This window comes from Peromyscus leucopus, chromosome 6 (genome assembly GCF_004664715.2).
Source record: "Peromyscus leucopus breed LL Stock chromosome 6, UCI_PerLeu_2.1, whole genome shotgun sequence".
In the NCBI taxonomy this organism is placed as follows: Eukaryota; Metazoa; Chordata; class Mammalia; order Rodentia; family Cricetidae; genus Peromyscus; species Peromyscus leucopus.
In genome coordinates, this window is record NC_051068.1 from 77,800,488 (window position 1) to 77,944,019 (window position 143,532).

At 48.8% G+C, this 143,532-nt stretch overlaps 1 protein-coding gene and 1 non-coding gene across 7 annotated transcripts; both read left to right on the forward strand.

Annotated features, from left to right (window-relative positions):
- The first annotated feature begins 61,227 nt into the window (after positions 1-61,227).
- Positions 61,228-121,217, forward strand: Syt6 (synaptotagmin 6). Of its 6 annotated transcripts, none has more exons than XR_003735380.2 (8): positions 61,232-61,596; positions 72,494-72,759; positions 74,313-74,871; positions 106,211-106,331; positions 111,588-111,759; positions 112,836-112,986; positions 116,590-116,657; positions 118,303-121,216. XR_003735380.2 is itself a non-coding variant. In XM_028877328.2 (7 exons), the coding sequence occupies exons 1-7, from the start codon at positions 61,434-61,436 to the stop codon at positions 118,372-118,374; spliced, it is 1,587 nt and encodes a 528-aa protein (XP_028733161.1). In that variant the 5' UTR covers positions 61,228-61,433; the 3' UTR covers positions 118,375-121,216. The 6 variants fall into 6 exon arrangements, 4 of the variants coding, with proteins under 4 accessions (XP_028733161.1, XP_028733165.1, XP_028733162.1 ...); XR_003735378.2 differs by having other exon boundaries at positions 61,343-61,596; positions 72,411-72,759; positions 118,303-121,217; XM_028877328.2 differs by lacking the exon at positions 116,590-116,657 and having other exon boundaries at positions 61,228-61,596; positions 72,411-72,759.
- A 22,044-nt stretch (positions 121,218-143,261) lies between these two features.
- On the forward strand, positions 143,262-143,365 carry LOC114698589. The gene has a single exon (XR_003735382.1). It is a non-coding gene; the product is annotated as a small nucleolar RNA U13 (small nucleolar RNA).
- The last annotated feature ends 167 nt before the right edge of the window (positions 143,366-143,532 follow it).

Here is a 143,532-nt window from a genome sequence, read left to right on the forward strand (position 1 = left end):
CCACCACCACCACCACCAATCACTACCCACTACCACCACCACCACCACCACCACCACATCACCAATCACTATCACCACCACCATCACTACCACCATTGCCACCATCACCACCATCATCTTATTAAAAGCCTCTGGTGCATACATGGCCCTTGTAAAGTGCTCTAAGCCTGATGTCCAGATTGAGAATGTCCCCTCCCTCCCTCCCTCCTCCCTCCTCCTCCCTCTTCCTCTCCTCCCTCCCTCAGCAACACATCCAGCCCTGTCTATGCTCCTGTTCCAACTGGCTCCACAGTCTTTCTTTCCCCTCACTTCACTCTGTCTTCACCAAACTCCAGCTCCATATTCCCTTCCTCTTTTCACACCAGTTATCTTAAAGCATAGGACTCATCTGAATCATCTAAGGAATTGTGTTCATCATGGAGATTTCTGGGAGCCATCCCTTACAATAACTTGAGTGGCTAATGGTGGTGTGGGAGTATTTGCATTTTTAATCATTTCTTGTTCAGAGCTCAAGAAATGCTGCCCTGTATCCCCCCAACCCCAGTTAAAGAGTCCTAAACTTAATATTTCAGTTTCCTACTTTTAGACAGGGAAGGCAGCTATAGAAGGGACCAAACAGTGATATATCATGGCTGACTTGTACCTGATGGTACAGGCAAAGTCTGCAGGGGTTTTGCAAGCTGGCTGTCAACCCTCTGATAGCTTGAGAGTCACAGTGAGAGGAGTGTTTTAAAGAGAGAATTCACTAAACATTGAAAATATAAGGACTTAAAAAGTTTGCTGGCTTAAGCATGGCACTGGACACCTGGTATAGTCCAGTTCAGCAAGATCTAGGGCAAAAGCACAGAGGAGCAGAGAGGTCTCACAGCAGGTGAGGAAGGTCCCATCTAGGGCTCTTTCTTTCTTCATAAATGTGCAAAGATTCTTCTATTGAGTCCACATGAGTGTCTGCCACTCTTTAAATCCACCGAGACTCTTCGACTGTAAGCCACCCTTTGTGTCTCTGTCACAAAGAAGGGGAATCTGAGTTCACACAGCTGGAAGACTGGAACATGGACTCAAGGAAGGACTGAGCTAGGCTAATTTGGAGGCCATGGAATTGGAAGTAGCAGGGGTCACTCAGGAAGATCAGGAAGATGGTCTTGAGTTGGACCAATACCAATCTCTTCCCTCCCTCCCTCCCTTCCTCCCTCCCTCCCTCTTTTTGCACTCTGTACAATTCATAACAAGGTTTCTAGGCTAGTCTTCTTCCACTCACTGTGTAGCCAAGTGTGCTGAATCGTTTACGTCATCTTGACACAAGCCAGAGACACTGGGGAGGAGGAAATCACAACTGAGAAAATGAGACTGACCTGGGCGCAAGCCTGGGTGCATTTTCTTAATCAGTGATTAATGTGACAGGGCCCAGGTCACTGTGGGAAATGGCATCCCTGGGCTGATGGTCCTGGGTTCTATAAGCAAGCAAGCTGAGCAAGCCATGAGGAGCAAACCAGTAAGCAGCATTCTCCATGGTCTCTGCATCAGATCCTGCCTCCAGGTTCCTGCCCCTTTTGAACTCCTGCCTCAACTTTCTTTTGATGACAGACTAATGCGGAACTGTAAGCTGAAAAAGCAACAGAAACCCTAAGACACCAAAGGTGATCTTGAACTCTTTTGTTTTAAAGTTCAATTTGTCTGTTTGTTTATCTATTTTATGAGTGCTCTATCTGCATGTACCACTTTATGCCAGCAGAGGGCATCAGATCCCACTATAGATGGTTGAGAGCCACCATGTGGTTGCTGGGACTTGAACCTGGGTTCTCCGGAAGAGTCGCCCGTGCTCTCAACTGCCGAGTCACCTCTCCAGCCCCCATCTTCAACCCTTGGTCCGTCTTTCTCTACTTCCAAAGCGCTGGGCTTACAGGCACTGGCCACCATGCTCAGCTCCCAAACTCCCTCCCCCAGCATTGCTTCCCTTAGATTAAAATCAGACGCTCTCAGTGAAAACAGTCTGATTTCTGAGCCTCATGCACACTCTTAGGGTAGGCAGGGAACACTCAGCGACAGCCCCAAGACCACCTAGAGTTGGTGCCAGATCATTCTCCTAAAGAAATCAGGCCTCCTTATAATAAACAGATTCCAGGTAGCCAAAACAGTGTTCTCTGGGCAGCCAGCATGTTGGTGAGGTTCAGGAAGCTGGGCCCAGGATCTCCCTCACCTGCCCACTGATACCCAGCAAAGGTCACAATTGAGGAATGTGACTTACGCTTTTAACTTTGTGAGTTCCCAGACATGTCCTGTTCATCTCCTGTGTGCTCTCTCAGTCTATTGACTACCGTCTAAACGTTAATGATCCCCAGGTCTGTGTCACCAGACTCAGTTTGTTTTTCTTTTGCACGTTGTGACTTTGGAGGGGGTCCTCAGATCCAATTTCCCCTTCATCCCTGTTACCACCTCCCGAACTCAGGGGTACACAATTTCCTCTTGTCTTTGGCCCCAGCTCGGGACTCCTCATCCATCTTCTCTTTCTTTTCTATCCCACCCACGCTCTACACTGCACAGTTATCTTCTTAAACATAAGCAGATCAGGGGCTTGGGGGGTGGCTCAGTGGGAAGAGTCATCCACAAGTATGAGGACCTGAGTTCAGATCCCCAGCACCCACATAAAACCTTTGCGTGGCCGCACACTCTTGTAGCTCCAGTACTGGAGAGGGGGAGCAGAGACAAGAGGATCCCCACAGCTCACTAGCCCGCCAGTCTATCCAATTAATGGGCTCCAAGGTCAACAAGAGACCTTGGACAGTGATAGAACAGAATGCCCAATAGCCTCCTCTAGGCTCTGTATGCATGCACATGGCATGCTCTTGTACACATGCACACACTAAAATAAAACAAAATAAAATAATACGGTAATATCATATCACCTCCATCCTTCTGTTTTCTTGATAAAGTAGACACCCTCTACCCATCATTCATACCCTCTACTCATCATTCAAAGCTTTTGGGGACCTGGTCTTGGGCCATCCCCTCAGCCCATCTGCAGCTGACTCATGGGCCTCTCAGCAGACATTCTGAATGTTCCTCCTCCCTCTGCTTCTCACTTTTCCTCTGCGGTCAGTGCCTCTCCTCAGAGCCTTTCTCCAGGAAGTTCTTACTTGTCCTCCATGACCCAGAGCACAAGAAAGAAAGAGTGAGCAGACAGATAATACGTCTGCCCATGTCCATCCACACGCCGATGGGAATGGTGGAGATTGCCTCGGTGAATTCTTCACTGACCTCCGAGGTTAGGCTTTGTTCTCTGGCCTCTGATTCTGTCACTCACTGTTCAGGAAGAGCTTATTTCACCTGCTGTGCTTTCCACCTCGTCATGGCACTGACTTCGTTGTTTTGATCATCTAGGACTTTTCCAGGGAAATTCTACTTTGTCAGTCCCCATGTCCGACCTCAAAGGGAGGTTATGTCCTTTCTCAGCCTCCCTGGTGGCTAGGTGTACAGCGCAGGTGAGTACCACACATACTCACATGGGGAATCTGAACCTAAAGCTAGTGATGCAAGGTTGGGGGGAACCTGCCTAATGGAATGGCGAAGACGCTCTTGCCTTCCTGGGGATTCCAAGGCAGCGTTTTAAGAAGAAAAGTGAATGTAAGAATATTACTTAAGTCACAAAATCTTCAGGGAGCCATGCACCTAGGATTAACACCCCCTTGCACCCCCAAACACTTTGCAGAAATAATCTAGAAGAGACCATGCTGGCTCTGCTGTCCACTCAGGCACGCACTTGAACCAGTGACCTGTTGAGGTGCCAGCTTGAGACTCTGCCTAGAGTTAGAGTCCAGGTTTTGCTGCTGGGATTCTGTATTCTGAAAGATCTTAGATGAGCAGGGGCCACAGCTTGTTTGGTTCTTATTCCCTGCACAGCGCCCAGCATCTGAGAGCTTCTGTGTTTATGTTTGTTGAGGAAACAAATGAGTTCTTTTCAAGGAGCCTTACCGGAGGCTTGACTCTAACAGCCACGGGCTATCAGCTGTTGCTGAGGAATGGAACATAATGCTGGTGTGCCTTGAGGCAGATCTCTGAGTCTCACCATCACTTTCTTTCCTTTCTTTTTTGTTAGGGGGTCAGGGAGATGACACAGTATTTGACAATCTAGCCGGAGGCTGAACTCAAACTCATGATCCTCCTGCCTCAACCTCCTGAATGCTGGGGTTGCAAACATGTGCTACTGGGCCCAGGCCCTGAATCTTCCTTTAAGAAGCTTAAGGAAGCCGGGTGGTGGTGGTGGTGCACACCTTTAATCCCAGCACTCGGGAGGCAGAGGCAGGTGGATCTCTGTGAGTTCAAGGCCAGCCTGGGCTACAGAGTGAGTTCCAGGAAAGGCGCAAAGCTACACAGAGAAATCCTGTCAAAAAGAAGAAAGAAAGAAAGAAAGAAAGAAAGAAAGAAAGAAAGAAAGAAAGAAAGAAAGGAAGAGGAAGGAAGGAAGAAAGAAAGAAAGAAAAAAAGAAAGAAAGAAAGAAAGGAGTAAAAAGGAGGAGCTTAAGGCTATTGAAAGAGAAACAATGACCTCAGTGGTAGAGCGATTGTCTATTTATTATACACAAGGCCCTGGGTTTGATCTCTAACACCACAAAAACTAAAGGAAATAAAAATATTGGACACAATGTAAGGTGATTTTATAAATCTTATTTTAGAGTGTGTGTGTGTGTGTGTGTGTGTGTGTGTGTGTGTGTGTGTGTGTGTGTGGTGGGGGAGTCAGAGGACAACTCTTGGGAGTTAGTTCTCTCTTGCTACCTTGTGGTATCTGAGGCTGAACTCCGGTCATCAGGGCTGTGTGAAAGCATCCCTACTCACTGAACCATCCTGACAGTCCCATAAGGTTAGGTTAGTTACTTGACTTTTCCATAAGGCCTGGAATTTCATTTCAGTTTTTAAAAATTCCACTATGCTCTTGTGTCCGGCTCATTTCTTCATCATAATAATGGAAGAATTAAGTGAATTTCACCTCTAAAAATGTGCAACAGTTTCTTAGAGACAGTAACAGCATAGGCCACAGATATGGTTTCCTTTTCTGACTGGTTCTTGGTTATCATCAGGGCAGAATGATGGAGGTTTTGACCTCAGGAAGTAGTTCGTAGAGTTCTTCAAGGTCAAGACAGAAAATATGGGCCAAATGATAATGCCTCAGATGGGTGAGATAGGCAGACATGGCTAGCTGTCTAAGAAAGTGCCCAGTCTCTTAGTCTTACAGGACAGGAGTACAGCCACAGTCCCACAGTGCTTCCCACCTCCCACATGGGCAGGCCCACCTGGTGTCTAGGTTCTTCCCAGAGTGTGAGCAGAAGGGATGTGTATTAGCTCCAGGCCAGACCAGAGCCGCCCATACTTACTCTCCACAATCTTCTTCCCCTTCCTACTGCATGAAATGGTGCTCAGATCTACTTAGGATATTACGTGCTGGGCACCCTGGCTGAGGGCGCGGAGACGGCCTCAAGCCTCCTCCTCAAGAGGGAGCTATCTGTGTAGATGGGAGGGCTAGTCTGTGTTATGCTGCCGTAAGGGCACATCCTACACTGAGTAGTTCATAATGAACAGAAATGTATTTGGCTTTTGATGACCAAGTCTAGGAAGTCCCAGAGGATGGCGGGAGCACCTGGCCAAGGTCTACATCACCCCATAGCAGGAGGCTGAAGAGCATAAGAGCAAAAGCAAGCAAGGGGGTGAGGATCTAAATCAGCTTTTATAGCAACTTGCTCCAAAAAATAACTCATTCGTATGCTGATGAACCTTAAGCCATGGCACCTTGGAAAGTCTCACCCCAACACTGGCTGCACTGGGGATTGCATTTCCAGCATATGAATTCTGGGGAACACATCAAGCCACAGCAGAGAGAAATAAACTTGCATATCTATCAAGCCTCTGAGCTGCCCAGAGGTCTCTTTGCTGACATGACTTCCCTTCAATATGTATACCAGTGTAGTCAGAGTAACAGCCGATGTGACCCATGCTTCAACACCGACTTGGAAGGAGGACACCAGTGGCACACCATAGGCTTCTGTATTTTGACGTCAACAAGGGGTTATTTTAAGCAGCAACTTGGACAAAGCTGTGGAGGCTACACTTCACCAGATTTAAAGATGACATGATACTCAGAGAGCTCCTGGTCAAATTCACAAAGTTCTCAACAAGCTGAAAATAACAGGTGGTGCTTTCTAAGCACTTAGTGTGAACCAGGCTGCAAGTTGCATGCTTTCTACACAGGATCATACTGAAGCTCTAAATAACCCGACGGTGTAGGAATATGCTCACTCTTTCCAAAACAGGTAAACAGAAATGTTGAGAAGAACCACAAAGAGCCAGTGGTAGCCTGGGATCTGAGCGGGATTCTGGGGTCCTGACAATTTGCTTAGTGGGGTCTTATGTGTAAGTTGATGACGTCATTCCTGGTGATATCTGTTGTCTTGATATTAATGGCAAAACAGCTCCTTCTTTCAGGGTTGAAACTGTCACAATTTGGATGATAAATTACAGTCACCGTAGTGCTTCTGCTTAGTCTTAAGCTGGCAAGATCAGATGGAAGGAAAATCAATGCGGAGCCATGGAGCACGTATATCAGGTGCCCAAATATGGAAAATCCAATGCAGGGCTTTCATTCTGTCTCAGACTGCCGTGAGCCAGTGGTATGATGAGACTGTAAAAATGACAGTATAACCCACCATACATCTTAGCGTTGTGGGAAGTCCAGAACGAGGCATTCCAGGCCTGCAGTACTTGGTGCTGGACAAGCTGTTTCTAGATGGTTTCATTTGTTATTTTTCTTATTGTGGTGACCAACACCTCACAGGAAACAGGTTGAGGGAAAAGGGGGTTTGGGCTTGCAGTTTGAGGGGATACAGTACATCATAGTGTAAGAGTCACGGCAGCAGGATGGTTGAGGCAGCCAGTGATGCTGTGTCTACAGTCAGGAAGCAAGGAGAGGACAGGAAGTGAGACTGGACTGTCAAAGTTCACGGCCTGACCCAGTTCCTCCAGGCTCTGCCTCCTAAAGGTTCTACAGTCTTCCAAAATAGCGCCACCAGCTGGTGACCAAGTGTTCAGATGCATGAGCCTCGAAGGGGTATTCCCTTTCGGACCGAAGCACCTGTTATTAGGGACTGGGCAACCACAAGGTGGGCCTGTTCAGAGGCTAAGGGGCTAATGCACCCCTGGGGACCTAAGCCACGGAAGAACCAGGCAAGGGCACAAGGGATGCTTTGCCTAGAGTCAAGCCGACTTCAGGGACATGTGCGCTGGCCTCATATGTTTCAATGGCTGCTATGTGGGGAGGGATCAGGCTGATGCCAGGGACTCCAGATGGCAGAGCCAGGACTAGGTGGAGTGACAAGGAAGTGGATTCCAGCTCAGTTTCAGAAGGAACTTTCTAGCAATCTGAGCCGTCTGGCAATGCACTCGCACAGCAAAGGGTGGAGCAGCCGGTCCTGGGTTGTGTTCAAGCCAAGGCGGGCTAAACCCCGGCATTGGTGGCATGGACACTGTGGGAGTGGGGTCGAACTAGGTGACCTGTCCGTCTCCCTGTCAAATTCTGTGACTCCATCAACAGAGATGAGCACAGATCACCGACAAGAGAGGCCACCGAGTTTACTCGCTGTTTGAGAGTGAAAACGATCCACAGCCTGACTTTTCTTACAAGATGACAAATAGTACCCGAAGTTGCCCTTTGAGTGGCCCCACAGCCATGGCCGGCTCTGGGTTACCTTGGCCTGCTAATGCAAGCTAAGGACTTGCATAAAGCTTGTCTGGGACACTTCTATAAATGGAGGTGTGACTTTGAGACCGGGTCTCAGCAGTCTAAGAGAAAGGCTCTCTCGGGTCTTCTGAGGTGGAGGGTGGAGGTGGGGTGGGGTGGGGGTGGATCTCTGACCAGGCTCTGTGTGGGAACAAGGCAGTAAAAAGTAAAAAAAAAAAAAAAAAAAAAAAACAGTGTTGTGACACTCAGCTGCAGAGCCAGAGTGCTGCCACCACCTGCCCTGTGCCAGCCCTGACAGGCTTGTTAGTTCCCAGATTTCTTACCCAGAGCGAAGGAATTTCTTCATTCAGCCATGACTAAGCATAAGGTGCTGTGCTGGAGGCTGAGGGTGCAATGATGAATTAAGTAGAATTTAAAATGAAGACGTCTCTTAGTTGCTAGTAACAAGAAGAAACAAAACCTTGAGGTTGTTTAAATATAAAGGGAAATTGTTGGTCTGCGTTAGCTGACGAGACTAGAGGCAGTTCCGTGCAATGGTTTGGGCTGCGGTCTCATTGTGAGGTATTATGAGTGGATCTTAGTCTGACCAGTGTTTGCGGGGGGGGGGGTGGGGGGGTGTCTTTCTCTGGTTATTAGCATTAGATAAGGTCAACAGGATGGAGTCTCCGTGGCTGAATATACGTACCTTTTTAAGAAAGGGGAAGGGAAGGGAGATGGCTCAGTGGTAAAGGAGCCCAAGAGAAACTTGCTGACCTGAATTTGAACCCAGCACCCATATAAAGGTGGGCGGAGAAAACTGACTCCACAGCCATCCTGTGACCTCCACACAAGCGCCATGTCATGTACCCACTCACATACATCACACACACACAAAATATTAAATAGAAAACTTAACAGAAAGAAGAGGGGGTATGCACACATGTACACATTTTTGTTTTCGTTTCTCTCTTTCTTTCTGTGATCTCCTGGGCCACCTAAGGATGCAGCCAGCAAGAAGATCACATCCAGATGTGACTCCTCAACCTTAGACGAGATCTGTGAGCCAAATAAACCTCCTTTTTACAATCCGCCCAGTGTCTGGTGTTCTGCTCTTTACAAAAGAAAAGCGACTAACACACTCTAGTTTTAGCCAGTGCTCGACCACCCGGCTCCACCTCTGTGACCAGGATCCCATCTCTTCCCATTTCTTAGTTCTGCTTGGCTCCATGGCTGCTGGAGCCTCAGGGTGTGGGCTCTGCCACCACATCCATCATCTCCATCCTTCCTGGTGTCTTCTAGTCTCTCAAGAGGATGCAGAGCCGGCGGGGAAGAAAGGGTCATGACCTCTCTATGTTTGGGTAGAACCCAAGCCACATGCCAACCCTGAGCCAATCACTGAGTGGGAGGACGGCGGTGGTATGGAGGTTAGATTAATCCACAGCTATATCTGGGTGTTGATGTTAACTTGACATGAATCACACTGCTGGCCGGGAAGGGACGGTTTCTGAGAGGGAATTCTGGTGAAGTGTTTTCCAGAAGAGAGAAAACCAGTGCCATACAGACACAGGTGCCCATCAGGCCCGGCTCCCAAGCCCAGAGCTTCTGTGGAAGAGTTGGGGAATTATGAACCCGAGGCTACCAAGCAGTCTAGGGGCCGGTGGAGCAGAGGAGGCGCTCATGTGAGCAGGGATTGATGGAGTCAGGGAAGCCTTCCTAGAGGAAGTGACATTTATACTGGCACCTGAGCAAGAATGAGCCTTATAGGTGCTGAGAAGGACAGACGGTTTAAGGTAGAGTCACAACGTGAGCTATGTCAGAGCATGACAAGTTCAGGGGCTGAAGGAAAACTCTGAGTGGAAGAAGCAAGGAATGCTGGGAAGCAGGGCCTCCTGGGTGGCGTGCTGCTGCTGCTGCTGCTGCTGCTGCTGCTGCTGCTGCTGCTGCTGTGGTGCAGGAAGAGGGGAGGGCTTAAGAGGTGGGCTCCCCTATGCGTGAGTGTCGCCCATGGCGTCAGGGGCGACTGATAACCTCCGACTGGCGGCAGCCTAGGACTGTGTGGAAGAGAGCATGGTAAGGTGGGTAAGGAGGGCAGAAACCTGGGGCTATCCAAGCCTCAGTGGGTCTCTGGGCACCCCAGGCTGGCTGCCACAGTTTGGGCTAGGCTAAGTTATAGATTTCGATAGTCTCTGGGTTATGATTGTTATAAGCTTTTAGATAAATTCTTCCTCTGCAGCTCAGACAGGCCTCAAATTCACCACCCTCCTGCGTTAGCCTTCCTAGAGCTGGGTGGGATTACAGGCACACATCACTGGCTTCACTAGATCTAAAAGTATAAGGTATCATTTTTAAAGAGAAAAGAGTCTTATCTCAGGCCACATATCAGGGTTTTCTAGGGAGCCTCTTTAGAAATAGTCTTGGAGGGGCCATCATACCATGGTGATGGATCTGCACCCTCCAGGCGACCCCTGGACCAGCACGGTGGTCACTGTCTTGGTTGTTAGTTGCTGAACAGGCATGACTCAGTGGTGAAGAGTGTGGCCTGTACAGCCAGACACCCCGGGTTTCAGCTCTTTCGCGTACTGTGCAGCCTTGCACAGGCATCCTGGCTGGCCAAGCCTCCATTTCCTCTTCTGTAATGAGAGTGAGTGGTAGGGCCTACTCTTGGCCTCTTTGGTGGAGATTAAGGGAGGCCAAGGGCTGGGGGGCTGGTGGTGCAGTGGGTAAAGCGCTTGCTTCAGGCACATGACGACCTGTGTTTGGACCCCCAGAACTCATGTAAAAAAGCCAGGCACAGTGGTGCTCATCTGTAAACCCAGTGCTGGTGGGGTAGAAAAAGATAGGTCCCTGGAGCTCAGTGGCCACCCAGTCCAGCAGAGTTGGTGAGCTCTAGACTCAGTGAGAGACCCTGCCTCAAAAAATAAGATGGAGAGCCACAGAGGACAGCAATGCTGACCTCTGACTTACATGTGTAGCACGAACACACACACACACACACACACACACACACACACATACACACACACACACTGAACATACACTAAATGGAGGCCATGTGGTGGTTCACCCCTGTAGTGCCAGCATTCAAGAGGCGAGGGAACTGACAGCACAGACCCTGAGCACAACCATTAATAAATGGGACCTCTCAAAACTGAGAAGCTTTTGCAGGGCAAAAGACACAGTCAATAAGACAAAAAGACAGCCAACAGATTGGGAAAAGATCTTCACCAACCCCACATCTGACAGAGGATTGATCTCCACAATATATAAAGAACTCAAGAAACTAGACATCAAAGCACTGAACAGTCCAATTAAAAAATGGGCTAAAGAGCTAAACAGAGAATTCACAAAACAAGAACTACAAATGGCTGAAAGACATTTAAAGAAATGCTCAACATCCTTAATCATCAGAGAAATGCAAATCAAAACGACTCTGAGATACCACCTTACACCTGTTTAGAATGGCTAAGATCAAAAACACCAATGACAACCAATGTTGGAGAGGATGTGGAGCAAAGGGAACACTCCTCCACTGTTGGTGGGAATGTAAACTTGTACAACCACTGTGGAAATCAGTATGGCAGTTTCTCAGAAAATTAGGAATCGAACTACCTCAAGACCCAGCCATCCCACTCTTGGGCATATACCCAAAGAATGCTGATACATACCATAAAGATACATGCTCAGCTATGTTCATAGCAGCACTATTTGTAATAGCCAGAACCTGGAAACAACCTAGATGCCCATCAACGGAAGAATGGATGAAAAAAATGTGGTACATATACACAATGGAGTACTACTCAGCAGAGAAAAACAATGAAAGCATGAAATTTGCAGGCAAATGGATGGAACTAGAAAAAATCATCCTGAGTGAGGTAACCCAAACACAAAAAGACAGTTATGGTATGTACTCACTCATTGGTGGATTCTAGATATAAAATGAACAATCAGACCACAACCCATAGAACCATAAAGGCTATATATATATAGCATGGAGGTCCCTAGGACGACTGTGGCATATAATAAATTTCAGTTTTACTCAATTATTGAAAAAAAAAAATAGCCAAATGAATGGAAACACATGAACTATGAACCAAAGGCTGAGGGGCTCCCAGCTGGATCAGGCCCTCTGAATAGGTGAGACAGTTGATTGGCTTGATCAGTTTGGGAGGCATCTAGGCAGTGGGACCAAGTCCTGTGCTCATTGCATGAATTGGCTGTTTGAAACCAGGAACTTATGCAGGGACACTTGGCTTAGTCTGGGAGGAAGGGACTGGACCTCCCTGGACTGAGTCTAACAAGATGACCACAGTCCTCAGGGGAGGACTTGTCCTGGAGGAGGTGGGAATGGAGGGTGGGCTGGGGGTAAGGGGAGGGCGTGGGAGGGGGGAGAATAGGGGAACCCATGGCTGATATGTAGAACTGAATGGTATTGTAAAATAAAAAAATATATATCAAAAAAAAAAAAAAAAAAGAGGCGAGGGAAGGAAAGTCTCAAGTACTAGGTCAGACTACTACATAAGGTGATTCTATCTAAAAAATAAAATAAAACAGAATAAAATAAAAAGAACTGTGTTTGTAAAGGTCTGGGTCTAGGATATAATAAACTGCCCCGACGGAAATATTATTACTACTCTGTTAGAGATGACTCTACCTTTAAGCACATCCAAATGTCATCCGTTCATTTGCTTTTTTTTTTTTTTGACAATGCTAAGTCCCAGGAATCAGGAATACAACAGTGAACAAGGGAGACAGAAGTGTCTGCTCTCATGGATCCTATCTTACAGTCAGTGAGATGGACAAGAAAGCAAAAAAGGATGCACGTCCAAGAAGCGGTGAGTGGTGGGGGAAACCCGAGAGGAAGGGGGCTTGGGTCTGAAGCTAGGGATCCTCTAAATGGACGTGGTCACAAGAAGTCCCACGAAGGTGATATCTGAGTAAAGACCTAATGAAGGGAGGGAAGAGGAACGTGTAGGAAGAGAGCAAGGGTCAGGGGTAGGATTGGTAGGTCCGAGGAAAAGCAAGGAGACTCCTTGGCTGTGACAGCACAGGGCAATGGATGGTGGGATGAGAAGGAGAGGGAGGCAGAAGCCAGCTCATGAACTGTGGGTGTTGCCGTTCGAGGCGATGTAGGACTTGCAGTGAATAGTGATATTCTCTCCCCCGTATTTATAACGACCTCTCTGGCCACTTGCTAGAAGGAAAACCTGGGAGTGTAGCTCGGGTGCCCACCCAAGGACACACATACCTTTGCTCTGCTCACTGGTCAGCCTGCAGCTTCCAAGACAGCCTCGGGCATCCTTACTTCCTGGATTCCGCCCATCTGCCATCTACTCCCTGCGATTTGCTGGACCTAATTAGCTGCTTCCTTTGACCAAAACACGGTGAGATTCATACCATGTGCTTCTGTAAGGTTAAATTAGGAAAAGATTGGGGCCTCTGTCTTGCTCACTTTGGCTGGCATCTCTGTGTGATCAGTTCTGTGGTGAGTGGCATGGGAGTGTCCTCTCTATCTACTGTCCAGTGAGGACCACAAGCCACCTGAGCTTGGATGTGGATCCTCTTTAACCCGAAACTGATGGTGACGACAGCCCCGGCCAGTACTTTTCTTTCTGTTTTGTGTGGGAGACTCTGAGCTGAAGGGACCCAGCCAAGCCACACTTGGATTTCCTGACTCACAATCACTGTGTGATCATAGAGTTTTGTCATTTTACATCCACTAAATGGTAAGGCGGCTTGATCTGCAGCAACTGATAACTAATACACTTAATATGACTCCGTAAATATTAGCCCAGGATAACCTAATAGATACGTAGTCTACTGTGTGAGTCCTACCGGTCAAACACGGGTCTTCTGGATAGGATGCAGGGGCCTTTACCCCTGAGCTCACATCTTTAATCAGAAGCATTTCCTGCCAGGTTTTCTTGGCAAATCACCCCCACCTCCACCTCTTCCTCCTCCATTTTTTCTCTTCATCCCCTCTCACCCTCCGACATGTTACACATCTTACCCACGTCGCTTACCATCTCTCTAGCACTCACTCCTTACAGAATGTGGTTCCTTGTGAGCAGAGATTTCTGGATTTGCCAGCATGTATGTCTGTGCATCCCATGTGCACCTTCTGGGAGGCCGGAAGAAGGTACTGGATCATTTGGAACTGGATTTACAGATGGCTGTGAGCCTCTGTGGGTGTTGGGAGTTGAACAGGGGTCCCCTGGAAGGGCAGCCAGTGCTCTCCCTGCAGAGCATCTCTCCACCCCTGGGGTTTCCATTTTGATCAGCGCTGTATTCTCAGTGCCTGGAGTCACATCCTATGTATTAATAGTAGATGCTCAAAGACTTCAGTTCCCACATTCCCCGCTGAGCCCGAACAGGAGCGAGTAGAGTTAGCTGAAGACCTTGTTATTGTTCAACACTACTCCACTCACACAAAGAACAGAGAACATCCATCAAAGCAAACCACTGTAACTGCGAGGCACTGAGAATTTCAGAACATAGAACCCCAGCAGAAAGAGCGAATGTGCGCAGAATGAGAGAGGAAGGGAGACTGCAGGAGCCGGCCCTGTGCTATGTGTGGGTCTGACACGATGCCTCTGCCGCCTTCACTGAGACTGCCTGTACTAGGACTGGGTGGCTGGGTGTGTACTTGGGGGAGGAGTCTCAGGTGCCTCTGACTGGCTCAGTGCTCTGCGATGTTTGTTGCATTAGCTAAGCCCTCGCCCTCCACGCTCCGTGTGGAAAAAGCAGCTCTTACATCTTAGAAACCAAGTGACAGGGAAGAAGAGTGAGGTTCAGGAAGTGGAGTATTTCCCCGTGGAGAATCAGCAGGAAACAGAGGCTAAGACACTTTGCTTTTCGGGTGTGTGTGCAGGTGTGTGTGTGATGTCTGGACAGTAGGATGGTGTGTGTGTGCACATGCATATGTGTGTGCATGCATGTGTGTGTGTGTGTGTGTGTGTGAGATGTGTGGTGTGGGAGTGTGTGGGAGAGAGAGAGGGTGGTGTGTGTTTGTGTGTGCATGCATGTATGTGTGTGTGTATGTGTGCAGGTGTGTGTGTGAGCTGTGATGTGTGTGTGTCTGTGAGAGAGAGAGAGAGGGTGGTGCTGTGTGTGTGTGTGTGTGTGTGTGTGTGTGTGTGTGTGTGTTTAGGTCTGCTTGCCTGTGTATGTACATATGGCGACCAGACCTCCTCCCCTCCAGTGCTGAGGTTGAAAACTCGCAGAGCTCCTCCCAGCTTTCCATGTGGGTGTTGGAAATCCAAATTCAATGCGTGGGCAGCAAGCAACTCACCCCCTCAGCCATCTCCCTAGCCCTTCCCTGCTTATTTTTTCAAATTTTGTGTGTGTGCACATGTGTGATATGTGTTAGGGGACAGGTGTGTGTGTGTGTGTGTGTGTGTGTGTGTGTGTGTGTGTGTGTGTGCGCGCGCGCGCGCGCGCGATATGGCATACATGTAGGGGTCAGAGGACAACTTTGTGGAGTCGGTCCTCAACTTTCATCATGTGTCATTCAGGTCAACAGGCTTGGTGTCAAGCATCTTTATCCACGGAGCCACCCGAACGGCCCTTATCACGTTGCCTTTGTTCCTCCATAAATAATCCTGTGAACTTTTCTCTGGGCTCTTTCAAAACCCGGTTTTCCCCGGCCCACAGCATCTGTTTCAGCAATGCGCCTGGCAGCCTGCAGAGTGTGCGAACTTGAAGAAGAGACCCTTTCTGGCCAGCACAGCTTTCCCAGCATGTGGCGTGGTTGTGTTGCCGGTGGGCCATGATGAAGCCTCTAATCCCTGAGACTGGAGCTCAGCCCCACCTGCCTCCTCAGCTGGCACTTCTGAATGGTGTATAAACTCATCCTTTCAGAATGGCACAGTCCAGTCCTCAGGGCCTTCCTTGCCTTCATCCATACACTTGAAGCACCTTGGGAGGAAAGTCCAAAGACTGGCCAAAGCCAGAAGGGGATGCTAAGTTGGACCGCTCAGGAAATGGGCTCCAACCCAAATTTCCTTCCAAAGAAGTTGTTTTTTAGTGTGAAAGCAAATTCTTGCCACAGGAAGGAGCCAGTTTCCACCCCAGCCCACCGAGGAGCTGACCGAGCAGAGGGGAGCAGATCTAAAGATGGAACAGATTTCGTGTTACAAATAGAAAAGGGAGCCGTTTGGGGGGTATAAATAACTGGCGAGAGAAAATTTTCAGAGCACATCGGAGAGGCTGGCCTCTCTAGATAGCAGTTGGTGTGGCCTTTCTTATTTAAAATCTGAACTCTGAGAAATTACAGATGTAGAGACAGAGCATTCCGTGCAATTAATGACAAGAGCCGGGATAAAAGAAGAAATTATCTGAACCCACATCAGGATGAGCAGAGAATTAGGTGGGGGACACAGCTCATCTAGTCACGAGTGAGATACAATCAACACATCCATTGCCTCCTTAGTCTGAAGTGCTCAGAACTCAACCAGAGAATCCAGCTGCAGCTGCCCAGAGCCCTACAATAAATTTCAGGCAGTTCTCATCACATAATGTAAGACCCAGTCATTCTCAATTAACCTTCGTCTTATCTTCTGAAATGTAAATTAAAGAACACTTCCCAGAACTTTCATTTCAGAATCTGAGTGGGGAAGAGCTGTTAACCACTGCGGAAGGATCTCCTCGGAGTGGGCAGGGCCAATGACTCAGGCTGGACCGAAATAGCCTCCCCCACTGCTACAGGGCTAGAGTTCTAGGAGCTCTAGGGATGGCTGGCTGGCCAGGATGGTTTGCGTGTAGCCAGCTGGGTGATGGTTTTCACCAGTGGCCTTGTGTATGGCAGCTGGTGGCATGATCAGCTATGGACACATTCCTGTGTGCCTACTGCAGGTGGCTGGGGCCCGTGCCCAAGAGCTCTGTTCTTGTCCCTGGGCCAGCACGCCCTGCAAACTTGTCTTAGTCCCATGCCACACTATATATGTAGCAAGGCCTCACAAAATTTAAGTAAAGCTATTTCGATTTTGGCCAACAAGAAGCAGAACAGATTTTCAGCTGTTTCTCCTGGTAAGATTTGCCCTGGCTATGTAGATTTTTTTTTCCTTTAAAAAAATATTTATTTGTTTGTTTATTTGGGATATTTTGTTGGAGTTTGGTTTGGTTTATCTAGACAGGGTTCCATGTAGCCAAAGTTGGTCTCAGACTCACTATGTAGTCAAGGATGACCTTGAACCCCTGATCTTCCTGCTTCTACCTCCCAAGCGCTGAGATTCTAGGGGTGTGCCACCATGTCCAGCTACCTCTTGTCTAGGCATCCGTAAGAGCTTTGGCCTGTCTCTCTTCAGAAGAGTTCGAGTCTTAAATTCATTCCTTGTCTCCCTCCCTTTTACATGGACGTGTGGGGAAAGAAAACTGATTAATCTCCCCATCCCTCACCTTGCCATTGCTGAGATGTAGGTTCTACAGAGCACGAACTGGCCCTCCCTTCCAGCCACAGGAAGGGCCTTTGTGCTGACCAAGCCCGTCAGCTATGACGTCACCGAGTTGTTATTTGTGGGCGTTGTTGAAAATTGTGTTTTCAGCTGTAACTGCTGAGTGTTTCTTTTTGTCATGTCTTAATAATAAAAATAAACAAAGCCCATGTAGACTTGTCGTTATTCTTTATTACATCATTCCCTGTCACTTTGGACTCCTAGATGTTCCTAGAATTTGCTTTTGAGACTAGGCACTGCCCTCCCCTCCCACAGGCAATCTGATGGAGGTATTGTCTCAACTGGGGTTCCTCTTCCCAGATGACCCTGGCTTGTGTCAAGTTGACCGCCCCTCCCCCCGAAAAAATCTAATCAGGACAAGTGCAGTATTGTCTTGTGTGGCTGGACTATGTCACTTAGTGCTCCCATGTCAGAACATCTTCTTTTTAAGGTGGATTGATGTTCCGTTATACACAGCGCACACTCAGTCTTAGCAGATAAGCAATGCACGTGTAACAAACACATTGTGGTTGTCTCTCCTCCACCAGTGGACATTTGGGTCTTCTCCCCTCGGCTACTGTGAGTAATGAACTCTGCTCTCGCTTTCTCTTGTACTCGTCTACATTAAACATATCCAGAAGGCAGAGAATGCTGAGAGAATAAAGCTCCACTTCGCCACAATGGAAAAAAAAAATCCAGCTGTCTACATTGTCACTCATTTTGGAAGCAGCTTGCTAGTGTGAAAGTTATTTTGCATACAATTAGCTATTAGCTCGAAGCTCTCGACTCTATTTAAAGCTTCACTTTAAAGTTTGATTTTTTTTTTTTTTTTTAGGTCTTCAGAAGTTTTTATTATCAGAATTCAGAAATGTCCCCATTCATCTGAGCTCTCCAGAATGTTCTATTCTTGAACAAGGGTATCCTAAAAAGTTGCGCTAATATGTGAGTGCCTACTGAATACTCCCTTCAAGTAGCTTCAGTTTTAAGAACAATTGTATCTTCACCTTGTGGAATGAAAATAGATATGTGGATTGTGAAACATCCTTTCTCATCTCCCCGGCTCCATCTCTCTCTTCCTCCCTCTCGAAACCAGCAAGCAAGCACAATGGGTGTTGTTGTTGAGGTAACCTTAGAATTTCTCTGCTTTACTGTTTGAAAAAGAAAACATTTGTGAATATCCATATTTTAGCTATTAATCAAACGAATTACTTGTAGCACAGCTCACGAATGGTGGCCCGCACTCTGGCTGAGAGTGTTGGAGTGGTGAGCCTGGGCCATCCTGCATACTGTGAGCCCCGCCCCGGTGGGGGGTGGGGTAAGGAGTGGTACTCAGGCTCCCCAACGCCTTCCACCCAGGGGAAGAGCTGCAGAGGAAGAGCTGCAGAGCTGAGCAGCAAGCCCCTTGGGGGCCAGAGGTCTCCAGTGGATTGTTAAGCTCCCCGCAACTCCAGGTACTTTGTAAACCCTGGATGACAAGCTCCCCTGACCTCAATTCAGAGGCAGAATAAAAAGGCCCCTGGGGATGCTGGGACAGTGTGGCTAGTAGGGTGTAGTGGTTAAAATGTGCTTTTAAGGCATAGTTCAGGCTAGTCTCCAACTCCTGACCCTCCTGCCCCCACTTCTTCAGTATAACCCACCCATCTGCACCACTACAACCAGCTGAAATGTACATTTTAGGGACAGATGAATGTGACATCAAGTCCAGGCTCCATGGCTTCCTAGTCTCTGGAACTTCAGGGAGTAGCTTACACAATCTCTCTCAGTTTCTCACCTGTACCGTGGTGGTGCAAGCCATTCTGTTTGAGGGATCTGCCTCATCTGTCTAGAATCCTTTCTCTACCTTTTTCATTTCTGCAGGTCAGCCATCCCGTGGAATAACCCTCCACTTCCTTCTGAGTGACAGACGGTGACAGAGGACCCAGGTGTCAGACCAGCAGGTTGCATCCCCTGTCCACTGAGTTTGATCCAGGAAGGAGTGTGGGACCAGTCTAGACCATCAGATCTGTTAGTGAGGCTGTGGAGCGTGACACCCTATCTGGAGCTTCTGAAGGAGGCAGATAGGAGGCTAGGGACACAATCATCCATCCATCTATCCTACCACATGGGAAATGGCTGCATGAGAGAACAGAGCCATGGGCTGGGGGCATGGTTCAGTGGGTCATGCACATACTACGTAAGTATGAGAAGTGAAGTTCGGCTCCCCAGAACCCATGTACAGCCAGATGCAGCAGTACTTGTCTTTAACCCAGCATTCCTACAATGATATGGGAGGAGAGACAGGAAAACCCCTGCAAGCCCACAGGCCAGTTAGCCTGGATGCTCATCAGCAAACAGCAAAGAAAGCCTATTCCAAAATAAGGTGGCAAGTGAGCACCACACCCAGGCCTGTCCTCTAACCTCCATGGCACACACATCCCTGTGCACACACACACACACACACACACACACACACACACACACACACACACACACACACACACACACAACACACACACAAAAAAAAAAAAAAAAAAAAAAAAAAAAAAACAACACACACACAACACACACACACACACACATACACAACACACACACCACATACACACACCACATACACACACACAAAAAAAAAAACAAAACACACACACAAATAAGTGAAAATGATCATAAAAGTAATGGAGCTACATAGAAGTAACAAAGGACTGAAAAATGGTAGAGTGGAGAGGGAGAGAGAGAGGGAGAGAGGGAGGGAGAGAGGGAGAGAGGGAGGGAGGGAGGGAGGGAGGGAGGACCCTGAGTACCTGGTTTTCCCAGCTTTGAAAGCAAGGTGCCCGTGTATTTCCTGCTTCTAGCTTTAAGTGACATTTGTCACTGGAAGCCCTGGCTCCATGCTCCTTCTCAGTTGTGGAAAGAATCGCTGTTAAGGAGGTCAAGTGAACTGGGGTTAGCGTCTTCCAAAAGGGGTGTTTTTTGAAAGGATCAGCTGAGGGGGAAGACCCTTTCCTGTAGTGAGCAGCCCCTTCCCATGGTGGTCCAGCTTCAGAGAAGTCTGGGGCGGTGTGTGTGTGTGTGTGTGTGTGTGTGTGTGTGTGTGTGTGCGTGTTACCTTCGCCTGCACATTGTCTTTGCTCCTTGATGGCAAGTTCATCTGCTGCAGAAGCCAGCATCTCCAGCCTCCCAGCAGGAGCCAAAGATATCCTGGTTGGTTTTTCAGCCTCACACAAGCTAGAGTTATCTGGGAAGAGAAACGTCAGTTGAGAAAACGCCTCCGTCAGATTACCTGTGGGCAAATCTGTGGAACATTTTCCTGATTAATGATTGATGTGGGTGGGCTCAGCACACTGTGGGTGGTGCTAGACCCTGGGCAGGTGGTCCTGGGGTGTATAAGAAAGCAAAATGAGGGAGCCATGAGGAGTAAGTCAGTAAGCAGCATCCTCCATGGCCTCTGCTTCAGCTCCTGCCTCTAGGTTCCTGCCTTGAGTTCCTGCCCTGACTTCCATCAGTGATGGACTATGATGTGGGAGTTGTCAGGCAATAAATAAATAAATAAAATAAATAAATAAATAAATAAATAAATAAACCTTTTCATCCCCAAGTTGCATTTGGTCAATGTTTTATCACAGCAATAGAAACCCTAACTAAGACTGAAGACAAATGGATCTCCAGGACTCCTCCAGGCCTTCAGTATCTCAGTACAGTTGGGACTGTTGAGGTATCTAACCTCATGAACTGAGCAGCTACTGGCTTTTCAGCCTCTGCAGGGTCCTGATAGCCATTGTTGGCCTACACAACCCATATCACATAAGCCAATCTAATAAAATCCCTTTTTGATATATGTTCGTTCAATCTGTTCTGTTCCAATGGAGAATGCTGACTGATACAGTAGAACTGAGAGGAACCATCTAGATTGAATCCTTCAGCGTCACCTCCTCACGGAGAGGGGCATGGGATTCATGACCTGTCCCAGGTGCCGCAGCCAACTGGCCCAAGCAGGTCTGTAGTGAGTTTCCTAATGCTCAGCTTCCTGGGCCTCTCAGCTCCTCAGTCAGTACTCACATTTTAACCTTAGTCATTAATTTCATTCTCAGAAAATACCTGAGAGATTTTGGACAAAAGACTTAATCCCTTTCTTCCTAAACTATTTACCTAGACATTAAGAGTTCCACAATCAGAGTCTTCCTTTCTCGTTCTTCTGGAAAGCTAACAAATCAGGTCACTGGAGAGAATGGGCTTATTAGGCACATTGTCTGAAGGCCCCAAAAGGGAAGGGGAGGAGCTTCTGAAGAAGGACCAGGAGGGACGGGGTGCCAGGAGGCTTCCCATCAGCTCATCCTTTGCACAAACAGAGAGGAGGCAGAAGGATGTGGGCCCTGCCTGTCCCGAGCAGTGTGGAGTCCCCCCACCTGTTCCCACAGTGGACGCTCACTCTTCCCACCTTCTGAACTGGTATGTTTGGTTGCATCCTTCTTAGAAGGTTGAGTCATATTCTAAAGTCAGAACTGTCCAAACTGCGACCTAAGGTCAGCAGTCCCAACATAACTTTGAGGCGTTAGGACAGAGTTCTGTGGACAGACCATCGTTTATCAAGCTCCACAGACTTCAGAACTCGAAGCTGGACATGCAACAGCTGTCACATCACCGTCCTGTCCTAAGGTCCTATTGGCTCTGAACTTGAGCTCCTACTCCACTCGGCCAATGGGAAGTCCCTCCTTCAGCCTTCCTCCTGACCCTGCCCTCACCTCTCCTTGCCTCTCTAGCTGTTGGCAGTATTCTGAGGTATGGCACAGAGTGGGACACTCAGGACCCAGGATGGAGTGGTTTCTGCCATGAACCCTTGTCCCAGACCTGCCTGGCCGTGGGAAGGTGAATGGTTCTGCCTCTTTGTCACACTCGGCCATAGGGAGCTTGGCTGGCCTTCGAACCTGAATTCTGAGAGACCTGCTTCGTCATTTGCCTTGTTGAATCCTGATGGTCCCCCAGGGGCCCTGTCTGGTGCCAGATGCTCCTGGCCTCTGTCCCTTTTCGTCTTGGAGGATTTTTACCTCCTCTCTGCTTCTGTCCCCAGCCCATTCTGCCAGGCAAAAGCACTTAACTTCTTCCTTCCTGATGTTAGGATTTGACAAAACTTCTCCTAGCCAAAGGCAAAGTGATAATTTGATCTTACAAAATAAATTTCCTCTCTATCAAGAGGTCACTGAGGGCTAAGTACTTTCTCCAGAAAAAGGGGAGCGGGGACCTATGGTGAGAATAAATCAGAAAATAATGCTCAATAAAGTGCAGCGTCACTCAAAGAGAAACTAGACACCTCTTAGAGAATCTCCTGCACTGTAGACTCCCAGTAGACAGAAAATAGAACGTCTGAATGCTTCTGATAGGACCCTTCCCCACCCAGCATCCACAGGACCCATTAGAGTATGGCTGTTAATGGTCCCAGCTGTGGTCTTTGCCCCTGTGCATGGACCAGTCTGTGAAACTACCTAGTTGGTGTATGAAAGGACAGAGAGACCTGTAAATGTGACGGCAAGGACACAGGCTGACACGGGACATGGACACTTAGCACACAACCCAGGCCATTGTCCCCACCACTCTCCAAGCTGGCTAAGGAGCCTGGAAAGTGTCGAGGGCATGGAAGTCTCTGGACCCTTGGTTTCTTTGAGGCTTAGATGAACAGCAGCAGGCAGAGGATCATTTCCAACACAAAAGCCTTTTCCAGAGCACAGCTGGTGCTGTGCCCTGCCCCCCACGCTGCTTGAGGAGCAGAGTGATTTGGGCTGCAGTATGTCAAATAGTAAGCAGGCTGTCAAATAGTAAGGACACATTGACTTTAAGCATGTGCAGGGGTACAAGTGGCAGTCTGGAGCTGAGACACTCAGTACAGACTCCAGGCTACAATGGCTTCCCCACCTTGGTCTTCGTTGACTTTTGCTGGGTAGCACCATGTGAGGCTGCTTTCAACAGCCTGGTGACAGAGACAGGCTCTAGCGGACATATGGTACCTCAGGACAAGAGTGAGGCCTCAGCCTCATCAAATCATACCGCCGGGGGTCTAAGCCCAGCGCCTGTTTAAGGAATGGCCCTGCAACCCAAAGTGGGAGAGGACTATTAGCATTGCAGCCTGGAGGGCCCAGGCAGCAGACTCCCACCCAAGGCCTTTCCCTGTACCAGACTCTCAGCACCAGTGGGGTCCTAGTCCGCACCTCTGCAGTCAGACTTTCCTTGGGCTGCCAGCTCACAAATAATGACACAGAGACTTATTAATAATTATGAAAGCTTGGCCTTAACTTAGGCTTTTTTCCAACTAGCTCTTATAACTTAAATTAACCTGTTTCTATTAATCTACATTCTGCCATGTGGCTTGGTTACCTCTCCTCTATACTGTATGTCCAACTTCTTTAGTGTCTTGCTGGTATCTTTCATGCACCTAGATTCATCCCAAATTCCTCTCTCTTCCCAGAAGTCCCACCTAGTCTCTTCTACCTAGCTATTGGCCATTCAGCTCTTTATTAAACCAATCACAGTGGCACATTTTCACACAGTGTAAACAAATATTTCTAACATTTCTCCTTTTTGTCTAAATAAAAAGGAAAGGTTTAACTCTATCACAGTAAAACTATATGCAATAAGAACAATTATCAGGTAAGAATTATATTCACAGTGTCCAGTCCATTTGTATTTCAGAGAAAATGCCCTATTATCTATTCTATCTTGGTGAGTCCAAAGTTTCATACCTAAACCATTTCTATCATAAATTGTATTATCATGCTAAAAATATCTTTTTCAACCTTAAAACATTTCATAGGTAAATAATTTAATCTTTATGTCTCTCAATCTTATAAACTTTGTCTCTTTTCTAAGTTTCTTTTCTGAATTTAGTAACAAAGAAAATGGTGTAACTATCTAGTCTACAACCCCATCAGAGACCCAAGAAGGACAAAATATTACCTAAGTAAACAGGAAGTGCAGACAAACAACTTTTGAAACTATAGAAATGACAGAGACATCTGACTGCCTGGACAGTCACCCAAGGTTCCTCTGCAACATTGGGGCATCCATCTTCGGCCTATAGGCCTAGAGTATCTGACAGACTTTTCTGTGAAGCAGGAATTTTGAAGGACTGTCCTATCTTGTCTTGGCAAAGTTTGGCAGTTGCCTTCTTTTGTGTCCTGCTTGTCTTATTAGGGCAGGATACAGTCAGCAGTTGAGGCAAAGACAGTTTCTTGCCCAGTGGCTAGCCTTGCCACATTGAAAACAAACTCCATATAGGGGTTCTTGAACACCCATCATCCTTTTTTTTTTTTTTTTTTTTTTAAGTAGATTGGTGCTGTCAGGAACATACCTATTTCACTGTTATAAAAAGCCTCATGTTACTAAAACTTAATGTCAAATTCTGTAGGGTCTTGGAAGCATTTGAAGATCACCTATCTATCTAAAATATATCTTGAAAACATACCTGACTACAAGTTTGATTGTTACAGATGACTAACTACTAATCTGAATTTCTTAATTATCCTAAACAGTTTGTAATAATAGCTTTCAAGGACTAGAACTTTACATTACCTATTTAAATGAGCTGCATATGTACAATACCCTAAACAGGAGTAGAAAGATATATACAGTATGTTATGACAAAAATAACCTTAATTTTGCATCAATATCTTAAACAAGAATAGGAAAATATGTACAGTTATAACAAAAATAACCTTAAATTTGTATCAATATACAAAAATCCATAACAATGTAAGATATTTGAGACTAGTAGTTGCTCTTAGTCTAAAAGTAGATTCAATAATCTGCCCTTTTATCCTATTATTCCCAAATCCTCCTATTTTCTTTCCAAAAAGAGATTCTTGAATTTAACCTTCTTTAATTAATTTCCTCCCTTACCATGACCAATAACAACTTGCAATTAACCCGCCTAAACATCCATAACCCACCAAACAACCAAAAAAGACCCACCCTACCTCTTGAGAATGTGGGCATCATGTTCTTAAATTACTTTGTGTTGTCTGAAAGTGACACCATCTTTAGGGGACCCTGAGAAAATTGGGATAATGATCAAATACTGGGAGAGCTAGCTGTATCATTTGTTGTCCAGTGTCTGTGTAACAGAAAGTGCATGCTTATCTGAAGCCCTGGCTGGCGTAGTACTTGAGGCTGGACCCTCTCAGCTAGCAGATTTAAAGTTGTACTGGATGTAGATTTTTGAGGAACTGAGGCAGAGGCATTCTGAGAGGTTGGATCACCTGGACTACTCGTTTTCATTAGTGTCTGGTTCTTTTTTTTTTTTTCCTGAAAACATGCAACTCTTAAAGGTAGCATACATATCTGCATTAACACACTATGAAATGTGCGGTGCACAAATTAGCTAAAGATGATGTTCTGGTCTATGTTTGAGCAGGTGAAAGGCATTTGTCAACTTTATAAGTCTGTTTGGAATGCAAAATCCTTCACACAGCGTAAACAAATAGTCTGCACCTGAAATCTGTGCAGAAGATGTTGCTAGAACCCTGGGCACTTTTCCTGCTTTGGGCTACATTGAGTCTATAAGAATCTAGGTTGGAGACAAGGAGGGGTCACAGTGAAGCACCTTGCTACGTTCACAGGGCAATGGATCTGCACAGGCCCATTGTTTTAGCTTGCCTTTTATTTAAACTTCGTTACCAAGACTTGAGGAGGAATGGGTTTTTTTGGGAGGGGGAGCGCTTAACATTCTGATCATGGTCCATCATGAAGGGAAGTCAGAACAGGAACTAAAGGCAGGAACCTAGAGGCAGGAACTGAAGCAGAAGCCATGGAGGAACTCTGCTTACTGGCTTGCTCCCCATGGCTTCCTCAGTTTCTTTTCTTATACACCTCAGGACCACCTGCCCAGGGCTAGCATGCTGTACAGTGCACTGGATCCTCTCATATCAGTCACCCATCAAGAAGATACTGACGTATTTGCCCACAGGCCAATCTAATGGAGGCAATTTCTCAACTGTGGTTCCCTCTTCTCTGACAATTCTAGCTTGTCTCATGTTGACAAAAAAAAACCAACCAAACAAACAAAAAAACACCTAACCAGTGTACCTGTGGGGCTTCCTCCCTCTTCAGCTACTCTGCCAGCCCCCCCCCTCTCTATGCCTTTCAGAGAAACCCTGCCTCCAGCCATTCATCTTAGAGGTGGAGGGTGTACCAGTGATCATTTAATCCAGGGTCCTAGGGGAACTGAAGCCCAGAGAGACCAGCCTAAAGCCACATAGCTGAGGAGCTGCTGGCCTGCGATTGGAACCCAGGACCCTTCCCCTTGCCACCCTAGCTCACTATCTGATGAAGGGTCAGCATAGCCTATGCAGAGTGTGCCTCCTAGAGCCGTGATTCTCCACCTTCCCAGTGCTGCGGCGACCCTTTAATACAGTTCCTCATGTTGTGGGGCCCCCAACCATACAATTATTTCCGTTGCCACTTCATAACTGTAATTTTGCGACTGTTACGAGTCAATGTAAATATCGGATACTCAGGATATCTGATATTCGACCCCTGTGAAAGGGTCATTTGACACCAAGGGGGTCATGACCCATAGGTTGAGAACCACTGTCCTAGAGGGGACCTGTGAACTTCAGCACCGGCCCCCCCCCCCAGAAGACAATTAGAATTCAGGTGTGGAGTCCCAGATGATCTGTGTCAGAATGGGTGGGGCGGGCACTCGTCAAACCACTTCTTACACATCACACTGCCTTTGGTGACCTCTGGGGCCCATGTCACCATCAATTGTATGTGAGTGGTGCATATAATTTGTTACTAATAATACAGTGCCCAGTTGAAAGAATTATTTACTTCTTGAATAGAGCAGCTACAATAGCCTGGCTCACACATTTGCATAACAATCATCTCCCTTGATCAGCCCAGAGAACTTCCCACTAGCCCTTGGAAACAGCCTGAGTGAGAGAGCTTGCATTTTGCGCTTTTAGTTCTGTATAGCTTTAGCTGGTGTAGCTAAGGTAGCCTCAAACTCTCTTGCTGTTGCTTCCTAAAATCCAGGGCTTGTTTACTTTTACAGCTTTGTTTACTATTATCTATGTATGTATGTTTGCCACTGTATGTGTATGCCACATGTGTGTGGGTGCCTGTGGAGGCCAGAAGAGGGCGCCAGATCTCACTGGAGCTAGACTTACTTGTGGCTGTCCGCAGCTTGATGTGGGTGTTGGGAACCAAACTCAGGTGCTCTGGAAGAGCAGCAAACACTAACTGGTGAGCCGCCTCCCCCGCCTCCCGACATGTTTGTTATGCTTTGTCTTTTACGCATTCACAAAGTGCTTTGACAGTGGCCTGGCCCTTGTGTGTAGGGCTCCCTTCAGTGGGTACCTGGGAAGAGCCTTTAAGCAGGCCAGCTTGGGAGACAGGCAAAGCTGGTTTGGGTCCGTGGCTGTACACAACGTTACTCAGAGCCCCTCGTTCCTCTCCGTTTTATTTTCCTCATGTGTGAATTGGGAATGCGAAGTTCTACCCCTTGGGGTTGCTGTAGAGGCTAAATCACTCTAAAGTGTGTATAGGAGCATTGTTGGGGATGGGCAGGGCTCCCCACAGACTGATACGGGGGGCCGGGTGCTTGGGTCTTGCAGCCTGACTTACTCTTGCACCGGGCAAGGAAGGACTACCTACCAGTGGGTAAGGCTCAGAAAGGGGAGCGACATTATTCCCAGCCACAGCGGCCCTTTGCTACCTTTGGCTTCCCTCACTGGGGACTTACGGCTGGGGCTAGGCTCATATTTTCCTTGTCCCCTTTCCATTACCGAAGTTTCTACCTAACTGAGTTGACTTCAGGGAGAACCCTGGCAGAGCAGGGCCTGGGATGGACGGACAGAAGCCACAGCCGTAGCCCGTGAGCCCCTTCTGCGGTGAGAGGAGGAGGAGGCTGAGCTCAATCATTCGGGAGTCTCTCCTTCACCACAGTCCTACCTCCCCTCTCTACCGCATCGATTTCCTTTCTGGGATAGAGAGCAAGAAGCTAGCAACTCGAGCGGCATGGTGGGAGCCCAGTGGGCTGGCAAATTTGATTCTCACACAAACCTTCCCCATCTCCCTGTCCTTCCATCCTCCTCGGCCTGCCCATCTAAGCTGCTCAGTGGGCCATCCTGCCTTTTCAGTGTACTGATGTTCACACGCGCAAGAAACCAATTTTCCTATTCACTGCACACTGGCCTCACTCATTAAGTCCTGCAGTACATGTGACATCTCAGGAGGGCACACGCCCCAGGCTCAGGGTCTTTCCCAGTGTGTGTCAACTCCTCATACATAATGATAGCGGCCCAGTAGGAGCCACTGTTCTTGGTAATTGACCCCCTCACACCACTGGACAATAAAGAACTGGATTCCAAATGAGCCAAGAGACAGAAATAATGAGAGTTCTCAATATCAGATCGATATTCCTCAGGCCATCAGGGCAAAGAGCTGACAATGGCCCTGTGGTGGCCCAAGAGGCCAAAGAATGGCCTGGTCTGTGTGAGTCCCCAGCTCTGGTTCCTGGTTGTGAATTACAGAGAGAAGTCTTTCCAATAGAGTGTGTTCCCGGGCTCCCTCTCTCTCGTGACGTGATATCGGGCTCTTGCCCATCAGCGAAGGTGCTCATTAGCACTTTGGAGGCTCACATCAAGGGCAGCTCTTTGTCATCCATAGGAATCAGGTTATCTTTTAATGGTCCATTCCTCATGGGGGTGAAGTCCTTTGGACACAGACAGTTTTTAAAGTGGCAATTTATCTGGAGATGAGTGGCTGACTGTGGGAAGCCTGTGGGATGATTAAAACTATCTTGGTAGTAGGAGTAGCATGGGTAGATTTATAGAGTGTTGGGCTGTTTATCAGTCTTAGCAAACTATCGTTTAATCTCTTGCATATTCACAGACACATAAGGAGGGGCAACTCAGATACACTTGGTAATGGACTCCAGCCCGGGGCCAAGACGCAGAGACCAACCTTCCTTTAGTAAAAAGGTTCCGGCTGAGGGCTGGCAATGATGTGCTGTCTTCCTGTCCTCCCTCCCGCTCTCTCCATTCCTTCCTTCTTTCCCATTCATATGAGTGTGTGTGTGTGTGTGTGTGTGTGTGTGTGTGTGTGTGTGTGTGTGTAGCAGGCCGGAGGATAGCCTAGGGTTCTGCATTAGGTGTCAGTCATTTAACTCTTTCTTGGAAAAGGGTCTCTCATTGACCTTGAACTCACCAAGTAGACTAGGTTGTCTGGCCAGGGGACCCCAGGCATCTGCCTATCTCTGCCTCCCCAGTAATGGACTTGCAAGCATGTGCCACTATACATGGCTTTAAAAAAATAAACATATATTTACATATATTATATATATATTTCTATTAATTGAGGATGTCATACAATGTATATAATCACGTACCCCCCCCAACTCATTCCTTAATTCCTCCCCGATCCATTCCCTACTCCTCACTTCCAAATGTACTGGCCCTGTGTTTGAACCCAGGGCGATCCGATGCAGAGGCTGGTGTTCTATAGGACAGACAGCCTGTCATCTTGGGAGACTCTGGTGCCTGGGACAGAGACTATAAATAGCCCAAAAGCAGCACCAGATGATGGGGTCATCTTGGGAGTCCCTGTGCTCCCTCTGGTCAGGACCGGGTAGAGTGGAGCCTACAGATGGGGCCCGAGATGAGGCGGGGCTTGCGATCTGTGCACACATGGGGCTAGTTCTCCAACCAGACTGTCTATTTCTGAGTTGAAAGGCTGACATAATGGTCTATCCACATGGTGATTTCCTTTTGGGGAAATTGCTTCCCTACTCCTAGATACAGTTTTGATAAGACTGTACATGCAGGTAGCCTGTTCCCCAGGGCATGGACCCCACGTCAGGCCAAGCAGACTCTATTTGGACTTGGAATCTGAAGTTCAGTGACATATGGATAGAAGGCTGTAGCTAGAGTTTTCCTGCCTGGCCCACAGTCAGGACAAATCTCTGTCACCCGCCAGTCCCACAGCCGCTCAGACCCAACCAAGTAAACACAGAGACTTATATTGCTTACAAACTGTATGGCCTTGGCAGGCTTCTTGCTAACTGTTCTTATAGCTTAAATTAATCTATTTCTATAAATCTATACCTTGCCACATGGCTCGTGGCTTACAGGCAACTTCACATGTTGCTTGTCATGGTGGCAGCTGGCAGTGTCTCCCTCCACCTTCCTGTTCTCTCAGTTCTCTCTTTTAGTCCCGCCTATACTTCCTGCCTGGCCACGGGCCAACCAGTGTTTTATTTTTTGACCAATCAGAGCAATTTGACATACAGACCATCCCCCAGCAGAAGGCATGCAGGGGAGCCTGCTTCCTTTCACCTTGTCTAAGCTCCATCTGGATGCATAGACTCTGGATCTGCTTCCGACAGCTGCCCACTTGCCCAGTCTGGCCCTTGACCTCAGCTTGTTTGCCGAGGTCTGATCAGCTTGACACCCTGGACCCCAGCACATTTTCAACCTTTCTGGTCTGTACAGCCACCCACAGGGAGCAACCGTTCTGTAGTATGCCACCGCCCACCTGTTCATGCTCACGAACTTCCTGCATCCTGCTTCCTAGGTACTTCCCATCCTTTTCTCTGCAACGTGTTTGCTGCATGTTCTCTGAGTTTGGAGATACCATCCATGGGCTGGGGAACTACAAAAAAAAAATGGGGAGGTGGTTGGGACTTCTCTTAACTGTCTTATATATTCAAATAAAATATGGGCCTTTCGGAAGCCATCCATTTATTCTTGCATCTCTCAGCACCCAGCTTTCCAGGGGGCGAAGGGAGCGGCCATTCATTCCCTTCATATTTGTAGCACTCACTCTGTGCCAGGTGCTGCTGGTGCTAGGGTACCAGATGAGGAAACCCAACTCTGCCCTCTGGATGTTTAGGAACGCTAAACTCTAGTAGAGCACTCCTTGAGCTTAGCACCTCTCCAAACCACCCAGGGATCTTGGTAGAATTCAGAGTTTGACTATGTCGATGGGGCTAGTGCCTAAACTCTACATCTCTAAAAAAGAACTGCATGGCTCTGTAGAGTTAGTTCTCAAATTGAATCGGGGCCCTCTGATCATGCTTTTTAAAATCCCAGAGTTGGCCTTCCAGATGCCTCAGTGGGTAAAGGCGCTTGCCACCAAGCCAGGGATCTGATTCTATTCCCAGGACCCACATAGTGGAAGGAGAAAAGTGATTATCACAAGTTGTTCTTTGGCCTCCACACATGTGCTATGGAATGTGTATCCCCCCATAAATAAATAAGTGTGGAGTGTGCAGCCCCCATAAGTAAATAAATGTAATAAAATATACATTTCAAAAGTTTTAAAGTAAATAAAACCTCTATGCCAAGGTCATGATGAAATCTCTCCTTCAGGGACCTTGGCATCTGTAACTTGTATCTATTAAGGATTCTAGTGCGAGGCCAAGATTAAGCATTACTGATCTGCCAAAATAAGTTATGCCTGCTTTCTAGGGACGAAGTAACAAATGATCACTTAGTTACTAAACACCTTAGATTGATTCTGTTAAAGTTCCGGGGGTCAGAAGTTCAAAGCCGCCTCCCTAATTCAATTTCACTAGCATCAAGGTGTGAGCAGGGTGGCAGCTTCTGTTCTTTTTCTGCTTCTCTGGCCGCACTGGTTATTGATTCCCGGGCCTCCATCCACCTTGATGGAGTCTTTCTCGCTCTGCATCCCTGGAACAGTCCTGTCTTTCTTTCTGATTTGCCAGGATTCTGGCAATCACAACTCACTCTCTCAGATAATCCCAGATAATCTTTCCAGCTGAAGATCAGCTGATGGGCAATCGTGTCCAGCCTTTGCAGGCATTTCAGGATTAGGCCTGGGAGGGTTTGGGGCAGGGTCGTCATTTTGGCTCCCATGCAGACACTGAATCAGGCAAAGTAGTATAATTTGGTTCTGCTGTGCTGGAGAACTGCCCAGGTGAGGTGCTTAGGAATTCTAGGCCAACTAAGGCTACAGAGTGAGACACTGTCAAAATAGCAAAACCAAAACCAAAAAAGACTTGCCTTTGAAAAGACACGGGGAGCATCAGAAGGAAAGGTGTCCTGAGTAACCGGGCACTGTGCTGGAAGGGACTCTTCATTGGCTCTGGAACGTTTTCTGGCAAATTCCCAGGAATGCTCCCCAGGACAGCATTGGGGAATTTAAATCAGCCACTGGAGGAATGTGTGTGTGTGTGTGTGTGTGTGTTGTGTGTGTGTGTGTGTGTAACATATTATGTATATATAATGCATAATGGAAAAATGTGCTAAATCAGCATGGTGGCTTTTGCTGCTTTGCTCTAGCTTTTTCAGAGAGTCAAAGTTATCCGCTTCCTCAGCAAACCACTGCCAAGATGCCCATGGAGCTGAGTCTTGAAGACTGCAGGTACCAGTGAGGTGGTGCATGTCACCTCTGAAGGCTCTCTGTTCTCAGTGTAAGCTCCCTCTGGTCAAGTCTGGAATTCCAATGCCTGGAGAGCAGGCTTCTCAAGTACTCTCTAGGGGGTAGTTCACATAGTATGTGTTTTTTTTTTTGTGTTATTTTTGTTAGATGTAATACTATTGCTCTATGTAATTGGAGTGTGTGCCCCACTATAGATATTCTGTCAGTAGGGGGTGGTTTCATTAACTGATTACAGGAGGTGGCTGAGTCTTGATGGTCAATGTGAGGAGAAGCAAGTGTTAAAAAAAAAAAAAAAAAAGGAGCAGTTAGTAGGCTATGTTTTTTTTTTTTTTTTTTTTTTTTTTTTTTCGACTAGGTGTCTTTTTCAGACTTTTTTTTTTTTTTTTTTTTTTTTTTTTTTTTTTTTTTACTTTTTTTTTATATGGATGACAAGCTCGGCTTACTGGTGTGTGTGAAAGAAAATGACCCCCAAAGGGAGTGGCACTATTAGGAGGTGTGCTTGTGGAGAAAGTGTATCATTGCGGGGGCGGGCTGTGAGGTCTCATATCCGCTCAAGCCATGCCCAGTGAGAGAACCACTTCCTGCTCTCTGCATACCAAGATGTAGGACTCTCAGCTCCAGCACCATGTCTGCCCGCACACCACCATGTTGCACCAAGATGATATTGGACGAAATCTCTGAAAATGTAAGCCACCCCAGTTATATGTTTTTCCTTTAGAAGAGTTGCCATGGTCATGGTGTCTCTTCACAGCAATGAAAACCCTAACTAAGACACTTGGTCACTTATTGGCTGGTTCTGAGGCCTGCATGACCCAGAGAGATGTAACAGGAAGAGTCCACACATACAAGGGTTGGTTTGCTAACCTTTCTTATCAGTGGACTATAATTTTTACATTTTATTGCTAGAGATTAGGTAATCTAGCTCTAATCAATGTACTCCTCATAAAATAGAGAAAAGGCTTAAAGGGATTGTTGTCATTTGAAGTTAATACTAGTACTCACAAGCCCAAATGAGCAGTCATAAAGAAAGGGAACTGCTATTCCTACTTCTACTCTAAGTACCGCATCTGCCGGGCTAGACAATAGCACACTGATATTCTAATCAGAGCTGACAAAACACTCTGGCAAAAAGAAAAAAAAAAAGATCAGAAACACTTCTTGAAATGTGAGTTTATATTTACTTTTATTAGGAATAAATGTTACCTTAAAGACCTTGTGGTATACGAATTAAGTATGTAGTACATATTTGCAATAAATACATGTCCATACCTTGGAAGAAGTAGGTCTGCCCATCACAGTCACCCAGGGGTCCATGTTGGTGGAACTACAACTGCAATTATAAGGACAAGAGTTCAGACCTCAGCACCCATGTAATAAGTGGGTGTCCAGCACAAACCTGTAAGCCCAGCTTCAAGGGGTGGGGGAGTCTCGGAGACAAGAGAATCAATGGGTCTTGCTGATGCCCAAGCTAGCCAAGAGAAGTAAAAATATCCCCAGGTTTAGGGAGACTCTGTCTCAAAGAAATAGGTGGAGAATAGTAGAGGAGGATACCCAGGGCTTTCTTTTGACTTCCAAGAACAGCTGCGGGTGCATGCTCCCCCACTCCAACACACACACACACACACACACACACACACACACACACACACACACACACAAGCACACATACAACCACACACATAAATAAATCAATCTTGAAAAAAAATTCCAGAGATCATTAGCCTGAAGGGAATCCAGAGCTACAGAGAATATTTTCCATTTAAGTTTTATTAAAAAAAGATTTATTTTATTTTTAGTTATGTGTGGGTATGTACACATGAGTACAGGTGCCCACAGTGGCCAGAATGGTAGCTACAGGTAGCTGGAACTGAACTCTGGTCCTCAGGAAGAGCAACAAGTGCTCTTAACTGCTGAGCCATCTCTCTAGGCCTAGGTATTCTCAGTTTTTAAAAAGAACGTCAGTGCTATAATAAGCACTGTGGGAGAAATGCCTTCCTGGTGACTCCATAGGAATGTGTCTGAGCTGAGTCTTGCAAGAAGCCAACTTCCTTCACATTTAATAGTGAATACATAAGTGCAAAACAAAAGGCAGTGTTTAATTAGGATGTAATTATTCACCCATGGTGGGCTCCCAGCACCGTGTCCTATTTCCATTAGAGGAACATCATCTCCTCATTAGCGACCCAAGTAGTGTCCCAATTTCGCCTGCCTGGGGGCTGGTGATTTTTGTAAGGAGCAGCAGCTGCAAGAAACCACTGCCATGTGCCCAGGGAAGAGAGGCTGGTGGGTGTAGAGAAGAGGGTTCTGGAGTGTTTGCTGGGAGGTTATGGGGTGGTAGCCCAGAGCAGAGAAAACGAGGGATCTGAAGTATTACATTGCACTGGGAATGTGGCCAGTTTGCCTATTAAATTAGTGTCAAAGCTGGGATTAAAAAACAACTTTTTTTTCCTTTTCTAATCTAATATAAAACTTTCCCACTACTCAGCAGCTTCCTCGGAAGAGTCTTGTCAGAAGCCTCAAGGCTGAGTGAGTTCCTTGGCCCTGTGCATGCGGGGTCCTTGTTCCTGCTGTTGTGCTGTGATCCGACCGCGTAATTGTGTGAGTGTAATTGCTGACCTGCTCTCTTCCCACTCAGCCATGACGTCCCTGAGAATGAGACGGGCCTTGTTCAGAGCGGTGGCCCTGGCCAGTGAGACACACGGCACATGCGCAACTTCATTAAAAGGACGGACAGAAGGGCTGACTTGCTTCGGGTCTTCTACCGAGAACTCTATGACATGTCCAGGTGGCTCAGCACCGGGCAGAGTTGGTTTTTGCTTGTTTGTTTGAGACAGGGTTTCTCTGTGTAGTTTGGTGTCTGTCTTGGATCTCGTCCTGTAGACCAGGCTGGCCTCGAACTCACAGAGATCCACCCGGCTATACCTCCCAAGTGCTGGGATTAAAGGCATGCACCACCACCGCCTGGTTGGGCAGAGTTTTTTAAATGAAGCTGGCTCACCCTTGTTGGGGAGGGTGCAGGCTTAATGTGGTATTCTTAATTAAACATATAAATCTGATGAAATCCATAACTTTGGTCACCTTTACAGACTGACTCACAGGGCTGGCAAAATGGCGCATTGGGTTAAAGGTTCTTGCTGCTATGCCTGATGAACTGAACTTGATCCCTAGGACATAGTGGTGGAAAGAGAAGACCAACTCTCTCAGGTTGTCCTCTGACACAAGCGTGCACAAACACACAAATAAATAAACAAGTAAATGTAATTGAAATGTATATATTTTAAATGATTCACAAAAGAAAACACACACACACACACACACATCTGCATTTGTGCGAAGTCTGGCTTTAGTTCTTGCGAAGAAAGGATGGGAGCTTCAGTGTAGGTAGTGATAAGAAGGGTATCAACAGTGTCTACCAGAGCTGCATGGTAGACAGAGAACTGCTTTCCATCCCTCAGCCTCTGTTGTGCCCACCTGGCTCAGTTTCTCAAGGACGATGTGATGAAAAGTATATCTGAATGTGAGTCCCAATGTGGAAGCCTAACTAACCATCTTGGATTTGGAAGGAAGTGGTCTGCAAAAGAGATCCCCTTGGGCAGCAATCCCACGGGAAAGCAATTTGAGACATTGAACCCAAGGCAGACAGGAATCTGGCTTTGTGGGGCCAAAAGAATTGTTTTGAGTGGGAGGCTGTAGAGGGGTGACCCAAGATCAATAGGTGAACATTACCAGGCGTCAGTTTCTGCTCGTGCCACGGAAGAACCTTTCCCATTGTGCCACAGAAGATGAACGATTTCTTAGAGGGGGCCGAGTTCCCTGTCACAGACAGATCTAGCGAACGTTGAATGAGCAAACCCGAGAAGCAGCCAGGGTGATGATTCCAAGAACCCGAGTTTTCTTTTCAGCATCTGATTCTCAAGTAGTTGGGTTCATTTGGAAAGGCATTTCATTTCCCTTGATTTGGCTCTTGCAAGGCCCGGCTTTCACCAGCTTCTGCCCTCAAGTTGAAGTCAAGAGCTTGTGCAAGCAAGCTCTAAACAAAATGATGAGATTCTGAGCAAAATCTCCCCGGATAATGCACGGAATATATTCTTCTAAAATATGAAACAGATAAGCAAAATAGCTTTTATTCCCTTCCTTGAACATCCCAGAAGCACCACTCTTGAAGATTGAGCTGTCAGAGTCAAAGGCTCTGAAATTAATGCAGCGCAATTTTCTGCCATTTGTGATGGATTTCTGGCCTTTTTATGCATATGAACGTCTCAGGCACATGCAGAGGCGAAACTCGAGGGGGGAGGGAGGTTATTTCTACAGACTTCCTCCAGCCATTCCCCATTGTCTCCATCTGATCGCAGCTCTTTGTTTTGCACCGAATAACAATAAAATAAAAAAATGAGGACAAGTGGGAAAGAAAAGCAATGATGCGATTTTAATGTTCCGCCAACAACGCAAGCAGAATTAAAATGTTCTTCGATTTTAGACAAAGGAAGAGGGATTTGGTTAAGGGCAAAAGAAAAAAGATGCATCGTTTTTTGTAGGAAGCATGTGTTGAGAGTGTGCTGCAACTTTTCTGGCCACACAAAAAGATCCACCAGAACATTCTTCCAAGTGCCGACATCTCTTTCGGAGTGACGCACATTATGGTTCAGATTCTTATTTCTTGGGGGTTGGCACAGTTTGTCTTTCTGACTTGGATACGAGTCCAGTCAGTCTTTCTTAATACTGTTTTGTTTTAACTGTATTTCCTTCCTTCCTTCCTTCCTTCCTTCCTTCCTTCCTTCCTTCCTTCCTTCCTTCCTTCCTTCCTTCCTCCCTCCCTTCCTCCCTTCTTTCCTTGCTTTCTTTCTTTGGGGTGTGTGTGTGTGTGTGTGTGTGTGTGTGTGTGTGTGTGTGTGTTCAAGCATGTAAACACATGCTATGGCATGTAGCATGTGTCAGAGGACAACTTGCATGAGTCAGTTTTCTCCTACCACAGTGTGGGGCCCGGGGATTGAACTCGTGTTGTTGGGTTTAGCAGCAAGCCCCCTTGCCTGCTGCTGAGCCATTTCACCAGCCCTGACCCCTGGTTTTGAACTTGCTGTTGTGATTCCTTTCCCCTCTGCCTGACACCAAGGCCATCTCACCCAGACTGCCTGACCTACAACAGCCCCATGGCCAGACACCAAGGATGACTTTCATTTTGTGTTCTTCCTTAAAGAGTCTCGTTGTTCAACAGTGTCTTGTCATTCTGTTGCTTCCTCAGTTGGAATGACATCCATAAAATCAGATCCTTGTCTGCCTGATTCCTAGATCATTCCCAGCACCAGGAATCACAACTCACACACCTGTTCAGTCAGTGCCTTTGTTGCCCTTGGCCAATTCCGGTTTCCTCCCGCTCTGCTGTAATTCCTGGACTCCTTTGAGGCACAGGGATCAGATTACGCTAACTGGTTCTTTTACTTGGTGGCATTACCTCCTGTCCTCCTCAATGTCCACCCCCATTCATGTTACCCCATCACCTACTTGTTATGACACTTAGTGATTTTTGTTGTCATAGAAACACTGTGCCCTTTCAGCTTGTTGACCTCACTGCTCCAGTCTCCTGTTCCGCCTCTTCCTCCTCCTTCTCCTTTGCCTTTGCCTCTTCCTCTAACCCCACCCCTCATCACCTGTGATGTCATCGCATACTTAATCAGGACTGCCACATTAGCCAGCTACCACCCCTGCACCCTCCATACTCTGCCCTCCTTCCCTCCACACCGGTTTAGACTCCCACATCCGTCCCTATAATCGTTCTTTGCGTCATTATAATCAACTACCTCGCCCCTGCCTCTTTCTTAATGTTTGCCTGGCAAAATTCTAGTCCTGATTAAATCCAACTCACTGGCTGCTCCTCACCTGCAATCATGCCTGGGAAAAATACACACCCATATTGATTTGTTTCATTTATATTCATGGTCATGAGCCTCAGGGGAGCCCTCCGTGCTGTGGGAAGTGCGCCTTTGCTCGCCTGGTTAATTGGCTCTTCCTCTCCAGAACTGTTACAGACCTTCTCCTCTCTCCTCAGCCTCCTCTTCTGTCACCCTCTCCCCACTCCCAGCTGATGACCTTGTGTATTATTTCACTGAGTCAAGGGGACTTTCCACCATGTCCATCAATCTGCCGGCACACCGAGTCCGCACACTGCGCTGCCCTCCTATTAGGAGAAGAGAGGAGTCCCCACCTCCATCAAAGGCCAAACTTTCGGCTTGAAGTACATCTCCCTCCCTACTCAAAGTCCTTGCTCCTGCACCCACCCATCTTTCTTCTGCTTTGTCCCTTTCTGCTCTTTACTGGCTCATGCTTATCAGCATGGAAAACATGCTAGAATCTCTCCCATCTTAAAATAAGGTCATCCCTTGACCCCCACAATCCACTCCATCAACTGATTTCTCTGGGCCTGGACAACAAAGCTCCTTGGAAAGTGTAATTACAGTTGCTATCTCCGAAGCCTCACCTACTACTCTGTCTTGCACACTGCCTGGTCATGTGCCCCTTCCTCCATGGGTGGAACCATTGCCAAGGTCCCCTCTGCCACATCCAGTGCCCAGGTCTCAGAGCTCCTGTTCTGGACCTTTCACCTCCCTTTGGAGTGGCGCATCCTTCTTTAAGGATTGTTCCACTCTGCTTCTAACATATTTCCCTCTTCTATTCTTCCACTCATGGGCTGCTGCTTTCCAATCCTTGTGGCTCCTCCTCTCCAGTGTAACTGCAGACCCAGGTCTCAGTCTTGGATCATCTCTCCATGCTCCCTCCCTCTTTTCCTGTGAAAAACACCACTAACGGGTAGCCTATAGACAACGGACCTCCCACCTCATGGTTCCAAACCATGGGAAGTCCAAGAAGGTGGCACCACAGACTTAGTTTCTGGTAAGGACCAGGTTCTCATAGCATGTGCTCCCAGCTGGATTATCATGTGGTAAAGGGACTGGCTACTCTCTGGGGCCTCTTTAACAAAAGCTTTGATTTCATTTTCGAGGGTGCAGTCCTCATGAATTCATCATTTTCCCCAAATCCCACTCCCTCAAGCCATCACCCTGGAGTTTAAGATTCCAGGATATAAATTTTGGAAGAACTATATAGACTATGACACCTTGACTGGACTTATTCAGTCTCATAACTTTAAAGATCATTTCCCAGGTCAGATGTGGCAGCAAATACCTGTGTTCCCAACAAGCAGGAATTGGAGGCAGGAAGATGATGAGTTCAAGTCCAGCCTGGGCTACAAAGCAAGACCCTATCTCATAAAATAAAAACAAAACAACCTTTGCGCTGAACAGATTACCTCTCAGATTGTTGTCACCAGCCTTGACCTCTGTCCTGTACTCCAAATGTAAATACCCAACCCCTTCCTGATATCACTGCATGATAACAGGAATCTCAAACATCACAGATGCAAACTGAGCACATGGATTCCACACCACCCTCACCTCCACCAAAACCACTCTCTCCCGGAACTCCTGGCTCTGTCGTTGGTATTACAGCATCCTTTTCTCAGATCAAAAAGCTGTGAGTCATTATTGACCTCTCACATCTATATCCCATACTCAATTCATCGGCAGCCTTTCCAATTCCACCTTTAAAATACCGACAGTCCTTGTTCATCCCATATTTAAGCTGTCATGTTGGTGAGACTTTATGGGCTAGACATGCCAAGTAAATGGGCCAAAGGCCACAAGGCCTCAACCCTACAAAAATAACTACAGACAACCAAGGAATGGCGAGAGCAGGAGAAATTGTCTTCCCCAGGGAGGGAGCACATCAATTGGTTATTCAATGCCAAATAGTCATCCTTGAAAACATACATATAAGTAACATTCTACATATTGAGTGGGTTATGTTCAGGAATATATGTATATATACATATACATATGGGTATGTGTATTACGAGGTGTTCATGTGAGTCTGTTTAAGGGGGTACCAAGGATTTATTAAGGTAATAAAGGGGAAGATACACTCGCGGACACAGAACCAGGTGAATAGCCGCTGTCTGTTCCACCTGGGAGCGAATGGATCAGTCGTCAAAATCCACCCCAAGAAGAGGAGGAGGAGGAGTTGGAGGAGAAGGAGAAGAAGAAAAGGCTGAGACACCCGCTCCCTCCTTTTAAGCAATCACGTGATCAGATCAGAAACCACGCCCTAAGACTTATACCTCAAAGCTGATTGGTGGAACGAATTCCCACGAAATGTGTGTCAACTTAATGAAAAAAGAGGCTATGAGTTTGAAAGAAATCAAGGAGGGATGCAGGGAAGGGTTTGGAGGGGGAGGAAAGGGGAAAATGGTGTAATTATATTAGAGTCTCAAAACGGAAAGAAGTAATAAAAAAATTACAGACAGTCGTGACTTAAGGTGGCTTCACTGATGATTCCTCAGTGGTGCAAAAGCAATACAAACCTTTAGTAAAAACTGTCCTTCAACTTCTGAATTTTGATCGGTTCTCAGAAAACAATACTGACCGCAGCACCAAGGCTCATCTCTCAGTTAACCAGGACATCATGCTGGGGAAGCCGCCCATGTTCTATTGCATGCGGTGTCGCTCAGTTCTGTGGAGTAGATTAGGTGTATTGAAATCATTTTGAAGCTTGGAGGTGGTGGCACATATCTTTAATCCCAGCACTCAGGAGGCAGAGGCAGACAGATCTCTGTGAGTTCCAGGCCAGCCTGCTCTACAGAGTGAGTTCCAGGACAGCCAGGGCTTACACAACACAGTGAAACCCTGCCTCAAACAAAAACACAAAAACCAACCCAAAATTGTTTTAAACTCATATTTTCAATTTAGTATGAATTTTTAGATTACAGCCACATCATAAGTCATTCCTAGAGTATGTATCTGCGTGGTGTTCTAGTTCGTTGTTGCTATGACAAAATTCCTGAGGAGTGTTGTGTTTTGACTCATGGTTTAGGAGAGTTAGTTCCGTGCTCAGCTGGCTCCATTGGCTTCTCTTATAGCGAGGGCCCCTGTGGCTGTCACCACAAAGGCCAATGAGTCTTTGTAGATTTAACTCCTTAAGTTGTGCTTTTTCCAGAAGGCTGGTGCCCCAAGAAGCATTAAGACCTTAGTAAACAGCCATCCTTCTCATCTCCAGCCAGGATTATTTATATAGAGAGAAGGGTTTTGGAGATAAAGGTGATCTGTCATTTCAAGGCTCCCCTTTGAGCCTCTGGCTAGGAGGCCGGCCACAGTTCTGAGATTTGAGATGTCTATGTTTCTCTTGTTATCCTCCTTTGCACTCTGGCCTCATTCTGTGGGTGTCTGGGCTCAGACACTTCTCAAAATGCTCCGTCTGTTTAGTTTCGGCTGGGATCGACCTTGTACTCCTCCAGGGCATCCTAGAGAGTGGCGTTAACTCAGAAACAAAACATTGACAGTATGTAAGTAATAAGCTAAAAATAATATGTACACACAAATTCCCTTTTACAATGTGGAGTACAAATGTGTCTTTACCATTGTCTTAGTTACTTTTATATTGCTGTGATAAAACACCTTGACCAAAGAAACTTCTAGAAGAAAGAGTTTAGTGGGGTCTTACAGTTTCAGATGTCAGGGCAGGGAGCATGGCAGCAGGCTGGCAGGCAGCCATGGCGCTGGAGCAGTAGCTGAGAGATAACATCTTCATCCACAAGCATGAGGCAGAGAGGATGAGATGGCACGGGCTTTTGAAATCTCAAAGCCCATCCCCAAGTGATACACTTCCTCCAACAAGGCCGTATTTCCTAAACCTTTCCAAACAGTCCCATCAAGTGTCCAACATATGAGCCTATGGGGGCCATTCTCATTCAAACTACTATGATAATACAGAATACAAAATTGCTCCTCTCTGTCTCACCTGTCCCGTTATCCCCCACTCCAGTAGTGACTCTTATCTATAAGATCTGCAGTTTACTGACATTTTTTACCAGTGTGGAACTCACTAACACAAAGTTGTACGTATCAGAATACTCCACATGCCACAGAAAGCAGTTATGACTTGGTGTGAAACTATTTAAGAAACGTGTGTGCCAGAAATAAAAGTAAGAGCCAAGGCTAGAAGACACTCACTGCATTAGGTAGACGTGGATAAACTCATTTCTCTATAACCCCTCAGCCTTGGTTACTTTTGAAATGGTTGGAATAAATTGACTCCATTTTTTGCTTTTGGCTTTGAGACATGGTCTCCTTACAAAGCCCAGGGTGGCCTTGAACTTATAACCTCCCTGCTTTAGCCCTGCAAATACCCAGCATGACTTTGTTTTGATTCTGACCTCATTGGTTGAAGCATTAGTCTTATATCCATGCATTGAATTTTGGATTTTTTTTTTTTTTGAATTTTTATTTATTTATGTGTGTTCTGTCTTCCTGTACACCTTCATGACAGAAGAGGGCATCAGATCCCATTGTAAGTGGTTCTGAGCCACCATGTGGTTGCTGGGAATTGAACTCAGGACCTCTGGAAGAGCAACCAGTGCTCTTAACCACTGAGCCATCTCTCCAGCCCGAATTTTGGAATTTCAATAACCTTTAATCAGCATACACAGACCATCTTTAAGTTGCGGCCTTCCCAAGCCTTGTGTGATTTGCTCAGATGTTTTCCAACATGCTTAAGCCTGCTGGGTTTGTCCATATCTTTCCTTTTGCATTTTGGAAAATTGTAGTCATTTTATCTAAGGAGAAAATTTTATTTAACCATATAAAATCCTTCAGTTCTCCTTACCAAAAACTATCCTCAGACGAGTCTTCTCTATATACCTTTTCTTTCTCACTTGCTGTTTTCTCTGTGCTGTATTTCTTCCCATAATATCGTAAGAGTAACATAAGGAACAAATTCACCTGCTGTTAGTAAAAGAGAATTGAGGGCCCGTGGTGGTGGTGGCGGCGGCGGCGGCGGCGGCGGCGGCGGCGGCGGCGGCGGCCACCTTTAATCCCAGCACAGAGGCAGGTGGATCTCTGTGAGTTTGAGGCCAGCCTGGTCTACAGAGTGAGTTCTAGGACAGGCTCCAAAGCTACACAGAGAATCCCTGTCTCAAAAAACCAAAAACAAACAAAAAAAGAGAATTGAGTCCAAATTACATTTTTGAGATAGTATATCAAATTAACATAATCTGTTCACACATCATTAAACCATGCTTTTCTTGTTTGTTGTAAACCATGGGCAGACTTTACTTGAAATTTTTTAGACTCTTTTACAATTTCTTTACACAAAAGTCTGAGAGAAAAAAATATATTCCAGCCAGAGCTGGCCAAGACGGCAGACTGGACAGAAAGCTACCCTGTGTCAGAAAACAGGCCAAACACAGAGAAAACACACAGAAAATCTTCCTATGTTAACTCTGTAATTACCGTTTGGGATACAAAAGACATTTGCTCCCCTGATGACTTGGGGGATATACAAACAGCTGCTTTTTAAAAATAGAGGTATACGTGTAGTCAGACCAATTTGTCAGAACATGCCCCAAGAGGCTGTTCCCGGAAATGAGGCTGTCAGCCATTCTAAAAATCAGAGCTCCCAAACAAGCCGGACAAAGAGCAGAATGGAACAGAACGGCACACGTGTCCACACGGCCCATAACCTGGGAATGAAGACAGCACAGAACACGCTTTGAAATCAAAGGCCAGACCAACCTTAGCCCAGGCTCCGAACCAGAAAGCTCCACGATTCCCTTTGTGAAGTGAAAGCGACACAGTCTATGCGCCAGGGTCCCGGGGGCCAGGAAGCTCCCCAGTGGAGCCACTTAAGAGTGTTCCAGCCTGGAACTCGGGCTCCCCAAGTCCAGGCATCGATGGCGATGCCTCATTGACTCAGGGACTTTTGGAGTGGTCTTGACGCCGTCCGGGTGGAGCTGCCCGAGTTTACCAGAGCTTGTGCTGACTGTGACCAGATTGCCCAGCGAACAGTGCCGAGGACTGAGTCTCTAAGCGCACTTTACTCAGCAAGCTGGGCACCTAAGGCAGCGGGTTAAGGTCTTAAACATGCCGCCTCCATCTCAGCTGCAGCCAGCAGGTTATTTGGAAGTGCGGGGTGGGGACCAGAAGCAGCTCATCCTTTCGGAGCTGAGTTTTGCTCTTCCCTCAGGTGGTCAGGCACATTTCTGCAGCTTGTGATGCCTGGTGCATTTCTCATTATCCTTCTACCTCATCTTGTGGATGTCTGGGCTCAGGTACTTCTTCTAACACCGGATCGTGGCTGCCAGTGTCCACCTTGAATTCCTCCAGGGGCAACTGGTTTGGCTGGCTGGAGGTGAGAGGGTTAAATCTGAACAACGGTTAGTGTGTAGGTGCTACAGTCGTAACAAGATGCAGGTGCGTATCCCTTTATACCAAACGGAGTAGGTGTGTTGTTATAATACAGAATATAAAAGAAACCCTGTCTTGAAAAAAAACCAAAAAGAAAAAAAGAATATAAAAGCCATCTTTTCTGTCCCATACCAGTAAAGCAGAACATGTTGGCATCAGAAATTTGTGTAGAGGAGACTACTGACATCATGTCAGACAGGAGGGAGGGGGGAGGGAGGGAGGAAGAGAGAGAGAGAGAGAGAGAGAGAGAGAGAGAGAGAGAGAGAGAGAGAGAGAGAGAGAGAGAGAGACTGCTCTGTAACAAGGTATACCCCCCAAGGACATGGTCCCTAGTGACCCACTTCCTCAGACACCACCTCCAAAATTTTCTGTTGCTTTCTAATAATGCCATCAAATCATGAGTTCATCAGTAGATTAATCCACTGATTAATGGGGTAAAGGTTTTAACCCATGAGCACAGCCACATGTATAAATAAAATTCAACTCCAACCTACCACCTCTACCACCCTCATCCAGGTTCAGGCACCACCACCTCTCTCTGGCATTATAATATTCTTCCCAGTGACGTCCCTACTGCCACCCTTGTCCTATACTGTATGCGCCACACAAGCAGAAGGACACTTTGGGATGGGACAGAGATGAGACAGTGTAGCATGAATCTTAAAAAGTTCTTATTAATAAGATCAAACCCAGGGCCAGTTACTGGGGTGAAATGCTGGATGGTCAGAGAGACAGAGCAAGCCACAGCTAACCTCACCTGGCCAACTTCTCAGCTGGTCTTGTTTCCTCAGACTGGAAGCCTCTGAGTCCTCACCCAGAATGGGTCTCAGCTGAACTGTGCTGCTAGAAGTCTGAAAGCTTAACCAGCCAAATGCTTCTTGTTTCGGGTCTTTACGCCTTATATATCTTTCCTTTCTACCATCACTCCCTGGGATTAAAGGCTCACTTTCTAGGATTAAAGACGTGTATCACCATGCCTGGCTGTTTCCAATGTGGCCTTGAACTCACAGAGATCCAGAGGGATTTCTACCTCTGGAATGCTAGGATTAAAGGTGTGAGTGCCACCATTTTCTAGCCTTTGTGTCTAGTGGCTGTTCTGTCTCTGACCCCAGATAAGTTTATTAGGGTACACAATATTTTGGGGAACACAATACCACCACAAGACAGGGTGGCATAGAGCTGAGGTTGGCCTGAATTTACTATGTAGCTGCGATTGGCCTTGAACTCCTGACCTTTCTAACTCTACTTCTCAAGGGCTGGGATTGAAGACTTCTGCCACCTCATTGAAAATGTAAAACAGCTCATGAGCATTCTTGTCCAAATCCAGATCCTTCCGTCACTCAGCATAAATCGTTCTCACTGAGGTCTGTGAAGTGCCGTGTGGGCTCTCTCCCCTAGAGCGTTCTCGGAGATGGAAGCATCGCCCTCTTTGCTGGCCACTGTGGTACCCACAGGCAGCTGTTAACACGTCTGAGCAGCCTACAGCAACCGAGAAGGTGAATTTGAATTAAAAGAGATTTTTTTTACATTTACTTAGTGTGTGTGTGAACACACGCACATGCCATGCATGGTACATGAAGGTCAGAGGACAACTTGCAGGAGTTAGTGCTCTCTCTCCTCCCACCGCCTAAGTGCTGGGGGCTAAACTCGGGTCCCCGCGTTCTGCCGGAGCCACCCACTGAGTCATTTCCCCACATCTTTTTTTTTTAAAGGATTTTTAAATTTTATTTTATGTGTATGTTTGTGCCTGACTATATGTATGTTCACCACGTATGTTCAGGCACCCAACATAGACCAAAGAGGGTATCACATCTCCTGGAACCGGAGTTACAGGTGCTTGTAAGCCGAACAATGTGAAGGGTGAGACTTGAACCCAGGTCCTCTGCAAGAATAGCAAGGGCTCTTAACTGTTGATCTCCAGCCTCCTGATTAAAAAAAAAAAAAATGGACCAGCCTTAATATTATACATCCCAGGGGCTCAGGAGAGAGAACTACTAACGGCGAGGACTATTTTCAGGAAATAGAATCTCAGCACACCGAGCTCTATAGTCCACTTGCTTTAATTCCTCTGGCATAACATCCTTTATACATAGCTTTATACACAGTTAGCTCTCATGCCTAGCTCCTTTCTTGTCTAATTTCTCTCTATATTTATCTACTGTCCCCTCTAGGTTCTATCTTAATTTCTTCATCTAGTTCTGTCCCTTCTAGGTTCTCGTCTATCTAGTTCTTTCCCCTATCAGCTCCTCTCCCATCTCCTTCTCTCTCATCTGGCTCTTCCTCATCTTGTTCTTCCCCATCTGGCTCTTCCTCATCTTCCATCTCATTCCTCTAGTCCTCTCTTTTAGCCCTTCAATCTAGTTCTTCCCCATCTCAGTTCCAACCCTCTCTTCCCCCCCCCCCCACCTTGCCCTGGAAGTCCCGGTATATAAAGGGAGGGTCCGAGCTAAATTGTGTAAAGCTATTACTTAACGTCCACCTTTCCTAGGCGGTATCTCCTTGTGGAATTTACCCTAAGTCAGGAGACTTGCATGTGGGCTGTTATCATTGTTAGTCCTCAGAAGTTGGGCGCCCCCTTGGGTGGTGTTTCCTGTAGTCCTTGAAAGTGGCTAAGGGAGATAATCTGATTCCAGAGAAAGCCTTTCCTGAAGCTGTTCTCCAAATACCTGGAATGTGTATGTCCAGAGAGTGATCAGTCTACACTGTTAGTCCTTCTTAGGGAAAAGCCAATTGGAAAAATTATGAAGGCACACATGATTTTCATAACAGAATACAGCTGATATATAACAAACCAAGTAACACCAAGAACTCCTTGGGATTTGGCTTCTTCTGGAGGAATTCCCTACCAGGTAGTGACTTTGCCATAACCAGCCGAGTTCTTATGATATATTCCTGCGGCCCGCAGCAATTCCATTCTAACTAATTTAAACTTAAATAGCAATATGTGATTATTTATATTGGACAGTTCAGCCTTCCTCCCGGACTTGGCCTCCTACTCATTCATTCATTCACACACTTTTCTGGAATAGATGCTGAGTGCACACCCTTCCACTTGACAAATACTCCATATGAGATGTAGTTCCATTCCTTTCAATTCATTCATTCATTCATTCATTCATTCATTCTGTGCGTGTGTAAGAGCAGGGGTACCACAACAGCACATACATGGAAGTCAGAGGACAGCTTTTGGGAGTTGGTCCTCTCCTTCCGATATGTGGGTTCCAAGGATCTAACTCAGGTCTTCAGGCTCGGCAGCAAGGGCCCTCAGCCTCTGAGCCAGCTCACTGGCCTCATTTTTCTCTTTCATTTAGCTCCAGGCACACTGACTTTCCTGATGCTCCTTGAACATTTAAGCACACCGTGCCCATTGTACTTGTTTTTCTTGATGTCTGGAATTCCTTGTCCTGGTTATCAAATGTCTCACCCCTCATTTTGTTCTGGTCAAATGTCATCTTTTCATAAATGTTTCCTGAACAATCCACCCACGAAGGCGTCACCTGTGGCTCTCCACCTCTGTTCTTGAGCCTCATTTTTCATCCTGACGTTTGTGAGTGCCTGCCACAGCTCATCCTCCCTACCCTTTATTAGCTTATAAGCCTCTGAGGGATGGGAGTCTGGGTCCGTTCGCTACAGCGCATCCTATGCTTAGATGTGGACTCAGTCAGCAGCTGAATGTGTTCATTAGAGAAACAGGCCTTGGCCGAGAGTAAGCACCTAAGCAGCGTTGTATTGAAAAGAGGCAGACAGCTATCAGAAGCTCCCAAGCATTGAGTTGGTCGTGATGTTGGGGACACATGTGATATGAAGGAACCCGTACTAAGGACCAGTGGCAGGTGTTTGAGCAGGCTGTGGGTGAGAGAGTCAGGGTGTGAGTGTGGTCTACAGAGGTCAACACAGAGAGCAGGAAGTGAAGGAGGAGAAGACTTCCACAGAACAGCCCGTGTGGGGGATGATTTGGCTGAGAAGATTGGGCACAGCGCCCAGGTCAGGGCCTGGAGGGAGGACGTGGAGACCACAGGCAGTCCGGAAGCATCCTCTCCCATCAGACGTAAGGTCTCCTGGAGCTGAACCACAGCTGTTCACCACAGACCATCTGGCCTAAGACAAACTTCTCACGGTCCCTCCCTCTTCTGGTAAGAGCTGGCCTGTTGACAGTGATGCTCTGTGTGCTGTTTGTCTAATGTTTCTTTCTCTTGTCCACATCTGCTCTGCGCCCTGCCTCAATTAACTAAATTCTTTTGTGATGAGGAGCAAGGAGTCCCTTTGGGCTTCAGATCTAAGCTGTGTTCTCCTTTCCAGCTTCACCTGTGAGAAAGCAGATATTTGATTGGTCTCTGTGTCTGTTTCTGCCTTAGAATCTGGAGATGGGACTCTCTTGGGGACCTTGACACCTGTAACACCTGTGGTTCAAAATGCCACTCTTTAAAGAAAGAGTGGTCTCTGTCTCTGTCTCTGTCTCTTTGTCTCTGTCTCAGTCTCTCTCTCTCTCTGTGTGTGTGTGTGTGTGTGTGTGACTTGTGCAAGTGCCCATGGGTATGCTTGTAGAGGCCAGAACAAATCATTTCATGTCATCTTCTTCTGTTGTGCTTAATTTATTATTTTCAGACAAGGCCTCTCAGTGAATGAGAAACTCACCATTTTAGTCTGGCTGGGCAATGAACTCTAGGTATCCACCTGGCTCCAACCCCCACCCTCACCCCACCCAGTGCTGGGGTTACGGGCACACAGCCATGACTGGCTTCTTATGTGGGTGCTATGAATTCGCACTCAGGTCCTTAGGCTTGCAGATAACCACTGTTACTCATGAAGCCATTTCCCCAACCTCAAAATGCTGCGGTTTCTAAAGCCTTCCCTGGCTCCCCGAGACTGGAGCTCCCCTCTCTAGCCTACCATTCTTTGCTCATGCTTGACAAGAGGCTCAAGACACCAGGCTGTCACAGTATTGGACAGCAAGTTCCTTTAGCTTCCAGACTCTTCCTTATCTGTCCCCTCAACTTTCAGCTCAGAATAAGGGTCCAAGAAGCCCATGAGTGGAACAGCTGGCTATGACTGGGGAGACAGGGTAACAGGTACACTTGGGCAGAGTCCTAAGCCAAGTTTTGTAATGATCATAAAAGACAGAGCCTGAAGGCTGGTTAGTCTTCATGTCCTCCTCTTTACCTCTCCACTAATGAGTTGACTGGCCATATTCAGCTGTCTAGGTGGTTCTACAGGGTACCATCAGCTTTGAATGAAGACATTCAGGCACTACTACTTAAAACTCTTGTACTGGAGTGGAGATGAATGCTCAGTGGGTAAAAACACTTGTTCTGAAAGTGTGAGGGCCAGAGTTCAAATCCTCAGCACCCATGTAAATAGCTGAGCACGGCCATGGGTGTCTGTTACCCCAGCATTGTAGGGCAGAGACAGGAAGGTTCTCGGGAGCTTGCTGGCTAACCAACCTAGCCAAAATAGCCTAGCCATTTCAGTGAGAGACCCCTCTGTCAAGACAATAGGGCAGAGAATGAGAGAGGAAGACTAATGTCCCACTCTGGCCTTCACGTGCACATGTGTGGGCGTGTGTACCCACATAACACACATGCATACATCACACACACACACACACACACATACACACACTATGTATTTTGGGTCAAAATATGCCAAATATTATAAGACATTGTAGACAACTGAATAACAATTACATATTGTATATAAGAGAATTATTTTGCTAGGTTTTTTTGGGGGGTGATGGTTGCACATATATGCAAAGTCAAATATACACACATATATGTATATATTAGAAGTGTATGCAGATGAATTGACAGGTATGCTAATATAATGTCTGAAATTTACCTTAAGGCTTTTTGAAGATAACCAAATGAGATATGAAATGAACAAGGTTAGAATATCAATATATTTTGAAGGTAGGTGATAGGTATGTGGGATTTCATTTTATTATTCTTTCCTTTTTATTTTTGTATGTCTGAAAACATTTATCAAGCAAAACTCAGTCACTTGTTCTCTCCCCTCGTGAAGCTGAGAGGGTCACCCTCCATCCAGTGCCCTGTGAGGGTCACCCTCCGTCTGGTGCCCTGTGAGGGTCACCCTCCGTCCAGTCCCCTGTGAGGGTCACCCTCCGTCTGGTGCCCTGTGAGGGTCACCCTCCGTCCAGTCCCCTGTGAGGGTTACCCTCTGTCCGGTGCCCTGTGAGGGTTACCCTCCGTCCAGTGCCCTGTGCTCTCTCTATGTGTACCAGCGCAGTAAGAACCCACAGATCTATTAGTGAGACAGCTTCATTAGGAACCCTCAGATTCCACCTTAAAACATGAGCTGATGTCCCTAAGCTTAAAAAGACGATGCTGTAAAGGTCAAAAGGATTAGGAGAGCCGAGAGGGGGTCTGCCCCTAGACTAGGGCATGACCTTCATCACAGCGAGAGAATTTCCCGGCCACAGAAATAGCCACGTGAACCACGGTAGATAAAAGCAGGAGCTTGGGGCTCTGGGTTTTTCTGGCTGTGAGCAGAATTTGCTCCCCTCCAGGGCTTCACACCAGAGCCCAGGCCACACAGCAGTGGGAGTAATTAAGCCAGGAAAGGTCATCGATCCATAATTCATGTCTAAAGGGCTCAATTTAATCATCCGCCGCCTCTCCACCTCCTCACTAGTGTCCACCTCAGTGTAGAAGGAAAAGGGCCACCTGAAGGCTGTATCCTCCCCTTAGAGCAGATAAGGGCAGTTTCTGCTGTCAGTCTCCGCTATTCAAAGGTGGGTAAGGTGTTCCCCCTTATAGAGGACTTTATCAAGGTCACACTCTTGAATCTGAGGTCATTCAATAGACCATAATTAAATCCAAGTGATAATCACATTGCTGCCGTTTATTGAGCACTTAATATATGCTAGACCCTCTCCAGGAGTTATTCCAATTCAGGAAAGTGGTCATATAATCTTCATTTTACTGTTCAGGAAATGGAGGTTCAGATGGGCTATAGACACTGAATAAATCAAACAGACAGGATTTAGATCTGTCTCTGACCAGCTCCAAGGCCCACGCACTTAACCTCTCCGTGTTTTGCCAACTAGAATTGTCTTGGACTTAACAGGAGAGCCACCCAGCGCCAAGTGAGCTCCTTGTGGTCTTCTTTTAAGTTGTAATCGGAGAAGTCAGAGTGGCTTGCTCAACTCTGCTGAAAACGGGCAGAAGCTGGAAGGAAGGAGGACTTCTGCCTTGCCCGGCGCCCTCTGCTGTCACCCATGTTTGTCCCTCACAGCCCAGCATCGCACCAGCAGCCCTGTAAGCCATTCTGAACCTTCACGGGTGTTGGTGGCAATTGTTTCCTGGGACCTGACTTGCTTTGTGTTGGCCCAACTCTACCTGTTCCTCGTGTCTGGGTCCTGCCTTTGGTCTCCAGGAGCCTTTAGCATTTGGCTTCCTTGTACAGCACAAGCCACCACTTAGCTGTTGCTGGAGAGCTTGTGGCAAACTCTAGGGACCCTCTTCTGGTTGTTCAGTTGGTACTTTGAGGACTCAGCCTACTGGCTCATCCTCACAGGGGCCTGGGCCCAGGAAAGGTCTGTGGGTGTGGAACCTGGTCCCTCTGGTCAGAAACAGATCCAGAAATGATGGCTATGGTAATGCTTTCCTGAGAGTTCTGGAAATTTTTTTTCTAACGCCAACTTGCTGTGGCATGCTGAGAAAATTCAAGGAAGAGGATTCCGGTCTTCACTTGGGTAGGGGAACTAAGAGATGGAGCAGATGCCCTGGGAAGGACATGGAGGTGGCAGCAGGACCCTAAAGTGACCCAGGTGGAAGCAACTGAGGCCATTAGTTCAGGGAAGATGCTTTGCAGGCATGGAGCCCACTGGGCAGTTACAGCCCAGAAGATCTCTGGGGGCCCGTGGTGCCAATGTCAGGGAGCCAAAGAAAGGAGACAGAGATGGGGTGTGTCTGTCAATCTAGGTAGCCGAGCTCTGTAGGAAGAGCTCCAAGATGTGCGTAGGGTCTTCAAAGCAGCTGTTCTTAACACATGGCCAGCTTTAGAAAGCCCGATAGAGGAGGGCGACAGCCCCTCCCCCACGCCGGCTCAGCTTGAGATGCTTGGTGGCCTTCACTTCCCTTCCTGGCAAGGAGGAATTAATTAGACACCGTCACCACCTCACACACTTTGAAACCCCCATCTTGGCTGAGCTACCCAGATGGAACTGCTTGAGTACCTACCTCCTAGGCAACGGACACTGTTTACCCAGTCACTTTTTGGGGTCCTTGTCCAGGACGGTTACACCAATAGAAATAGCGTCCTCTAGGGGAGGTTAACTCAAAGAAGATGTCAAAGAAGGAAGGTTCCATGCACCGCCTCTGAGTCTGGCCCTGCGGGAAGAAGAAGAAGGGAGTATTGGAATGGAGGGTCTTGTAGAAATGTTTTCGTGGCTAAGGAACTGTCCTAACAAAGTTTGAGGAAACCCAAGAAAAGCATTGCCCAAGCACCATTCACAGCCCAGAAGCCGGGTGCTAGTGTGCAACAGCCCAGAGGCTCCCAGGCTAACCTTTCCCTCCCCAACTCACTCACAACTAGAATAGCTTCTGGGGAAAACAGACACTTTTTTTTTTGTGGTGCCACTTGGCTCTAGCGTTTTAGTGGGATGAATAATGAAAGTACCCTGCCATTCTGGCTCCCCACCCCAGGTGAGCACAGCTGTGAGGAAAACAATTGGTTTGGGGTAATTTTCATGCACAAGAATGATAAAGAATTGGATAGAGGCAAACAGGCCATCCAATCCACCTCCTGCTGGGGTGGCAGGCTCTCAGACTCTTGGCGGTCTCCCTGGGCTCTGGAGCTGTGGCTTGCAGCCACCCCCATGCCTGCTGCTCTCTCTGCAAGAGTTCTTGGAATCCTGGCCCTGGTTCCCAACCTTCTCCCTTGAGGTTGCCTCACAGAGCCATTTCCTCTTTTCTTGTCCTCCTCCTGAAGTCTTCATCTGCCCTGTCCCTAGGGGCTAAGGTGAGCTCCACCCACCAACTGGCTTCCTGCTTGCCTGAGCAGCCCACTCTGAGGAAGCACCCTTAGGGACAGAGGTCTCTGTGATTATCTCAGAGTTTTTAATGTTGCCCTGTTCCACTCTCCTGGGGATGCTAAAGTTTCCCAAAAGCTGGATAGCCACCGCTAAAGGAGAACTTCAGAGTATCTGCCAGATAGATATGTTCAGGAGAGTGACCGAAAGTTCTTGTGTGTGTGTGTGTGTGTGTGTGTGTGTGTGTGTGTGTGTGTGTGTGTGTGTTAGGGGAAATAATTACCCAGAAAGAAACAAAATCTGTCCCATCAAGCTTAGCTGTTGTTCTTAGAAACAAACACAGCATCACCCTCCCACAGCATAGCTACCCAGCCTTGACTCTGGCTGCCTCCTCCATGCTGAGACAGAACTCCTGTTGCCCAGACTAGACAGGATCTCCTGGGCGATGGGTCATGCTTCCATTCTCTACCACTCTCTCAGCCCCATGGGGGCTTTGTTAATTTGGGGCGGGGGACTGAGAGTCAAAATGTAGTTGATGACAGCTCCCTCCCATGTCTGTCCCTCCCTATGCTTTCTCTACCCCCAGGTCTGGGAGGAAGAGGTGAGAAGAATATATGTGGAGAGAGGGAAAAGCTCAGAGAGGTAGAAATGGGGGTGGGGTGGGAAGGCAATTTTGCATTCCTCATTAGCAGCACTAATTGCACAGTGATGACTTTGTGTTATTATCAGAAATTTATCCTGGCAAACAGTCAGCTCCCCAGCAGACACACACTTGCCTCACAGCGACAGCTTGACACTCAAGAGAATGAGCAATTTTGTCTTGAGCCCTGAATTCTGCTGTATGTGCTGAGAGGTTCTGAGCATGTGCCTCCAGCCTCTTGTGGGGACATTACTCTGAGGCAGAAGGCCAGGTTGAGACCTTCCCCCACAGCTGAGGGAGCCTGAGTACCAAATATCTGAGGGCCTGGGGTCCCCTCTCTCACTTGGTTCTGGAAAGGAAGTCTGCTGCCTTCTCTTTTCCAGAAAGTATTTGTTTTGGCTTGAAACGTTTAAGCCTGGAATGTTCCCAGTTCCTTCTAACTCAAGTCACCTGGCAAAACAAGAAAGCTGAAACAACTCAGAGTGCTCAAAACAATTCCCTTCCAAGAAGCCTGCCTGATTTGGCCTGGGAAACCACATTGGAGTCTCCCCACACTCATACCCTCACCCTGTACAGGATGTGGACCTGATGTGAGCCACTAAGGGTTTAAAGACTATGAGATAGGTGAATTGGGGTAGCTCAGTGGTAGAGCGCTTGCCTGGCAAACGCAATGCCCTGGGTTCAGTCCTCAGCTCTGGGGTGGGGTGGAGGGTGGGAAAGGACAGTGAATCTTGGTTTAAGAAGTATACAGGCTAGGAAGTGTCTTGTTAAATGCCATGCCAAAGGAGAATGTGCAGTGGGATGACCAAAAAAGTGGACACCCGAGTCAGCTCCAGAAGTCTGCTGCCTGTATACCAACTCATGGCAACCTCTCAGTACCAAAGAAAGGGGAGCAGCTTCCAGCATCCCCACTCCATTAACGAGAAAACAATGGCACAGAGAGACTTAGCAACTGGCCCATGGATGCACCAATATTATATCATTCGTTGGTCACAAAGTTCCAGAGCTTAGAGCAGCCGAAGAAGCACAGAATCATGCAAAGTAGGGTGGCAGGCAGGGAGGGGGAGATGCAGGGATTGTTCCTTTGAGACCACAGCTCAGGCAGCCTACGGAGGACACCCAGGGTATGTAGAGAAGCAGCTAGACAGAGGGACAGAGGGAAAAAGGCCAGGTCTAGAGGGGCTTTGTCTGCCCTACTAGTTAACATGAAGGGCCAAGACAATCCGGGGAATTTTGAGAATGAGGGTGGCATAATCATATGATGTCTTGCAGCATCCATGATCCGGAGGAAGCATGCTGAATACCTAGGCTAGGGCAGTGAGGATGCTTAGGAGAATCAGAACAGGGCAGGGCTTCAAAACAGTTAGAGATTAAGGACGCCCAGTGATTGACTGTGTGAACCTGGACAAAGGAGAGGGAGACATCAGGAGGGCTCTCAGTTAAGACTCCAGTTCAATTATTGTCTTTCTTTAAGGAGGAAGATCAGGTACACAAAATAAAATATAATTACCAGCTTGGATGTATTGGATGGGAGAGACCTAGGGTCGAGTTGTTCAGAACTGGGAGTTAAAAATGCACATGTGGAAGCAAGAAGAGAGAGTCAGGGACCCAGAATGAGAGGTCCTTGGGATGTGGGCTCCAGAGGAAGGTAGCCTGAGTTCCAGCCTGGTCACTTGGCACCTGGAAGCTTTGGCTAATAGGGCCATTGTCAGGATTAAGGAAACAACCTAGAGCCCAGATTGGCTTAAGGGCTCAGGGAATGTTTGATGTTTGATGTGTGTGTGTGTGTGTGTATGTGTGTGTGTGTGTGTGTGTGTGTGTGTGTGTGTTACATTTTACTTACTTCATGTGCACATGTGTGTGTATGTGTATGGCACAAAAGTGTGCCACAGTGGTCACCTAGAGATCAGAGGACAACGTGCAGGACTTGCAGGAGTCAATTCACTCCTTCCACCACACAGATTCTGGGGATCCAACTCAGGTTGCTAGGCTTCTCAATAAGTCTTTACCTGCACGGCCATCTCACCAGCCCACATTGCTACTATTGATAATAGTATTGTTGCTGGGCATGATGCATGCCTGTAAGTTCAGTCCTTGGGAAGTGGAGGCAAGAAGATGAGGAGATCAAGACCACCCTAGGCTACATATCCAGTCGAAGGCTAGCCTAGGCTAAACAAACAAAAACAGTATTGTTTAACATTTGCAGTTCAAGAGGAGAGTGGGCCACTTGGAGAAAGTGGAGAGCTGACCCAGGAGAAAATGGAAAGATTGAGAGCGGAGAGCTTAGAAGGATGGAAATTTAGAGAGGATTGAGCCACAGAAGTTTCCTGGTCAATGAAGACATGGGCATTTGTACAGCATAGAGGTCAGAGAACTCATTTTAAATCAGTTTCACTCGCGGCCTCTCTCCACAGCAATCCAGTGCTCTCCCTCAGGATAGCAGCCTGCAGCAGAGCTCAGGGATCTGCACATAGTGAGGTGTATTTGAATGTTGCCATGTACAGGAAACAGGACTGTGTCTCAGTTTCTGCAGACTGGGTCTCAGTGAAGACCTTAGTGAGTGCACACGTGCATGAAGACACAGGCTCAATTCTGGTTCTGCCAGGACTTCTCTCTCTCTCTCTCTCTCTCTCTCTCTCTCTCTCTCTCTCTCTCTCTCTCTCTCTCTCTCCTCTCTCTAAGGTATGGGGGACTCACCAGTGAGATGAGATTAACTAATACACCTTACTCTTAGGGCATCTCCCTCACAGAAGTTAACACCCGAGACTGCCTTGTCAAACGCCTCTCCCTTTACAAATGAAGTGTTAGTAAAGGAAAGAGGTGATGCCTCAGCCAGTCATTATACTCCAGCAAACAGCAGGAACATAGATGCTGCCTGGGGTCTTGGACAGGAAAAGAATGTGATCCACAGTGTAGAGGGAAACTGTAATTTGGCGAACAGCTTTGTTCTTTCCAGGGGCTCTGGCCCCTTCATTCCGTGAGAGATTTCAAGTCCTTGATTTTGCTGTCTGAATTCTATCGAAATCAAGGATTAAGACATCTTTTGGCAGGCCTTTTCTAACATGTCACTTTAATTACTTTGGACATTTTATTTGGTTTTCTCTCATTAGTAGAACAGCCAGAGTCTTGAGATTGCAAACTCTCGGCAGGCTCCGTGGGGAGAATTCCCAACCCTGAGGTTGTGCTCTAGGTCCTTTCCTGGAAGCTGGGCTCTGAGCACTGTACACATCCCAGGTGTGGCAGACTCTCCAAGTGGCTCTCTGGAGAGTCCCAGCTCTGCTCAAAGTCAAGCAGTCAAGCATGTTTGGAGGAGGAGGAGGAGCTGACCAGCCCAGGTTCTGACTCTGGGCTTCATCAATGACATCGACTTCCCTCCAAGCCAGCACCTGGGTCCCAGAGATCTTTGCAAAGACACACGGAACTGAATCTTCCATTCCTCTATAATTAATTTATGAATACCCTTTACATATAAGAAAGTCTATTTGAAAATATCATAACCTTTTAAAGGAAAATATAAAAATTTCACAACCCTACCAACCTTCTTTCAATATGAAGAAGGAAGAGGCATTGCTCTGTGGTTAGAGGGTCTGGGAACCACTTTTCTCACAACAGTGAGGACTGAATGAGATAAATTCCTTCTTGGCTGTTTTCAGGGACTAGCTGAGCCAATGAGCACAAGTTAGCCTCTGAACACTATGCCTCCTGGGTGACCCTCTCTGATCTCAGAAGACACCCCAGAAACCATGGGAAAAGGGAGGCAGAGAGAAGAGAGGGGGCCCTCAAAGCTGGGTCAGAGACCCCCTGTGGCTCTGACTCACTTGACAAAGCAGTGGGCTCCCTTGTGTCTAGTTCCCTGTTAGCTCTCTGCACACGTCAGACTACCCACCTTTACAGCTCTGCCTGGGACTGGAGAGGCTGGGGGCGGGGCTGGGGAGAGGGCTCCCTATTTAGAAACGGCACTGAGATGGAAAGATGATATGACACATCAGTTCATGTCAAAGGAGCTCACTCTTCCCGCCTACAGCATTAGCAATTTCTTACCAAGGTTCAAATTAAAAAAAAATTCTATGGACCTCATTTATTTTATTTGTAGCATAATTCAACAAGACACCGAGGCTCTGAGCAGGGTGGGTGCCTGCCCCAAGGGCAGAGAATGGGATGGGGGTGGGGATGTGCACTTTGGCTATCTAGGGAGAGGGTGACAGGGGCCTGGGAGTGGGAGACCTCTGGTTTCTGCTTCAGATCTCTCATTCTGCCTCAGGCCCCTTGTCTAGACCCATTCTGTACTTCTGAACAGCCTGGTCCAGGGATCCCAGATTCAGGCAGTTCTGGCCAAAGCTATAGCCAGGGGAGGGGAGGGGAGCTGGGCACGTGGAAAATCATCCTCTGCTTCTAGCCTTGAACAGCCCCTGCTTCACAAGGACACTGAAGTCTTGACGGTGGCTGGGACTGCCCTAGGCCTGCTACTCCCCTGTCTGATGTCCCTGTTTGGCATTTGGCCATATTTCCCATGCTCCCCCTCTCCCCCATGGGTAAGCCCACACTCGGCATAGTCTCTTTCTCTGCAGGGTTGAATGGTCTACAATTCCATTTCTTTCAACCTTTTTCCCTCTGGCATTTGGGTGACGCCCTCTGGGAATCTGAATCTGGTTTCTTCATATGAGAAGAATTTTAGATGTGTTTGTGAATTGGTGGGTCGGGGATTGAGAGATACAGGAGGAGGTTTTCTTCTGTTTTGATACTGGCTAGTCACCACAGTGGCATCAGCAGCTGATGGTGAGGCAGGAAGAGACCAGCTAGGGTGAAGCTTGTCATAGTGTAAGAAAAAGTATTTTTAGTGTTACTTTCTGAATGTGTGCCTTTGTAGGTGTCTGACTAGGTTTCTCTGCATCTCCTGTGCCTGTCTCCTCTATCTCAGTGTCTCTGTCTCTTTCCTGCAGTTACTCTGGCACCAGAAGCCTGGAGCTCCGGCCTCTTCCTGCAGCCCTGTCAGGGCAGAACCTCTTTCGCTCTGTTAGGTTGAGAAATGCCAGAGACGCAGAGCTGCCTGCCGAGTGTGGAGGCTGGATCCGGGAACAATGAGAAATTATCTGTTAATTCTCAGCTCCTGCCACCTGCTCTGCTCCAAATAGGCTCCTTTGCCTTTAGTTTAGAGGCAAATTCCCCCACTCAGTGTAAGCAAAATATTGATTTCACTGCATCACAGACCTGGGCCCTTGGAAAGTTGGTCCTGTGTTTTTTCATTCTCTGCAAAGGCAAAACAAGGCGCTTTGTTCTGCGAAATGTCCCTAGGAACTCGAGAGGGGGAGGGAGAAATCACCGCGGAGTGAGAGTTGCCGTAAACACTGGCAGAGAGCAGCTCTCCATTTGTGTTTTACATAAACACAAAACCCCCGCTTGGGAAGCTGCTAATGAGCATGTAGCCTGGAGCCTCGGAACTCCGATCTCTCCTGGGGGCTGGGGTTCGCACTGGCGGTGAAGGGGAGGATGACGGCGAGTCTTGGGTTCCTCAGGTGAGTTGAAGGAAGTGGAGAAGCGGAAGCTTACCTGTTGTGGAGACAGCAATCCAGCACCACCGGCTGAAGGTGGTCCAGACTGCACAGGGCCCATGGATCAAGCCTCCTCAGTCCCTCCCGCCCGAAATCCTACATCTCTCAAAGGCAGATTCCAGGGACCCGGGTGGAAGCTGCGAACCGGCTATAATTAATCGCCCCTCCCCACTATTCCCTAACACGGTGCGCACAGGCTGGTTGTACCAACCGAGCCTTCAGCACCACGGACAGGGCCTCAGCATTTCCCTTGCTCTATCCCGCCCTCAGTGTCTGGGGTTTGCAACTGTAGGGCCGGCTGATGAGGCTGGTGCAGATGGTGCACGATAGGGATCGCCTGGAGCTGGCGCTCCGAATCTCCTCCCTCCGGAGCCTGAGTCACAGCCCAAGCCACTTCCAATTAGCTGGCTAATTCGGAGGAAAGACCCTCCTCCCCGACCACTCTCCCTTGCACACACCAGCCCTGTAGTTGGCAGGTGCAGGGGCTCCGGCTAAAGTTTCTCTCCCAGATCCCACCTTAGGAAGGCGACACGTTGATGATAGGTGAGGGCAGGAATCTACCGTGATAGGACATTACAGGGCTCTGTCCGCTGGCAGTTAGCAATGGCTGCTAGATTTCCCGTGAAGTGAGACTCCTATTTAGTTTTCGGTCTTTCTGGCTTCTTGTTATGTATGCTTCATAGAAAAATATATTATTTCTGGTAGGGTTGGTCTGATGCGTGGAAGGTGGGACTGGTGGGAACCGAACCCCTTCCTGAAATGCTCCCCATTCCTATTCGCCAGAAACTTTCTCCTCCCGTTGCCATGGAGAGAGACGGCCGCTGCCTCCGTCGCCATAGCAACGTGCGGGTGCCTTGGACCACAAGCTTGCGGGGCTCTGAAAGTCTTCTTTACAGTTCCCCTCACTCCGCAGTCTTGGGGTCTTCTATCTCCGAAGCTGAGACCCGGCAAGTCTGGCTAACTTCTCCTGTCAACAGCCATGGCAGGGTCCTCCCGCCGTACAGTCAGGCCATCCCTTTTTATGTTGTGTTATTGCGATGCCCACTTGTGCGGCATGTGGCAGTTTCCCCAACGTTTTCACAAGTACTACCTATATTCTCAGGGAGCTCACAAAGCACCAGTAATCATTACACCTCTTTTACGAAAAAGGAAAACTGAGTCCCAGAAAGGCCCAAGGTCACGTCCGCAGTGGCCTTGAATCCTGAACGATGTGGGACCACAGGGTTGGAACCTTCCCGGACTCAAGGCAGGTCCCTGCGTGTGGAGGGGGCGGCCGAGAGGCGCCAGACTTGCCAGCTGCCGCGGGATGCCACGTGAGGGGCGGGGACCCTGCGGGGAAGTGATTAAAAGCACAGTCGAGCCGCAGGGGGCCGCTGCGGGGAGGGTCTTCTTGGGGCAGCCTTGCCCCGCCCCAGTCCGGTCGTGGCTGGGGTTCGAGCCACTGCTCCGCAGGCCTGAGTGTACGGGGCATGAGCGGGGTTTGGGGGGCCGGAGGGCCTCGGTGCCAGGCGGCGCTCGCGGTCCTGGCCTCTCTGTGCCGGGCCCGGCCGCCCCCTCTCGGGCTGGACGTAGAGACTTGTCGGAGCTTCGAGCTGCAGCCCCCGGAGCAGAGTCCGAGCGCGGCCGACTCAGGTACCGGGAGACCCAGAGCCCCCTCCATTCCTGGATTTTCACCGCGGTGGCCTCCCTTCCCCAAGGCACCGGTCCAAGAGCCCCAGCAACCTCAGAAGTCTAGCTTAGGGTCCCAGCCTGGGCCAATCCCCTGGCTCACCGCCCGCAGGAAGAAATTCGAAGGGGATCCGGGAGGAGAACCCCTTCTCCCCTCGGGTCACTAATGGGAGAGCTCCGAGATGCGGCACTCCTGGGGCCTCAGTTTCCCTGGTGTCTCTAGGCTCACCCCAGGGGCGATCGGCCAGGGCCGTGGAGAGGGAGACATCCTGGCTGTGGAGGAAAGCCTGAGTTCCCCGGGGTATCCAGGGTCCGAGGCCCCTCAGTGACTGGGTGAAGGCGGGTCGAGCCCCTGGGCTTGGGAAAAACTTGCGTCTGCAGCTGGCACGCGGTCTTTGTGTCCAGGTCTCTCAGCAGCGAGTGGCTGTCTGCGTCTCGCCGGGGGCAGGGTGGGGTGGGGGCGGGGAGGGTGTCGTGGCGTACCCCCCCCCCACGGCACCCCTATAACTCGCTCCCTCGGTCTCTCTCTGACTCACTCGGACTCCGGGCGGGTGCGCAACTGAGCCGGTGCCTCTCGCCGACTTTGCCAGGCGGGAACCTCCTGCCCCGGGCGGTGCGGACCCTGCGCCGGACGTAGCCCCGGCGGCCGCCCGAGCCAAGTCGAGCTTCCCGGAGCCGGTGAGTCCAGAGCCCGAGCCCGAGCCCCGCGGGGAGGGTCCCGCGTGCAGCCGCGACGTCTCGCGGGAGTCGCGACAACAGGGGTGGCGTGTCGCGCCCTGGCGGCGGGAGCCGCGGGAGTGTCCGCGGCGTGGCAGCCGACCTGCCCGGGTATGTACCTGCTGCATCGGTCTTTGCCGCCCAGCTCGCCCGCTGCAGCGGGATCCTTTGTCCCACAATGAGGAGGGTCCAGGACAGAGCGAGTATGGGTCGTGTCCCCTCGGATGGAAGGGCCCGGGGCAGCGCGAGGCCCGGAGTGAATGCGGCGTGGGGGTGGGGAGATCCTGCAGAGACCGAGGCGCTGGAGTTCCTCGGGGCTCCGCAGACTCACTGAACCTTGTCCCTAACCGAGACCCGGACTCGGACCCTAGTGGCTCTGGGCCTAGGCTTAAGTGGGAGTCGCTTCATGGTTCCATATGGCTGGTGCGGGAAAGAGAGGAGGGGAATGCTAGAGGCAAGAACATGGTCCCCACTGGTCTCCCCAGGGACAAGTGGCCAGGGACCAGAGGATAGGTTCTGGGAGCAGGTGCAGGTCGGGTAAGCTCCCCAGTGACCTCAGGCTCCAGAACCCTGTTTCCTTTTGAGGCTAAAGGTCAAAGACAGAGGTAGATTCTGGGTTAGGAATAGAGCCTTTGAGGGAGGGAGTAGAGAGGCCAGGAAGGCTGCGTGTATCCTCCAGGAGGCTGTATCCAGCCTTGTGTGAGTGAAACCCACCTCACATCTGTATGAGTCATTAGGAGCGCTGCTCTATCTCTCTGGCCTTCTCTGGCACTATTTTATCAATGAATTGATGACCATGGCGGCAGAAGAGACCAAGACCAGGCTTAAAGTACTTTGGCGAGTAGAACAGTGATTTAAGTTGCTCTCCCTCTTCGGTCTTCTCAGGACAGATTCGAGTGTCATTAGACACCGTTTCTCTGGTGTCCTCTCCTTCTGCACTCGCCAACCCCATATACTCCCAAGACAGAAATTTTCTCATCAGTCATTCCCCCTCCACCCCCCTTCCATTAGCTCCCTTCCATCTTTCCCTCAAAGGCTCCATCTGCAGTGGGGTCTTCCCTCTGGGCTTGATACCTGAGAGTATGGAGGGCCAGAACACATCCACAGAGATCTGCGTTACTGCCTGTCCACCGCAAAAATGCTGGGGGCAGGTAGACTGTTGTGTGGACGTGTTGGGGGAGACACTGGTATTCTGACTCCCAAAAGATTTCTTTAATCTGAATGGCCAAGTTGAGGTGAATGAAGCCTGGGCGAGAGGCAGGGTACCAGCTCCATCAGTACCCTGCCCTAAGGTGAATTTGAGTTGTACAAGCTGCCCTGGCTCTGGGGAGCCTTAACTTGGTTACTGTGTCTGTCACAAGCCCCCATATCCTGGACCAAGATAGGACAAGAGATGCAGGTAGTCAGGGGGCCCAGATCGCATCACTGGCTCGGCTGGCTCCAGGACCTTGGGGGTTTAGGTGAGCACTGGGTTGATGGAGATGTAGTGTTCAGGCCAGCGTTCAGACCTTCCACCTCCCAGCCTGCTCCTTGCACCCCAGAGACTCCATCTAGGATCCGATCCTCCAACCAAAGCAACGCTGGATCTTTTCATCTGCAGTTTCAGGGGAAAAAATGCAAGTGAGCAGCGTATGCTCAGCTCCCCTTTCCATCCTATCTTTTTTTCTTGCCTTCTGCCAGCTCCAAAGTCTCTAGCTCCCAGGATTCCCAGTAATACCCTGAGCTTCAACAGTTGAGTCCACTACCATTTGCACAGACCTTCCCATAGGCCAGGGTCTGGGTAAGGAATTGCATCAGAAATCTCCATGAGTTAGACCCTGACTTGGAAAGATCTATACTGAAACTTTTCACTTTCCCACTTCCTCTAAAAACCCTGAGGATAAAAGGTCTGCTTTCTTTCCTAATTTACTCCTTATATGCCCCCAATGCACTCAAATAGTCACCAACAGGCTTTCCTTCATTTTCCCTGTTGAGGTGAATGAACTTTACATATCATCCAAGTTGCAAAGGGCAAAGTGTGCAACAGAAATCTGACTGCTCTGGAATATTTAGGAACCTGAAATCTGACCCAAGCTGCCTGGTGCTGCAGGCTGGCAGCCAGGAGCGGTTGTTTGCAGCCTACCTATGGCCGTAGATGGATGTAATGTTTGTTAGCTTTACTAATGACTCTAGAGATGTTCTGTGATCCAACCACCTGGTTTTGAAGTTGGCTTTTGCAGCCTAGAGAATGTCCGCGCCCCCCCCCCCCCCCCCCCCGCTCCTGTATGTGCTGGCAAATGAAATGCACATTTCTCTAAAACAGAGTCCCATTTCTTCATCTAAAGAATCAGACACTCCCTGGCTCCTTCTAGACGAAAGGAAGGAATATATTTTACATTTGTGGAAGTCACGCACCACCCTAAACAACTGGCGGGATGATTTTCCAATACTAGTATGTTTCATTCCTTAACTTATTTTTCCTCTCTTGATGTTTTGAGACAGGATCCAGCTATGTAGCCCAGGCTGGCCTCGAACTTGTGACAATCCTCCCGTTTCAGTCTCCTGATACAGCACCACCACACCTAGAATGCACTCTGAGTGTCTTAAAGTCTAACTTCTAACAGTTGTGGCGCCCTTGCATTCTAGATGGCTCCAGGAGTTCTGTTCTCCCTCTGGCTGTGACGGGGCCGAGTGGAGCTGGTCGTTCTAGTGTGCTCCATTCCCTCAAGCTCTGTGCAAAAGCTGTGTTTTCTCTTCTTACTGATCAAACATTTCTTTGTCTTCTTGGCCCCCTGAGCTGGGGGGCGGGACTGTAAATGATGAGGACTGACTTTGGGGTTGGGGTTCGGGCCATGCTTCTTTAGGGTTGTCTTGAGTTGGGTTGAGCATGGTAGGAAGACCCGATTGAGCTCAGCCTCACCCCCACAGCTAGGACTTAGGAGGAGGAACCTCTAACACTGAGCCTCTTAGGAAGTATGGTCCGAGCTGCGGCAGCTGGGCAGCCAGTCCAGACACTGCAGGTTTAAATGACACCTTATCCCTCAACTCTCTCTCTCTCTGGGGCACGGAACTCCTTCCCCATGACATCCCGCACAGCTCTCGCCTCTCACTAGTGCAGCTATAAACTGGGGCGGAGAACAGAAGGGAGAGAGTGGCTGGCTGTTCCTCCCCTCCACCACACCAACTTTTAATTCCCCATTCAGGGGTACCATGGGAAAAAAGGTACAGTGACCATCTGCAATAATAATAATAATAATAATAATAATAATAATAATGTACAGTGACCATCTGCAATAATAATGATGATGATGATGATGATGATGATGATGATAAGCCGAATTAGTGCCGAAGCTCTTTTCACCATAACGTTCTACATTAGCCTCCAATTTGTCTCTGAATCCTCAAACGATGGTGAAAGCAGGCACCCAGTCATAAAGCTTGGTGCGGCCATAATTAGCCCGGCATTGTCTCTCCTCATCACAGTTTTTTCAGGAGCATTAATTCCTTCTCTGTTTGGACTCTGCTAATTATCCCCATCGGTAGCTCGCCTGGCTCTCTAAAGAAGAAAAGGAAGCAATGGCCCTCTGCTCCCCCTCCCCCTGACTCTGAATTTAATTACACCCACTTCTCCTAATAAATTTACAAGCCACAGCAGGGCTTATTATTAATGGACCGTGTCTGTTAGCCTCAGTAAGGACCAGCTATTGTTTTCCCAATACACACACACACACACACACACACACACACACACACACACAACACACACACACACACACCACAGCACATCACACTCACACAACACATACCACATACACACACCACACACACACAGAGCACACACACACACACACACACACACACACACACACACACACACACACCACAGCACATCACACTCACACACCACAGCACATCACACTCACACAGCACATACCACATACACACACCACACACACACAACACACACACACACACACAACACAACACACACACAACACACACACACACACACACAAAAAAAAAAAAAAAAAACACACACACACACACACACACACACACACACACTCATGGGTATTCCTCAGGGATATCACTGGATGGGACTTTTCAGGAGCCACGAGCTATTTGGTAGTTCATGGGTAACTTGAGGACACGCACTTCTCAGAGAAGAAGAAAAATCAGAGTGGAGGCTAGTTCCAACCCAAGGCTGCAGGGATCTGGCCAGGTTTAACAGATCAGACCAAAAAGCAGAGAACACTCTCGCCTCCTCCAGATTCCAGGTAAGAGATGCTTCCCTGACTCTGCTGTGCCGCTTTGAGTCTGCAGTGCTAATGCCCCACCTCCAGTCCCCGGAGACGCCTGGTTCAAGAGCCTGCACCCGGGTGCAGAAAGCCCTACATCCAAATCCCTGCTCTTCTGCCTCACCCACTGCATCCCTTGAGCAAGTGACTTGGTTATCATCTCTATACTTGGTTTATCTGTGAGAAGTGAATATGAATTCTTCAGGAGGCTGTAAAGATTAAATGAGATGATATGAAAGGCACAATGCTTGCTGCATAGAAATGAACAGCAAATACGATCATTAATATTAATATGAATGGTTCTGCCTGGAGTCTCTTCCCTCCCTGGACTAAATGCTGTTCCTTCCATGTTATTGGACCTCTGTATCTCTTCTTCTCTGAGCTGTGGTTTACCTATGTCTCCATAAAGATGTGAAGAAAAGCACAGCTGGGCATCTGTATTTCTGAGGGGCCAGCAACAACTCCAGGCCCTGGGCCAGGCTTCTCTGGTACTGGAGTGAGCTGGGAACCTGTCCTTTCTTTGCTATTTCTCTCTCCAGTTTGTCTTTTCAATTACAATCTGTTAGCAAGAATGCCCGTGATGGTTACAAAATGGATTTCCCTGACATGGGAACACATTAGAATGAATGGCAACAATAGCAAGCGATAAGAGTTGCTGATGAATCCTAACACTATGGATGGAGGGAAGAGGAGGGGGCACCTGGTCCGTCCTTAGAGAATGAAGTGTCACAGGGAAGACAAGCAGGCCCTAGGATGCTAATGAATAACTTAGCATCTCTGGATGAGGAAGGAGGCCAATGAGCCATCACCCTACCAGATAGTCTCACTTAAGGTGACCAAGCAGGCCCTACCCTAGTGACCTTCAAGGGAATCTTCAATTCCCAGGAAGGAGAAGGGAACTGAGGCCACTTTGCCCTCTGACCTAGGGTCTCTGTTCTCTGCTCTAGAGGCCTAGCTGTACATAGCAAACAATTATACTTAACCAAAAAAGAAAACCAAGTCTTGGGGGATAACAGCAGCTTGTGTTTGGGGAACACTCTCTGCTTATTAGGGCTGTGCTTATTTGATTTTCATAATGATCCAGTGAGGTAGGAAGAACCATTAGAAAGCCACGTGGATGGCATGCACTTTTCAGTCATCTACACTGGTTGCTCCCCCTCCCCCCACCTCTCGAGATATCTGCCACATTTCTGTGTGCCTTGTGAAGTCCAGGTCCCCAGCTAGGATTAAAGCCACATGCCTTTGTTCCAGACAATGTCCTTGGGATTATGTCTCCAAAGCATAAATAGATCTACCCATTTTTTTCTCTCCCAGAGGTGGCTAGATGGTCTGAAAGCAGGTGCCATAACTTGGATTGGTAGCGTCTGCCCAAAAGCCCACGTGTTGCAAGCTTGGTTCCCGAAGTCGGGAGGGGTGGAACCTTCCAGCAGTGAGGCCTGCTGTTGTAGCAGGCCCCCAGTCCCTTCCCTCTTCTCTTCCTCTCTCTTGCTTCTTGGTTATGGTGGAAGAGGTTGTGTTTCACCACACCCGTCACTATGATGGGCCACCGTGGGCCAAACGATGGGACTGACAGATCATAGACTACAGATCATACCTCCAGAACAGTGAGCCAAAACGAACCTTTGCTCTTCAGAAGTTGTTATCTCAGGCATTTGTTAGAATGACAGAGAGCTGACTCACACACTGGGGATGAAGGCTGGCTGAGTTCAAGACCACCCAAGTTATTTTAAGTCCTCTGCAATTACCACCTCCTCTTGTTTTCTTCTTCTTCTTCTTCTTCTTCTTCTTCTTCTTCTTCTTCTTCTTCTTCTTCTTCTTCTTCTTCTCCTCCTCCTCCTCCTCCTCCTCCTCCTCCTCCTCCTCCTCCTCCTCCTCTCCTCCTCCTCCTCCTTCCTTCTTCCCCCCACCTTGTCAGATTTTTTTCCTTTGGGCTGCTAGTTCACAAATAACAACACAGAGACATTATTAATTATGAAAGTTTAGCCTTTGCTCAGGCTTGTTTTTAACTAACTCTTATAACTTAAACCAACCCATTTCTATTAATCTTCGTTCTGTCACGTACCACTCATCCTGGTTCCTCTGTGTCTCCTCAAGTCTCTCTCATGGAGCTAGATTCTTCCTCCTATTTCCTTTCCCTGCCAGGAAATCCAACCTATACCTCCTGCCTAGCTATTGGCCATTCATCTTTTTATTACCCCAATCACAGGAGTGTACAAATATCCCACAACATCTTTCTTTCTTTCTTTTTTTGCACGTGGGGGGTGGGGGGAGAGGGGGGGATGATTTGTTTGTTTGTTTGTTTGTTTGTTTGTGTTTTTGTTTTTTAAGACAGGGTTTTCCTGTGTAGTTCTGGCTGTTCTAGAACTCACTCTGCAGACCAGGCTGGCCTTGAACTCACAGAGATCCGCCTGCCTCTGCCTCCCGAGTGCTGGGATTAAAGGCGAGCACCACCACTGCCCGGCCTGCTCTTGCTTTCTTACTTACTACCTTATGCCTCCCGTATGGATGAACTTTTTCTGTGTCCAGAACCTAGTTCTCCTTGCATTGTCTGCCTGTGAGATGTCAATGCCCAGGCTCTTCTAGTCCTGGGAGAAGATTCTCCAGGCATGGGGTGGCTCTCCTGTTCTTTCATAACCAGTTTTGAGTGCTAGGGACTGATTCCCAATCATCCTCTGTCTTCTCTAAGCATAGAGCCAAGGGAGCAGCAGCTGGAGGTCACATGGAGAAGCAACTGCAATAGCAACTACACAAAGGGGAGGGGAAGAATCCCCTGGTCCCTCCCCCACCTCCTTTCATTTATGAATTCAGGGTTTTGTTTTTTTTTTTTTTTTTTTTTTTTTTTTGTCAAGCTGAACATTTAAATGCACTCTGTGCTCTCTGGATTCCCCCCCTCACCTCCTCCCTTCTCATTAAAATTCTAATTATTACCAGGGCAAGTAAAATGTATGATCAAAGGAAAGCACTTCCCTAGAAATACCTTTTGTTTTCAAGTGGCTCACTGCAGAAAATGGGCCCAGAATAACCGTAACAAAGAGTGCACATGGGAAGGGTCCAGAGATGTCCAGACACTTAGAATAAGGCTATACATATCTACAGTAGCTTTCCAGATGCACCCAGAAGGGCAAGGGCTTGGAAAGACAGTCTCCAAGCCATTTAGATCATAAACGTACAACAGGAAAAAAATTTGAGTAAGTGCTTCCAACGTGTGTGTATCTGTCTCCAAGTTATATCTACCAAAGTGCTGTTGCTGAGCCCTATGGACAAGACTGGAGACTAGACTCACCTCACTGACTGTGTGACCTGGGCAATCTGTTAATTCTCTGGATGTTACTGGATGCAAAGGGAGATCAATAATTTCACCTGTTTCATTAGAGAGGACCACATGATTGGATATATGAAAACCATTTTAATATTGGACATAATGATGTTGAATAAATTGACTAAATCCAATAATAAAATACTTACTACTATCAACCCATATATGACTTTTTGACTACCTATATGCCATAATAAATATTACAATATCTTGGAAATTTTCTCTCTTGGGATACATGCATGCCTCATTGGAGACCTGGTAACCTCTAGAGCAATAGTTCTCAGCCTTCCTCATGCTATGACCCTTTAATACAGTTCCTCACGTTGTGGTGACCCCCAACCATACAGTTATTTTTATTGCTACTTCATAACTGCAATTTTGCTACTGTTATGAATCGTAGTGTAAATATCTGTGTTTTCTGATAGTCTTAGGCGACCCTAAGAAAGGGTCATTTGACCCGAAAGGGGTCATGATTCACTGGTTGAGAACGGCTGTTCTAGAGGACCGGCTAGTGCCAGTTCCAAGCCAGAGAAGGGCTCTGGAGTCCCTGTGCTGGGCTGAGTAGGGCAGAGGTGGTGGGAAGAGCCTTGCAGACAATCTTCTCTTCACCTCTTTTCATGGAGGCACCTGGCTGCTGGGGCAGGGACTAGACAGGGAGCTGGAAGGTCACTGGCTCCTCGAGAGCATGGCTAAAGTTCTTACTTCCTCAGGATGTAGGGTAGCTTTCTTTTAGGACTGGATACAGTAAAAGTACCTGGAGGGACCTAGGCATTTTGCCAAGCCTAGCTCAGAATCTGGCAATCTGGCATAGCTAAACTTAAATAGGAAAGACTTATAACTCATTCATGTATGCCTGCTCATGAATGAAAACACACTATACCAGGAACCAGTAGGAGTCTAGAGTTTAATCTGGGACAAACATCATAGAAATGGAAAGAATAGGATAGTGGACACTGGGCCCTGGCCCAGGTGTCCTATGTCTGACTAACCTGTGGCCTCTTGTAAGCCACTCCTCTGGGCCACTGCTGCCATCTTGAAATAGACAGCCTTGCCTTGGTACTTGTTGACTAATTGCACATGGTAAGATTAATAAGTTAGCAGCCAGTCTAGAGGCTCCAACCTCCAGGTCTGCAGGAACCAGCCAAGTGAAAGACAGCAGAAGGTTGAGCTGATGGGACTCATCCACGTAGAGGAAGTCACCAATCTGCCCACGGCCAGTTAGCAAGTCATTGGCCATCTTCCAGAAAAATGTCAAACATCTGGGGTAGTGACAGTTATGGAATTTCATAGCTTCTCACACAATATTAGCCAAACCAAACTCCTAGGCTGGCTCATCCACAAGTGATCATGTGACAGCCCTTCCAGGCATACCTCTGGCTCAGAGCCTTGGGCTTTTGGATTCATCTTTACATCTGGGGAGAGGAAGTGGGGTAGGAGCCTGCATACCAACTCCGCACATGAGGAGGCATTCTGCACAGCTGTCTTGAGATGCTGGGCACCCCTGGGTCTGGACCAGAGCAGGTTAAGGCTTTCAGTGCCTGCTTCCAACCCAGCCACACCGATCACAAATACTCGGTTTACAATAAAACTTCCAAAGAACCACAGAATGGAAGAAGACAGTGACGGGAGTCATTTGTATTTTGTAATTAGCTTTGACCTATATAGACCCTAGTAATCAGGTTCCGACTTACTACAAGTACCTGGTTAGCCTACAACATGAAGAAAACTCTAGGGAAACAGAGACTAACACACCTGCCCTTAGGGAAATGGGGCTGGACACCTCTCCCTGGGAGAGAGCTGGGTGTTTATTGAATTCCTGCTTTGTTTCCGGATCAAACAAGACTAGAACCTGGACAAAGAAGGGAGCATGAGTTAGCCAGCATCTGCCCCTACCTCACAGACTGTGTATGGGTTGGGTGCAGAAATCACCGTCGGGGTCTGGAGATAAAGTCCAGTGAAAGATGACTTGCATAACAAAGGCAAGGCTCTGGGTTTCATCCCCAGTACCCAAATAAAAAGAGCGAAAAAGAAAAACAAGACACTTGGAAGTCTGGCCGCAGTAACTGCTCTAATAGAAATTCAAACAGCGTACAAATACGAACGCTTCAGGAATTTGCACATTTGCTTAGATTCCCATTTAAATCACTGTCCCCTTCCCTGGGCACAAGCCAGGAACAGTAGGGCACGCAGCCAGTACTCCCCAAGCTGGTAAAAGGTGGGGGCAGGGTGATGCCGAAGCAGTCAGACTGTGGTGAACACCAGGCTGCAGATAGTTGACAAAATGGGCCATCAACGGTCAACCCCCAAACCAACTCCTCTTCCCGAGACTTGGCAGCTTGGCTCATGACCGTTCTTCTCTCTTCTTCCGTCTTTGTCCCTTCCATGTGCGCCTTCTTCCAACGCCTCACCTGCTTACCCCCACCTCTGTCTGTCTCTGTCCTTCCCCGCCTGCCTCGCGCCGAGGGCAGGCACCTCTGTCAGCCTCCTCGCCGTGGTAGTTATTGTGTGTGGCGTGGCCCTGGTGGCAGTTTTTCTCTTTCTCTTTTGGAAGCTGTGCTGGATGCCCAGGAGGAACAAGGAGACCTCCAGCCTCTCTTCTGCTAACCCTGCTTCCGAGACCCTCCCAAGTCCCAGCTCCAGACGCAACATGGCGGATAAGCTGAAGGACCCCAGTGCTCTGGGCTTCCTGGAGGCGGCTGTGAAGATCAGCCACACTTCCCCAGATATCCCAGCCGAGGTGCAGATGTCAGTCAAAGAGCACATCATGCGTCACACGAGGCTGCAGCGACAGACCACAGAACCAGCATCTTCCACCAGGTGAAGGGTGCACCTCTCCCCTCCTAACCCCCACGCGCCCATGCTTTCTGATAGAGTGCATCAGAGAGATTCCAGCCTCCGAGAACCAGGGTCCAGAAGTAATAGCATGTGTCTTTGGAGGACCAGATCAGATGGTGGGATCCACGGTGGCAATCAAGAGGGGGGGTGGTGTCAGGTTAGGTGTGACAGAAGGGGAACCTTCACCGTGAGATGCTGTGCATGTGGTAAGCACATGGCTGTGAATGTGAGAACACAGAAGACCAGACTAGAAGCTAGGGTGAGAATTTTGAGGCAAGGAAAAACTTCAGACAGGGGGAAGAGTCCATGCAAAGGCCCAGAGGCATAAAAGTTCATGGTGCATTAAGAGCTGGGTCAATGAAGTTTGGAGCTACAGTCTGTCATGTGTTGGAGGTAAAGCAAGAGAGTCCAGGCTTTCTAAAACCCAGGATTTCTTTAAAACCTCTTTGAGTTCCCTACATGGCAGCAGTTGCATAACCTGGCATCATCTAATTCAAAAGCCTACCAGCAACAACATGATGGCTGCCTGCTTACACTAACTAACTCGAGAAACATCTCTAAAAAAAAGGTGTGGATAGGCGCTGTGTTTACTCAAAATTTGAGAATCTTGTAAATTCCTGGATCTCTGCAATGTTCCTCCAGGCTCAGAGACACCGATCTAGGGGAAAGAGATATGGTCTTCAGAAGACAGGCATGAAGATGCAACGTCTCACAGGCCGAGTCTGTCATATGGCCTTGGGCAAAGAGCTCATTTTAAGCCTCATTTTTCTAAACCATAAACTAGGGCCAATGACTCTGCTAAGGTTGTTGTGAGGAACCAATGAAAGAATCCATGTGATATCGCTGAGAGCTAACGCATGTTGCTAATCGAACACTTGGCCCCGTTCCAAGCACTTTGTATGCATCATTTTACCCTCACACAATTCTATACAGTTGTTACTTTTATTACCTTTATTTTTATAGTGCAGAGAAGTTACTAACCTGTCCAAAGAAGCAGGACCCAAATTAACCTGTGTGGCCTATCTCCAAAGCCTGTTCCTTTAACTACTTGACTGTCTGCTGGATGCTAATTCCTAATAAGTAGTCATGATGGTGGCAGCAGTGGTGATGGTGGTGGTGATGATGATGATGATGGTGATGATGATGAAGATGTAGACAGTAGGAAGGATAGTCCTCCTCTTACAGAGGTTCATGCTCTGATAGAGAAAGCAGTCATGCCTACCAGGAAAGAAACCTAGAAAGCAGATGTCAGAAGAGCAAGAACAATGATTAAAACAATGGCTAACATTTATTGAGCTTGCTGTACAGCAGGGCACCATTCCAACTACTTTACATATATTAAGACACACAATGCTTCCAACCACTCGGTGCACAAAGTGTATGAATAGGAAAAGTGGGGTCAATGAGAGGGAAGGAAGAGGGCCCCACCAGGGGGAGGATGAGGCACCAGGGGTGGGTCTGTCTTGATCCCACTCCTTCCCAAGTCCTGACACACATTTTGTGTGTGTGTGTGTGTGCCTCCTGTCCTCTACCAGACACACGTCCTTCAAGCGCCACCTGCCACGGCAGATGCACGTCTCCAGTGTAGACTACGGTAACGAGCTCCCGCCAGCGGCCGAGCAGCCCACCAGCATTGGCCGCATCAAGCCTGAGCTCTACAAGCAGAAGTCAGTGGATGGGGATGATGCCAAGTCTGAGGCCGCCAAGAGCTGTGGGAAGATCAACTTCAGCCTCCGCTACGACTACGAGAGCGAGACCCTGATTGTGCGCATCCTGAAGGCCTTCGACCTCCCCGCCAAGGACTTTTGTGGAAGCTCTGACCCTTATGTCAAGATCTACCTCCTGCCCGACCGCAAGTGCAAGATGCAGACCCGGGTGCACCGCAAGACCCTGAACCCCACCTTTGATGAGAACTTCCACTTCCCCGTGCCCTATGAGGAGCTGGCTGACCGCAAGCTGCATCTCAGTGTCTTTGACTTTGACCGCTTCTCCCGCCATGACATGATCGGGGAGGTCATCCTGGACAATCTCTTTGAGGCCTCTGACCTGTCCCGGGAGACCTCCATTTGGAAGGACATCCAGTACGCCACTAGTGTGAGTACAGCCCTGTTCCCTTGGCTGCCTGGGCATCGGCAGTTCTGAGTTGGGTGGGAGACATGTCCCCAGATCTCTGTCCCTCTAAAGAGACATAGGAAACTATGGGGACTTCCTAGTGGCCCAGTTCATTCTGGGGAAGCCCTTGAACTCTGCCTAGATGGGGTAAGGAAGGAAGAGAATTTTCATCTTTTGATTTGGGTTGTGTGGTGTGGGTGTTTCTCTCCATTTGCTAAGCCTTAAGTTTGTTATCTGTGAAATCATGTTATGTAGTCTTTTAGAATGAAGGTAAGTCCATACTGAACTAGTCAGTAGGGTCTAGTAATTATTGATTTGTTTTAGAAGCTTGGAATTAGTGATCAAACCAGGCTGTGCCAATCAGTATGAACCAGGTCATGCATGCTGAAGTAACAAACGATCCTGGGAATTTGTGGCTTAGGACATTTGTGGTTTATTCCTTATTTGGTGTTATATGTGCTTCACAGCTTGCCTGTGGCTTCTACTGGGCCTTGTCACCAAGGGAGCCAAGCCAACAGACCCCTATGTCAAAGCATGCTCCCACGTTAGACGTCAGGATGAGGAGACTATGGCAAAGCGGGCAGTATGCCTTAATGCTTCCAGGCAAAAGTGGCATGCATCACTTCCACTCATATTTCATTAGCCAAAGCAAGACACGTAGCGATTCTCAATGTCAAGGAGGCAAGGGCAGAGCAACCCCACTATGTGAAGGAGGAAGGCTGCCGCTGCTTAGGAACAGCACATAGCACGGTCCCTCATCTTAGGCACGGTCCTCTCGCTAGTCTGGGAGATGCAGGAAGCTAGCCTAAGAGAATGGCTGAGTTCACACAGAAGGCCTGACTCCTGGCCTGTCCATAATCACCTGAAAGTGGCCAGGGAAGGTTTCAAAGAGTCAAGGTTTAATTTCATTCATTCATTCATTCATTCATTTTTAGATTCAGAAATCCAATTGTAAATCTAATTGTGTATATGCACGTGTCTGTTTGAAGGAAGGTTTGTGCATGTTCATGCAATGCCTACAGAGCCTTGAAGAGGGGCATCAGATGCCATGGAGCTGGAGTTAAAAGTGGTTGTGAGTTGCCCAGTGTGGTGCTGGGAACCAGTCTCAGGTCCTCTGCAAGAGCAGTGCACACTCAACCACTGAGCTACTGCCCCCTCAGGTTGGGTCTTTAAGAGAAGTGGAGGACACGCTGGGTACAGGACCTAGTGCGGTTTACCCACAGCCTCTGTTAACACTGACAGCATGAGAGGATGGGGTTGTTTAAGGCATCCTGCAGATGGAGCTAGGCTGTAGCCCTCTGCACCCAGCTGTGCGGATGCGAGTCTGCAGAGGCATTTAACCAAACTCTAATGGACTTTAGTGCAAGCTGCTGAAGTGTCTCCCTGGATGTTTCTTGAATTGTACCTTAGCAGAGGTGACTATATATACATCACACACACACACACACACACACACACACACACACACACACACACTCTACCTTTGCACAGTCCATACTTAACATCATTATGTGGACTCTGGCGTGAGCAGCCAGCCTGGCTAGCAGACAAACTGTGTCCTGGGGTGGGGGACAGCAAAACAGCAGCAGCACCCTGAGGGGGGCCAGGGGCTCTGCAGCAGAAATCACCCTGAAATTTACATCTGGTGCATCTCTTCCCTGTGTTCTCCTACAGCAGAGCTTCATTATGGTGGCTACAGCGCCTCACTTCTCACAGTGAGGCTGTGGCCCAGGGAGGAGGAACACTGCTGGGCAGGGGCTCTGGTCCACTCTGTCTCCCTAGGAGCCTCCTCTGTCCCTGAACAGAGCTCAACCCTCCTGTCTTGGAGGAAGAGCCAGCCTCGTCATGGAACAGGCTGTCTATGTGCAAGCACATCCCTCACCTGTATGTAACTTTCCACTTCCTGGAATGTAGCTGTCCCCGCCCTGGTCCCATTGCCACCTCCCCTGCCCAGGTTCAGAAGAAGGCAGGCCCTCTCTAGTCAGTGTGAGTAGAGGCTTCCTCCATCTCCTTGTCCTAAGAGGACTATGAGGGGCCCGGGTGAGTGTGGGGCTGGGGTAAAAGGCAACCTTTTTGACTCATAGGAACTTAAAATCTAACCAAAGAGACAGGTGGTTTATATTCAGCAGCTGCAGGCCAGAAAATACTGTTTACTGATCACAATTTCCAAAGCCATGGGAGAGAAAAACAGTGGGGGAGATCTCCAAATGAGAGGGATTGAAGTCGATGGGGAAGGATGGACACAAATAAACCACCAGGCCCCAAACGGTGGGGTATTCTAGATGAGGAGTAGAGGGAGGCCAGCCCAGGCATTTCCAGGTCTGCAGAGCTGGGTACCAGACCTGGACTTGCCTGCAGACTCTCTGAGCTGGGCTCCCTCTTCAGGTGAGGAGCATGGAGACCCTGCAAGCCCAACGCCTCACCAGTCAGCATGGGCCTGGAGAACTGCCTCAAACCTCACAGACAAGAACTCAAGGAAGGGGAGGAGGGCTTCTACAAACAGGCTGGTGGTTCTTACCTCTGTCGTGATGTTGGCTGTGAAATTTAATTAGTTGGGGACCAGGGAGACCTAAGTCACAGCCACAGGGAATGACCGAGCACTCAGAGTGTATGAAATCCAGTAGCCCGTGCAGGGGTGGAGGTGGGGAGGGGCAGATGAGTGAGGCCAACAGCCAGGTCTCGTTTCTCCCCTGTGCTTGATTTTGTCCTCAGAGCTGTACTTCAGACCTGAGCTTGGAGTGACAGTTTTTCTGCTCCGGCCCAGTTGGTCTCTCAATGTGCCTGGCAGTCCTGCCTGGGTTTGCAGGGCTCTGTCTTACTTTGCTTTTTATTGTGTGATAAAATACTGGCCAAAAGCAACTTGGGAGAAAAGGGTTTATTTCAGTGTACAGCTTACAGTCAGTCCATAGTCAAAGGAAGTCAGGGCGGGAACCTGGAGACAGGAACTAAAGCAGAGGCCATGGAGGAGTGCTGTTTCCTGGCTTGCTTTTCATGGTTTGTTCAGTTTGTACAACCCTGGGCCACTTGCCCAGTGGTGGTACCTCCCACAGTGGGCTGGACCCTTCCACCTCCACCAGTAGTCAAGAAAATGCCCCACAGATACACCTACAGGCCGATCCGGTGGAGACAATTCCTTAATTGAGGTTTCCTCTTCCAGCATTTAGTTTGTGTCAGATTGACGAGAACTAACCATCACAGACCGGTACACAGATCTGTCGTCTACCTCTCTGCCAGGCCAGTCCACCTTCCAACACCTCCATGTGATCTTCTGGTGCCATAGCAGCCGCCCTCCCGTGTATTTCTGTGTCCCCAAGGTGCATCTCCTGTCATATTCTGTGTTGGAAAGTCTCCCAATGGAGGATTCGGGAACAGCTGTGTCTACAGTTGGCTTTCTACTGCTGTTGAACTGGGTTAACCTGGGAAGGTTTCCTGGAGAAGTTCCAGTCATCTTTTTGCAGTAGGCACAACCAGACTTGGGAAGGGACATTCTGTGTGCTCACTCAGAGTTCAAGGACACAGCTTGTTCTGGTGAGGGGAAGAGACTAACTAGCCAGACAGTCTAGACTGGAACAGAAAGCCAGTGACTCACAACTTGAGTGGGAAGAGAGGTACCACGAGTGGAGGATTAGAAGGATGCTCTGAGATACCATGAGTGGAGGATTAGAAGGATGCTCTGAGATACCATGAGTGGAGGATTAGAAGGATGCTCTGAGATGGGGGGGAAGGGCCTGAGTACCATGAGTGGAGGATTAGAAGGATGCTCTGTGACTGTGCTCTGGCATGGATGCTATCCTAGCCGATCCTCAAGTGCATCGGGAATCGCATTCAGCCCTAGCAGGTGGAACCAGGCTGGTCCACTGGCCCAGTGCTCAAGTTGGTTTGAAGAAGCAAGGCCTATTGAGTGTCTACAGAGCTTGAGGCTAGTGAGAGGGAGGTTAACATCTGGATAGTCTAGCTATGTTGATTGCAAACTCAAGTCCCAGGGGACCCTGGCCTCCAGCTGTACACAGCACTGGCCTGTGGGAGGGTGAGAAGCAGGCAGACAGGATATTCTGGGGCAGTTGGATCCCTCAAGTCTTCCAGTGATTTCCAAGCCTAGCCTTGAGAAAGAAAGCAAGTGTGTTCATGGCATCCATTCCAGCCAGGGACACGGCTCTCACTGCTGCAGCCGTCACTCCTATCAACACAAGACAGCCCCTGCCAGTCTCCCTAGCGATCTTAGGGGGTTGCCTCTGTCTCTCCAACCAGAGGTCCCATCGACTAAACTCATTCAACTCTTCCCTCCCCCCCTCTTCTACCCGTCTCATTATTTCTATATAAAGCTGTGGATTTATCATTGTAATAGAGCCGCCGTCACCGGCTTTGCTAACATCTCTGTAGTCTCGTGGTTATTGTCACAGCGGCCTCAGAGCCCAGTGCATGCCACTACCTCTGTCAGTCACTGTCCCTGCTGTAATTGGAGCCATAAATATGTTGTGTGTGGTGGTGCCGACTGACTTGGACATCCTCCTGCTTTCCTGGGTCTCTACCAGATGTGTGTGTGTGTGTGTGTGAGAGAGAGAGAGAGAGAGAGAGAGAGAGAGAGAGAGAGAGAGAGAGAGAGAGAGAGAGAGAGAGAGAGAATGTGTGTGTTGGATTGTTTGGGGGGCTGATGATAATTCCGGGGAGCCTGCACTCGGGGTGCGGGGTGGAAAGGATGCCTTAGGCAGTGGAAGAGCCTCCAGCACAGTAAGGAGTGGGGCCACGCAGAAGAGCTTCCTCCCTCCTGGTGCCAGACAAACTTGTGCTCCGTTCTATCTCGCTTCTGCACTGACATGCTCTGAGCCCTTGAGCATATTTAGACCGTGACTCAGTTTCACCATCAACAGACTTGAGGGCAATTTGTCCTTTCTGTTCTGTGATGGGAGTGTAATTCCTGAGCTACCTAGGGCAGCACTGACCTAGAGCTACCTGCTTTCGTGGAAATAGAGCTGTGTACACCTGTATGGTCTCCACAGAAGAAGCCTAGAACCTGGGGTAATCGTAGACTGGGTCCACGTTCCAGACATTCCTCCTCCTCCTATAGTTTTCCCTATCAGTCCTCCCTCGGAGCCTCTGGAGAATAGCCTCAGGTCCTCTCCACAGCACCAGGCTTTCTTCCTCCTTCTCCCAAGAGGCACAGGCTTCCACCGCTGTCCCTCAGCTCCCTCCCACTTACCTCCTTGAAGATCCCCCACTCCTGGGGAAAAGCAGCTTATACTCCCTGAGCTCCTGAGATGCCAAGAGCATGTTCTTTCTCACGCTGATCCCCACCATAACCCAATGATTGTCCTCTACATGTGAATACAGAAATGAAGGTTCAATGTCAAGTGACCCAGCTAAGTTCACCCAGAGACAAAATTGTAAACCAAGATTTGAATCTAGCTCTTCAGTGTGTCTAGATTGTTCCTCGGAGCAAAAACTGGACCCTGAAATTGTGGGGCTCATCCAGAGATTTGGCTGTTTTGTTTGGTTGTTTCCCCGTGGTCTGGTTAGATAGCTCCGTTTGTCTTAACATCAGATTGTTTGAGGGGCAGTTTGTGCGCATTTGCGCTCTTTTTACCTTTTCTCCAGTATCCTGCCCACAGACACTGGCTTTGATAATCATTCCTCTCCCACTTAAACACTTACTGAGCGCTAACTGTATAACTCAGCAGCTTCCCTGAGTGCTTGTTGGCTACTGTGGGAGAGATGGCAAAGAAAGAACCTCACCTCAGAGTGCCCGGGTGCGAAGGAACAGGAGCGCATGCCTGGTGTGATCACACACACTCGTACTCAGAACCCGCGCTTGGCCAGAGGCTAATTTAGAGTGCTTGACAACACAGCTATGCGAGCTGTGCCCGACTGCAGACCGTAGAAAGAGGGGGAACAGTCACCCGAGAATGGTCTAGAAAACTTCCTAGAAAAGGAATTTGGGGTCACTCTGATGGCCGCGAAGATGTTGGTAGGAAGATGGATATAGAGTCTAGAGTTCTGGAGTGAGGCCATAGTTGAAGAAATAAATCTAGGAGACAGCAGGTACAAGGAACTAAAGTCTTGAGGCTGCTGAGATCCCAGTACGGATAGGTCTAGATAGAGAAGAGGACCTAAGACTGGGCCCTGGGGCGATGATGTGGGAACCCTGAAGAGACACCAGCCAAGGGGCTAGGAAGCTAGCAATAGTGCCATGGAAGCAAGGCTGGAAAGGTACAGTGACTTGGGTAACAAGGAAGTCCTTCCAGAAGAGGAGGGAGGCTTCCCTGCGTCAGCTGCTGTGACTAATGGAGAGGAAGGTGGATTGAGACTTGACCATGATGCCCAGCATCAAAGAGGTCACCACAAGCCAGGACATAGGCTATCTTGGTGGACCCTGACTGGGGAAGGCCATTCGTGGGAGACAGGACAGGGCATTGCTATTATAGTAGGAGAGCTTCCTAAAGGGGATGGATGGCCTTGGATGTGCCCAGGGGGGTTGGTTTTGCAGTGTGCCCACAAGACCATCTCACGTATGAGAAAAGCATGGGTGTAGGCATGTCTAGGAGTGAGCATCCCTGAGTCTTTCAGCACCCTCTCCCCCCTCACCCCCACCCCCACTACCAGGCATAGGAAATCCATTCTTCAGGACTCTGACGCAGGGCCTTGGCATCCCTAGAATTCTGCCTTAAACGCCCTAGTGTCTGAATTCTTGCATGGAGGACTGAGGCAGAGAGGGAGAGCTTGCCAGCGGAATCCTTTGGGGCAAATCATGGGCACACTGAAGCTCCAGAAGGTACAAAGGGAACAGAGTGGTCCTGCATGAGCCATGGAGCCAGCTCCCTAGGGCAAATCCCACACCCAGAACATCCTGAATAATTCACAAGGCTGGTCAGCCCTACCCTGCCCTGCATTTTGAGCAGCCCCAATGAGTCCTGTCTGCAGCCTCCGGGACAGTTACCCGAGTCAGAAGCCACAGGGCCACCGGGGGCTGTGGGACCCCTTGTTTACTTGCGGCCCAGTGGGAGCTGCTGGCTGGCTGATTGCCTTGGCTGGGCGCTCATTTACCCCTCGCCTCCCTCTGCCTTAGTCCCGTTATCCTCATTAGTGGCTGCGCGCACTGGTCTCCCCCAGCCCCTTCTCAGGGCACCCTCTCCCTCGGGCCAGTGGGAGGAGATGTCTTTCCATCCTGGCCAGGTAGACCTTCCATATGGGGAGTATTACCTACCTCACAGTGTCCAGGCCTCGTCTTTTCTGAGACTGCCTGAGGGACCAAGACTCCTCAAGCAAAGGACTAGTGACAATCTACCAAAGGCCCAGAAAGGGGAAGAGACGAGGGTGGGGGGGTGGGGGGGTGTTGACAAGGACTGCATCCCATGTTCAGCCTTCACTAGGATCCTGATGGTGAGTACAGGAGGTGAGCCCCAGGCCCCACGTCTATGAGCTTTTCCTTCTCCAGAGGTAATGGGTGTGCACCAACAATTCCACACCCTTCACCTGGGCCACTTGGACCAGCATTCTTTCTTGGGTACCCGGGGTTGGAGGTTCCCTATGTGGTGCTGTAAAAAGCAAAGCTAATTGATCCAGACAGGGCTGTGGCCTGGCCTTCAGTGCAGTTGCTCAATAACCGCTCTACCGGCCGTGGGTGTTCTTATTTCTAAACCTGTCCTTCCGCAGTAGGCCCTCTCCTGTAGCTTTAGAGGAATTAGCCTCACGCCTGCCCCAGGCTCAGCACAGCAGGCACAGTTCCACTCTTCCTGTGACAAGTCCCCCAGCATCCACAAGCCCTGCTGCCCACCGCCGCCGCCGCCGCCGCCGCTGCCGCCACCGGCGGAGCTTGCCCGCTGCAGAGCCCAGCTCCCACTGGCGACCACAGCACGGCTCAGATTTACCTCCCCCATGCCCTTGCATCTTGCTACCGCACAGGGCCGACAGGGTAAGCCCATGCTGCCCTGTAGCCAGCCCTATGGCCCCTCATCAGTATGCTCTGCCTCTCAAATGGTATAAATAGCTAATCTTTGCCTTACATGAGAATGAATGGGAAATCGTTAGGCAACTGGCTCCAGCAGCAATCCCAAACTCTGCTCCTCCAACGCGGGCGCTCTGTCTCCACCACCCTTTACCTTCCTGAAAGAGCGCATACACTTGTCTGCTTCTTCTGGCACCTGATAACACACAGTGTAACCGGCAGTGACATTTTCCCCTGGAGGGATATTGTGAGACCCTCTGGACGCTGTCACAACTTTGAACTCCAGGATTCATGTGTGGGGCAGGGACCGTCTTGTGTCCCCTAGATCAGCAGCAATTCAGGGAGCCCAGGGCCTTGAGGCAAAAGAGAGCTGACCAGAATAAGCAACAGACTGGAAGCCCTGGGACCATTTGGAGGCGGACTTCTTGTTTTCTTGTGGACCACAGTGTTCTGACTCCGTGTTCTCATTCTTGGTCTTGGAAAATGTCAAGGCTGGAACAGTTCTCAAAGATGATCCAGCCCAACTTGTGCCTGCCACAGACAAGTAAGTTAGGACCGTGAGAGTCACGCAACCTGCCCGGGTGACTCCACAAGCTAGTGGACAGGAGGCACGTCCTTCCTACCACCTGCCCTGACCCTAGCTCCTCAGAGGGACTTCTCAGGCCCCGCTTGTTTTCCACAGCACCCACTTCGGTCCCGAGGCCCCCATCCTCTCACTGTCTATACAGTGAGCTGTCAGCGGGCACAGAACAGGGCAATATCAGCAGGTGAAACCAGATAGAAAGAGAAGCCGTTCATCACTGTACCTTGATGCTGAGTCAGCTAACCCCTGACTCAAAACGTCCCCTTGTGCATAATAAATATTCATACCTTGAAGGAGAAGGTGGCACATGAGCTGCAGAGTCTAGGTCAGGCTGGTCCGGTTGCTAGCACATTTTTACAGCGTTTGAGTGTCAACAACAATATAGAAAAATGTGCTATCCATAGCAGCCAGCCCCCACGCAAACGCCATGCCCCCAAACACATGCCGTCCGGCTCTCATATATTTTCCTCTCATGTCTGAGTTGACACCTACTTTTTCTTCATGAATATTTCATCTCCTTTCTAGACAAAGGAAGGTCTTAAGGGTCTCTCCAGGGCCACACCAACACTCAGGATGGAGAGATTTCCATGGAGTCCACTTGACCTTGAGATGAGGGCCAGTTGCTGGGCCTGGAGGACCAGGCATATTGTTAAGGCCTTCAGCCTTTTCTGGTCAACACAGACTAGCTTTTCCCTCAGTTTTCATGGCCTGAGAGATACTAGCTTACCTCAGAGGACTTCCATGTCTGTCATTTTAGAATTCTGTTCCACTGATGTTCTGAACCTGACATAGCCTGGACACCACCAGTGGGTGACTTGGGGGTGGTCTCTAAGAGCTATTGTATATTATCAACCAAAACATTTGGGTGGTGGGTGTGGAGTGAGCTTGGGGAAATCGAGGGGACAAAGTAGGAAGACCAGCAAGTGTGGAATCGTGATTGCTGGTTTAGCAATAACCACTGGTGAGCCTCAGTCTTCTGAGTGTGAGACGCTAAATGCCAGAGATGAAGCGTACTCCTCAACACCTCAGAGCAGGCTCCAGTGTTAGCCCCAGTTTCCATGTACGGTGACTTGGGCAGCCCACTCGGGGTTACAGGGTGAGTGATAGGAGTCATCCCGGGTGAGGTGACCTTCCTTTGATCTGCCTCTCTGGAGCTGGCTGGGAGAGGGCCAAGATACTTGCCTCTGCCTGGGATGGCAGCCTATATGTTGTTCATAGTCCCCCTGGCTCCCATTGTCTGACTCTTCTGAGATGTCGTTTTCTCTGTCTCTGAAGACTCTTCCTTCATTGACTCAGTCAGTGTACACCAGCCCAGCTCCACACACCCATGCCACACGAGGTGAGTGGCAGCATCACCTGGAGGGTGCAGTGATAAGGACAGTGATCCAGTCAGTGTACACCAGCCCAGCTCCACACACCCATGCCACACGAGGTGAGTGGCAGCATCACCTGGAGGGTGCAGTGATGGGGACAGCGTTTCCTCTACCAAAGCCTAACAGTGCAGTAACTGCCTGCCCTGCCTCTTGTCCAGGATCTTCATAGAGCGACCACTCCCACCACCCTATCCCCCCCACTTCCCCAGATCCAAGCCTCCAGACCAAATCCATAAACACACAAGACCCCTCTTTAAAGTACCCAGGGTAACTGAGCTTTCTCTAGCTCTGCCCGGGCTCGTTTCCAGCCTTGCCTCCCATATCCAACCCAAACCCAGGGGCATGCAATGAGGTTGCTCCCTACTGCCCTGCTCTCCCCACCCTCCTCAGGAGACCTCTGTGCTTTCACATGATGTTTCTTTTCTCTTGTTGCCTATGCGTTGTTGCAGCTTGCGGGAGGGGGGGGCTTTGCCTGCACGTGGGGGGCCCCTGTTGGGAAGAGGTGTTCAGTGTGCCCGTGACTGGAGCTGGAGTAGCTACTCCCCATCTCAGCTTGTCCAGTGCTACTGGAGGTTAGCAGAGAGTCGGCTAGTCCTTCTTACCCACTACCGAGGCCTGATGGGTTAAGGAGAGACCTAATGAGGTCTTTCCTGGGAAGCAAACGGGCTATAAGGAGATTGCAGATGAATATGGAGAAAAGAGAGGGTGCCAATCCCCAGAAATAGGCAGAGAGCTACCAGGAGAAACCAGGGAGGGGCCTCCGAAGGGTCTCACCTATTGCTTGGCACCCATGGCCTGGGGCCTCTCGGGCCTGGTCAGTTGATGGCCTGTGCTTCCTTTCTTTCAGTCACCCTAGCACTCAGAGCTCCTTTTTAGGCCACCAGGTAACACTCCAGGGCACTGGAAAAACCCCAAGAAGTGCTGGGGTCTACACCTGGGCAGGTGCAAAACAGAATATGTGTTGGTAGCCAGGACCAAAGAGAAACCTAAAAGGAGACTCTGGGGTTGGACAAGGACCCTGGCAGGCCTCTCTGAGCCCTCTCTGTACCTTGGAGGGCTCTGTTGCTTACTGGGATAATGGAAGGCTCCCTGTGTAGAGAGACGCTGTCTTTGCCCCATGCAGCAGACTGCCCAGGGGCCCCATCCTCCGGGCGGGCGCCTTTGGCTGACTCATCTTAGTGACACATTGGGCTCTGCCAACGTCAGAAGAAGAAAGCAGCTCTGCGGTGTGTCATGGCAATGCACGGCACATTTCTCTTCTGGAGAAGTTGGGGACAGGGGCTGGCTTTGTGACTCGAGGCCCCCGGTTGGAAATGCTGCCCCCGCACCAGCAGCAGCGGTTTCCAGCTGAGTCACTCCCAAAGGCCCTCTGAGGAGAGAGACATTGGAAAGAGCCCGGCCCTCCCTGCATCAGCACACTCAGTCAGCTGCCGAGAGGTGGCCGGCAATCAGGAAGGTGTAGGGACGGACACACCAGCCAGCATGGTGTCCAGAGGCCACAGCGGATGTGGAGCATTCTGCAGCTAGCAAGTTGAGGTGGGACAGGGCATCCTGCAGGTGTCGGGTTAGGGCTCTGGTGGCTTTTAGGGGGAGAAATATGAAGATTAAGCTTTCTTTGGGTTTCTGGTGCTTTGGGGTAGGTTTGAGCTAGACCAGGGAAAGGCAGGCTGTGGATACTTTCCTAATTCAGTCCTGCTGACAAGGCTATCTTCTCTCTCTCTCTGTTTCTCTCTGTCTCTGTCTCACTTTGTCTCTGTCTCTCTCTGTCTCTGTCTCTCTCTGTCTCTCTGTGTCTCTGTCTCTGTCTCTCCCTCCCTCTCTCTCTCTCTCCCTCCCTCCTCCCTCCTCCCTCCCTTCCTCCCCTATCCAAGGCTGGGCAGATACCCAGCTCTCTTCAGGGAATGAATGTACCCTAAGGAAAAACATTCCAACCTGATTTGGAAGATTTTTTTTTTTTTTAAATCAAAGAAACTCTGGCTGAACTCTGCTTCTGTTTGCATGAAATAGAAAAGGAGAGTGAGCGTGGGTGCACACACACACACACACACACACACACATACACCTCACATCTGTACCACACTGGGGAAGCAATGGAAGAGCCTCACTCTAGGCCGTCTCCCCCTCTCTTCCCAGGGGACCCCAGCCACCCCAGAGAGGGGTACTTTGGTCCTTGTAATGAAGTACATTTGGAAGAAGAGAATTTCTTGTGTGCTGGGAAATGGGCATCTTATTAATAGCCAGGAGTGTGGTTATAAGCCTCACACTGCACCCACTTAGGGCTGTCTCACAAGTGCTGTCGACGGAAGGTAAAGATTACCCTCCCCATCTTGGCTCTGAGATGCTGATAAGGGAGGCCAAAGTCAGCCAGGCCATAGTCCGGATTCGAGAGGTCTGGGAAGGATTCTGGTGTGAGGGTAAACTAAGCGCCAGCCCCCAAGAACCTTTGGTGAGCGTGATTTAGAGTCTGCCATGGTGGGCTCAAGCTGCCCTTGCTTATGTGGCCTCCAAAAAATAACATCATCTATTCCCTCAGTAGTCAGATGAGCAGAAACAACCACTGCCACAGGCCCGACATCGGGGCAGCAGGAAACCTGGGTGAAGGAGTGGGGCTTCCCGGGTTACGGCCACGGTTCTTGCTCCTAAATCTAACGACAATACCTTATATGTTTATAAAGAACTTCCCAAATGCATTACCTCACTTCACCATCTCAATACAGTAAGAAATCCATTTTATTGATGAGAAGAACTGGGGGAATTCCCTGGAGCCACATAGCTTTAAATCGATGGAGCAGAGAAGCAAAATTGAGATCAGTTTCTCATTTATTTATTTATTCATTCATAAAGTCTTACTCAATGGCCCAGGCTGGCCTGGATCTCACTATATAACTCAGATTGGCATGAAGTTTTGCAGTGATCCTCCTGCCTCAGCCCCACAGTGCTATGACTGTGGATACCACACCTGGCTGAATTGCTTAAGATGCTCTAGTAGATTTATATCGTCCTTTGGCTCAAGGTGAATGGTTATAGACTTACTTTAGATACTTTGGAAAGAATGACAGAAAGAAGGAAAGGAAAGAAGGAAAGAGACAGGGAAAGAAGCAGGGAGGAAGAAGAAGGTAGACAATATTTTCACAAAATCCCCTGTTGCTTAACAGTCCTGTGAACACAAGAGTCAGGAAGATGCTCCAGAATGCTCTGGAAAGAGGTCCAGAGCTGTGATGTTGATGCATCGGCTAGGGGAGGCCTAGAGGAGTCTAGAATTAAGTAATTCTCAAAAAAAAAAAAAAAAAAATGCTAGCAAGTGGGGTCGGCTAGAATGTTGTCTCTACAGTTAAGGGCATTTACTGCTCCTCCAGAGAACCAGAGTTTGGTTCCAAGCACCCATATCAAGCAGCCCACAGCTCCCTGTAACTCCAGCGCCAGGGAGTCTGACACCCTCTCCTGGGCTCCATGGGCACCTGCTACACATGGTCTATACACACATGCATCCCTGTACATTCAAAAATCCTGGAGGGAAGGAAACAATGGGCAGCAGAAAGGAGGTAGGCAGGTGTGCAGGCTCAGAAGTGGGGCAGTGAGGCCAGGCTGGTGGCCGCCATAGGCCATGGCTACTACTCCCCTGTAATGGGAATCTTGAGGTGTTAGGCCATGGGTCTCCTTTTACCAGGTGATAGGGATGAAGCCCTCCCAAATTCTATCTGGAGGGCCTCCTACAACCTGACCAGGAACTGTCTCCAGCCAGTTGGCTTCTCGGTGGGTGGAGCTTTCAGCCCGCTGCCAGATGGGTAGTTTGAGTCTGCCTTTGAGCTTCTTTGCAGCTGTGAGCTTCTCAGCAACACAGTCCTGGGATCCAAGCAGCCCGCACTGTCCCTCCTTCTCAAGCTGTGATGCAGACACTCCAGGAACAGGGACCACATCTTGCTATCAGAAGCAACAAGGCAAATAGAATAGAAACATCCTTATGTTTCTAGCACACTGTTGCATTTACAACACCCTTTTACCTGACTGTTTCGTTCAATCCTTGGCAAGTTTTTGTACAAGGCATTATCCCAGCTCTGCAGATAGAGACAACTGAGCGGGGAGAGAGAGGCTGGGTTGTCTGAGCTTGCAGGGCAGTAAGAACTTCTGTACATTTTGTTGTCACGGTGTAGCTGGCGTCCAAGACAATCGCAAGATTAAAAATGTGCTTAACATCTCGTACAACAGTAGCAAAGGGGTAAGTGAAAGAACGTCAGATGGAATCCTGCAGGGCCCCAGACAACAGGCACGCCCTGCCTCCAGACACTGCTGAGCTGGAGGCCTCACATTTGACTCAGAGCATCTGGCAGCAAATTCGGAGAGGAAAACATAGGCACAGAATTCAGCGTCCATTAAGTAAAATAAACCAGATGCTGGAAAGAGAGTCCTAGAGCGGGAGGAACAACACACCAGCATGGGGCGAGTTCAGAGCTTGGTTTTTGAATTCTAAACTTGATTCATCTCGTTAAGACTCAGTTTCTTCATCTGTAAAGTGGGAGTAATAATAGCTCCAAACTCAAAGTAGCAGAGTTTCAGTCCAGCTAGAGGATCACACAGTGAAACTCTCAATAAACCAACCAAACAAAAACAAAAGAGTTTCATGTGCTAGGCATGCCGTAGCACACATGGTCTATACACACCATCTGTAATCCAAGCGATGTGGCGGATAAGGCAAAAGGATCATGGCAAGGCCAAGGCTAGATCAAAGCTAACCTAATCGACACAGTAGTTCTACACTAGCCAGGACTGCACAGAGACCCAGATTAGAAAACAAAACAAAAAGACAAAAAAAAAAAAATCATTTATTTGTCACAACAAAGTTATGAGCTGGGTTTGAAAAAAGGTTTTAAATTTATTACCATTATTAATTACTATTATTATTATGTATGTACAGTGTGTATGTGTGTGTGTGTGTGTCTACATGTGTCGTGTACATGTGTGGAGGCCAGAGGGACAACTTTGTGGGGGTTGGTTCTGCACTTCTGGAAGCTTTACATGTGTCCGAAGATTAGGTCATCAGGCTTGTGGCAAAGGCTGTACCCACCTTCCTATCTCGTCAGCCCAAATAAGCCTGGTTTTGAAAGCTGATGTAGACCAAGCTGGCCTTGATCTTGATCCCCATCCTCAGCCTCCTCAGCGCAGGGATTAAAGGGTCCCTTGACACCATACACCACACAGATGAGTTTCTCGTAAAGAGAAATTAAAAAAAAAATGAGTCCATGGAGTTGGTCGAGATTCTAGAAGCAACGGACCTTGGGTGATGCATGTAATGAATGCGGTCCTTGGTGAAAACCTTACAGAGAACTGGGCTCTTGGGGCATAAGGGTTAAAGAAAAGGAGCTTGGGTCAGGCTGCTTGGACTGGACTGCACCCCCTTAAGACAAGTCGAGCAGGCGAGTTGATTCAGCATCTGTTCGCTTCTGTGGAAGATGTGGTAGGCAGAGTCTCTGTAAAGCCGTGTTGGGCGTTGCAGGAGAGAACCCACTCCAGGTTCTTTACAGCCTGCACAGAGCAAGCAAGCTTCAAGTAAACCCTGGCTATGAGCAACGTTTTCCCTAACTTATCGATTATCTCCCTTCTATGTCTGAGACGGATAGACCCTGGAATCCAGGCCACTCAGCTCCCCCTGCCACCCACCAGGCTTATTTCTATGAATGTCCCCTGAAGCCCTGAACCCTGGCCTTGTATTGACATATACGTGAGATGGGACTAGAAAATAAGCAAAGAGGTTTCAGCATGGGAACTCCATCTAGCGTCAGATCAGCTGGACTATCTGGCCCTTCAAAGCCTTCTTCTGATGTATAAGCTGGGAAGGAATCTCTAATCTCCAGGATCCCGGCACCCTAACACCGGCTACCACAGAAGAGTCTTTACTCCAAATCTACAAACTGTGGAAGAGTCAGGCTCGCCACACAGTCTTTAGAGAGGGTCACTGAGACAGAGCAAGTTGTCACCCTCTTCTCAGGGACAAAATTAGGCTGGAATAGAGCCAAATCTGGGCCATGCAGACGGCAGTGGCCACAGATTTATAGGAACCACCTCAGTCCTGGGAACACATGACCCTGTTGCTGGGCTTTTCGGAGGAAGGCCTGCTTGGAACCAATTGATTCCACCCCTGTTTGGGCCCTTGCCTCCCAGAGGAAGTCGCCTCAGCTGACACTGACGGGAGATGACTAGGTGGGGTGAGAGGAGAGGCAGGTGTGGGTGGGGGAGGCAGGAAGAGGTGAGAGAGGAAATGCGCATGGCTGTGTGGGAGGCCAGGAAATGCAGGGCCTGACTTAGGAGAGGAGCTGTAGAGAAAACCAGGATGAGAACCCCAGGAATAGCCAGCCTGAGGGCCAGGGCTGCGGAATGGTCGGCCTTGATGCCGGATGGGGCTCTTCCTGAGCCAGCAGCCAGGCATGCCATGTTCCTTCAGGGCAGAGGAGAAGGAGAAGATCTGAGAGACCGAAGGGAAGATCTGAAACCTGCTGAGGAACTCAGGCGCCCCCAGCTGTAGCTCTGAGGCCTCCCCCTGCCTTAGCTCTCAGGTATCTCTACCTGTAACTCTGGCTGAGCCTCGAAACGTCTCATGGCTGCTCCCCCACCCCACCCCCACCCCACCCCCACCCCCAGGGGCATTTCCCTCCTAGCCTGAGCCTCAGGCCCTCACCTCTCTGCCACTGCGCTCTGCCTGGAAAGGAGGAAGTAACCATTAGTGTCGCCTGCTCACCAGTGGGTACCATTAGCCGGCTCTGGCAGAACATGCGGCCTATAATTTTTGGAGGCGTTACAATAATGGAGCTAAGTTGGTATTTCATCATGTCCTCCCGGGCAGGCTCACAGAAAGGGGGAAGGGCGGCCTGGGGCCTGCCTGCTTCGGAACAAGCTCTCTCAGTCAAGAAGAGCCTTGTCCTTCCTCTGGCGAGCTCAGGATCCCGAGGCCTTTTTCTCTGAGGTCTTTGTCTTCCTCTGCTGCGCCGACAGCCTTACCTTCTGATGATGGGCGGTCAGAGAACCGCTCAGGGGCTTCAGGAGCCACCCCTAGCCAGCGGCTCCACAGCAAGTCAAAGCAGTGGGGGGTGTAAATCTTGACAGGATGTCTGAAGAGTCACATACAAGCTACCATGTAGAGGGTCTCAAAAGCGCCCATTCACTGGCCACAGAGTTCACCCCGCTCCATGGGAGGAAGGTCTAGTGTTATTTCATAGCTGAGGACAACAGTTCACGGAGGATAGTGATTTGTTTACACACATCATTTTGCTCCGTAGCACTGGGCTGCAATTTAAACCCAGGCGCAACCACCCCCCCCCCCCCCCCCCCCCCCCGCCCAGTTTAACGTTTTCCACTAAGTTCATCCATTGCCGGGTACCTGAGCTAGAATTTGAAGCCTGACCTGCAAGTCTCCTTTGGTCTGACGGGTGAAGCCTGAAAAATAGCATCCCCAGGGCTCTAAAGCCGGCTATAGCCTTAGGAACCTAGGTCAAGAGATGGCCCCTTCCCATCTTCCACCTAGAAAGTACCCAAAGCCGCTGCTCCTTCTTCCTCTTCCAAATGCAGACTCAGACTTTCATAGCGCACCCCTGAGCCCACAGGACGGGCAGATGGGACAGCCGCCAGGAGTGACAGTCACCACCTGAGCCAACAAGGCAGGAGGTCTACAAACTGCACTGCAGAGGAGAGAGGCTTTGTCTGTGAGCTGCTGGTCAGGCCCCCCGTGCCTCTCTCACACGCTTCCGAAGCAGGGCCTGCGACCGACGCCTGCCCAACCGAGAGCTACCTCAAGGATGGCAATGCCACCGCGGCCCATGGTCAGAGAGCTCCAGAGGAGGACGTTTGAGTCGTACTACTGGGAGGCAGAACCCCAGACCCCTATCGGGTTGTTGGCAATGGCTCCCATGCAGTGGACCCACCTCCCTACAATTAAATTAAAGGCCAAGACCCCAGCTCCTCACCAAACTCCAAGTCACGAGCTCATCATCTATACCTAATTATGAGTGCAGGTAAAAGACGATCAAATGCTGGAAAAATTTCAAGCCAGGCAAACAACAGTTTACTTTGGAGAAAAGTAGATGGAGTAAAGATGGATACAGGACCCAAGAGTGGTGGTGCATGCCTGTAATTCCAGCACTTGGGAAGTGGAGGCAGGAGGATCAGGAGTTTAAGGATGTCCTCTGCTACATAGTGAATTCAAGGCAGCTTGAGCTACATGAGACCCTGTCTCGGAAAACGACAGGGAAAGGAATGGATATGGGCTTCAAAAAGCACAATGGCATAATTAGGACGATAGATGATAACTAGGGGAAGGGCGTAAGCAGCCAAGGAAACACTGTTGAGGACATCAAGGTGATGACTTCTTGAACTCCACGGTGTCGCACTGCTGGGAAAGGGTCCTCCCAGCTGAGACTGGAGGAGTTGGTGGATTACCTGCCCCTTGCTGCCTGCCTAGTGACATGTGACGAGTATCGTCTTGTTGCAGACTACAGAGATCACACTCTAAGGGAATGAATGAACTCTAAGCTTTGACATCTTCAGCTCTCCCAAGAAGCCTGCAGGGATGGCAGACCATGTCCTTATTCCTCACCAAGACCTAAGAAAGACAACCAGAAAACCAAGTCCAGCTTTGTGGGCAATAGAGAGGCTACACTTGACCTGCTGAGAACTTCTTCACTGATGGTATCCTCGCCACAATGCTGGCCGCTGCACGCCAACACCCCGAGTGGAAAGACCTGTGCAGAGTGCTTCTGGCCTTTCCGCACAGCTACTACATGTAGGAATGAGCTCTGACTCGTGGGGGGGGGGCGGTTCTGCCTGCTGCTGGAAGCTTCCTTCCGTCTTCCTTGAAAATGACGCATTGACCATAGGAACAACTTAGACTCTGAGAAAATGGTAACAAACCAGATAGTTTTCATAGGAAATGACAGGCTGAAGCCAGAGCGTCACACTAGCTGTTCAAGTGACCAGGAGGTAAATCCTCTTGCAGTCCGTGACACAGGGTGACACTGTGCTTCAGTCTCTTGTAAAGAAGAGGCAACAGGAAGACAGATGTTCTAAAAGGTCTAGGGCTTCTTGCTTCCAGAACACCAAAGACTGTCTCCTCCCTGGGTCCTTAGCATCCTTTGATCTTCAGTGAGCAGGGGCAGAAGGTGGGCTGGTGGAACCTGGGCAATCCTAGAGGAGGCTGGCAGGGATGACAAAGAGCCAGGTCTTCCGAGTTAACATCTGAGACCAAATCAAAATGGATCACTCAGGCTGTAGCGAGGCATTTAACTCCTCTGCGTTCCAAGACAAGGTGCCCGTGAGAGTGGGCGCCTCTGAGTGAAATGAACTGAATACATATTAATTTCTCAGCATGGTCCCTAGCTGATGCTCCACTGTGAATTCTCTTTCTTGACTTTGACTTTTATCATTTAAAAAAAAAAAGGGGGGGGGGTTTAAAAAGAAGTGGAAGAAATTTCAAAATGCTGGCCAGAATGGCCTTACTCAAGTTGGTTCCTCTAGCTCAGTGGTTCTTAACCTGTGGGTTGTAACCCCTTTCGGGGTCAAACGACCTTTCAACAGGGTTTGCCTAAGACCATCAGAAAACACAGATATTTACATTATGATTCATAACAATAGCAAGATTACAGTTATGAAGTGTCAATAATTTATGGTTGGGGGTCACCACAACATGAAGAATTGTATTAAAGGGTCGCAGCCTTAGGAAGGTTTGAGAACCACTGCCCTACCTCACAGCAATGGTTGTCAGCTCCCTGGCTTCACTAGTGCTTGTTAAAACAGACTTCTGGGACCAAACCACTGGTGAGAGGTGATTCTGAGAAGCTCCAAATGCTGCTGATGTTGTCCATCAAAGGAGAGCACCTGGGGATTACCTTAATAATGAAACCATAATGACTAAACACCATTACTTTTAAACCCTTTAAATTTGGGTGAGCCATTTTCTTGCTAAAAATGAACCCCTCAGCGTACCTCATGGCGCACAGGCGGAGGCCCGTGGTGGTGCAGAACAAAGTCCTCCACATGGGCCAGGATCGATCGAGGCTTCAATCATCAGGCTCTTGATAAGCCCAACAAAGGAGAGGCTCGGTTAGGATGGTCACTTCTGCTCTGCCTTGGTATCTAACGACTTTGGTTACATTGGACCATGGTCTGTGCTACAGTGATCCCAACAGGGTCTGTCCCAGGGCAGCTTCAGAAGCTTGTCCTTCACTTTCTTATAAACTGAGGCTGTGTTCATCAATAATGTGAGCACCTAGACTCTACTTTCAGAGATTCTGATTCAGAGATCTTAGATCCCACTCGGGAAATAACCCCCCATCTCTTAAAAACTATTTTCATTTAGTGTGTGTGTGTGTGTGTGTGTGTGTGTGTGTGTGTGTGTGTGTGAGAGAGAGAGAGAGAGAGAGAGAGAGAGAGAGAGACAGACAGACAGACAGACAGACAGACAGACAGACACAGAGAGACAGAGAGACAGAGGTGTGTATGATGTCTGTGGGCACGGGCATGTCTTAGGGTGTGTGTGAAGGCCAGAGGACAACTTTGTGGAATTGGTTCTCTTGCCTTCTACCTTCAGCTCCAAGGATCAGACTCAGGTTACCAGGCCTGTTCAGCAAGCTCCTTTACCCGCTGAACCATTTTGCCGGCCCTAAGACCCCCACCTCCTGAAGCGACCTTCACGCCGAAGTCATGCCACTGCTGAGAGACACCTCCGAGGCCCCAGCCTGGGCTTTCTGTGATAGCACCCTGGGGAGACGGAGGGCCAAGGCGAAACAAGCGCCTCTTCCAGTCACCGCTCTAGTTTTACTTTACACTGCTTGGAGATGGGATCCGGGGTCTACACACGCCAGGCGAGTGCTCTACCACTGAGCCGCGCCCCCAGCCTCCTCCTCATCTGTTCTTCCTGTCACTGCCTTAGCCAGGCAAGAGGCCCTGCCCTGTGAGGCTGCTCATCAGTGCAGCAGACACTCGGCAGCGTGTGTAACGTACCAGGCGGCATGCTCAGTCCTGGGAACACGGTGGTGAATACAATAAAGGGTCTAGGGCAAGGCAAAAGAAACAGCTGGGCGCGGGGCATCGAAAGAGCAGCCATTCTCCAGGGCTCGCACGAAGCTAAGCGTGAGTGTCTCATCTGCTTTTGCCTCTCTTACCATGGCAAGTCCCTGTCCTTTAGGAGCATACAGCAGGAGGAACGGTGTGCAAGGTCCTGAGGCAGGAGGCCCCTGGGCATGGGAAGAGCCAGGATATATTGTCTGGGCTGAAGTCAGCACCGTTCATGCAGGCCCCGCTGCGGGGCTTGGCAAGAGTTTACAACATTTCTCCTGGTGCAAAGTGTGTTAGTGACTTTCTCACGGTTGTGACAAAATGTCAGACAGGAACAAGAGAGGAAGGATTTATGTGGCTTCTGGTTGGAGGGGGTGCCATCCGTCATGGCAGGGGAAGCATGGTGGCAGGCTGTGGAGGGGCAGCAGCCGGCAGCTGCTTATTACAGGGCCACCTAAGCAGGAGGCGGAGAGCTGGGCTGGATGTGACAGTCAGTGCACTTCCTTCAGCCCCCCTCCTCCTCCTGAATGTCCCACAGATTCCCTAGAGAGCGCCAGTCTCAGGGGAGCAAGTGTGCAAAGGCACACGCACACGTCTATGTGGGCCACTGCACACTCAAACACAACAGGAGGGAAGCATTGGACGACTAGCTGGTGGAGCAGGGCCAGTCAGTCCTCTCCACGGTTTGAAAAGAACACTCTGGCACCTAGGTGGGAAGAAAGGGAAACAAGGAGCTCAGGCAGGCATGGGAGATGTGCCTTGGCTTCCTGTGGCATGGGAGATGGAGAGAGGTGAGGAACTCCAGATCTGGAGACAGAATTTGCTCAGTGTGGTAATGAACTCAATGTAAAGAAGAGAGCGACTGGGCTTCATGTTGGTTTCTCATTTCTGGCTCGAGCACTGGGACAGATGGAAGAGCCGTTTACCAACGAAGAGAAAACAGGGAAATGTAAAGGAAGGATGGAAAGCTCAGCTTTGAGCACCTGTGAATTCTGAGGTTTCTGTGAGACAGCCAGGCAGCGGTTCTCAGCCTTCCTAATGCTGTGACCCCTTAACAGTTCCTCATGTTGGGGTGACTCCCAACCATAAAATTATTTTCATTGCTACTACATAACTGTAATTTTGCTACTGTTATGGATCATAATGTAAATGATTGTTTTCCAATGGTCTTAGGCGACCCCTGTGAAAGGGTCTTTTGGTCCCCAAAGGGGTCGAGATCCACAGGTTCCTAGATTCTAGGTACCTAGAGCCTAGGAGTGATGTCTGGAGGATCCATAAGCCCAGGAGTCATGACTATGGTGGTGGGTATTAGCATCATGGATGCCTGAGGGGAGAAGACATCCCAGGCCTGGGCAATGATGAGAACCCAGTAGGCAGAGGCAGGGTCTCTAGGAAGAGCCACAGAGGAGCTGGGGAGGAGTAACCCGTCAAATAGGAAGGGAACCAGAGGAGGTTCAGCAAGACCAAGAGATCCTGGAGTGAGAGAAGCAGGAGGCTGGTAAAGACTTAAACCTTCAGGGAGCCCAGCCCCAAATCTCCAGATGCTGGAGTCAGAGAAGCTGTCAGGCATGCCCCAGAGCTCTGTCTACTTGCCACCTCCGGGGCAATTGTTTGCAGAAACCTTCCCCAGCCACCCTTGGGGACGATCTACTTGGACCAGAGCATCCTTCAGAGAGACCCTGTCACCACAGCCCGGTGAGGGACAGAGAGCTGAGATGACTTACTGCTGAGATGCCGCCACCTTCTTCCCTGGGAAAACTGACAACTGACAGCCACCTACCTGGCAGGACAAGTTGCAGGCAGGGAATGAAGACAGATTCTCATCATTAGCATCACTAATTTGCCATTTACTCCTTCCTGCCACCCCGGTATGCCATTAATGAAAAACCAATAGCAGCAGCAGATCTGAGGGGAGCCACACACACACACCCGCCCTGGTCCCTCTTGGACAAAGCACCTTCTGCCACAGACTCTGGCTTTAAAAGGCGTTGCCTCTATCCCTTCCAGAACCTCCCCAGACTGCGTTCTCCTCAAGCTCCCATGCTCGATATACCCTCTCCCAGTTCCAGCCACCTTCTTGAAGTCATTAGGAAGAGAGCTACCTTCCCAGTGTGATCCTGACCCACATGGCTGTCTAAAAGAAAGAGTGTGTGTGGAACTCTGAACCTCTTGCCAACGGCAGGTTCAAAAGGAGAGGCTGAGGAGGTTTCCTAGGTGTCCCTCAAGATGTCCAGATACTCAAACACTTGCCCCCCACCGATGTGTTTTAGTCTCTCAGGGGGTCCCCTGAGATCAAGCACAGCTTGGGTGACCTCAGTCTTGCTCCTGGCACCTCTGCTCCCGGGAATCACCAGCTCTCCCCCAGCCATCCCAAGCTCTTGGCATCCACCCCGAAGCAGAAGCTAGAGAGTGTTGAGTTCCTTTAAGGCACCTCCATTCTAATTGATCATTTATTCATTACCCGGCGAGGGCTTTGGGGCAGAAAAGCACTTGTGAGAGAGACAAGCAGGCAGGGAATTCTGAACAAACAGAACCTGCCCCAACAAATCCAGCGGGAAGCACCAAGCAGCTAGAACCAGCAACCCAACAGATAGAGACCATCTCTCCACCTCTGACACCCTCGGCTTTCTCGCTGAAGCCGTGAAAGCCCAGGCTTGAGGGACACAGGGAATCAACGCATCCCCTGGGCCTGGGGCTCACAGCAGGCGTCCCCAGTTGGCACCCTGAAACATATCCCCACCTCCATGGCCCACTCTCTCAGCAGGAAGCCAAGCCAGCCATGTGGGGGTGGGGCGTTCTAGGTGTCACTCACTTGCCTCCACACCAGCCCCATCATCCAGGGGGCCACCAGATCCTATTGCTTCTGTCTTAGAGATAGCCTGCCTCTTCATTATGGCACGTGTCACACCTGTCCCTAGGGACATGGGAACACACCCTCAAAACAGGCCAGGAGGTCAGGGAAGGTGGTCTAAGAGGTGGTGACCGGACAGCTGGCCCGGAAGGACAAGCGTCCTCCAGGACAACAATCAGAAGCGGGGAGGCTTCACTTCAGGCAGTGGGAAGAACAAGCTGATGGCATTGAGGTACAGGAGATTTGGGGGAGTGTGAGGAGGGGGGCAGTTGAGGCAGCCTAGGCCAGTGCTGGAAGTGAGGCCTCTTGAGCCTGAGTTCACATCCCAGCTCTGTCACTGAGAGCTGTGTGTCCTAGGGCTGCGTGTATCACCTCCGTACCTCTGAGTACCTATGGAGGAAGGGCCTGGGATGGCAAGTGCTAATCACAAACTTGACAGAATCTGGAATCACCAGGAGACTAGGCAGGAGGCACACCGGTGAAGGATTAGGTAGCCTCTGGAAATGCCTAGGAGGGACTGTCTTGATCGAGTCCATTGATGTGGGAAGACACAGATCTGAACTGTGAATGGGACCACTTCCCGGACATGAATCCCGGATGGCACAGAACGAAGAAAGGGAACTGAGCATGGTCATATGTACATTGCTCTCTCTCTCTCTTTTTTTTAAACTGTGGTTGCAATGTGACGAGCTGCCTCAAGATGCTCATGCTGACCCTCCAGCCGTGAGGGACCATCACCTTGAACTGTGAGCCAAAATAGCCATATCTTCCTTACGTTGCTTTTGCTAGGGTCCCTCATTATGGCAACAGAACATAGTAACCAAGTAACTAAGACAGGTGCAGGGTACCAACAGGACCCATCTCATGAGGCTTTTGTGATGACTGGGAGCTTGATGGGCATAAGTACTTAGGGCAGGATGGCACATAGTAAATACTCTACGATGTTCCGTTTTTGTGCTTGGGCGTAGGGCAACTGGGGAGGAATGGTGGAAGGTGAGCGGGGCTGGCAAGGAGGCACGGGCCAGCTCAGTAAGGAGCTTGATGCCATTCAGTTCTGCGGACAACGGGTCTTCAGGGAGGGAGCTGGGGGCAGAAGGTGGAAGAGCCGGTGTCAGGGCCACTGTTCATCTGCTGTATGTTCTCGCGCTTTTGAATGACGTTTCACTTGGAGAAGAGGTTGTCCAGCTACACAAAACATATGTGAAATGGGGAGTCACTGAGGAATTTTGACCAGAAAAGCAACGTTCTGGTTCCAGAAAGGACAGAATGGGTGGGCAGAGGGGGTGGGAAGGTGGCAGAAGCTGGAGAGACAGTGTGGGTCAGAACTGAAACAGTGCCATGGGGAGGGGAAGCATCTCAGGGTCCGGGGAAAGTCAACACAGCTTCTGTGAGACTGTGAGGGAATCTGGAGTCACGCTCTCCCTTCTTTTCACGCCACCCATTCTTTCCACCCCTGCCGAGGCCCTCCACCTGCTTCTAGTCCTCCAGGGACTCTGTGTTTTATGGGGGATGGTACCTAAAGACTATCAAGGCTTCCCTCCACCTCTCCACAGTCTCCGCTCAGCCTCTTCCTCCTTCCTTGCTGTGCCCAGGACTAAGCCACACCCTTTCTGGGGCACCAGGCCCATAAGCTCCTCCCCTTCTCTGGGCACCAGGCCCATAAGCTCCTCCCCTTCTCTGGGCACCAAGTCCATAGGCTCCTGGCCTGCTGCCTTTTTACTGAGTGCTCTCCTTCCACTCTTGGCTCCTGTTGCCCCTTAGCTTTCAACGCTACCCTGTCTGTTAAAGCCTTTCACCCCCATTCACTGTCCTGGCTCCTTGGATGCATCTGGCTTCATCTATCTCTGTCTCCATCCCCTACAATATCATCTCCCAGTGGGATTTAGTTTTGTCTTACACTGTCTCTGTCTCTGTCTCTCTGTCTCTCTCTGTCTGTCTCTCTGTCTCTCTCTCTGTCTCTGTCTCTCTCTCTCTCACACACACACATACACACACACACACACACACACACACACACACACACACACACACACACTGAGTAATTGTGAGATGAATAAGAGACCCACACAGGAATGGTCTTCAGTGGGTGTCTGGGGAGAAGGGGACAGTGAGTTGAAAACAGAAGGAACAGATGTAGAGTCTCGTCACCTGAAGAATCAAGGACAAAGGCTCATGTATGGGCCACGAGGCACTCAGGGATGGGCCCTGCTCCTGTTCCCACCTCATCTGGGCTACTGTCTATCCCCGTTCCTTCCCTGACACACCCTTTGGCTGTATGGAACCTCTCAAGTCCAACTGTGTCTTCACATACTGCAGATCCATATACCTGGAGGATCTTGCTTGGTACCATCTGCTGACAAATACCTTTTATTCACCTCTCTAGATCTTGTCAAACGTCACCCTCTCTGGAAAGCCTGCCCTGATACTTCTGCCTGAGTTTTTGCTTTCTCTAGTCTCCCAGGTCCGCCCAACTCTGTTATTGTGCTCATATTATTACACAAACCAGCCCTGACTGCCTTCCTCTCCTCTGTCTCCACCTGGAGACCATGAAGTTTCTATAACAGTAGTAATTAGAACATCGAATCCATACTGAGCACTTACTCTGTGCTAAACACTAAGCCAAGCACTTTGCATGAATCACCTTATTTAATCTTTTCAATAACCCTAGAAGGTAGGTTGGATATTAGCCCCAAGTCTATGAAGGATTGCATAAGTTGTATTACTCATGAATCCGAGCCAGAACTTGGTCCCGGAGCTGCCTGATCCCAAATCCATATTCTCATCTACTATCTGTCAGGCCCTGGGCTAGACATGAAAAAGTGAAATGATAAGTGAAGCCAGATCCCAAACCTGCTCTCAAAGGGCCTACAAGCATCCATCATAACATCCCCAAATTAATGTTCAGGTTGTGTGTTGTGACCCATGCTGTGAAGAGAAAGGCACAGATACCAGGGGAGTTAGCCTGGCTCAGAGGCTCCAGTCTCTGTATCTGATTCATCTGTGTGCCTCAGCCCTAAACCTCAGGCCTGCACAGAGGGGTTAATCACTGCATGCTTCTCTACCCATCAGAGTAGTCCTTTTGGCTTCCACCCCACCTCCCTTCCAGGTCCACTTGGCCCAAAGTAACTTAACAGCACTTCCTGGCCAGTGTCTCCAAGAGCCTTTTTAGGTCTCCCATGGCTCTCCTGAAAGTGTAGCGGATGCTTCTCTGCTGATGGTGAGAGATTCAGACAAGCTACTTAATGATTAAGAGACTAGAAGTGTTCTCTAAAAGATGGGAAGCATCGCTCTTGCTTTGCCCAGCCTGGATTCCCCAGGCGGACTCAGGTCATGGAGGCCACTCCTTGCCTGTTTAGGAAGCGACATGATTAGCCCTGGAGAACAGCAAAACCTTTGGGGGGCTGTGAGAGCTGAAGGTTTGCAAGTGTTTGGACTGCCAAACGAGATTGCTAGGTTCTTTGAGACAGGCAATGGACACCAGGTCAGCATCCTTGGACCATCTCAGCAGGTGATGGTAGACAGATTAGAACTTCTAGTGTGAACTCTTAGGTCTTGTGGCTTGCAGGATAGATATTGAGTACCACCCTTTCATTTTATAGGTGAGAGGTCAGAGATGTAAAATGACTTTCTCAAGGTCTCACAAGCGAACCAACAGCAGAGGAACTAAAAGCCTGGGTCTCTTGGATTGTGGTTCACTGTTCTTTCCCGGTCGGCATACTATAGGATTTATTATTATATCGTCATCATCATCATCATCATCATCATCATCATCATCATCACCTACTATGTCTAGGCTTATGTTAAGTGCATCAAGGAGAAAGAGATGCTTTAATGATCTGTGGCAGACAGCTGCTGTGGAGCCTATGAAAGCAACATCACAATGGATGTGCCCTCAGAACATCTTGCTCCTAGGCATCCTGGACCCTGAAGCCAGGGAGCATGCTGCTATGATGGGCAGAAACATCGGTGGGTGGAAGATGTGTTGCACTTAGGACACGTTTCTCCAGAAGCCACTTTTCTGCCTCCCCTCCTCTGGCACCAGGCCCGCTTCCTCCCAGCTTCAGCCGAGCTCAGTGCTGGTGAGCTGGGATCAGCCCTATCCACCCCTCGGTTAGCAGAGGGGGCAGAGCTGGTTTCTGTGGACATCAGTGACCTCTCCCACACTGGGAGCACGTTACCGCCCTCAGGCAACCTCTGACATCCGGTGAAGAGAAAAACACCAAGGCACCAGCTGGTCTCCAGCCCCTGCCACCCTGGTTTTTATTAAAGGCCAAAGTCTCAAACATTCCTAATGAGGAAAAAAGGCTGGCAAGGTGTGTAGAACTGGGTTGAGACCTGAGACAGGGGTCAGAGCAGAGAGAGGACCGGGGCCCAGCTGGGGCCTCCCTTCACACTAGGTACAGCGACAACCAGCAAGGGCTGATTGGCTGCTGTGTGTTTACCTCCCACCTCTCCATTTACTCAGGGAGACCCTGGAAACTGGACGTCAGCCCCCAGACTCATTTCCTTCCTGAATCACAGTGGGATTCTGGGCCAGTTCCTGTTGCTGTCTGGGCCATCAATGGAGAGTGAAGTCACCATTGGTGTGGGGTTCTGGGGGTTCCATACTGCACCACACATCCAGCACCCACACGTCTTCACAGTCTCATGGGAAAGGACAGCCCTGCAAACAGAGGGGGTCCCTAGGCCCAGTACTTCCCAGAGGGAGCCATCCTTGAGAGCTGTTCCCAGAGACTCCATTTACCCTGATGGATCCCAGGTAGGCAAAGCCAATCTCCCAAGTTCATTCACAAACCAGCTCATATGCCCTAAAAGAGATAGCATATGGAAATGCCACCCTGCTCCTGTGGCATGGCAGTGATGGGGACATGGTGATCGCAGCCTTTGTTTATTCCCCGTGAGAGGAGCCACAGAGGCTTCCAGAAGTCTTCCCAAGGCCCCACCTCGATCATGGCATGGACACAGACATCCCTCCTGCCAGGAACCTTTTGGCTGTAACGCAGTCATCCTTGCTTGCCGGCATCTGCAGCTCCTCGTGTGTGCTGTCGGCTGTCACCAAAGCACGCATGGCTTGCTAGGCAAGGATCCTCCACCCAAAGGGCCTTTTGTTAGCTACTCCATGGTAGGGGAGGGCAGAAGTGAAGAAGTGAGTGACGCAGTGATTCCCAGGAGCTATTCATCAGCTATGGAGTTATCTAAGCAAGGGGCGAAGGATTTCGGCCTAAGTAACTGAAGACAGACACGCTATGTGGAATAGAAGTTGGCATACAGAAGAGAGTAAGATGAGGGTGTGAGGTGGAACTCTGTTACTGAAAGCCCCCAAACAAGGAAGCGGAGTCTTGATTCGGAAGCCGAGCAAGGGAAGAGCTGAGGTGTTTAAGCAGGGACATTGACACCTGACTGTGTGGCACTAAAGGACTTGCTAGTCATGCAGCCTCGGGCAAGTCCTTACCTTCAGGAACATTCGTTTCCTCCGGTGTGAGGCAGGCATGATAGGAGCTCCCACCTGGCAGTGCCAGCTAGGGCTCACGGAGAGAAAGCAGCCTAGGACTCACCAGGCACATGGACAAAATGCACACATAAAGTGGAATAAATAAATCTGGAACCTGGGGCCTGTGCTGAGACATTTCAGCCTTGGTGTAGGGAGAAGGGGACTGGACCTGCCTCAGTTGAATCTACCAGGCTGAGCTGAATCCCCAGGGGAGACCTAGCCTTGGAGGAGGTGGGATTGGGGGGAAGGCTGGGGGGTGGAAGGAGGGAGGACAGGGGAATCCGTGGCTGATATGTAAAATTAAATTAATTATAAAATTAAAAAATTTTTAAAAAAAAATCTGAGAAAAGAAGAATGAGGAAGAGGAGGAACCAATCAATGAACAAATGGATGAAGTACACCTGACTTAACTGTCTAAAAATTCTGCTAGGATCACCTCCCCACAGTAATTTATTACCTACCTTCTCTGTCTGACTTTTTTTCCCCTTAATACTTCTGACTAACTCATTTGCCTTTTAAAATATATATATATATATATATATATATATAGTGCCAGGTGGTGGTGGTGCACACCTTTAATCCCAGCACTCGAGAGGCAGAGGCAGGTGGATCTCTGTGAGTTTGAAGCCAGCCTGGTCTACAGAGCGAGATCCAGGACAGGCACCAAAACTACACAGAGAAACCCTGTCTCCAAACAAACAAACACCCCAAATATATATATATATATAATCTATGGCCCTAATTGTAAGCTCTGTGAAGGTAGGGTTTTTTTTTGTCTCTTTGTTCTCTCCTATAAATCAACACCCAGCATTTGGCAGGTGTTCAATAAATATTTTTGACTGAATAAATGTGTGGATGAATGAACAATAGAAGGCCCCATCTGGAATCAGAACCACCTCAAACTCTGGCATCATCTTGTTCCTCTGCCTCCTCCTCCCCTAACCTACCTCTGGGAGATAGTTCCATGTCTTTGAATTCTAAGCCGTCTGTACCCCTTTCAATAAATAGGAAGCAGGCAGAGAAAGCAATCTGTTGAAGCCCTCTCTCCTACAACAGATGGGCATGCTTGCCATCTCTCTAGAAAGATGCTATGACTTTCGAGGAAGGGACACTCTGCTCTCTCAGAAGCTTCCAGGGATCCCGAGTCAGGATGATTCTGGGGTAGGAGAGGCAACAGAGCGTGTATGTATTTCTGAAGGATCATCACATTTAAGGGAAGAGGACAAACTGGATGTGAGGCGGGTCATAAAGCACGGGATGGCAAGCGTACATCTGGCTGGTAAGCAGAATGGCCTCAGCAGGGTATGGATTCCTTGCACGTCTACTTCTAGACAGGAAGATAGAGCCTGGGGCCATGGCAGCCGGGCCAGGAAAGACCATAAGCTGAGAAACAGAGCAGAAAAGAGTTGCAGATGTCCTGGAAGAAGAACGTTCCGGGGGCTGGAGTGTGTGTTCTAACCACATGACTGGATAGATGGGATGACAAAGGCTCAGGAACAGGGCAAGGGCATATAAACACCAAAGGTCTGCAGCCATGGCATGCATGCATAGAGCTAGTGTCCAAAGCAGGATATACACAGATGGGGCCAGAATCTGATCAGAAGCAGGAAGGATGGGCTGCCGGGCCGCGCCAGTGGCAGAGTGCTCACCTAGCAGCTCAGAAACCAGTTATGACGCTGCAAGCTTGTGAGCCCAGCCAGCGCTCAGAGGGTAGAAGCAGAAGAATTAGAAGTTCAAGGTCATCTGTAGCTGCAGAGCAAGCTTGAGGTGAGCCTCAAACAGGTCTCAAAATTTAAAACAGAGAGAGAGAGAGAGAGAGAGAGAGAGAGAGAGAGAGAGAGAGAGGACACTGAAGAGGTGAGTATCTGAAGGGGCATCATTGTAATCATTGCCCTTGGTTCCCAGTTACCCCAGATGAGACCAGTCCCTTGGGTCTTAAACTCATTGACTCCTGCGGTTCCAAACACTTTGGGCTCCAGAGTTCCCCACAGCCATTGCCAGGAACGCAAGGACGCCTCACCTGCTCTCTCATCTGCTTCTCTTGCAGGAAAGCGTGGACCTGGGAGAGATCATGTTCTCGCTCTGCTACCTGCCCACAGCAGGCAGGCTCACCCTCACAGTGATCAAGTGTCGCAATCTCAAGGCAATGGACATCACAGGCTACTCAGGTACCTCTCCTGTCCGGGGCTTATCATCTGGCCTCCCTGAAGTCCAAACAGCAGGATTTAGAAGAGTATTCAGGAAGACAGGGTGAGAGTGGCCACTCTCCTTAGGAGGCAAACTGCCTGTGTCTGAATCCTCCTCTGCCACCTCCTTCCTATGTAAAGATGTGGATTCTGTACTGGTCTTCTGCCTCTGTGTAGGCATAGATCTGCCAGGACTGCCTTGAAGGAGGAAAAGATTGTTTGGCTCACAGGCTCAAAGGTGTCAGCCCGTAGTCATCTGACCTTCTTGCTTTGAGCCTGTGGCAGCCCAGTACCTCATGGCAAGGAGACCTGTTAGGGGAGTCTGTTCCCCTCGTACCCGCTGGGAAATAAGGGGAGAGGAGTGGGATCGAGGTCCTAATATCCCTTTCAAGAGCACGTCCCCGGGAGCCTAGAGTTTCTACCATGACTAGTCCCACAGGCTGGGGACCAGGGCTTCAAAATCCTGGAGGGACATTGAAGATCTAAACTGCAGCAGTTTTTTTAAAATCTGAAAAGGGGGAGTGTCAGTCCCGTGCACTGGTCAAATTCAGATTATGCCCAGTAATCCACGCACTTGTAGGCACTCGGTAGATACTGTTCCTATTAGCCTCATTCTTGGGGAGGGGCAGTCTTCCCAGTTAACATGGGGCTCCAGGACTTACAGAAGTTATATGGGGTTGGAATGTAAGCGTTAGTAAGTGGAAGAGAGAGCAGGTTCACCCAGGCCTGGGGCCACAGTCTGCAAACTGCATTCACCAAAGGAGTGGGTACACTGGAAAGCAAAGTGCATTTAGGTTCGAGTATTTGTGGTTTTCCTGCAAAGCTCCTGCATCGGTCTTAGCACCACAGCAGCTGCCTTGAGTAGAAATCTAGTGCAGTTCCAGCCGCGGGGAGACGCTTGGGTGAAGGCGGCTGCAGAAACTTGCAGGATTGACGTGGTACAAGAGGTTCAGTCCTTCCTGCCGCTCTGCAGGTTGCCAGAGGGCAGCGGTTCTAAACCAGTTCTAAACCCCTTCGGGGTTGCATGTCAGATATCCTGCATATCAGAGATTTACATTAAGATTCATGACAGTGGCAAAATTACAGTTATGAAATAGCAATGAAAATAATGTTATGGTTGGGGGGGGGGTCACCACAGCATGGGGCACTGTATTAAAGGGTCGCAGCATCAGGGAGGTTGAGAACCACCATCATAAGGGAACTTACCTGTGTTTTGAGTTAACAAAGCAGTAGCTTGATGCCTGGAAACCTCCCTCCCCACTGTGAGTTCAAACGGCCCTGAGATGTGTATTAGTGAAGGCTTCCAGATAATTTCCCAGAGTGCAGGGGGCTGCATCAGGATGCTGAATATGGGAAGAGGCTTGGTTTGTTTCCTAAGACCTCCATCCAAGAGGCTCTTAAAATGATTCTGATTATCAGTGTAAACCCATACGGAAGGCATCTCTGACCTTGAATGAAAATACAGAAAATAGTTTTCCATGTGTTTCTTTTGTGTTCACTATTTATTTTCCTGGAAATATGATTACAAGTGCCAGGAAAAGGTGATGATAGTGGGGAAAAACATAGTGGTACACATCTGAATCCCAGAGTCTGGGAGGCTGGAGCAAGAAGACTTCAATTTGAGAGCCATCTAGCAAGTTCAAGGCCAGCGTGAGCTACGTAGTGAGACCCTGTCCCAAAAACACAAGAGCCAGATACGTAGCACAGTGCTAGAGAGAGTACTTGCTTAGCATGAATAAAACCCTGGATTCAGTACCCTCCATGGCAGAGAATAAAATGAGAGAGAGGCTGATGGTCCAGCTGAAAACATCTGGGCCCGGGTACACCCTGTGAAGATGGAGGAAGAGGTCTGGGGACTTGGAAACTGAGTTTTCTTTGAATCCTTTCAAGTCCCTGCTCCAGCCTCCCACAGTCGCTGCAGTGCCCCACTTGAGTCCTCAAAGCCCTCACCAAGGGCCCCCAAGCAGCTCTTCCTCCCCCAAAGCATCTGACTCACATCAGGATGCAGCAGAGAGCGTCATGAACCTCTGCTGACATGGGAAAAAGCTCTCCGGCAATACCAAGCCAGCTTCCCCCAAATACAGCCAATGTAGATTTCATTTTAATACCAAAATAAGTGCACATGAGGACAGAAATTCACTAAGGACTCTCAAGGCGGCTGAGGGAAATAGGATTTTGCTGCCATAGTCCCGAACACTGTCTTCTCTGTTGTAATCAAATTGATGTGCTAGAGAGTGAGCTCGGAGTGAAGCCACAGATGCTAACAAGGACTGCTGTAAAGCAGAGGGTCTGGGGGGAAGGGATTGTTTTTAACGTTAAGTTCTAACCTCTCCCTCACAGCTTCCCCTCGTCCCTACCTGGGTCTGGAATCCTATGTTAAATCTCGGCTGGATTCTGTAAATGCAAGGGTCTCCTTTACACCAGAGATGCATATTTTGTTCATTGATATGTGCAAGTCTCTGGAGCAATGCATGAAACATCATAAGCACTCATGAAATGTGGACTAATGAATGAGCAAGTGAACAGTAAATAAATGGATTTACAGATAGCATATGAATCTGGCCCAAGGTGATGAAGTGGATACCCGCATGCCCGGGGGCACCTCATGATACATAATCTATTTGTGAGGTTGAGGTTGTGGTTGCCTTCAGCCCAGACAGGTCTGACATTGGACTAAAGTGGAAAGAAAACAGAGCTCCTTAATTTGTGTTCTAGCCTTAGAGGTCTGGCACTGACCTCTAAAACCAAAGATCTTCCTACTCTCTTTGATCCACACTAGCCCAGAATCAACTATCTAAGCCTATCTCCTAGAACCACGAGAATAAAAGTAGTACAAAATAATTAGAAAAACCAGTATGCTACGAAAGTGTGGATTAACTCTTTTGTCTCCGATGCCTTTGGTTTACACTGCTTTGTATCTAGTGGTCAAAAGTGACTTTGGAGTCAGGCCTGGGACCAACTCCCAGGCAAGATATTTAATCTCTCTAAGCTTCCATTTTCTGCCTATGAAATGGAGATATCAGTGATAAATGTTTTGCAGGGGAGATGGAAAGTAAACCTGGTGATAGACATCTCTTATCACAAGAACATGTTCCAAATGCTGAATTCTGATGACTCCCACACAATGAGGCAGGAATACAGTGCTGGACTTTAGGCCCCTGGTGCTCAGGGCATCATAGAGAAGAACAGACCTCAAGGATCGTCGGGGGCCACCATTTCACTCCCCGCCACAGACATTTCCCAGAAGCACCCTGGGGAGCAGTCATCTCGGCTCTCTGATTAGCCTCTTGGATGCTGGTGAGAGCTCAGTTCCTGCAGAATGAAATCTGCTCACTGAATGCTATAAACCAGACATTCCTTGCATGGATGGCCAGAGCTCAGAAAGAAGGCACCGGCCCAGTGGCTCATGGGACAAGTGGCTATGCCTATATTTTCCTTAAATGGAAATGTGTTCTGAATGGAGTGTCTGACCCCAGGAATAGAGGAGGAACACGGTGGCGCAAACCTAGAGACACTTTCTAAAGCAGTGTGTAGCTGGAAAGACTTGAATATTTAAAGATGGGTCTTGGGCTTGGCTCTTTCCGCTTGTGGTGACCTGAGCAATGTCCTGGGGAATAACCACAGGGAAGGGAGCCCGTGGGAACCAAACAGCTGTAGCATACAAGTTCTCAACACTTCTTCCTCTTTACCAAATGCTCCCTAGAATGGGGGGCCCTGAAAGTGTACAGTCAGGACAGGAGGTTGATTAAATTCCTCGTGGTCTCCCCAGCTCCTCCATAAACCCAAGTGTCCCCGTGGCTAAGGCACAGCTGCCACCGCCATACTGGTTAGTCAGCAGCTCCCTTGGACGTCGATGAGAATGCTTTCAAGGCTGGGAGTTCGGTCGGGCTCATCTCGTGGGTGTCTAGTTTTTATTCTAAGTGGAGCCTTCATCTGCCCTTTCCCCTACACGATGCCAAACAGTGTGAGGCCTAGTGGGTGCTCAGGGGTCCAGGAGGCACAGCTGCTTACCTCAGAACTACAAGGCCAGGAGAGGGGCTACTTTGGCTCGTACCTCCTAACAGGTTCACATGCGCCCTGGCTTCTGGACAAGAAGGTGTCTGAGCACATCGAGGTCTCAAAGCTATTATTACCTGTGAGTTGTCTTCTTTCTTGAGCTGTGCAGCATAAATACTAATTATGATGGTGACTGAGACACCTGTGCTATGGGATATAATAGGTGTCCCTTCATTTGGATGAGTAGAAAATTTCAGGGTAGAAAGATGACCATGAAATACCCATTCAGAAAGCTAAAGGGGAGAGAAGATTAGGAGGAACATGGGAGTTTAATAAAAAGACATCTTTTTTGCAGCATGGAGAGAATCCAAGATCCCACTGAGAAATAAAATGTCAACCAGCTGCCCCGAGTCTCTGGGGGTTGCTCACTCACTCTCCTGGCCACCGTTCCTCCTTGCTTCACTGCTCAGAAGAGGCCAGGAAATGACTTCCAGGGAAGCAGCAGGCAGGGCCACTTCCCTGCCTCTCGATTCCAAATGGAAATGAGATTATTGGGACAGCGGGACCCAAAATCATGCCTTCGAGTGGGAAGGACGGGAGCGGCATTGTGACTGATGATGCTGTGGCTTCATTCTACCCCGTGGCTATTCCTTGGGCAGCACTGAGTCCTATTTTTGCCCCCTTTATCTTTTGGTTGAAAAACTGGCAAACCTCCAGAGGAAATGATTCTGTATAGGTGAAAGAAAAAATGGGGCCTTTGTTAGCTTCAATGCTCTTTTGAGCTCTCCAGCCATGGTGCAGCTGAGATTCAGGGCTGGGAACCACATAACCATCGACAAGTGTCTTGTCTAAATTGGGGCTAGTTTTCCTATTAGTGACACACCATTAGGCATTCTCCCAAGAATACAAAGGTAGCTAAAGACTGCGTTTATTAAGTGTGGAGCGTCCTCGGAGACAGGTGTTCTACATAAATACAAAGTGACTTAATTATCTTAACCCACCGATCCCATCTGATGAGCAGCAGTGGGATCCAGTCCCTCTGCGGCAAAGGCTGTTCAAGAACATCTGTCTATTTGAGGGCTCACACCTGTCATCTCAGCACTTGGGAAGGCTGAGGCAGGCAGATGGTTATGAGTTTGAGGCCAGCCTGGGCTACAGAGTAGATCCTGCGTCGAAAAGCAAACAAACGAAACGACCATCTGTTTAACGCACCACGTTCTTGCACTGCCCTCACTGGCACAGATCCCTACGTCAAAGTGTCCCTGCTGTGCGACGGCCGGAGGCTGAAAAAGAAGAAAACAACCATAAAAAAGAACACCCTCAACCCTGTCTACAACGAGGCCATCATCTTTGACATCCCCCCAGAAAACATGGACCAAGTGAGCCTGCTCATCTCCGTCATGGACTACGATAGGTAGGTGCCTTCCCAGAGGAGAATGGTTACCTTCCTCCAGTGCAGCATAGGGGCCCTTGACTTTAGACCTGTAGTTCAGGACCCATCAGTTTCAAATATGGCTCCACTTAAAGAAACACATGGGAATTTGAGGAAGAACATGGGCTTCCCCTTACCAAAAGCTCCCACTTCCCTTCCCAGCCTGCTCCCATCAGGGGGATCTCTACCCGCCAGCTTGCTTGAATCCATCCCTGACTACTTTTCTTCTACTTGCCAAGCCCCATCTTCTGCCCTTGCAAACGCCTCTCTAGCATCTCCTCTTCTGCAGGATGGCTCTGCAACCCTCATCACCCTTGGCCGTAAGTCAGCCTCCATCTGCCTGGACGCTTTGCTCCTGGTCCTGCCCCATTGAAAAACCATCACTGGCTCCCATTGTCCAGACCTCCAATAACCTGGACCCCAAATTACCACCCCACTAACTCCCCCTCCTTTCTTTTCTCTTTTTTGGATTCTTCCCTCTCAAGGCTGGCTCAGATCCATTTTCAACCACTTCATCTCCCATGACTCTTCCCAAGTATCGTTTTAGCTGAAGGATGCAGAAATCACACAATAAAGCCTCAACCTTAGATTTTCAGCTCAGGTTCTCAGGCATAGTAGGTGCTTGACGAACATACTTGAGGGATGATTTATGTTCTTGCTGAGTGAATAAATCGAAGCCTAGCCACTAGCGGTATGGAGAAATGATGCTCAGGGCAGGTTGGTTTATTTCCAAGTGTCGGGATCTCCAGAGAGGTTGTAACATGCTTCCCAAGTCAAATAAGTGAAGAGCCGGGCTCCTAACACCCAGCGGGGCCTTCTGCCACTGTTTCCTGAGATTCCGAGTAAGTCTGTAGCCTTCGCTCCCTTCTTTAAGTCCCTTACCATAAGAGGTTGGGCAAAGCTTCAGGGCCACTGGCAGCTGAAGACCCTAACATGCACTGATCTTCAGAGCTCATGGTTCTGAGTCAGATGTACTAGACAGCGTCCCTCTCCCAAAGGACCTCTTTTTCTGGTAGCATTTTGAATGACCAATACTAAGACCTTTGTTTCTCCCTCAGAGTTGGCCACAATGAGATCATAGGAGTCTGTAGAGTGGGGATCAACGCTGAAGGCCTTGGCAGGGACCACTGGAATGAGATGCTGGCATACCCACGGAAGCCCATTGCACACTGGCACTCCTTGGTGGAGGTAAAGAAATCCTTCAAAGAGGTGGGTGAGGTTGCCTGGCCATTGGCATGTTTACTGCATGATGGCGTGGGCTGGAGAATGGCAGTCGGCTGCTGGGAGTCCTCCGCCTTTTATGGAAAGGGACTTGGGGAACACCCAGTGTATGACACACGGATGAGAAAGCAGATAGAGGCTGCCTGGCAAAGTCCCTGAGCACTGTGAGCATTTCAGAAGTGACAGCGATGGGCTAGGGGTGCAGTTGACGCCTGGCCTAGCATGCATGAAGCCCTGGGTTCCATCTCCAGCACTGCCCAAAGCCAGGTGTTGTGTGGTGGCACACACCTGGAACCCCAGTGTTTGGCAGGAGGATTCATCGCTTAAGGTCACCTCAGCTTCATAGCAGGTCTGAGGCCAATGTGGGCTACACAGGACCTTGCCTCAAAAAATAACAAAGTTCCAAAGCAACACCGAGTTCTTAATGGAAAGTAAGAACTCCGAAGAAGTTCCCGGAAGTCCATTGTGCCAGGCCTGAAAAGCTTTCAAAAGCTCCTGGGCCAATTTAGTCCTGGAGGAGTAAGCCCTAAGGGGGTGAGGTCAGAATTGGCAAGGAATTCCACCCTCGTCGGAACAGTAAGTTCCCTGAGGCTCCAGACAGCTCCTGCTTGGCAGAGCATCTCATCCACGGAGATAGCCAGAGAGCACACTTCTATCTGCTGCACGCTGCTTCTTACGGTAGCTCAGAGAGAATATGGTGTCACGTGTCACACCCCCCTGCTGAAACTGGAGGCCTGCACTCGAACAAAGCCAGGCCTCCAGTCTTGGCCTCCTCTGAGCCCCTCACTCCTCTCTCCATGGCAGCTTTGAGGGATATTTATTGTCTGTCCAACCTGCACCAAACCCAACAGATGAAAGCTCCTGTGCTCTTCCCAGACTCAGGACACATCTACCTGGACACTTTGCTCCTGGTTCTGCCCTTCGGAAGAACCACCACTGGCTCCCATTGTCCAGACCTCCCATAACCTGGACCCTAAAATACCAACCCCCTAAATCCCCTCCCCTTTCTTCTCTTGGTGGTCCCCAGGCCTGCTTTTCCTCAAATGTGCTAGGATTTGGGTGCTGGGGTGCTCAGTCAAGCTTTTGGCTTCATGATCTCATACCCAGCTCATCCTGGAAAGCCTGGTGATAATTCCGCCATCTTAGCAGGCACTAGAGAACTGTACAAAACAGGAAACCTTTAATTCCAAACTAAAGAGTTCTCCCTTCTTCCACATGGCCTTTGAGAGTAACCCACTTTTCCCACTCCGATCAGAAAAGGCACAGCGCACCTGCGACACCCTTCCTTTCTCAGGGTGGGTACAGCAATCCCAACTATTGTTCCAGGTGTCGTCCCCAGAAAGAACAAAAGCTAAGGGGATTGGACATGTTGAAATCTACTGGAGAAGGTGGCTTCCAGGGAGCCGGACTAGTCTGCCCAAGCCCTGAGGCAGAATCGAGGAATAGGCCAAAGATCCTGCCAACTCAGGGCTTCCCATCCAGGCCTGTGGCTGCCGAGCTTTTACCACACCTGTGGTACTTCAGTGAGAGAGACCAGTCTCCCAGGGCTCCTCCTCCCTGTGTGGAGCCCTGCCCTCTCAGCCAGAAGTAGTGAGGGTCCTACTCCCAGTCATAAGTAGGCCCCGTGGGCAGAGCACGAGCCAACCCGAAGCCATTCTAACACCCCACCAAAGTCCATGTGGATTCAACCCAGGGACAGGAAGCGATGCCTTAATCCCCCCCTCTTCCCCGGTGGTATAATACTGTGGAGGCATTTAAGAATAGAATTTCAAGCAGTTTGGGGGCCTGGCATGGAATGTGCCGTAAGAGGCCTTCGGTGTGCTGTGGCGCTTTAAGTAATTCACTGCCCTCCTCTGGCCCTTGGTTTCCGGGTTGATAAATGGTGAGTGCTGACTCTCAGGGGCAAACGGGCCCAGGGCCTCCATGGTGAACCACAGCGTTTCTCCCGTATGCAACCTGCAATAGAGAGTCACATTGCCAGGCCCTCCCGCCCGCCTCTGGCCTCTGACAAAAGAAACCATCAGAGCAGCGGCAGCCGGAGCGAAGTGCAAAGTACCCCAGACGAGCCAGGCCCTGATCCTGGACTCATGATGAATACTGTCTAATTAAGCCAAATAATTGATTCCAAGGGCCTTTTCTTTGAGAAACTCCAACTGTCTGGTCCAGATGACAAAGGCGAGATAAAGCGGAGCGAAGCCCTTGAAAATGAATATTTGATGAGACGGTAAAGGGAAAGTAACTGTATATGGAAAACGAAAAGGAGATTAAATTGATTCATATCCTCTGGGTTTACTTTTTCCCCTCGACCTGGCGGCGGGGAGAGCGCCCCTCCCCCACCCGCTCCCCTCTCATTTTCTTCTGCTCAGAGGATTGCTTCTCTCTGCGAGGAGACGCTGAAGATGACATTTGTCATGGCAACTTAGAACTCCGGCAGTCCACACCGGGGTGGTTTTACTGCCCCCTCTTAACACCCACAGTTAAAGCACCTTTCTAAAACTGCGTCTACAGCCTTGCCCGGCTAACAAGACCTCGCCACTCTGTTCCTGGGCTTCTTTCCACCCGTGTCCTCCAGACATCCCGTGAGCTCACATCTTGCCCTCTTTGGGACTGGTTAGCTACCAACTCAGATCTTGTATTTGTGCAACCCGTAAAGACATCTTCCCAGCTTTCGAGATGATGAATGGCCTAATCTCTGCAAAACCCTTCCTGTTTGTCTCACACCTCTCTCAGTGGAGTTTCCAGCGCTGTGATCACTTCTTTTTTATTAATGAGAACAGAGAGCACCCTGCGCGCTCGACTCTTCGGGGTTTAAAATTAAGGTTGAGGGGAACAAATTAACTGGAAAGGCATTTCTTCCCTGATTGGATCTCTCATGAATAAAAATCCATTAAGCCATAGCCAGTACCTTCCCTCCCAGGGCTACATGTCACTGTTGCCGCGCCCCCTCCCCAGCTGGCTTGACCAGTGACCTTATTCAAGGTGCTTCATGAACAAAGGACCGTGTTCCAGATCATCCGACATAGATTCCGAGATCGCGGTTGGAACATTACCCATTTCAATACAGCAAAGGACCTGAGCAGGACACAGTTGCCCCAGAACAGCGAGCTCCCGGTGTGCTGGGGACAGGTTTTCTGACATTTCAGAGGCACCTTGATGAGTCCGCTGGTATCACTCACCTTTGCATTGTCCATGAAGTCCATCTCTTCCCTTGATCCTCATAGGAAAACTCAGGGGCCAGGAGCGGAGCCAGGGTCCCTCATTTGTTCCAAATAAACAGTCACGCTCTGTGTGACTGCTCTCTGGGCTGCTGTAGGAAGGAACAAGGCCCTTCGCCTACTCCTCTGGTGTTTTCGACTCTGACCTGGCCTGTGGGTCAGGCTGTTTAAGTGGCATGCTCACCCAGGGGAGAGCCCCGTAATTGCTGTGTACCTTGCACTGACTAGAGGTGGGACGGGAGTGATTTGGAGTTCCGCTGAATGGAAACACAAGGAGCCATCTCATGTCACCTTCTGGTTAAGAGACACTGGAGTCAGAAGTCACAGGGGGCTGGCTCAAGAACCAGGCATTTATGTATCTAAAATATTTCACCAGGGAACCCCTCGGTTGTGATTTCACTCACGTGGATGCTGCAAGCGGAGAGACAGCCACTGGAGTTAGGAGTAAGTACCTGGTGTGGACCTGAAGAGGTTAGGCTTCTGCTTATACTGTGTGTCTCTTTCCTCCCCTAGTGGGTGGTCACACGCCAGCACAGTGGCAGGATGGCCTAGAAAGGACAGTGTGCTGGGAGTGAGGAGACCTGACTGAGTCCTGGCTCTGCCCCTAACTGTCTGGATCTTGACTTCTCTGTGTTTCTGTTTGCTTACTTGTGTCCCAAGTTCACTGGTGTCTACAAGTTCCCTGGTTCTGACATACTGAGATAGTTCAGGTCAGGGGCATGCCATGGCTGTCATCCACACCTACAGCCCTTAAGGATGTTGTAGAAACCTTCAGTGTGACTGTTCAGGGAGAACTAAGGAGAAAGTAACCCAGAGAAGAAGCATGGACTCTCCTTGGCCCTGTAGGCGTCCCGTTTACTGTGGAGGCGGTACTGAAGTTAAATGGTCTACTTCTCAGGTATCTCAGCTCCGTCTGGAGATTGTTGAGAGAGGGGAACTTTGTCCTGGACTCCTCCCACAGCATTTGAATGCATGCTCCCTCGGCTCCATCTCTTCAGGAGAGAGATCCCTATAGCTCATGAGAAGCAGAAAGGGGCTGGATTTGTGGTTCAGAAAGCCATCTAGACCACTTAGCGCTCGCACTTGCTCTCTCTTTCTCTTTCTCTCTCTCTCTCTCTCTCTCTCTCTCTCTCTCTCTCTCTCTCTCTCTCTCTCTCTCTCTCTCTCTCCTTCCCTCCCGCCCTACCTCCCTCTTTCCCTCTCCATCCCTCTCTCCCTCTCCCCGCTCCTTCTGGAGCCTGCTCTACAGGCAATGAGAAAGCACCGGCTCTCCCAGGCACAAAGGAGTGAGCAGCGGACCCTGAATCACTTTGAAGCTTAAGCCCTGCCAGATAGGTCAGGGATATTCACAGGGTCAGATCTCTGCCCAGAAAACATCACAAAGCTATGACGGGCTTTTTCATCCCAAGAAGGGTCGAATGGCTCCAGGCACAGGTCCATCCATCCTCTGTGCTCCTTCACTCCATTACGCCTCATTACATCACCCACTTCAACGGGGGCTCCGAGGGGCTCGGGGAGGAGGAGTGTGGAGGGAATGGGCGGGCTGTGTCTCCTCACCTCCTGCCCCTTCACAAGCCAGTGCAGGTGCTCAGAGGATGCCTTAAGACTGAAGAAGAGAGCCCCGACCAAAGCAGCGCCAGGGTTACTTTTTCCCCTGTGTTAATGGCTCCCAGACAAATCACTAATAATTCATGATCGCAGGTTCTTGGCAGTAAGGGCACATGCTGCCTCTCTTTGCTGCTAACATAATCTGATTTTCAGTGTGTGAAAAATGGCCGAAGCACTCAGAAATGGTTCAGTCATTGCACCGCATTAAAACACACACACACACACACACACACACACACACACACACACACTCCATATTGTAAAGGAAGCTGAAATTAAGTCTGCACTAGATCTTTTCTAAAAGACCAAGCATTGCAAACAGCTCTGAGCTTGTATCTTTGTTTTGCATGGCTGACAGCAAAGGTCTAGAAAGCTTACTGAGGCCGGGAGAGGTGGACACCGTGCATGGTCCAGCGCATCTGAGATATCAATCCCCACCCCACCCCCAGCAATCAATAACCAGGTTTTCTTCTCCCCACAGTGGCAGGGCCGAGCTGCCAGCTTCGACAGTGAGAGCTCATGCCCATCTCCGAAACCACCTCCGACACCATGAGCCGCACAGCCGAGCCACCAACGGGACTCAGCAACGTGCTTTTCACACTTGTTCCAGTCGTCCAAACGCAGTGTTTGTGCAGTCACGGTGATGGCCGCCGCCGCCGCCGCTGCCGCAGCAGCAGCCCATGGTCTTCGCTGCTCCTGTGCAGGGCAAGGCCGAGACACTTGTCCTTTGTGATCAGACCTGTCTTAGTCTTTTCTGTCTCCCAAGGTGATGTTTTCGTGGTTTTTCCGCTTTGTTTGGGTCTGCTGTCAAGAAGGAAAGGAAAACACAATGGTTAGCGATATAAAACAAAGAGCAGAGAGCCCAGAGGTTGGTTCTGGGGAATACAATGTAAAATAAGCGGTCTGTTGGGGAAAGGCAGACTGAATCTGAAATTCCGTGCCTCCACCAAGCGCTCACCCCGGAGCCGTGGCCATGTTTTCAGCATCCTGCAAGAATGGGACCTATCAGTCTCGGAGCCTGTCTGAGGTGGATTGTTCTTCTCGGGAGCTCTTCACTGCTGTGACACAAGCCAAGACGTGGTCCTCTTGTCCCACGTTGAAGTCATGAGACCTCTGCCATGTTTGTGACTCTGTGGGGATCCCTGCTCCCCTCTTTTCCCCAGCTGGAACCATTTTGATTCCTTGCGGGCACTTAGCACTTTCCTTAGGAACGGTCCCGCGGAAACTAACCACGCCATATGTTTTCCAACACGCCACAGTTAATGATCGCATTTGTTTGAAAACATGAGCTTGGTTCTCAAAAATAACCTCCATTGTAAAGAAGGGAGGCGCATATGTTCCAGAACGATTTCTGTGTTATACATAGCTTTATAATTCCACAAAGCACCAAGCAGCTGCTTAAAATGCCTAAACAGAGCAAAGAAAAATCTAGATAACGTGTTCTTCTCTGGATGGGGCATTTTGAAATCCAAACCACATTTTGAAGTCTGCTTGTCTGTGAAGAGCCTCCTGTTAGTTGAAACCCAGTCAGCCAGAGACTAGTTCAGACTCTGGGTCACTAACTTACCTTAAACTTTAGTTCTATTAACTAATAGGTATTCTGTGTTTGTTTCTGTCTCAGTGAGAGGATCTTTGCTTGTTTGTTTTTCTATTAGATCTCTACCTTAGGCCAAATTCAGTTTAGAAAACAAAAAACGAGTGACTGTATTTATAATAGCACATTCCTACTGAGTGACTAGTGGCCTTCCCACCACGCCCTGGACGCAGGGTGATCTGCTCAGTCTAAAGCAAACACATGAAGGTGAGTTACCACTCCCGCTTGGGGCTACACGGTACCGGTTTTCAGCGCAGTAAGACTTGCAGGAAGCCAGTCAGCTGGGGAAAAACCCTCCTTTCAACAACAGAAGGTCAAGAACACAAAAGCCACCCTCATACCTGTGTCTTACTCTCTACCTATGCCCCCATGCTATAGGAGTAGCGATTTAATAACGTAGCCCCCGTTTTAAGTCAAGCCACCAAGTTTCTCTGCTGATCTAACTTTATGTCGTTGCCTGCTAGCCAGAAGAGTGGTCAGATTGGAATGAGCCAACCGGATATTGTGGCAAGAGAAGCAGTCCACTTTTCTAGTGAATGTAGATGAGTCTAGACTCCACCGAGTATGAGCCTTGGGCTAGGGGCTGGTGTGGAAAGATGTTCTCCCCAAATATCTTGATATGCCTTTCTGGTCAGGCAGTCCCCTATTTGGAAGTACTCTTGAGACGGAGAAAACCCACAAGGTCATGACAAGAATCCCAGCGAGCAACCAACTTCGTTGTGTTCCTTGACTCTAGATGGACCACACTGAGACTACCATTGCAGCCATACAGCAGGGCAACTGGGAAGGGGACAGTTGGGTCCCTTGGGTCATAAGGAACATAGACGTTAGTGTGAGCACTCCATCCTCCCAGAAGTGGGTTCCAAATGCATGTCCAGCTGCCACCCCTAAACCCTCAGGCAGGTGGGATGCTCCGTTCCAAGCTTTTAGAGAGGAGGGTGTGGTCTGCATGAATTATGGAATAACACTGCCTGTCTGAGAGACCCTTCCATGTCACAGCTACTATGTCCCATAAGTGGACATCCCAACAGTTTCAGGAAACCGTGCCCTGGTCAACCTCTTCAGTTCCCTCAGCTTTGGTATACATTAGGCATGGAAGGCCCACTCCAGGAAGGCTTTTAGCTCCCGGGTTCCCTCCCCCCAAGTCCCCACCAAGGGTGGCCAGATCAGTCCTCCTCATCCTGAAGCATGAATGATATGAACAGGCTTCTTCTTTCATTAGCCTCGGATTCCTCCCTCACAGATGAGAACTCGTAGGAAGCTGATGCAGAATAAACTGGAATTCAAAGTTGGCTGGCTTGTTGGCTTCCCCTAGTGCAAGGAACCCCTTGGGGATGGTGATGAGCTTTGCTGAAGCTGTGATAACCCGGGCCATTAGCACATAGAGGTTTGCAAAAGACACCAGATTCTCCTCTCCTTCATTTCGCAGTGTTTCTTGGCTGAGAGATGCTCCCCTCCCCCTTTGCACTTACCCAGGATGTTAATTAATTGTATCATCATTTAAAAAAATTATGTTGTTAATTACTGCTTTGTGTCTTCCCACCCCTGTCACAGCCTGGAGTTTTTATTCAATTAAATCTCTGTCTCTTGCCCATTTCTCTTGTCATTTTATGTTGCCGGATTCAGCAGGCGGCACACACACAGGGCACAGCATAGCTTTTGTTTTTCTCTTCGCTTCGTGTACGTGGATAGCCACTTGCCCAGTCAGAGACAGGCTGAAGGGCCGTTGGGTTTTCACTCTGCTCGAAGGACACCTGGGCACCACAACAGGCTGGGGCCTGCCTGCCTGCCTGCTGTCAGGCTGCAGCTCAGAGCATTGGGGACATGAGACCTGGCTGCCCCTCAGCCACTCAGCATCACAGGCGGCCTCTACAGATGCTGAAGCCTCTGTGAGGAAATGGGTCACACTCCTAGCTGGAAAGTACAATGCTTTTGTATTTTGTATTTCCAGGAGAGAAATACTGCTAACTCTCATAAAAGTACAACTTGGCAAAGCCTTGGGGCGGGGGGGGGGGGGGGGGGGGACGACAACAACAACAAAAAACCCAAAACAAAACAACCATTTAAAAAATAGTATCGCAGACTTGAAATTTTTAAAGGAACACTCCAGCTTAACAGAATGTCCTCTCTGCTTATCCCAAGCTTCTAGTTAAATTTAGAAGGTGGCCTGTAGAGAGGCCAGTGGAAGGTACATCCATTTCTGCACAACCGCATCTAAATTACTGATGCTCTATAGGGAACCCAGTGCTGAGAGAAGTCCCCTGATACCCACGCAGGCCACTGTGCCTTCTTCCACCTTCCCGTCTGGTCAAGCAAGCAGAATGCACTGAGGCACCAGTTCTGACCAGAGCCTTAAAAACTAACAGGGTCAGTATTCATGAGCGCAGGTCAGGTTGCGCTGCACCCACAGCCTTCGGCTCTTAGAGGCTGGGAAGCAGCAGAGGCGTGTCTCTCATTGTTCCTATGGGCCCATCCCATCAACAAGGGGAGCCCTGCTTGATATATTTATCCAGAGGCACGAGATGACAGAGCAGCCAACATCTCAAGCATGGCTCGTTACCATGCCCGAGGGAAAAGAACACTGGCATCACATTGGCCTGCGTGCTCCGGCAAAGTGACTCATGTTCCTTCACAACTCATCGCTAGAATTACCCGTATGACCTCGCAGAACGCATGAGGGGAAGAAGACGGGAAATATTTACTGAGTAGCCCTAGGGAAGACCACAGCGAACACAACCAGCCCGTGGAAGGTGGTAGCTACTGAATGGTTGGTTCAGAGAAGGGAGCCAAGTACAGATAGTAGACATCCCAGGGAAACCGGGATGCCTGTGTAGTATGTGGTCACGGTTGGGACAAGCAGGAGTGCTGATAGTTGAGCTGAGCCGGAAGCAAAGCTGGGGAATGGGATTCCTAGCGTATGTCTTATACACCATGTCTTTCACTACAGCCAGCAACAGCAGAGCAAGGGGAAACGAGAGTCCTGTTTGGGCCAAACAATTGGAGATGCTGGAGCGGAGTCTAGCGGACAGCTGCAGTTCCAGATGCAGCCTGGCAGAGAGGTCAGGCATGAGATGTTAATTACCGAAAGCTTGCATACCCAGATGAGATGCGAAGACACTGCTGAAAGCTGGCACTGCTCAGTGGGTACCAGCAGGCAGGGAGGGCCTCAAAGACAGGTTCTCCAGCAACCACCACCCTCAGAGCTCAAGGGAGGAGAAAGCAACGTGAGCAATGATGGAGAGGTGGCCACGAAGTACCGATCAATGACAACGCTGAAGGACAGAAATAGATCGGTCAAGGGCTCAGAAGATGGATCTTCCTAACAAGCTCTCCGAGGTGCTTACACACAACCCTGCTCACAAAAGTCCATTTCACTCATGTTTGCAACTCTGTTTCTTCCCCCTTCTCCCCTCTGTTCTGCCCTTACCTTTTAAAAACTGTGGTAAAATATACATAACAAAACCCATGCCATTTTGATGGCTGTTATGTACGAGAGTTCGGTTCCACTGTGCATACTGGTCTGCAGCTATCATCACCACCATCTACCCACAGAACTTCTTACAAAACCAAAACTTAGTGCCTCTCACTCACCACCCCCAGTGCCTAGCAACTACAGCTCTGCTTTGTGTCTTTATAAATTTGACAAGTCTAGGTCCCTCACACGAGTGGAATCATAGGGTTTGCCATTTTTATGGCTGGCTTATTTCACTTAACATATCTTCAAGATTCATTATGTTGCAGTGTGTGTTAGAACTTGCTTCCTTTTAAAGCTAATATTTCATTATGTGTAGACATGACATTTTGCTTATGCATTCATCTGTCAGTGGGAACGTGGTTACTTCCGCCTCTAGGCTGTTGTGAATAATGCTTCTCTCAAAACTGGTATACAAAAGTATTTCAGTTCCTACTTTCAACTCATATATATACCTAAAAGTAGAATTAATTGCAGGATTACAAAATCTATTTTTTTTTGAACCACCATCCTTATTTCCATAGCAACAGGACCATTTAATATATCCTCATCCAGGGTACATAAGATTTCTCCACATCTTGGCCAGGGTGGTTTTGTTGTTGCTATTGTTTACAGTGGCCATGGTGTTAAATGTAAAGTGGTATCTTCTTATGGTAATTAATCAATCAATTGAGACAGGGTTTCATGTAACCCAGCTATGTATCATTCCTCTGCCTCCACTGTGGGTACTAAATTTCCAGGCATTCACCACAGTGCCTTCTTTTCTATGGTGCTGGCAATCAAACCGAGGACTTGGTGTCTGCTAGGCTAGCACTCTACCAACGGAGCCCCAGCCCCAGCCTTATTATGGTTTTGAGTTGCATTTCCTAGTAATTAGTGTGCTGAACATCAATGTGCTAATTGGCCATTTAGCATCTCTGGAAAAATATCTATTCAAATTCTTTGCCCATTTTGAATTGGCTTATTTGCTGTTGAGCTGTGGGGGTTCTCTACGTGTTCTGGATACTCATCTTCTGTCAGGTATGTGTTTTACAAAATGATCTCCCATTGTTGGTCTTTGCTTTGGGGTGGGGGTGGGTGGGGGTGCTCGCACCTGCAGGCACCCAGGGGCCAGAAGAGGGCACCAACTCCCTCAGAACTGAGTCCCAGGCATTTGAGGTGGGACACCTGACCTGTTATGTTGGTCCTGGGATCCAAGCTCCCATCATCACGATGATTTTGCAGCAAGGGCTGTTAACTACTTAACCATCTCTGAAGGGCCCGCTCTTTAATGCTACCGACCACGTCCTTTAATACCCCAAAGTTATTAACGTTGGTGAAGTTTTGATGAATGGCTCTTCTGTTGCTTGTGCCCTTGATGTCTAAAAAAATCAGTGCCAAACCTAATGTTCTTCCTCTAAGCCTTTTTTTTACATGTAGACCTCGACCCATTTTAAGTTAGGTTTTGTGCATGCTATAAGGAATTCACTCCACGAATACCCACTTATCCTAATGTCATTTGTTGAAAAGACTGACCCTCTCACACTGAATTGTCTTGACTGAAAATCATTTGACCACATATGCAGCAATTTATTTATTTTAGAGCCCTCTAATCTATTTCACTGTCCCACATATCTGTCCTTATGTCAGTACTATGCTATTTTTATTATCATGGCTTTGTATTAAGTTTTGAAATCAGAAAGTATTATTCCTCCAACTTCATTCTTTTACCAGACTTATAGCACTTGTCTAGCATACACCAGGCTCTGAATTTGATCCTCAGTCCCACAAATACATACATACTATTTGGGTAAGTCTTTCCATTCTTTAAGAAAACATCACTTCCATTCTGATAGGGATTGTCATGTATCTGTGGATTGCTCTGAGTAATGCTGACAGGGATCCCACTCTTGAGGAAACTATAATGACTCCCCCAGGATACCATATGCCCACATTCTATCCACAAAGTCACCTCGCCTCACTGGGAATCCTACAGGTTGTGACGCTTAGTTCAGGACCAAGCACAGTTCTAGAGGTCAAGTTCAACCCTCCAAACCTTGAACACTAACTTACCTTCTACTTATTCTCCTGTGGAAATCATCTCCCACAACTGCCAACAAAATTCAACTCTACAGTCCAACTTCTCCTTCCTGCCCTACCTAAAGCCCAAAATGTTCAACCACTTCAGCGGCCTTAATCCCTATTACTGCAGGTCAACCTCTTCTGCATGCACACAGGTATTTACTATTCACTTACTCAGTAAACATGCTGAGTACCTTCTGAGCATCAGACATGTGAAGGCCAAGGATATGCCAGTCAATACCAATAACAGCTAACATACGCTAAGAACTGATTATATGTCAGACTACATTGAAAGTACTTCACAAGGCATTATCTCATTCAATTCTCCTTTCAGTCCTATAAAATTAAAGAGCTGGCCCAAGGTCACATAACTGAATCCAAATAATTAAAACTCAATCTCAACCATGATGTTAAGCTGCCTTCTAATGGAGCACAGTCTCAAGGAGCTCACAGTCCAGATGAGGAGACAGCCACATAAGTAGAAGTCAATGTCTCTGTAACATGGTAAGGGCAATGCTACGGATACACCAGAGATGCGAGGCCTCCCAGAGAAGGACTGCCTAATCCAGACACCTACACATCTGTACTTCATTGGGTATCTCTAAAACTAACTTTGAAACCTCAGTCTCATCTTTTCCATGACAGTGCCCAGCAATGGCCTCTTGGTCCCCAACATCAGTAATTCCCTCCAGGAGCTGCTAAAATGTCATGGGATCTGCTCATCACAGGCCACCCTAGTTGATCACCCCATATACGTGCTCTCTGAAGGATGATGCTGGGAAGGCGAAGCCTTGGTGTACCCTGGCGGCTGTTCTGGAAAGCAGCATGGAACTCTACAGAGGCAAGCTCACTCACTCCGGTCCAGATGTAGCTCCTCACAAGACCTGTGCCGTTAGACTCAAAGAGTAGACAGCTGCATGGTGAGCCACCAGAGGTCAGGAAAGACAGTGTTTGGGGGACACTCTGTCCCCAGCCATCACGCATCTCCTTCCCCACAGTACCAGAATGTGACTCTCCTGCTGTAGGGCTCTCAACTGAGGCCAACCAGCTCAGAAAATGAGTGCGGTGGAGGGGCACTGAGAAGGTACAGGGTGCTGTTTCCTGAAGTGGCTCTCTTTTACTCTTGTAGACTGGGGAAGTTTGGTGACACATCGGGAACTATCCAGACACACAAAGAGCACCCACGTAGGCAGGCGCCTCAGGCTTTCCTGAGACGTGTAACATTTCTCCTCTCTGTGGCTTCTTCCTGAAAACTCTGCCGGAGTCAGGCATGCCAGAACTCCTTCAGGATGGGGCACTGGGGGATGAAAACTCGTGGCTAGAAATGGTCAGAGTTTCTGGATATATGAAGTCCCTGAGATGACAAGGGACTTGCTAATCACCAAGAAATAAGGGACAGAGCCGTTTTGTATCCTGGCCTTTCATCTCCCTGGAGAAATTATGGACAGTGACACACAGCAGTTAAAATAGATTGTGAAAATCAAAGAGCCATACAGGCTTCAGACATCATCTTCCTTAAATGACCAATAATGTTCTCTTTCATATAATCCAAATATGCCCGGCTCGCTCTGCAGAGGCTCCTGAATGCCTGCGGCCGCACACTAAACCTCCTACCAGTGAAGCAAGGGTACAGTTATTGAATCCCTGTGGCCACCTGCCGTGAGATGTTTTCCTGCCAGATCTTTCTGGTAGGGGTGGATTCATCTCTTGGATACCAATGTGTTTGGTAAACTAGGAGCCAAGGGTCAGAAGATCTGGGTTAGTTCCTGACTTCTTGGATTTCTTTGATCTTGCTATGGTTTGAATGCCCCCTCCAAAATGTGTGTTGAGTGTGTGTGTGTGTGTGTGTGTGTGTGTGTGTGTGTGTGTGTGTGTGGTGGGTACTGGAGTCCCAGCCTTATGCATGCTATGGAAGCCTTATCCCACTGAGCTACATTCCCAGACTCCCCTGTTGGAACTTAACTGCCCTCTTAATGCTGTTAAAAGCTGAGACCAGCAAGCAGTTATTAGGTCCATGAGAGTTTTGCCCTCATGAACAGATTAGTGTGGTTACCATGGGTGTGGGCTGGTTATCTTGGGAATGGATTCCTAAGAAAAATGGATCTGCTAGATTTTCTGCTCCACTGTAAGTGGTCACATGCCCTTCCAGCTCAAGATGACCCAGCACAAGGTCCTTAAGCAAATGCTCTCTCCATATTCTTAGGCTCCCTGGCTTCCAGAACCATGAACCGAATAAATTTCTTTATAAAGTCTCCAGTCTGGGACACTGTTACAGCATCCGAAAATGGGCTAAGATGATGTGAGTCTTTTCTGGTGCATCCCTTAGCCTCTCCGAGCCCCGGTTCTGCCCCTGTGAGGTGAGTTTCTGACATCAGCTGTGCACTGCTCATTGCTGGGGGTGGGCGGGCGGGCGGGGCACACCGAGGACATACTGTCCCTTAGCGCCAAAGTCCCAAAACTTTGAAGGCTCTCCTCTGCTCACCTCTCACAACTGGGGAACTTGGGAACAAAGGGAAGGCGGCACTGGGTTGCTCTGAAGCAGAGAAAGTGGGGAGGGACAGGAACAGGGACGCATGAGGGAAATAAATCAAGTGGCTGCGTAATTAATTTAGAATAACTTAAATGCTGTGCATTGAAGGGAGACAAAAGTGGTGGCATTTAATGAATTGTCGGTCGATATCTCACTCATTCCAGCTGTCTTGTAAAATGTCAGCTCTCTCACAAGTCCTTTTCCTTGCAGCTGAAAGGGGTGTGTGTGTGTGTGTGTGTGTGTGTGTGTGTGTGTGTGTGTGTGTACAACAATCACTAGGCCTGGCTTCTGCACGGTGGGTTAGCTTGTTAGCTTAGACACAATTTCAGAAGCAGGGGGTCCTGCCAGCTGCAGGGGAGAAAGACAATGCCCAGAGAGCTCTGTGAGCAGCTGTTCATTGTCTCCCCGCCCCCGCCCCGCCCCCGCCCCCAACCGACTCATTCTCCGAACCTTCGCTCACTTTCCTGCCATCAACTGTGAAAATGCACAAGGTGTTTGTATATGCTCATCAAGAAAGACAAGGTGGGGCTGGAGAGTTAGCTTTGTGACTAAGAACACTGGCAACCATGAGGACCTGAGTTCTGAACCAATGTAATAGGCCAAGGGCGGTCTCACCTCAGCCTGAAATCCCAGTGTTGCTAGGAAGTGGAGACAGGATGATTGGTAGGGCTTAACTGAAAAACTCAAGTTCCAGGTTTAGGGAGAGATTCTGTCTCAGAGTTATAGAGATCAGTGGTAGAGGAAGACTCCCAACACCCTTCTCTGGCCTCTGTGTGAATAAGCACGGTGCATTTGGTGCTAGCAGATACATACATATCTCCGTCTCTCTGTCTCTGTCTTTGTCTCTCTCTCTCTCTCTCTCTCTCTCTCTCTCTCTCTGTCTTTCTCTCTCTCTTTCTCTCTCTCTCTCTCTCTGTCTCTCCTTCAAACTTCTAACTTCTCCTTTAAACAGAGCTTTGTATTTTCCAGAGAAAACCTTAGCTGAACTCCAGCGGGAGAGAGCCAGGCCATGGTTGCTCCAGAGAATTCTAGGCTCAGAATTCCCACTGGAAGCTGACCGGCCCTTGGTTTGGTCTTGATTCTGCTTCAGAGACTAAGCCGGTAACATACCAGCTGGATTTTCACTTTAGGGGAAAATGTGAAGACATGTGGTACCAAACTGTTCCCATCTCAGACGTACAATCGCGACCCCTGAAAGGGCATTCCTCACTTTGGACCCCAGCGGAGAACCAGTCTCTCTGACCTCACAGGCTGCTTGAGGTAAGCAGGGAGGAACAGCTGAGGTCAAACAGAAACCTGGCTGCTGTTTGGCCAACCTGCATGCTAAAGTGGCCTGGGCAGATGTAACAACCATGGCTCATGTACCATGAGCTAGAGAAGCAAAGGGCTGTGATATTCCAGGCCCCTTAACAGCTCAGCCTCGGCTAAGCACAGCTGCAGGAAGTACACGATGCCTTGTAGAGAACCAGCCACACCCTTCCATGATCGGCTCGTATCCAGGTGTGCAGGGAGCCCATGCCAGCCCTGCAAATAAAGCCAAACACACTTCAGCTCTACTTCCCAAGGACACGCATTAGGGAGTTCGGCTGAACCACTGCCTCTCTCCAGCCTGAGGAACCAGTGGGTTGTCACTAAAGAAAGCAGCCCCAACCTGTTCCCCTTGAGTCCTCTCCTTACAGGACTCCGATCTCCGTCATGGGACCCATCTTCCCTGTCCCCCCAGTTGACACACACACACACACACACACACACACACACACACACACACTTACAAGTCAGAACCAACGGTCCAGTTCTCAGCCTCTCTCCAGTCCTCAGACCTCTCACATCACCGACCACGCGGTGGAGAACTGACCCACATCCTGACTGAGTTCCCAAGTTCCCTTAAGCAAGGCTCTAAGATGTGCGGCCTGATCCCAGCGTACCCGACAGGCCTCCCTTCTGTGGACCCCGGCAGCAGCATCCACTTGGTGTAACTCTTGACTCCCCTCCCTCAATCTCCACGTGCCGTATTTATTTAGTCTTTCTTTTTCCCCTTTCCTCCTTTCTCACTATCCCAATCTCTCCAGGTCTCATGAAATCCCTTCTGGATTACTCTGGCAATCCCTCCTACTTGGAATTCCAACTGCTCACCTCCTTTATGCCAGTCCAGGAGTTGCGAACTCCAGTACCTACAGGGGATGAACAGGTGGTATAGATGTGTAACCTATAACATGAAGTGACAGGCTATGGGAACTAGACAGTGAAGGCTCTAATTAAAGACAGTCAAATTATTTTTTAATTAATTTATTTGTGTTTTATGTACATTGGTGTTTTGCCTGCATCTATGTCTGTGTAAGGGTTTTGGATCTCCTAGAACAGGAGTTATAGACAGTTGTGAGCTGCCATGTGGGTGCTGGGAATTGAACCCAGGTCCCCTGGAAGGGCAGCCAGGGCTCTTAATCACTGAGCCATCTCTCCAGCCTCCAAATCATTTTTTAAGCATCACTGCACAAACTCCTCATTGTGTGTCCCGTGGATAATAACTGTGTACCCAAACCTCCCTGCACTTATCTGGTAGCTTCAGCCATCATAAGACTTTGGCATACACCTCTCCATTAACAAGGAAACTTTGCTGACTACCCTTTTGCCCACAGGAAGAGAATGGAATAGTTAATGTTTGCAGAGAGCTTTAAAAATTAGCAAGGACTTTGCTGTCTGTGAAACTGACATACATTCATCTTCCATTCAAAGAGTGTCACAGGTCTCCGTACTTGTTTCTCAAGCCTGTGACCCCTCTGTAATTGAGCTTGTCCTCCTCTACCCAAGAAACCCAATCCCACTCAGAGTTTGGGGCCTAGCTCCACACCAGCCTCTCTGGGGAACCCAGAGGGGACTGTCCCTCCCTCCACAGCTGAAGCTGGCACTGAACCCACACACCTATTCCATCTCTTTCTCACCACACCTATCCTCTACCAGGAATCCAGTCAGAGCCTTATCATCTGGCTCCTTCCTGCCGCTGTCCTGCATACTTGGGTCGTGGAAGATTCTGCTAGAAAGAAGACATCTGTGGATGGAAGCAGACCGATGGCCAAGTCCCAGGCTTCACAGAGACTGAGGGCTAGCTCTGGCAACAGTGCTTAGAGTTCCTGTGCGCCAGAAAGCTTGGTGGACATGGGACTCACGGCCCACAGAGATTCCAATGCCGCAGTTCTGTGCTCGAGCCTAGCAATCTGTATCCCAACTCCTGACAGCTGGTCCTGATGCAGGGTGAAGGTCCATGCCTTCAGGTACATTTGGTCTCAGAATCAGAAACTAGACTTGAGTGTGAATGGTCATTCCTGAGAAGGCCTTTACCCAGCCCTGGTTCCCATGGTGATGTGCTCTGAATTCCTCCCAGCGGGTAGTCACAGGGGAAGGGGGGACTCAGGTCTACCCCAGGCTTAGGGTGTGGTTCCTTCCCCCCACCCTGGCATCTGCCTGGCAGCCCTTGTTCACAGCACAAACAGAAGAAGGTCTTCATGGCAGAGATGGCCCCTCTAGAAGCTCTGTCCAGGGCCCTGAAGGTCACCTCCTGCTCTCATCAGGGCTACACCTCAGCCCCCATGACAGCAGGGTGAACCCTTTACTTCCCACAACCACATCCCTACTTCTGTCTTCCAGATTGGAAAACAAAAGAGCAGACAGTTGGTCATTACCGAGAACATCTGTTTATAACCCACGCTGGGGACAGACAGGCACGTGAGGAAGTCGCGGAGTGCTGCCCTGGCTTGGCAGCTCTCTTGGCTACCCTTCAGCTGCCCATCTTCTTCCATCAATCCTCACCTTCCCACGGGCTACAAGCATTACCCAGGCTCCGAGGAACAAACCCCGGGGGATTTCATGAAGCAGATGCCAGACAATGAGGGACCGATGGGTTGAGAAGCTAAAAGCGAAAGTGGGGGCCTGGGCGGACACTGCTTTTAGCCACTGAGTCCAAGAATGCGAGGTTAGCTGAGCCTCCACCTCTAGGCCCATGAGAAAATATTCCAAGTCGCCCAAAGCAGCAACCTCTGTGGAGCTCCCAGCTTCCTGTAGGAAGTTTACACTGAGTACCCACCCAAGGGGCTACCAGTCTCCTCGGGTCTCCTCTCAAGGCCGTAGCCCCATTAATATTCTCAAGGCTGGGCCCAGAGCCTCTGACTCTACCTCACCCTCTCCTCAGCCCAGTTACTCATCAGATCCTAACCATCCCATCCAAAGAATGTTCTAGACCTGTCCCCATCATCTTCTGGACACCACAACATGCCTTAGTTCAGGCCTCTTCCTTTTGGCCCTGGGCAGTGTGGGGGTGGGAGTGGGTAGGGGTAGGGGTGGGGTAGGGAGTGGGGGATCTATTAAGGGGTCTGCAGATCTGTGCCATTCTACTGCCCACTCCCTTGGCTCCCAGCCTAGCACTCTCCATACCTAGGAGTCATCAATGTTTGAAAGAACTGTCAGAAACGGTTCATTTATCTGTGATTAGTAACGAATGCAATGGGTTAATTAGATCAGTGGCTCTCAACCTTCCTAACGCTGCAACCCTTTAATACAGTTCCTCGTGCTGTGGTGACCCCAGCCATACAATTATTTTCATTGCTACTTCATAACTGTAAATTTGCTACTGTTGTACATCTTAACATAAACATCTGTGTTTCCCAGTGGTCTTAGGCAAGCCCTGTGAAAGGGTCGTTCAACCCCCCCCCACAGGGGGTCCAGATCCACGGGTTGAGAACCTCTGTGCTAAGTGTTTGAAATCAACCTGTCAGATCTACAGGGGGAAAATTCATGGCTGGGTTTTCCTGGCAGTAGAGTCTTGGGACTCATTGTCTGTCTATGTTCACACAGTCCTGGTTGGTGATTTCTCTGGAAGAAACCTCTAGTGTTGTCTTTCTTAGGCCTTCCCGGCAGACTCTAAGGCATTTACACACAGAGCCCTGTGTGCTAACTTCCTCTCTTCTCTCAGGCTGCCTTCACCAAATACCTATGCATTTCCACTTCTCCAGGGTTCACCAAAACTCTTCCCTCATTCTAGAATGTTCTGCCATCCCTCCTTTGCCCATCAAAGCTCTTCTCATCTTCCGCACTTGCTGTGGTTTAAACACGGCCCACTCTCTCTGATATTCGTGTCTAGTGTGGTTTGGTGTCCATTGTGGTAGTGTGGGTAAGTGGGTCCTTTGAGAGACGCAGTCATAAGGAGGGACTGCCTTTCTCACAGGAGTGAGTTCATTCCATGACAGCAGGCTCATGCGGCAAGGGTGGGTTTTATAAAGTGGAGTCACCCGTTTTGTCTCTTCTTTGAATACCCACTTGCCCTGCTTTGCCACCACGTTATGATACAATAGAAGCTCCCCACCCCCCACGGTCACAGCTGCCAGATCTTAAGACATTCAGTCCCCAGAACCATGAGCTGAATAAATATACTTTCATAATAAATTATTAAGTTTTGAATATTTGGTATAGCACCAGGAAAATGAACTAAGAGAATGCTCTTGCTCAAACACCTCTCCTATGTCTGCCCAGAGTTCTGCACCTTTCAGATCAAAAGGAATAGCTCCTTTTCGTCTCTTTCTAAGTCCGATGTTTGTGCCTTTCTTCCAGAGTATAATCTAGTTAGGGTCTCTTCCATCAGAGAGCTGCTTAAGAGCTGAGATCTCCAGACCGCCGTGTATAAGTGCACGACATGGAATGGGCGTTTAACTAATGTTGGTTCTCTAAAGAGAACTAGGAAGAAACGAGTAGATAATGTCTCCTACAGGCCAAAACCAGCAGCACCACAGCAAACACAACCTGTCCCGCCCTGTGCACAGAGCACAGGGTCACTTTCAATTCTCTGAGTATGCTCTTATGGTCTCCAGAAGCCACTTAGAGCCAGGAGGGCTACCATCTACCAATGATACTAATCATATCAGCTGCCATCTGTTGAGTGATTATGATGTGCCAGGCACCATGGCCAGCCCTTCCCATGCATTACCACGGTCACGTCTGCTATCACCCGTGAGATATCTCCTGCAGTAGCGTCCTCTCACATATATGAGGATGCAAGAGAAGTATGGGAAATTTCCAGGCCATGAAAGAAGCTAAGATTCCAACACAGAAGAGTCTGGTCCTACCCACTCTCTCCTGCTTCCACAAGCCTGGATCCTGCTGTCCACACCCATCAGTCCTGAGCCAGTATCACAGATGGCAGGCTCATCTCTTGCCAGGGACAGCAGAAGTCTCACAAGGAGGTTGGGCCCCTGCAGAAGGGGCAGCTCACTGACCAGGCTTTCCCTGCTCTGGTCAAATCACAGGTTCCCTCGCAGACTCCCTGACCCTTCCCAGAAAACCCGGCTCAGGCCACTGAGCATCTCCATAATGAAAGCTCCTCTTCTGGCCCTTGCAATCCGTCCTCTCTCTGCAGGATGGTACCTGGGATATGATGCTTCTCGTGAAGGATGCGTTCAATATTCTGGCCAGTCGTACTAAGAAGGCTTGAATACAAACTGGGCCAGCGGAAAAGGGTAATTAGACAGAGTTTTCCTGATGAAGTGGGAGGATCAGCAGGTGTAAGCTCGGGGACCTTGGTCCTGGTGTTCATTTAATTAAGTATCACCATTCGGTTCACACATTGGCTGCCAAGGCTTGGGGGGAAAATCCCAGCCAACCTCTTTCCTCATAACCCCTGGTGGGAACAGTGTGTGCTGCCTGTCCAGCCTCACCCCCCCACCTGCCCAAATCAACAAGACAAAAACAGAGCAGCCAGAAGCCAGCCTCTTCTTCATGCTCAGCCTTTGATTACTAAAAAGAACAACCAAAAAAGAACAGAAAGAACCCTGGGGAGACAGGCTCTAGACTCCCAGGCAAACAAAAGGATTGGAGGAATGGAAAGGCATGCCTGAAAATCAGTTAGGCAATAGCTTCCAGTCATCCCATTTAAATCCTAACAAGGCCGCTGCTCCGAGATAACAAAGGCCACTGTGTTTAATGAAGGGTATAAATGGTAGAAATATGAGACAGGAGCTTTTGCAAGCTGTTAATGAGGTGGATAGGAAACCTCTAAAAATAAGCCAGGGCAAGTTGAAAGGGTAATTAGGGGTGCAAAAATAAACAGAGGGTGTCAGGCTGAAAGAAGTTCAGGGCAAAGGCTCCTCCAACGTGTCCTCGGTAGGTAGGGTAGGAGAGGGGTTAGCGCAAGAACATGGAGTCAGAACATAGATCCTCTCTAAGAACAGAGGAGCCCCGGCCACCTACAGCAACAAGCTGCAGCAACGAGCTACAGCCACCACGAAGCAGGCTCTGCCTTATTTATCAAAGTGTCCCCAAAGAGACCTGAGCAAATATTAGGTGACGGGAAACTTCAAACGCCAAATAATAAAAACCCAACCTGGTTCGTACCTTTGAACTGACTGCCAGCAATTGTGCCTCTGTGTGTGGGTGCCTGGCTGTACAAACACACAGATGATTGTACCACATATTCAACCCACACAAACAAATCCCCACCTACCTACTGAGACTTCCAGCCAAGGTCAGTTGCCTATGAATAGAGAGTGGGCGGGCGGTCGCAAGCCCTTGAGGAGGACTTGAGATGTTCCTGTGTGCCTCCCACTTCCTCCCACCTCCACAATGTCTTCCTCCCCTTCTCCATCACGGCCACATTAGAAAGCTGTTCTGTGGTCAAGTACATTTGGGACATACTTGGCGTGCCCTAGTCTAGGAGATGTGTATGAATGCATCAAGAACAGACACCTCCTTTTGTTTAATTCATTAATTAATTTGTTGCATTCCCCAAATGTAAAATTTTCCCACAAAATGCCATTTACTAACGTCCTTATCCACTGCCCACTTCCAATTAGTAAAACTGGGGCCATTACCCTAAGAATGGTATGGGGATAGGACTGAGGAAGGCCAACTGTGGGGCTTCCCTCTGATTCATGAGTGGGCAGACAGCTTAGTGGGTCCCATCCGGACAGGCTGGAGAGGAGCGAGGCTGGTGATGATGGGTAGAGTGGGGGAAGAGAAACCCACCCCCCAAAGAAAATGAGAAACTCTGTTGATAAACGTCCCATCATTCACTTGCTCTCTCCCAACATGTCTGCAAATGTCAAGCAACGCCAGTCCTGGTAACCCCAAAGTGGTGCTCCCTTTAGGAGAAGAATTGCTCCCGCAGATTCTGGTCCAGGGCACACAGCTCTGCCCTGTGAATTCTGAATCCTTTCTGTTGCTAAGGAACTGAAAGATGGACTCATCCCAGGCTTTTACAGTTACTCCTGTAGGCTGTGTGACCCAGGCAAAGTAACTTCACCCTTTTCCATCACTTAGCTCATTTGTAAAATGTGAGCGGCAGCAGCTGCTTCCTCACGGAGCTGCTTAGAAAGCTTGACAGAATAAAGGCAAGTATTTACTTTTTTGTATGTCCTCATAGTACAAGGCGTTTATAATGACCAGAATAAGAACGTGTTTCTTTCATCTGCACTTTCATTGTGTGATTTCATACACTCTCAGGGTCTTAGGTACATGGAGATGTGAATGGATCTGAAAAATGTTTGCCTAGATCTTGCTCTTGAATTTCCAGTTTATGCTTATTACTATGCTCATGCTTAAGGGTAAGAAAGCAGAAGACAATGGACTTCAAGGGCCCCAGAAGACCTGGAGAGCAGAGAAACCGGCTCGGCATGAAGCTCCTTCCTCTCAGGAGCCATCAGCTCCAAAGGCTTGCTTTGTTCTTATCCCACACCCCCCCACCTTCCTCAACTTACTCCCTGCCTTACCAGGGTTTCGAGCCCAACTCCAGAGCTCCCTCTAGACTCTGTGTGGCTTTGCTCAGATCTTAAGAGTGTTCGGATGAGCCCATTCATTCGGAAGTCTAGCTCCCCGGCATAAGAGATCCATCCCAAATCCCATAGCTGTGGCATTACAGAGGGAGATGTCTAAGTGATGCCCAGAACTGTCTCTTCCAACATCACTGGACAGGACAAATAATCCAAATTTGTCAGTTTTGTTCTTCTGCTCACCTGCCTGACACACAGACTCTTTTCTCTGTTCCAGTATTTTCAGGGATGCTTTTGTCTAACTTGGTCACATGTATATCTTCAAGCCACACCTCCTCTCCCCACAGAAGGCAACTTGAAGGTAGAGTCTGCTCTCCGTTCAGAGGCAGTCAAGAAGTCATCACAGTATTCAAATTAGGTCTATTCCTCTTTTATTCCGTGAGCTTCTGCAACTTCTTGCCTTCAATCTGGGAAGTAAATGGTGACTTTAACCTTGGCCATACCTTCGGCACCCAGCACCGTTGCAAAAGCAGAGAGACAGAATTCACAATAATTATCTGCATAGGGAACAAAACAAAGGAGGAAGGACCAGCCCTTCAGGAACAAACAATAGCATAGCGTTTTTATTCAAGCATACATTAAGCACTACTGCTACAAAGAGCCTTGGCTGCTCTGAAAGGACGGTGTCCTTGGGATAGGGCCTGTTCTTAATAGTTGAAATAAATTTTGAGTACCGTGTCCATAAATTTCCTGCTGTTTAGAATGCAGGATTAGCTTCCTCAATCTGCCTTTCCTCCTCTCCAACAGTGATGCCGTAGTGTATGAAGAGAAGCAGCTGACAGGCAGGAGGTACGTCCTTTCCAGTCTCCTCTCATCCATAGTCTAACCTTAGCTACTTAGTGGAAAGGGGTCTTTTTGTTTTGTGGGGAAGGCAAAATAAGAAATGTCTTGGAGAAGCTTTTGAGGGTGTCATGTCCCAGCAACTTCTCCCAACAGCCCTTTCCCAACAGCCCCAATATCTGTCTTTGTCAATCAGGGATTTAGCGTCGGCACTAGAAACTCAATGAGACAGAAAATTAGGACTAGACCACAGTTTAGCAAGGACCATTAGTTTCTGAACTTGATTCTGAGTAATCAGAGAGCTCCAGCTACAGGCAAAATGGGCTCTTTGCACCAAAATTATATAATCACCCTGCCCTTATTTTCTGATAGACAGGCCTTCCAGACAGAACCCTGTCTCTCGGCTGCCAGTCTTTAGCTAATGTCATAAGCAACCAATAGTCTTCTACATTCTCTGTTAATTCAGTCATCAAGCCTCCAGTGGATTTACCTATACATGCGGCAGGGCTTATATATGTCTATTATTTATTTCTCACTAAATACCGCAGGCTGCAAACTTCCTGTCCTGTAGAATGTTTTTTATTATGTATCATTCCAGTGGTATCCTAGCTTATTTTTGGGTTTTTAAGGCTTTATCACTTGAAGCCCCACTTCTGATACCGATTTCTATTCTAATGACAACTCTGGTTATATACTCAGAAGAACTAAAATGAAAATTTTAAGTATTTGTATTAGTCAGGGTCCTTTAAGTAATGTAACTGACAGAATGAATATGTATTTATTTGGGGACTTATCAGAGTGGTTTGCAGGCTGTGGTCCAGCTAGTCCAACAAGGTCTGTCTACTAACAGACATGCCAGGACTCCAGCAGCTGTTCAGTCCACGAGACTGGATGTCTCAGCTGATCTTCAGCATGCACTGGAGTCCTGAAGAAGTAGACTCTAATACCAGAGAAGGAATGGACTTGCTATCGAGGAGACAGCAAGCAGGCAAAGAGCAAGGGCTTCCTTCTTCCATGTCCTTTATATGGGCTGCCAACAGAAGGTATGGCCCAGATTTAAGGTGGATCTTCCCACCTCAAAAGATCTGGATTAAAGGTGGGTCTTCCCACTTCAAATGATTTAATTAAGAAAAATCCCTCATAGGTATATCCAGCATCTTAGGTTTTAGTTAATTCCAGATGTAGTTGAGTTGACAACCAAGAACACCCATCACATCACAGTATCTCAATATGTAAGATATGTGAGAAAGTGTGTGTGTGTGTGTGTGTGTGTGTGTGTGTGTGTGTGTGTGCGCGCGCGCGCGGCGCAGCATCGCTTTGTCATGTTCAAGAAATCAGGAACTAAAAGTCAGAACAAAACCAGGTGTCTCCTCATTCCCTGTCTCTCTGTCTATCTGCCCTTTTCTTTCAGAGACTCGAGGACAGCGATTTGGTTTCTAAGTTCTTCATCGGTTTTTGTTTGCTCCTTCTTCCTCTCTTCTCAGGTCTTTTCGGAAGACAATAGGGGATGGCAGCTTTCTGTCTTCTCAGCAATTTACACAACCACCCGACAGCTGCCACAGCCCGAGCCTGAGAGACAGTCTCATGCCGTTGTCTATTTGTGGCTGGAAGTCCCAGGTAGCTTGTTTGGTTGAAAGTCTTCAGAGACAGAATCGGACTGACATTTGTTTGACCCCGGCCACACAAATGACTGGTTAGCCAGCATATTTGGTTGCTGTTGTTTCTGACAGTTGTCTCATGCCTAGTCAGCACTGGCAGTCATGTGAGAACCAGGCAGTCTGTAATTCTGCCCTTCTTCTGGAATGACAGCATCCAAGAATTCATCATTAAAACATAAATAGCAGAATGTCTCGGTATCTGTGTGCACACATGTGTACATTTATTTCATCTCATGGAATCCAAAGTGCCCCCAAACATGTTATACCCCAAAGTGAAATTACCATCTCTGCACACCCCAGCCCTCCTTCTCCGTCTATGACTGTGATCTCAGTGGGGGGCACCATCGACCCTGTGGTTATCTTAAATATAATGAGTGTTTTGCCCTTCGCTCTTTCTTCTACTCCAACCCTTATATCTAATTAAACATCAAGTCTTATTGATTTTACCTCCCAAATATCTCTCGAGTCCGTCCCATTCTGTGAACCCTCCAGCACTATCTTGGATCAGGCAATTATATTCTTGACTGGTTTACCCTAGCAGCCTTCCACCTGATCTCCCCTCATTCATCTTTCTCCTTCCAGATATTTCCCATACAGCATCGAGACAAATCTGCTTATGTGACCCCCTGCTTAAAACCCTTCGACAACGCTCCAGTGTCCCAGCCCCTCGAGGGTGTGGCTTCTGTCTACTGCTCCAGCCTTCCTGCTGGATTTCACTCGCAGATAGATGCTTTCTGAACAGTTTTCCAGCTCTCAGAATCCCCAATTTCACTTCTTCAGCTGCACCATGCCCGGCACCCCTCCTTGACCCGTCTTCAACTGAATTAGCATGCTTTCTGTGCGTTCCCATAAGAAGCTTATCATTACTATGGTTCCTATCATTCTGTATTGCAAGTGCCTATTCCCTGGTCTGTCTGTGTCTTGGGAACTTTTTAGGTGGATGTGGTAGCGAATGCCTATAATCCCAGTACACAGGAATTCCACAAAGGCAAGAAGGATCAGAAATTCAAGGTCACCATCTGTTACATAGCAACTCCAAGACCACTCCTTGGAGAGAGAGAGAGAGAGAGAGAGAGAGAGAGAGAGAGAGAGAGAGAGAGAGAGAGAGACTACGCAGAAAATTTGTCTTTTTATCATTAAACTTGACACATATGCTGTTCAATACTGTAAAATAAAACATACATATGCATGCACACATATATGTATAACCTGCCCCATGCAGGTACTTCATCATCACAGTGACTGTTAGCATCTGTGTAGGGCCTTCTTCCTCTTTTTCTTCCACCTCCTCCTCTTTTTCTTCTGAAAGATACGAATTGTATGTCCTTGGATCATCACTAAAGTCTTCCCAATCCTGGCACAATGCTAAGAAAAAAGTAAAGAAGAAACCACACTCTTATTTTCTTATAAGGAAGTGTGCCTTAAATATGGCAAGTGTCTTATCTGTCTGCAAGTGGCTGTGGTTGGCTCCTGTTAGGAAAACCCTGTGACTGGAAAGCAGGTCTCCATCTCTGGCAGCAGAGAGAAGGGCAAGAAGCAGAGAGCGTGCTCTAGAGAAAGATGGCCTGTGAGTGGTGAAGTCTGAGAACTTAGAAGCTACTGACATCATTAGGAGGACCGTGGAGAGCCTGTACCAGGATCCTCTCACTGCCACTTGGACACAAGGGAGGGGGTGACTTTTTGTTCCAGCCATTAATGTAGGTATTATGGTCCTTAAGTGGTGATTTATAATGTTCCTAATGGCAGGGCACATAGCTGGGGCTGAGTGAGGATTAGATACAACACAGCGGGCTCCGTAAGCAGCTAAAAAATCATTGACCAGGGAAAAGTTAGGTACAGGGTGACCTGATTTTCTAGAGAACAGCATGACAAGGTAGGCCTAGCAGAGGGAGGAAATCAAGGGCCAGGCTGGATGACAGAGTAAATACAGAATGGATTAAGCAGGCAGCTGCCTGTGAGGGGTGAGGTCCGTCCATCTTACAGCACTGTCCCAGCTATCTGCATTTCCAGCACCACTCAGAGCCTCCTACCTAATCAATAAGACCGCCACTGGTATTCTTGTTGTGTTATTATTATTTTAGTGCCAGGAAATCAGAACATAATAGTAACAAAAATATTTCACATACGGGGGGTAGATAGCCTCAGGAATAAAAGACATTAATTAAATTAGGTTATATCCAGGAAACCCAAGCCACTGGCTAGTGCATGATGACAGAGGCACACTTCCATTTGCATTATCAGTTGTCCAGAAAGGAAAAGAAGAGCTGCCCCAATAACAAACGGCTTACCAACAGACAGCCCTGCCTATAGGCAGATCTCAAGCTGCGGCTCCTTTGCTGGGTCCGAGACTTCGGGCTGAATTAAAAGCTCCCTAAATGCTGACAGAATAAACATGTGTTTGCATAAATTGATCCAACCACGAGTAAATGTAAGACCTGTGTTTCTCAGCATTGTGCCCAAAGCCGTCCCTCTGTCCGGTCTGACAACTCTGTCTGTCACTGTCGCTGTCTCCAGACCACTCCTACCCCTCTTAACCATCCCCTTTCCTCTTCAGATTACTGCACGGAGCTGTAAGCCAGCCTCTGCCTACTCTCCAGTCTCCTTGTGATAGTATGACATATCATTGTGTTTTCCTACCACAGATCCTGGATTGCAACTCCCATAATAACCCTTGTTATTTTCCTGAATGATAGAACAATGAGCATGTGTTTTGTTGAAGTATACTAATTGGCATCTCATCCTTAGAGGCTGAAGCGGGTTTGTTTTTTTTTTTTTTTTTTTTTTTTTTTTTTTTTTTTTTTTTTTTAACCATATAGAGAGTAGTTTGGGACCCCAGAAGTAACCAACAGAGCAATCTCTTTCTCTCTAACTTACTTCTTTTTCTCTGCAAGGTGAGTCACAGAAGTTAGAATTTCTCTTCGCCAAAGAGAATCCCAGGCCTTCTGCCTCGGAACCAGCCATACAGAAATCCTCCAACAACAGGCCAATGGACACTTATTTCAGAAGGGCCATTCCCTAAGCCCTAGAGGAAGGAACGCTGCTCAGTGAAGTCAGGGAGAGTGTGGACACACACCCCTGCCAGGCTCCCTCTGTGTCTGTTAGCATTAGCTCCCACTTTCTGTGTCGGACCACCTCCCCACACTGGCATCCCTATTTCAGTCCCACTTATTCAAAGAAATCTTCACAAAACCCCAAAGGATAAGACTGGGGGAACTTCTCATCAGCTGAACACACTGAGACTTACAGGGAGATAAACAAAAATTCATTTAGGTGACGAGACGGCAGCCCATCCCAACTCCAGGATGACATCTTGTGCTCAGGATGCTTCCTGACTTTTATCCCGTGTCTCTTCATCTGGCTGCTTATTTGTATCCTTGAAAGTAATTTTACAATAAAGCAGTAAATGTCTTTCCCGAGTCCTTTGAGCCTCTCTAGCAAATTAACCAACCCAAAGAAGGGGTCACGAGAACCTCGATCTGTAGCCAGTTGATCAGAAGTACGAAAGGCCTGGGCTTGTAGTTGGTACCTCAGCTGGGGACAGTCTTGGAGCATGAGCCCATGGTCTGGGGGGTCTGCTGCTATCACAGACCGATAGCATTGGAACTGAACTGACTTAGAGGACCTCCCGCTAACATCTGCTCCAGGAGTCATTGCTGCTGGCCAGTGGAGGGAAAACCTTGCACATTTTGAGTCATAGAAGGATCTGTGTTTCGAGCATGTCATGTGTGAAACTGAGTTTAAGGTTTGTTTTCCTTTATAATACCAGACCCCTACAATTCATTCTCCCCACACTACAGTCTTATATTTGTAACTTATTCTAGAACCATGTTTTGGGGGAAGGACTCTGGAGAGATGATTCGTCAATTAAGAGCATACATTTCTGTTACAGAGGACTTGAGTTCAGTCCCAGCACCAACATCTGGCAGCTCACAACTGCCTGTAACTCCAGCTCTAGTGGATCTGATGCTTTATTCTGGACTCCAGAGTACTGCATTCATGAGCACATATCATCCCCATACATACAACACAACTCTCTGTCTCTCTCTCTCTGTCTCTCTCTCTCTGTCTCTGTCTCTGTCTCTCTCTCTCTCTCTCTCTGTCTCTCTCTCTCTCTCTCTCACACACACACACACACACACAAAAGAAAAGAAAATTTAAAAAGGAAAATGGCCCTCAGATATGTATTAGGGAGAATCTGAAACCTCAATTACTTGTGTCTTCTTTTTGTAGAATATGTCAAAGAAAATCTCAGGCATAATAACACATCACTCATATATATCCATTCTTCAGCTTCTACAGGCTTTAACCTAAAAATCATGGTATCATTGCACCTAACAAAATAAATGATAACATTATTGAATACTGACCTCTATTCAGAGTTCCTGGGTTCATTCCAAAGATGCTTTGGAAAGGATGTCAATGAGATGGGACTCAGGGCTTGGTTTCCCCCCCTCAGGCTCTTTTACTCTGTAACAGCCCTCCTCCTCCTCTCCTCCTGTGTGTTCATGTCCATTGTTCTCTTGGAAATATAAACTGAGATCCTCCTTGTGATTCATAAATGTGGTGATTGAGTTTTCAGGTCACTGTGAGGATAGGCTTCAATCAAACTGTGTTACAACAGCAGGGCATTCCTTGTCTGACATGTTAAAAAGGAAAGAAATAAAATATAAGTCAGATCCAGTCAGTCTGGGCTTAACCCTCCCCCTCAACAGACTCTTATTCTTGCAGATGACATAAAGGCCCAAACCTTCACCACACCCTAGGCCCCTCCTGATGGCTGCCTGGCTACCTCTCAGAGGCTCTCCAGCA

What these genes read in the sequence shown, in the direction of transcription:
- Syt6 (XM_028877328.2), top strand. Translation starts at nt 61,434, where the DNA reads ATGAGCGGGGTTTGGGGGGCCGGAGGGCCTCGGTGCCAGGCGGCGCTC. An exon ending in TCCGTCATGGACTACGATAG is followed by an intron (nt 111,760 to 112,835) that starts GTAGGTGCCTTC and finishes TTTCTCCCTCAG; the next exon opens with AGTTGGCCACAATGAGATCA. An exon ending in TAAAGAAATCCTTCAAAGAG is followed by an intron (nt 112,987 to 118,302) that starts GTGGGTGAGGTT and finishes TTCTCCCCACAG; the next exon opens with TGGCAGGGCCGAGCTGCCAG.